Raw genomic sequence first — 144,179 nt, 5'->3', positions numbered from 1 at the left:
TTGATAAATATTTAATTTTTTTAATGTGAATTTGCGGGATTTACCGTTTACCCTGCTTCATCCTCTCTCTGTCTCTCTGTGCATAATGATTTTTGTCAGTCATTTCCATCTTGGTGCCTGAAACATTACCTCTGCTTTTAGAAGGTTTGCATAAATACTGCACTTGCTCAGTTTTAGGTGTTAAGGGCTACTCTAGTAAATATTTGCATTTCAAACCCAGACCCATAATTATGTCTGCGCTCACACACATCAATGGCTTCATGTCAGCTTTAGAAAGGCCTCCTGCTTTCAGACGTTTCTTCAGAATTGCACAAATATCCTGCTTTCAAAATGGAACCCATGATAAAGCCTGTTCTTGCACATGTGGTTGCAATTATGAGACATTAGCAGCACACTTTCAGTCTTTGAAGCAGTGCATTCATCTGTGTTTGGGTAAAAAAAAACTATGCAATGTCACTCTGGCTGCTGCTGCTGCTGATCTGGCTCAGTTAAAGACGACAGACTGAAATCCCTTCTGTCCCCGAGAAGCTGGGTTTCTCTCTGTTGTTGACGTTTACTCGGAGACACGCCGTTTGTAGTCCATGCAGAATTTACATTTGGTGACGGTGTTAAATCTCTGAAGCTGAAAGCAGATACAAGTGGTAAAACATTCCTCTAGAAGGAGATCATTACACTCCAAATGCTCCACCATGTGGATCAGTTTAGAGAAGATGAGGGGATTTGTTTCAAAGTCCTGCTCGCAGCATCCAGCGGAGAAGATTTACGAGACGACGTAAAAACAAAAAGACACCGTAATGAATCAAAGTTCTTCTGACACTGTATCTGCTACTTAACTCGACCCATTTAACCTGTGTGTGTGTGTGTGTGTGTGTGTGTGTGTGTGTGTGTGTGTGTGTGTGTGTGTGTGTGTGTGTGTGTGTGTGTGTGTGTGTGTGTGTGTGTGTGTGTTTGGGGGACATTTTAAACTGGACTTCTTACTTTTATGTTTAGGGATGTCCATAAGAAGTGTATTTAGAGGATAAGTCCCGCCTCTCCACGTCTACGGGCTTGTTAATCTGACGAGTCAGTTAGTTTTTGTTTTTAATTCATATTTTATTGAACAGGGCTGACGAAGCGTCTGGTTCTGCCAGCGCAGTTTCTTCTCATGACAGAAACATTCAGAGGCCGCTGCTTGTTCTGGATCTGAACAGTAGTCAGACTTTTTCATGATAAATGACCCGCACTTGTATAGCGCCTTTCAGAGTCAGGGGACTCAAAGCATTTTACTCTACAGTGTATCATTCATCCATTCACAAACACACACACACACACACACTGGTGGTGATGGGCTACGATGTAGCCACAGGTGCCCTGGGGCGCACTGACAGAAGCGAGGCTGGCGAGTGTTTGAATTCTGTCTGAAGCGTTCCTGATTCAACTTTTGACCTCGGATCACACCGAGGGGATCCTGTTTCATTCTAAACACGATCGACTTCAAGCAGGACCGGTGGCGCCTCGCCTCTGTCAGTGTGCCCCAGAGCAGCTGTGGCTACAATGTAGCTCATCACCACCAGGGTGTGAATGTGTGTGTGAAACTGAGTTTCACACAACCCCCCCGCGTACTCTCAGGTCTGAAGATAAGCTCCTCCTAGCTGTTCCCAATGCTCGTTTAAAAAGCCGTGGAGCGGCGTACATGCGTCATTTACTCAAACAAAGCCATTCAGTCAAACGTGGCAGACGAAGAGATAGAATTCCTCTCACTGGTTGGACTTATGTTGAGCATAATTCTGCGCACACGAAGACGCACAAGAGACCAGGGTGATGAAGCTCAGTGGTTAAAAGGAATCACGGAAGCGGTGTGAAGCGCTCCGTCGCGCGGAGACGGTACCGTAGGAGGCGAGCTGCCATGGTTCGCCGCATGCTACAGCAGCGGGCTATATAGGTGCGCACAGTGTCCCCCGGTCCCCTCGTCCTCCCCCTCCTCCCTGTCCGGAACTCGACCTCACCAGTCTGAAGCAGCCTCCCTGTCCGTAACAAGTCCAGACCTGTTACTAGGGGCTTCGTCCGGTTAAATAACGGAAAACGTTATCCGGATGTTTGTATTCAGACACAAAGGTCTTACGGACAGAGTCCTGAACATTTCCGTTTTTCATGGCCTGCCTGAAGGGGGCTTGATTGTGTTGTTAAGCGCCTTGGGGGGGTTCCAAGACTCTAGAACAGGGCTATTCACTTCCGGGCCCCGAGCGCCGTTTGGTTTTAACCCCGCTTCAACACACCTGATTTTATTAGTAGATGACTAGCAGGCCTCTGCAGAGCCTGATGAGCTGCTGCACAGGTGATTCAACTAATGAATCATGTGTGTTGGAGCAGAGAAACCACTAAAACGTGTTGGATACCGTCCCTCGAGGCCCGGAGTTGAATAGCCCTGCTCTAGAAGACGCAATATCAGATACGGGCCATTTACCATTTGACATCTAATAAATCTACACGAGGTCTTTTATCAGGAAGTACAAGCTCTGGTTGTTTGTGACTTTTCCTAAAGCTCCTGTTGTTGCATTTATGTCTATTGGACGAGCGTACAACTGGTTAATTAACGCCTAATGTGGTCTACTTGTCACTAATAACGTACAAAAACACATCTAGCAGAGCAAATCCAGGAAACTCTGAGTCATACAGCTTTGGAACCGTGAACTTTTCTACCAAACAGAACATGTTGAGTCAAGTCTTTTAAATGTTCAACATTAATGATGCATTGTTATTTATTCAGGTTCTTTCCAGACCGGAATCATACACCCAGCTATGATTTCTGTGTTGCTGACACACCTTTACGCCTGGCGGCACTTTGTGACAATCCTAGAAGAGCGTTAAAGACCCTCAGACAAAGACTGACCACTGGCAGAGCTGTGAGTCCAAGCAAAGAGGAATTAAGCAGGCAAAGAAAATATAAGAGCTGGCAGGAAGTGAACAGGGCTTAGAAAGGTGCAGGAAATTAGGGGAATGATGCATTAGTTACAGTGTAACTCTAGCTATCTTTGTGGCTGAGCGGAGAGATTTCTCATCGGCAGGTGACTTTACCACAGAAACAGAAACACGATACATGCCAGGGGACCATTTGTCCATCTCACTTCCTTTATGTCTACATTTTACAACAAGTCGTCTCCACCCACAAGACCACCGAAGGGCAGCAGGCATTGTTCTGTCCACAAAATGTTCAACTGATTCATGTTCTGAGGTTATCTGGTCCTGTTGAATACGAATAAAGAGAAACGATGAGAATTATTTTGATTAAACATTTAAATTATTCCGTTTTTCAGTAGCAAGCTGGTTTATTTTCCACCGGTTGTTGCATTGAGAGGTGGATTTTCTTTAAAAAACAAACTACGGGTTGCAAAAACTACTAAGTGCATCACTCTTTCACTCACACACTCCACTTCTTCCTGTGGTTTCGAACGCATTGTTGCAGTCTGTCACCATCTCAGGGTGCTAGATTGGTGTGATGTGCATCCCTCTGAGCAGAATGGTTTGTCACCGTTTGTTTGGGATGGTGAGCCCACATGCTACACTGAGACGTGCGTATCTTTGTTCTGTGTTTAGTGGTCTCGTGAGGATCCATTCTAAAGAATAACTGTCATCACTTGGCCATTAGGAGGGCACCTGTTCAACATACTCTCACATAAAAGACTCTCCCTCCTCATTTCAGTAAGCACACCTTTTCTTTCATGTCTTGACAGATTATTGTGCTCTATAAACTTGGGAACTTTAGTGATATTAAAACAAATCTTTTTCCTCTTGTGATGAGACCGTTTCTGCAAATATTAAGCATCAGTGCCTGTTTATAGAGCTGCTGATTTTACTGATGTTCCAGAAACTCCTGTCATGTTGGTCAAGCTGTTAATCGTTTTCTCCCGTCGCTCCTCCTTCTTTAATCGTTTTCCCCGTCGCTCCTCCTTCTTTAATCGTTTTCCCCCTCGCTCCTCCTTCTTTAATCGTTTTCCCCCTCGCTCCTCCTTCTTTAATCGTTTTCCCCCTCGCTCCTCGTTCTTTAATCGTTTTCCCCGTCGCTCCTCGTTCTTTAATCGTTTTCCCCCTCGCTCCTCGTTCTTTAATCGTTTTCCCCGTCGCTCCTCGTTCTTTAATCGTTTTCCCCCTCGCTCCTCGTTCTTTAATCGTTTTCCCCGTCGCTCCTCGTTCTTTAATCGTTTTCCCCGTCGCTCCTCGTTCTTTAATCGTTTTCCCCGTCGCTCCTCCTTCTTTAATCGTTTTCCCTGTCGCTCCTCGTTCTTTAATCGTTTTCCCCGTCGCTCCTCGTTCTTTAATCGTTTTCCCCGTCGCTCCTCGTTCTTTAATCGTTTTCCCCGTCGCTCCTCGTTCTTTAATCGTTTTCCCCCTCGCTCCTCCTTCTTTAATCGTTTTCCCCCTCGCTCCTCCTTCTTTAATCGTTTTCCCCCTCGCTCCTCGTTCTTTAATCGTTTTGCCCGTCGCTCCTCGTTCTTTAATCGTTTTCCCCCTCGCTCCTCGTTCTTTAATCGTTTTCCCCGTCGCTCCTCGTTCTTTAATCGTTTTCCCCGTCGCTCCTCGTTCTTTAATCGTTTTCCCCGTCGCTCCTCCTTCTTTAATCGTTTTCCCCGTCGCTCCTCCTTCTTTAATCGTTTTCCCCGTCGCTCCTCCTTCTTTAATCGTTTTCCCCCTCGCTCCTCCTTCTTTAATCGTTTTCCCCCTCGCTCGTCATTCTTTAATCGTTTTCCCTGTCGCTCCTCGTTCTTTAATCGTTTTCCCCGTCGCTCCTCGTTCTTTAATCGTTTTCCCCCTCGCTCCTCCTTCTTTAATCGTTTTCCCCGTCGCTCCTCGTTCTTTAATCGTTTTCCCCGTCGCTCCTCGTTCTTTAATCGTTTTCCCCGTCGCTCCTCCTTCTTTAATCGTTTTCCCCGTCGCTCCTCCTTCTTTAATCGTTTTCCCCGTCGCTCCTCCTTCTTTAATCGTTTTCCCCCTCGCTCCTCCTTCTTTAATCGTTTTCCCCCTCGCTCCTCCTTCTTTAATCGTTTTCCCCGTCGCTCCTCGTTCTTTAATCGTTTTCTCCCGTCGCTCCTCGTTCTTTAATCGTTTTCCCCGTCGCTCCTCGTTCTTTAATCGTTTTCCCCCTCGCTCCTCGTTCTTTAATCGTTTTCTCCCGTCGCTCCTCCTTTAATCGTTTTCCCCGTCGCTCCTCGTTCTTTAATCGTTTTCCCCCTCGCTCCTCGTTCTTTAATCGTTTTCTCCCGTCGCTCCTCCTTTAATCGTTTTCCCCGTCGCTCCTCGTTCTTTAATCGTTTTCCCCGTCGCTCCTCGTTCTTTAATCGTTTTCCCCCTCGCTCCTCGTTCTTTAATCGTTTTCCCCCTCGCTCCTCGTTCTTTAATCGTTTTCCCCGTCGCTCCTCCTTTAATCGTTTTCCCCGTCGCTCCTCGTTCTTTAATCGTTTTCCCCCTCGCTCCTCGTTCTTTAATCGTTTTCTCCCGTCGCTCCTCCTTTAATCGTTTTCCCCGTCGCTCCTCGTTCTTTAATCGTTTTCCCCGTCGCTCCTCGTTCTTTAATCGTTTTCCCCCTCGCTCCTCGTTCTTTAATCGTTTTCCCCCTCGCTCCTCGTTCTTTAATCGTTTTCCCCGTCGCTCCTCGTTCTTTAATCGTTTTCCCCGTCGCTCCTCCTTCTTTAATCGTTTTCCCCCTCGCTCCTCCTTCTTTAATCGTTTTCCCCCTCGCTCCTCCTTCTTTAATCGTTTTCCCCCTCGCTCCTCCTTCTTTAATCGTTTTCCCCGTCGCTCCTCCTTCTTTAATCGTTTTCCCCGTCGCTCCTCCTTCTTTAATCGTTTTCCCCGTCGCTCCTCCTTCTTTAATCGTTTTCCCCCTCGCTCCTCCTTCTTTAATCGTTTTCCCCCTCGCTCCTCCTTCTTTAATCGTTTTCCCCCTCGCTCCTCGTTCTTTAATCGTTTTCCCCGTCGCTCCTCCTTCTTTAATCGTTTTCCCCCTCGCTCCTCGTTCTTTAATCGTTTTCCCCGTCGCTCCTCGTTCTTTAATCGTTTTCCCCGTCGCTCCTCCTTCTTTAATCGTTTTCCCCCTCGCTCCTCCTTCTTTAATCGTTTTCCCCCTCGCTCCTCGTTCTTTAATCGTTTTCCCCGTCGCTCCTCGTTCTTTAATCGTTTTCCCCGTCGCTCCTCGTTCTTTAATCGTTTTCCCCGTCGCTCCTCGTTCTTTAATCGTTTTCCCCGTCGCTCCTCGTTCTTTAATCGTTTTCCCCGTCGCTCCTCGTTCTTTAATCGTTTTCCCCGTCGCTCCTCGTTCTTTAATCGTTTTCCCCGTCGCTCCTCCTTCTTTAATCGTTTTCCCCCTCGCTCCTCGTTCTTTAATCGTTTTCCCCGTCGCTCCTCGTTCTTTAATCGTTTTCCCCGTCGCTCCTCGTTCTTTAATCGTTTTCCCCGTCGCTCCTCGTTCTTTAATCGTTTTCCCCGTCGCTCCTCGTTCTTTAATCGTTTTCCCCGTCGCTCCTCCTTCTTTAATCGTTTTCCCCCTCGCTCCTCGTTCTTTAATCGTTTTCCCCGTCGCTCCTCCTTCTTTAATCGTTTTCCCCCTCGCTCCTCCTTCTTTAATAGTTTTCCCCGTCGCTCGTCATTCTTTAATCGTTTTCCCCGTTGCTCCTCGTTCTTTAATCGTTTTCCCCGTTGCTCCTCGTTCTTTAATCGTTTTCCCGGTCGTTCCTTGTTCTTTAATAGTTTCCCCCCGTTGCTCCTCCTTCTTTAATCACGTTCCTCGTCGCTCCTCCTTCTTTAATCGTTTTCACCCTTCGTTCCTCGTTCTTTTATAGTTTTCCCCCGTTGCTCCTCTTTTAATCGTTTTCCCCCATCGCTCCTCGTTCTTTGATCATTTTCCCGGTCGTTCCTCGTTCTTTAATCGTTTTCACCCGTTGCTCCTCCTTCTTTAATCGTTTTCCCCGTCGCTCCTCCTTCTTTAATCGTTTTCCCCCTCGCTCCTCCTTCTTTAATCGTTTTCCCCGTTGCTCCTCCTTCTTTAATCGTTTTCCCCGTCGCTCCTCGTTCTTTAATCGTTTTCCCCGTCGCTCCTCGTTCTTTAATCGTTTTCCCCGTCGCTCCTCCTTCTTTAATCGTTTTCCCCCTCGCTCCTCGTTCTTTAATCGTTTTCCCCGTCGCTCCTCGTTCTTTAATCGTTTTCCCCGTCGCTCCTCGTTCTTTAATCGTTTTCCCCGTCGCTCCTCGTTCTTTAATCGTTTTCCCCGTCGCTCCTCGTTCTTTAATCGTTTTCCCCGTCGCTCCTCCTTCTTTAATCGTTTTCCCCCTCGCTCCTCGTTCTTTAATCGTTTTCCCCGTCGCTCCTCCTTCTTTAATCGTTTTCCCCCTCGCTCCTCCTTCTTTAATAGTTTTCCCCGTCGCTCGTCATTCTTTAATCGTTTTCCCCGTTGCTCCTCGTTCTTTAATCGTTTTCCCCGTTGCTCCTCGTTCTTTAATCGTTTTCCCGGTCGTTCCTTGTTCTTTAATAGTTTCCCCCCGTTGCTCCTCCTTCTTTAATCACGTTCCTCGTCGCTCCTCCTTCTTTAATCGTTTTCACCCTTCGTTCCTCGTTCTTTTATAGTTTTCCCCCGTTGCTCCTCTTTTAATCGTTTTCCCCCATCGCTCCTCGTTCTTTGATCATTTTCCCGGTCGTTCCTCGTTCTTTAATCGTTTTCACCCGTTGCTCCTCCTTCTTTAATCGTTTTCCCCGTCGCTCCTCCTTCTTTAATCGTTTTCCCCCTCGCTCCTCCTTCTTTAATCGTTTTCCCCGTTGCTCCTCCTTCTTTAATCATGTTCCTCGTCGCTCCTCGTTCTTTAAAAGTTTTCCCCTGTTGCTCCTTGTTCTTTGATCGTTTTCCCGGTCGTTCCTCGTTCTTTACTAGTCTCCCCCCGTCGCTCCTCCTTCTTTAATCACGTTCCTCGTCGCTCCTCCTTCTTTAATCGTTTTCACCCTTCGTTCCTCGTTCTTTTATAGTTTTCCCCCGTTGCTCCTCGTTCTTTAATAGTTTTCCCGGTCGCTCCTTGTTCTTTAATCGTTCTCCCCCATCGCTCCTCTTTTAATCGTTTTCCCCCATCGCTCCTCGTTCTTTGATCATTTTCCCGGTCGTTCCTCGTTCTTTAATCGTTTTCACCCGTTGCTCCTCCTTTAGTCATGTTCCTCGTCGCTCCTCCTCCTTTAATCGTTTTCCCCCATCGCTCCTCGTTCTTTGATCATTTTCCCGGTCGTTCCTCGTTCTTTAATCGTTTTCACCCATCGTTCCTCGTTCTTTAATCGTTTTCACCCGTTGCTCCTCCTTTAGTCATGTTCCTCGTCGCTCCTCCTCCTTTAATCGTTTTCCCCCATCGCTCCTCGTTCTTTGATCATTTTCCCGGTCGTTTCTCGTTCTTTAATCGGTTTCACCCGTTGCTCCTCCTTCTTTAATCGTTTTCACCCTTTGTTCCTCGTTCTTTTATAGATTCCCCCCGTTGCTCCTCGTTCTTTAAACGTTTTCCTGGTATCTCCTCATTCTTTAATAGTTTTCCCCTGTTGCTCCTCGTTCTTTAATAGTTTTCCCGGTCGCTCCTTGTTCTTTAATCGTTCTCCCCCATCGCTCCTCCTTTAATCGTTTTCCCCCATCGCTCCTCGTTCTTTGATCATTTTCACCCGTTGCTCCTCCTTTAGTCATGTTCCTCGTCGCTCCTCCTTCTTCAATCGTTTTCCCCGTCGCTCCTCGTTCTTTAATAGATTTCCCCCTCGCTCCTCCTTCTTTAATCGTTTTCCCCCTCGCTCCTCCTTCTTTAATCGTTTTCCCCCTCGCTCCTCATTCTTTAATCGTTTTCCCGGTCGTTCCTTGTTCTTTAATAGTTTCCCCCCGTTGCTCCTCCTTCTTCAATCATGTTCCTCGTCGCTCCTCGTTCTTTAAAAGTTTTCCCCTGTTGCTCCTCGTTCTTTGATCATTTTCCCGGTCGCCCCTTGTTCTTTGATCGTTTTCCCGGTCATTCCTCGTTCTTTACTAGTCTCCCCCCGTCGCTCCTCCTTCTTTAATCACGTTCCTCGTCGCTCCTCCTTCTTTAATCGTTTTCACCCTTCGTTCCTCGTTCTTTTATAGTTTTCCCCCGTTGCTCCTCGTTCTTTAATCGTTTTCCCGGTCGCTCCTTGTTCTTTAATCGTTCTCCCCCATCGCTCCTCTTTTAATCGTTTTCCCCCATCGCTCCTCGTTCTTTGATCATTTTCCCGGTCGTTCCTCGTTCTTTAATCGTTTTCACCCGTTGCTCCTCCTTTAGTCATGTTCCTCGTCGCTCCTCCTCCTTTAATCGTTTTCCCCCATCGCTCCTCGTTCTTTGATCATTTTCCCGGTCGTTTCTCGTTCTTTAATCGGTTTCACCCGTTGCTCCTCCTTCTTTAATCGTTTTCACCCTTCGTTCCTCGTTCTTTTATAGATTCCCCCCGTTGCTCCTCGTTCTTTAAACGTTTTCCTGGTATCTCCTCATTCTTTAATAGTTTTCCCCTGTTGCTCCTCGTTCTTTAATAGTTTTCCCGGTCGCTCCTTGTTCTTTAATCGTTCTCCCCCATCGCTCCTCCTTTAATCGTTTTCCCCCATCGCTCCTCGTTCTTTGATCATTTTCACCCGTTGCTCCTCCTTTAGTCATGTTCCTCGTCGCTCCTCCTCCTTTAATTGTTTCCCCCATTGCTCCTCGTTCTTTGATCGTTTTCCCGGTCGCTCCTCCTCCTTTAATCGTTTTTCCCCGTTGCTCCTCTTTCTTTAAACGTTTTCCCGGTCGCTCCTCGTTCTTTAATAGTTTTCCCCCGTTGCTCCTCGTTCTTTAAACGTTTTCCTGGTTGATCCTCATTCTTTGATCATTTTCCCGGTAGCTGCTCCTTCTCTAATTGTTTTCCCCCGTTGCTCTTCCTTCTTTAATCGTTTTTCCCGTCGCTCCTCCTTCTTTAAAGGGGAATAGGCCATTTTGGCTTTCTTTTAGCGTCCCTAGTGTCCATTTGTAGACCAGAAAGTAAAACCTTGTGGTGTGCGTTTGCCTTTTTAACACCTTAATCTAACAGCTGAATTGTCTCCCAGCCTTCTGTAGTGTCTACAGGAGTGATGCATCACTAAATTAAACAAATCAGCTGTGGAAGCAGACTCTTGTGCCAGGTATGTCAGCTCAATTGTTTTTAAGTCCGACAGAGCCGCCCGCCAGCCTGAAGTTGCAAGTGGAATATTCGTCCCACAGGGGGATTTAGGGGCTGGTTGGCCTTTCATGTGGCTGGTATCCAGCAGGTTTTAGTGGTTTCTCTGCTCCAACACACTTGATTCTGCCTACTGCCTATATATACATACCTGCACCTTTGTCATTATTTATCTTCTAATTATTCTCTTAAGTGTTAATGCTGTTGTTACAAGTGAATTTTCCCACTGGGGGATCAGTAAAGTCTATCAGTGGGTGAACCACCTGTGCAGCAGCTCGTCAGTCTCTCGCTTGTGCTGAAATGGCTCATTTTGGATGGTGCCGAAACTGTCGAGAAGACAATCACTGAAATTGCTTTACCCAAGAGGGGTTTTATGGAAAGAACTTCATAAACGTAGGTTTATAAATACTTACCATAGCCTTGGTATAACTTAAGGAAAAGGTCAGATTTTGCAGCTGAAAGTGGATCCTGTGAACCTAATTAAGTGAAAGACCAAATATATCCTTTCCAAACTAACTGCAAAGAAAGAAAAGTCAACATAAATACAAAAATCATTTTTCTTTTTCCTGTTTTTGTATTTTTATTGAGTTGTACACATTGAACTCTTGTAAAACAGGCAAGTGGGAAACCTTTTTACAAGCAGTTTATTGACGCGTTAATGCACCGCCGTGCACTTTAGCCTCATTTTTTCCCCTCAGGTCATTTAATAAACAAAAAAGGCAGGATGAGTTCCCCTGCAGAAGGCTGTTTGCTGCTGAGGCTGCATGTTGAGTCCTGCAGGATGACTTCATGCCATCACTAGGTGTTTTCTTACGTGCTGCTTAGCTCGCTGCACGTTTATATTGGTTCTGCTCCTAAGCATGTCTTGTGTGCATATCCAGGTCTCAGAAAGGCGCACTTGCTCCAGGGCAGATTTACAGATAATGAATAAACCACTTGTAGGAGCTTCACTTGAGGTTTTTTTTTAGTTTTCCCAGCCTGGTGAGTTTGTGGGCCCACCTTCCTGTTCACAGCAACTTTTGCTCTTTGTCCTCCAACAAGTTGAAACACCCCAAAGCGGAGTGTTTTGGAAGCTAACAACAGTTGCTGTGAGAGGTTCTGTAGCAGTTTTTGTCAAGATGAGGCAACTGCACACTGACTTAATATCTTTATTGGCAGGATTTATGCATAACAAATCATCTGGTTGGAAACGTTTAAGACATTTTATCCACTATTCTAACTAACTTCAGCTATTAGTTAAATTCCCGATATTGTTTTTCATATCAATGGTGGTGCTATTTCTACTCATCTGAAATAGATTGGGGAAGTAAAAATCTCCCCCCAAAGTAAACACATGCAAGAAATGCGTCATGAGGAATATAAAAAAATTCCTGTCGTATTTTATTGAAAACTGTTGCATTAGTTCCGTTTTACTGCTGATAGTTTCCAGAAATGTTGTTTTTTATTGTGTAATATTAATCTGGGACGTTCTTGGGGATGTTTACGGCCGCGTAAACATTTCCCAACAGGAAGTTATTTTTGGTCAACATCTAGAGTGTGAAGTGAAGTGTGAGTGGTGAAGAGAGTTGAGCCGAAAGGCGAAGCTCTCAGTTTACCGGTCGATCTACGTTCCTACCCTCACATGTGGTCACGAGCTTTAAGTAGTGACCGTCAGAACGAGATTGTGGATACACGCGGCCGAAATGAGTTTTCTCTGCAGTGTCGGGGCTCCCCCTTAGAGATAGGGTGAGAAGCTCGGTCATCCGGGAGGGGCTCTGAGTAGACCGGCTGCTCCTCCACATCTAGAGGAGCCAGTTGAGGTGGCTCGGGCATCTGGTTAGGATGCCCAAGCCACCTCACTGGTGAGGTTTTCTGGGCACGTCCAACCGGGAGGAGACTTAAAGGGAGACCCAGGACTAGGGTTGGGCATCGGGCATCGATTGGAACCAATTCCAACTGTTAGTTTTTCCCGGAATTGTTGAAAGTTTTTTTTTTCGATTCCTAGTTTCGATTCCTAGAATGTTGACGGAAGAGGAATCCGCGGCCGATCTCCGTGAAAAATAAACGTGATCTGCTAATTGTGATCAACGCTTTTACATCAACACGGTGGATTTAATAGAAGCTTCAAAGAACAAACTCTGGACGGTGTGAGGTGAGTTTGTCTCACTGCAGAAATACAAACACACACGGAGCGCCAGCAAGTCAGGCAGCCAGCTACATCTAAGTTTCACTTCCTGTTGTGACTGGATGCTGCTGCAGCGTGGAGGTGTAGTTCTCAGTCATCCTGGACATGATCATCCAGAGGCTGCTTCCAGACTTTGGTTGTGGTCAGAAACAAACACACTGGTTGTGCTGCAAGTCTTTTTCTTTTGTTCTCCAGAACATGTTTTTGTCTAAATGAAGGTGATGTTGTTGTTCATAGAGTTAAAATTCATGTTGAAGTTGAGATTATTTCATCAAGTAGGATCTACGGTAAGCAGGCTCATTTAAAACATGGAATGTCTTGAAAGAATTGGAATCAGGAATTGATAGGAACCGGAATCGAAACGAGGAATTGGAATTGGAATTGGAATCGGAATCGGAATCGTTCAAAGTCAAACGATGCCCAGCCCTACCCAGGACACGCTAGAAGGACTATGTCTCTCAGCTTGGGGTTCCCCCTGAGGAGCTGGACTAATGGGGAGAAGGAAGTCTGAGCCTCTCTGCTTGCTGCTGTCCTCGCGACCCGACTCTGGATAAGTGGCTGAAAATGGATGGATGGATAGTGTTATCATGATTTTTTTAACACATTGATCTTTTGAACGCACCAAAATGAGTGTTTCGTCCATTTCTACCTTTGTTCAGGTGTGTTTTCTTTCTTCTTGTTTGTTTCTCACAATAACCTCCAGAATTGAAGTTCACCTGCTAATTTTGCACATTAAGTCAACAGGAAGTCTTTCCTGCCAGATCAGAAGTGTTTCAGTCCCTCCTTCCTTACTCCTTAAAGCAGCTGAAGCTCTCCCGAGTGGACCCCAGGGTGAGAGTGATTCACAGAGCCGGCTTGTAAAGCTGTTTTCTGTCCCTCTCACTCTCCTACTTGCCTCCCTGGTCTGTTATTATCATCAGTACCTTTGACTCACACACAGAGGGACACACTTTTCATCAAAAGCACTTGGCTGCAGGTGTGTTAAATATGATGCGTTTTATCAGGAAACTCGGTGTCAGAGGAGCGTCTGTGCAGGCAGCGCCGAGCTCAGCAATTTGTTCTGGATGAACGTTACACGCTGCTCACAAGCAAACGGCAATAAAAACTAAAACTGTTTGGATTTTTTGCTCCAAATGCATCCCAACTGAGATCAGAATGCCAGAGAAAGCTCAAGTTTTACTATAAAAAGTAATTTTCTCCATAAATCCACAAATGCAAAATTTTCATTGAGAGGCATTTCTGATCCGAGTGCTTCCCCGTCTTCTTTCTGTCAGAGGCTAATGCAGGAAATAGGGGTAGAAGAGGGGTTTCACGTTCAGCCTGCATGTGAAACTCAGAGTGATCGATTATGTTTTTAAAAAGATGAATTATTAGTTTTTGTCGATCACAACACTTAAGTGTTGAGGACTTTCTTGTTCTCTATTCACCTGTTCAGCTGTGTTTCTGCTCCGCCTCCCGAGGTCCATTCTGAGAGAGATGACATCGTTAAGTAGCAAAACTCTTCTCTTGCTGCATCTCTCACTTTCTCCATCCGGAGCCCTATCTCTAACTCGTCTCACATCCGTTAGCACTCCATCCATCAGCAGCAACTCCAAACAGTGTCTTCCCTCGTAACACAAGCCCAGCGGCACCACCGCCCCGACATCCAAACACAAACGGGCCCCATCTAGTTAAACAAATCCATCAGTCAAGTTATTTTCATCTTCATCACTGAGCCTTTATTGCATCTGCTGCTCTGTTTGCCCTCGACCGACTGGGGACTCACCTGACTGCCTGCTGTGAAAAGCTCAAATTGTCCTTTAATTTCCACAGTTCTTTGGTGGTTCTGGGACCTTATTGTTTGCCCTCAGTTCCTGAGATGAGATCCATCCAGCCACCCAGTCAGGTACTTATCTGATTCAATGGACCATTGATCACCTTTTACCCATGCAATGAATTAGCTGCCTGTTAGCGGAGTGGAGAACAGTCCACCTGGAAACTCAAAACTAACCAGACGTCGTTGAGTTTCTGTTGCAGCGAGCATCTGGGTGTCAATACAAACAGCAGATGCAAGATCTACGCTTAAAAAGCAGAATGAAACAATGACAATATCTTCTAAATAAACTAGATTTCATGAAGCATCCTGTTTAGAAAATTCCTGCCAGCAAGACCAAGTCCACCCCTCCCTCCATCCTGCTTCGTAAGCTCGATGAATTACTCCTCACGTGGGTGGTAAATATTTATCTTTTGCACAAATACAAACCCCATTAGAGAAATAAATATAAACGTATTTGATTTTAAAGCAGACGAAATCACACAATGCAATTCTGACAAAGTTCAGCCAAGTACCACCATCTGCCTGTGTGTGTGTGTGTGTGTGTGTGTGTGTGTGTGTGTGTGTGTGTGTGTGTGTGTGTGTGTGTGTGTGTGTGTGTGTGTGTGTGTGTGTGTGTGTGTGTGTGTGTGTGTGTGTGTGTGTGTGTGTGTGTGTGTGTGACATCAGCTTGACTCTTCTCAGCCCTTCATCTCCAAACGCGCTGCATGTGGTGGTCCCGCCGACGTGGCCCGTCTCCGTCTAAAACACTCGAGCGGTTTGTAATTCATCATGGCGGCGTCAGAGCGCACCCGATGTGTTTGGTTGTGGAACATATACAATGAAGGGCGGAGAGGATGAAGAAACTAAATTGTTTTTGTCAATGACAACACAAAAGAACACACCTACAAGACACCAACATCCTTTAAAGCTGTGGAACACGGAAAAGCTTTTTTTTTTTTTTACCGTGACACTGTCTGGCTGTGAAGCAAGCAGAATTGATGTCTGAATGCTGGTAACAAGCCTTACAGATTTACTCTCAGGTGGAGCATCAAAGCGTCTGCTTTTAATGTCACGCCTGATACTTCAAACTTTATTGTTATTGTTGTTGAATGCTTTGTAATTCCGACCAGACACGGAGTCAGAGGTGAAAGAGAAAGGAAAAGAAAAGGTGGGGGGGGGGGGGGGTGTTCCACAAAAATAAACAATGAACAAGAGTCTGCTTCTAGACCTGCAGAAAAAAAACAAAAAAAAAGCAAAAAGGACAAAAAAAAGGGACACAGCAACAATACAACAAGATCTAGCTATCACTGCGTCAACTTGATGAAGAAATATATAATCAACATTGCTTAGCTGAAAAATCACGATAATAAATCACAATGCATTAAGTGCCCACCATAGTTTTAAGACATGTGTTGAACGTGCCCAAGCCCATACTTTTGAGAGCACCATGTGAGCACCTGTGTGTGTACACGCGCTTGTTTATGTAAGGTTTCTCTATAGGAGCGTCCAACAGAGAGTGCGAGGGACCACAGATCCACCCCCCAAAGATGCGCAGGAGACGGGGGGAGCTCCAAGTCCCAGAGATCCAGGCGCTGCCCCAGAACACAGGAACCCCAAGGAGACTGCAACCAGAAAGGCCCCCGCCCCCCTCAAGAGGCACAGAGGATCGCCACGGGGGGCCACAACCAGCAGCCGGCAGAGTCCCGGGAGATATCAGCGGCAAGCCCACAGGCCCGCCCGCAGCCTCCCACCTCCTAGCCGGCCGAGCCCGGGACCCAGCGACCCGGGACCCAGGGGTGACCACCCCCGCCGGGGACCCAGCAAAAACATTTTTAATGATTGTTTCTGATTAGATTGGGTCACTCTGAGTTTTTCATGCAGGCTGAACAGGAAGATAGTCTCCTACACCTATCTCCTGCATTTGCTTCTGATAGAAAATAGACGATGAAACTCTAGGATTAGAAAATCCACGACGGGGAAGGCTGTTGTTGGTTCAGCGTCCAGGAAACAGCAGAGAACGCCTCGACAAGTAAAGGCCAACTGTTAGGATTAGCAACTCCACCACACAGCAGAACTCCTCAGGTTTGTGTCACTTGTGCAGATAAATCATCAACATTGCAGAACAGTCAGTGAGTCATGTTGCTGTTAGCCAATCAGAGGCAAGATGTCCAAATATCAGGAAATAAGACTTCAAATCTTGTCGTCAGAAACCACTTTCTCCTCCAGCTGGTTGTACTTCCTGGAACAAGCGCATATTTTTCCCCAGAGTACGACGTACAATGCATTCATTCGTCCTAGAGACTACTGCAAAAGTATTGATTAAGTGAGTGAACCACACCTTTAATTTACCTGACGTCTGATACCCACGTGCCAGAGTGGAGCAAAACTTAGATTTGGATGCTTTTTTGAATTTCATAAACAAATTGGTTTTCTCTTTGATGAATTTATAAGATTTTCATGAAGTGGACAATTTATGCATCAAAGCTGTGGCTCACACTGCCCTTCTCATTAAATACTAAGTAAAAAGACACATTCAATAAAAATGTCAAGGTAGAGGCAGCTCAATATGAATCAATACACTTATTGACTTAAGTCTGAAACTTCCACACAAAGATAAAAAGTCATTTTTTTCTTTATTATTTAACAGGGGATTAGGGATCACAATATAACATAGAAAAATATTTATTTTAATGTATTATTTTGTGCAAATGATGTTTAACTTTGTATTTAAACCTAATTGTTGCATCTCTTAAACCCTGAGTTGCTTGGTTCTTTCTTTCTGAGCTCAACAGCTGTTTATCGCAGCACTTCTGGGCCATCCAAGGGTCTTTAATCTTTCTACTGAATCAGCAGGGCCTGAAAATCTAGAAACTTCATTTGTCAATAGGTCCACTTAAAGGTGATACTAATACGTGAGACAAACTCATTCCAGGCAAAGCCAGACATTTCAAGCCTTTATTTGTTAAAATTGTGAAGATTATTGCTTACAGCTTATGAAAACCCCACATTCAAAATCTCAGACAATTAAAATATTGGGACACATAAGTGTCACACTCTGATAAGTTAATTAATTCAAAACACCTGCAGAGGGTCCTGAGCCTTTAGGTGGTCTCAGTCTGAGTTTGATTACTGAAATAAATGGACTTTTGCAACTTATTTAAATTTTATGAGTTTCACCTGGAGCTCCTGTCCGCCTACCAGAATTATGTGCACGTGCACACAAATAGCCTGTAGCGCTAATGGAAGGCCGCTGTTGCTGCATGTTTTTAATACGTTCCTGCTCAGACAAACCTGATTCTAACCACCGATGTATCTTCTCAGCCTTCATCAGGTTCTGCAGGAGCTGCTAAACTACAGGATTTCAATCAAATCTGCAGTGTTCAAGCAGAAACATCTTAAACCAGCAGGAATCCTGCAGTCGTAGTAGCACACCACTGCTAACGCTATGACAGGCTAAAACACAAGTCTGATGTAGCGTAATGTTGAACACTACAATAATCACTTAGCCCGAAAAGACTGAAGATAAATCCCTTGTTGTTCCCCTCCCTCCTCTTCCACAGTTAGCTAGAAGCTAACAGACTGACATTCATTCAGTGCACGTCGAGTTTAGCCTGGCATCCTATATATGTGATTATATAGTCTGGCCACGACCCATTGACAGCCGTCAGCCATAGGGCAGTATCTAAGGTTGTCTTTCAAACTATCTCCGTATGCTATTGGACAATGAATAATGTCCAATACTCACCTCTATGGATGGCAGACGGCCATATTCTGCCAAAAACATCCCTTTTCTAAATAAAGGACTGTAAAAGAAGTTAATTTACATTTAATTAAGGACCCGTGAGACATTAAGATTCCATAGTGAATATGAAATCAATCTTACGGACCGCTGAGTTATTTAACCAGAAGATTGGAACTTTTTATTGCAGGGATTTTTTAGCACTTTGTGTTAACTGAGAGACAAGAGAAGAATCAGACCTTTAAAATGTTTAAGATGATTTATTTCTAAATTATTTAAATTATTTTAAACAAGACTAACTCTAATGACGGATGGATCTGGTGAATGAGACGGGAGATGGATGGTGTGTGTGAGTGGTGTAATTATCAGAACTCTCGTATCCGGAGAAGCAAGTCTGAATGATGTAATGATGTTTTGCTTCTAGCTACGATCGGAGTTTGACCCAAGTTTCATAAACACATGAGACGCCATATTGCCGCTCCACACATACCCTTCAGAATGAGACTTCCGTACAGATCCAGAATGCCAGGTCCTCTGACCCTCCTTTGGTACTGGAGCCAGTGCACAGCGTCAACAGTACGACAAACTAGTCATTGGATCGTCTCCAGGAAACACGCGACAGTTGGTTCACAGCGTCAAAACGGACCCTCCTTAATAATGTTCAGTACTCACCTCTATGGATGGCAGTCTGCCATATTCTGTCAAAAACATCCCTTTTCTAAATAAAGGACTTAAGTTTCTCACCTTAACTACCCCTACCTTTTTTCACTCCGTCGCAGTAACAACCCGCCCACCAAACCAATAGAGCGCTGTGATTGGCAATCCACCCGACTGTCTGGGGCTGCAAAGGTTCTAAAAGAGCACGGCTAGACCAACATGCAAAGCAAAATATTGTGCTTCTGCTACTGTCCGTCTAGATTTCTAGGCTAGGTCGAGTTAGCATTCAAGCTAGGTTGGTGTGCTAGGCTAACTATTCATCAGTGCGTCACCCCGTAGGGAATACTGGGAACTGGGGTGCATTCTCATTGATTGACAGCTCCTTCTTGTGGACATGCAACTCTAAGGGTCTAGGATAACATAAATTATTCATTTTGCTGTAGTGGCCAAGGGTGGGGCTTTGGGGAAATATAAATTATGAAAGATTATCTACTTTATATCATAAAGCAAGGTCAGTTGGTCAAATTCAAGCATTTAACTCATTAACTGCCAATGATGACTAAAGTCATCATTTGCATGTTTTTACTGTGTGGGCGTTGGAACGAGCCCCCGCACTGTGAACAAACATCTCAGCTCTAAAGCCGATCTTCATCCGCATACGTCACACATCTGGTGATCAGGAAGCAGAAAATCCATGTGTTAGGAGATCGTTTTGGGCTGCTGCTGTAAAAAAAGTGAGGCGCGAACCGGAAAAGCTTCTGCCGATCACAATTCAACAACGGATTATGAAAGAACGGATAACGCTCAAAACGCGCGGGTTCTTCCCAATGTAAGAGGTGAGTCTCCGCTTTGTTTTGTTAGTTTTGGCATTGACATCATCAAAGTCACGTTCTGTGACTTTAAAAAAAACAGTAAAAATGCTGAAAAACGCTGGCAGCAAAGGGCTTTACTGGTCAGGAAACGACTGGCAGTGAATGACTTAAATTACATTTAAATTTTGGAACTAGGCACTGTAAAGAGTTGAGTTTACATCTATTTAATGAACCATAAGACATGAGATTCCATAGTAAATATAAAATCAATCTTATGGATCTTTGGGTACTTTTAACCAGAAGATTGGAACTTTTTATTGCAGGGATTATGTAACACTTCGTATTAACTGAGAGACAACAGAAGAGAGTCACCTTTAAAATGTTTAAGAAGATTTATTTCTAAACAATTTTAAACAAGACTAGCTCTAAATTCTAAGTGAATGGATGGATCTTGGTGTGAATGAGACGTGAGATGAATGGTGTATGTGTGAATGATGTTTGTCATCAGAACTCTCGTATCCGGAGAAGCACGTCTGGGTGATCTTGTGATGTTTTGCTCTTAAGCTATGATCAGAGTTTCATAAACACATGAGACGCCATTTTGTCACTCCACACATACCCTTCAGGATGAGACCTCCGTACAGATCTAGAATGCCAGGTCCTCGAACTCCCCGGTACCGGAGCCGATGAAACCGCGTCAGCACTACGACAGACTAGTCTTTGGATTGTCTCCAGGTAAAAAGCGACAGTTGGTTGACAGCGTCAGATGGACTCGGAGGGTCAGTGAGTTCAGCTTTTATTCTGAAAGGAACCGTTGCTTGGTTGGTAAAATGCAACAGATTTTATCCAGCTTGTTGGTTCTTTGCTTAAAAAGGAAGTCCGGGTGGCCGGTCCGATACTTCTCTTAGCATGCAGTGAACTGAACTTAAGATGGCGTGGGGACTGGTTTTATTAATCTGGATGTTTTGATTTACGGTCGAATCAAAGTTGGACAGATTTATAAACACCACAGAGACTATGCCACGCTTCAGAAAGGAATGTTCCGATTGGATGAGTAAAAGCAATGTGTCATGCGTTTACGTGTATCAGGATGTCTAGTGCAGCTAGATTAAAGTCATATTACGCATTAAAACTTACTAATCATAGCATTGTCATTTCACAGATTGGTCCACGTTATTATTGGACTAACACTTTGTTTGATTAGCTTTATTAAAAATAGAGTTCTATGATTTATTAAAATGAAAGAGTCCTTTGTCTTCATTCTTCTCTTGGGCTGGAAAGGAAAAGTTTTAGAATCAAATGCATGACCTTGGGACAGTCTCATGCAGATTAGTTCTGTGTCAGAGACATCTGAGGAGAGAGGGTAAATAACCTTCGGTGGAATAGCTCCATCATCACGTTACAGTACCTTCGCTTTAAACCATTTTCATGCTATTTGTACTTCATAAAAACATCACACCTCTATTTTGGCTTTGTTAAAGTTACAGTGTGTATTTTCTCTGGCGATAGGGGGCAGTAGATACCTAAATTGTTGCATGTAAGCTTTTTTTTGTGTTAGGATAAGACTTCCCCAACAGATGCCCATTAGGGACAAAAGCCCGGGGGAGTGCAAACTTCAGCAAAATGACAAGCACATCAGACTCCCTTTCATCACTGGCAACAAGTGAATAGATAAATGTGTAAAACAACAATGTTCATGAATGGTGACATTTTGTAACCGTTCTTTACAAATTAGTAAATGTGTTTTGTTCTCAAGGGCTCCCGTAGAAGGAAACATGGCATCTAACATGACGTCGCCCAGAGACTTAGACCCGCTTATATGTTACAAAGCCACCTTTTTTTTTTTTCAACAACCGGGCATCATTTAATATATTTTCAACAACATTTTGGTTGATATTCACAGAAACTAACAGTAAAAACTACACATTCTCACTTTAATAAATATCAGCCTAGCATTTGTAATGAAATAGAAATTTCTTTTGTTAGGTCATATTACTTTTGATTTAGCCTCTGCTTCCACTTCAAATCAATCTCTCTGGGCTCCTTTGATCGGTTCCATCACATAGCGATGACAGGGGACCATTGATATTGTCCTGCGGGATGATGTGGGTGATGGGGTGGAGGGTCTGAGTTTGGAGTATCCGGACGTTTCCTGGGGGTGGGTTCACTGGGGGTGTCTGGGACTGGGGGACAGCTGCCCCCCTCTGGAGGTGCTTGGGTTGCCTCAGGGGGTGGACTACTGGCGGTTGTGAGTGGGGCCCCTTGGGGTCTTGGCGGTGGCCATGGGTCACTGCCTGGCAGCTGCATTGCCCCTGGGCGGGTCTGGGTGGGGGCCTGGGGGCTCGGGGTGTGGGGGTGGCCGGCCCTGTGTGAGGATCTGGGCGGGGCCTGACATGTATGCCGCCGGGAAGAAGGCAGGAACATGCGGCAGTGCCTGGCCCGTGCTCAGGAGCCTCGGGTAGACCTTGGCTCCTCTGCTGTTCCATCACAGGGGAGGGGGGTGTCCAGGAGGGGGAGAACCCAACCTTATCTGGATGTCCTATGTCTTATATATTCTGGAAGTTGTGTAAATGCAGGGATGGGAGTAGATATTCTGCTGGGGTGGGGCTGGGTTGGTGCCCTCGGACTCCTTGAGGCTCTGTGATTCTGCTGCTTTGGGCCCTGGCAAGATGAGCTGGGGTCTCCATGCCCTGGGTGGCATTTTGGCAACAGAGGTGCCTATTGGGGCAAGTGGGGGAGTTAGCTCCCTGGAGGGCTTAAGTCCAACCAACCATTCCTCCCCATCCCCACACATTTTTCTCCTACTGCTCCCTCACATCATCACACAATCATCATATAGGATTGGGGGGTGGACAAGTCAGGGGGTGCGGGTATGGACCCCATTTCCGCATTCCTGTGGCAGCCTGCCCCCCAATTTTATTTGCACCTTAACACTTCTACCAACGACATTCCACACAAACACACACTTAGGGCCTTGGGAGTGAGCACATTCAACGGCATTTGGCAGGGGGATATTTCAGCCTCCTCCCGAGTGCCGGTGCCCACTTCCAATTTTAAACTGCACTTAGACACTGAGGGCTGTGGGTGCAAGTGGGGTAGGGTGGTGGCATCAGCTGGCGTAGGCCAGACGATGCCCGCACTGCCCGCTCACCACAGCCATGGAATACACCTCATCAACACTCACTAACACTATATTGGAGCAGGCAGAGGGAGACTAGGGGTCTTAGCACACCTCTGTTGTCACTTGGCTTCCTGGGGCTGGAGGCTAGAAGGGAGATCTGGCCGTCTGGTTGGGGTCTGGGGCTGTGGGTTGCTGTGCTCAGCGTTGGGCGGGGGAGCCTGCTCATCAGCACCCCAGCAGAAAGGGTCAAACTCTGGGAACCGGTAATGGTCGTACCCTATGTGCAGCAGTTATGGACCAGAGTGAATAGGGTGTGTATGGGGAGCATGAGCGGGTGTCCAGCGTGCATTTTTGTAAGTGTTTGGTTGTATGTGTATGTGTGAGCATGAGGGAGGGAGTGTGTGACTGTGTCTGTGTATGACTGTATATGTCAGGTGGGGCCTTTGACTCCTCCCTTCTCCTGGGACTTCTTTTGATGCTATACATCTTTGTCTCCCCTCCCCCTGCCACACCTGGTGTGGAGTGTGGTGCCTTGGTGTGCCTAAAGCTTGGTTTATGCTTGACGCATTCACTTTCCGTGCGGTGACGCGGCTCGCGGCTGGAACGCGCTTCACAACTCGCAGCGTTTATGGTTTGTGCGGCTCGTCTCTGCGGTGAGCCAATATTCTCCCAAACTGTAGGGGGCAGCATGGAGCTCTACGGCAAGCATCCAACACTACACCATAGTAGAAGTAGAAATTACTGTTTACAACATGACATTTCAGCATTTTTAACAGCGTTCTCGTCTTTTCCGACAGTGCGAGCTATTTCTCTCCAAGAACTATTAACAACATGTTGATCACGGTGATCTTTGAGAGCTGAATCATACAAATGTCTGTATTTACGAACCTCTGCCGTGCCGGTCCGCCATGTTTTTCCGCGTCCGACCGTCCGCGTGGTTAGAAATTTTCCGAGGTGCGCGTTGCGGAAATCTTGGGCCGTGCGGAGATGCGGTGGAGGGGCGTGGTTGTTAAAATGACGCAAAATGACGCAACTTCTCCGCGCGGAGCCGTGCGGACCTCGCGGACGCGTCAAGCATAAACCAACCTTAAGAGTTCGTGGCTCCCGGGTCAGGGAGTTTAAGATTATTGGCGTCTGCCTGATCAATCCCGGTGGCTGCCTGGTGGGATCTGGGTCCCTGGGCTCTGCTGGGAACACCGGCGGGGGTGGTAGCCCCTGGGTCCCAGGCTTGGCCAGCTGGGGGGTGGTAGGTTGCGGGCGGGCCTGTGGGCTTGCCGCTAATATCTCCCGGGACTCTGCCGGCTGCTGGTTGTGGCCCCCCGGGGCGATCCTCTGCACGTCCCGAAGGGGGCAGGGGCTTTTCTGGTCGCGGTCTCCTTGGGGTTCCTGTGCTCTGGGGCAGCTCCTGGATCTCTGAGACTTGGAGCTCCTTCCATCTCCTATGCATCTTTGGGGGGCAGATCTGTGGCTCCTCACACTCTCTATTGGTCGCTCCTATAGAGAAACCTTACATAAACAAGCGCGTGTACACACACAGGTGCTCACATAAGTATGGACTTGGGCACGTTCAACACATGTCTTATGGCTGTGGTGGGCACTTAATGCACTGTGATTTATTATCGTGTGATTGTTTAACTGAACAATGTTGATTTTACATTTCTTCATCAAGTTGACGCAGTGATAGCTTGATCTTGTTGTATTGTTGTGTGTCCCTTTTCTGCTGGTCTAGAAGCAGACTCTTGTTCATCATTGATTGTTTATTTTTGTGGAATCCAGGATTCACTGATTACCTCTTTCTTATTCGTTTTCTTTTTCCCTTACCTTACATTTTTTATTTTTCTAATTTTTATGATATTTTTTATCTTCTTTTTTTAAATATATTTTTGTTTTTGTGAAGCGGCTCGTGATTTTTTCTTGCGAAGGTGCTATTTACAAAATGGTTTTCTTTCTTTCTCTCTTGAATCCAATCGTCACCCCGAGAATTGGAATAGAATTGAACTGTGAGTTGTAAGATTCACACCACTAATGTAATTAACCAGAACATAAATAAAAGTGTGTTGATTATAGTTTTTTAAACAAACAACTTCGAAGGCTGAGCTCAAGCTTGCTTCAAACCAGTAGTTTGCTCATCAGACCATTTTAAAATTCCTTCTTTTACTCTGGAATCGGCTTTAAAATGTTCAAACTTGAGGTTCTTTTGGGCCTCTGTGTGGATACCTTAGTTAGCTCTGCAGCAGAGGCTGGGAGTCCAGCCAAAGACATCTTATGTGTTGGGGAGCTCATTGGCTGCTGTTTACTGCTCTTGGATCTTGTGGCACCAAATTGTCTAGCTTCTAAAATGGTTTGAGTTTGAAGGCAAACCCTCGGTCCCCGTTCTCCCCTGAGTCTGAGCTGATAGCATCGTGCCAAGAATGGCAGCAGTCAGACCCTGAAACCTAACCACCGACAATCCCCCTCCTCCTACTACTCTTCCTCCTTGGAGCCCCGACTTAATTGGGTCATAATTTTACTGTATGCCACAAAGTGGAGGCAGCAGCTAGAGGAAGAAAAAGGTGGAGGTAACAGCTTTTGTCACTGATTAGTCTGTGTTTAGGGTGACAACAGCTAGGAAATGGCTAAAGTTCCTAAACTGAAAATAGGATTTTGTCCTCAGCCTGGAGAAAGTCCTGAATGTCTTCCCCGGACAGCAGCTTTGGCTTGACGAAAAAATGTGTACAGGATAGAAATCTTCAGTTAATGCACCAACAACGGTGCTGAGAAAAAACAGCCTTTATTAAATCAGAAATTGTTATGATTAGCCGTATTATTTGGAAAGTTGGGTTCAGTTCCACCAACCACACCCAGACCCGATTATTATCAGACTAGAGATGTGGATCCCCGCCAATGAGGCTGATTCGATACCCATCTCGATGCGCTACCAGCAATACGACACATTAATGACACGGTGAAGCCCTCCGGCGGTACGATTCAATGTGATTCATCCCTGCTGACGATTTTTTAATGATTCAACAACATATTTCAATATATCCGACTGGCTTCTGCTAGAAAATACTGATGGTGCGTTCAAGAAAGCAGCATATCAAAAAACACAACAGAACCTCCTGTGTTGATACCTTAGTTAGCTCTGCTCCGTGCTTGAGATTCTGCTTCTGCTGGTTGAGTTTCCAGGGAGTGGTCCTAAACCAGCTACCCGGGTCCAGAGTGTTGATCTCGGGGTTAAGATCTCACTGCAAGGCCACGGGATCTCCACAGCCTCAGGTAACCAGGTAACCTGCAGTCTGGGTGAAAAGTGCTGAGTTCTGACTTAAGTTGTGGCTCCAAATGCCCTCCTGGACCTCTAGAACCCCTCGGAGACCTGTTAGCTTTGGAGCTTGGAGCAGGTCAGTCTGTCGGCTGCTGAACGATGCGCCAAAAGCCCCGTGTGGATCACCATAACAGATAATGATGTAAAAGTCAGTGAGATCAGGTTGAGACATTGCTTTCCGTCCCGCATAAACCTCAGACGGCAAAATCCAAAATGAGAACACTCCCAAGCTGGTCCAGGCAGGGTGGAGCTGACGCTAGTGTGTAAGGGCCAGCTGTGGGAACAGGAGTAATGACCACGATCATCAAAGTGATTATCCTCAGCTGTGGCGCCACCGGATGCATGTGTTGTAAAGCACCTTGGGGGGTTGTAGAACTCCCCAATTGGTGTTATACGAATACAAGCCATTTATCATTTGGGCCAGGTAAAGGTTGTTCTGGAAGGTGTGCTTCAGGACATGGACCACTCGTAACTGATGGAACCATGAATTGTGCTCTGTAACAGAACATCCTAAAGGAAAATGTCAACTTTGATTCTCATACATGCTGGAAAACCATCCCATGTGGCTGAATTTTTAAAATCCTGCACAGAAGAGTTAAAACACCTAAGTGCCTTTGGATTCTGCAACCTGGCGTTAAGCTAGGTGGCTAAAGGTAGCTTTAGTTTGCCCTAAATGAATTTTGTCATCGTTAGAAACTAGCATTTTGTCTATAATGTTGAAATTTGTTTTGCAGGTTTGAAACGTTTAAGCGTGAATAAAACCAAACTGGAAGAATGAATCTGTTATTTGCCATGTCTCCAGTCTCTCCGACATCTGGATAACCAAAACAACAAAATATCACACTTAGAAGAACTTCAACCCGGGATATGGAAAAATCTATTTAGCTCTGCAGTTCCTTTTATTTGTTGCTGAGCCCAAAGAAAAAACACCACAAACTCATTGAACATCTTAGGTGTGTTCTTGCTGTGTCTTTCTAATTCCATGCTTTCGTTCTTTTTTAAACACAGAAACGGTTTTGTTACCTGTTATTGACGCCACGTTTCGCCGACGGCTGCCGGCTTCTTCAGGCTGACGCTGATGGTGGCGTCACTTCCTTCTCTGTTTATCCGCGGGCAGCAGAGGACGTTGTCGCCCTCTGCTGCCCGCTCTCCCCTCTCCGACGATGCAGTCCCATGCGTGGTCCAGCGTGTAAACTCCGTCGTCCCTGTTCATGGTCCCACATCCACGTCTCCTTATCTCGATAGCTTCCTTGATCCATCTTTTGTATTTTTGTTGTTCGGTGGTTATGATCCGTGTGTTGTCCCAGTCCATTATATGGTTTTCTCTTAAGCAATGATCTGTTACGGCTGACTTTTTTATTGTACTTTCTGCTTCTTCTTTTGCTGCTCTTGTGTGTTTTCGATTAGCCTCTTTCTCGCACTCCTTTCTGTGTTCTATTGTTCGTGTATTGAGTTGGCGTCCGGTTTCTCCTATGTATGTTTTATTGCATATTTTGCATGGGATTTCGTAGATGACTCCACATTTTTGTCCAGCTGATATTTTGTCTTTTGGGTGCACTAGTCTGTTTCTAACTGTTGTGTACAAAACAGGTAAACAAAACTGTTTATGTGTTTAAAAAGAACGAAAGCATGGACCACAAACTCATGTTGGTCAGAAAAGTGAAAATAAATGCAGCCAGACAATTAACAAGCCATTCAATCACAGCAATGAAAACGGGCAAAACTGTTGTTGGACGACCTCCACACTTAATGACTTTATTACTCTGCATTCTTTCATGGAAGGAATGTAAAGGGATGAGAACGCGGAGCCAAGAAACACAGAAACTCTATCTCCCCGTTTCTCTTTTTCCTTCCCCTCACCACGGACAGCGCTCCATCATTCACCACACATTCCTGTCATATGCCTTTGTCCAGTGTGTTGTTGGCTTACAACCCATACAGAACTGTGTGTGTGTGTGTGTGTGTGTGTGCATGCGTGCGTGTGTGTGTGTGTGTGTTTATTTCCACACTTTTAAACGCATCACGCTGGTGTCTTTTATTACCTACACATTTTTAACAACTTTTCCTGCCTCACAGCTAAAGGAAGACCAAACATCCTCCACCATAAATTTTCTTCCAGAGCACAAACTAGAGAGTACGCCACACAGGAAACAACACACACACACACACACACACACACACACACACACACACACACCTGCTGAAATGAAAATGCCTCAAACACTAAATGAATTGAGAAAATCTCAGCTGATTACAGCTTTAGAAATAAATAAGAAACTTGAATCAACATTCCGTCAATCATGGAATGTCTGCGGCTGCTCCGCGTCCCTCGGCCAGGCTAACAGCAAACCAGGTTTAGAGAAAGCCTTTAACTCACTGCTCATCTCCTGCACAAATTAAATGGAATCAATCAATCAGACACGATTCATCCCCCACACGGATCCCTATTTACCTCGGCTGTGATTGATGACGATCATTATGATGATTAAATTTGGTCCGAGTGCACGCGTGTGACAGCTGTCTTTGGCTTTGCTGCCTTTTCCTTTCTAGTTTTGCCCTCTAAACATATCTGTCTGTGATCTTTAAAAACCAACACATGTACTTCTTGTCCTGCTCTGCGTCACAAAACTTAGATTTCTAATTATATTTGGAAATGCTACTGGAATCATGACTCAATGTTCATCGTTATCCTTTTTGCTTGTTTTTTCTTTCTTTTCCCCAAGAAAAATACAAACGGACACCTTAGTTCAGTTCTGGATACACGCATTTTAGCCCATTCACACCATGAAGTTGTAAAATGCCTCTCAAACCCTACAAAACATACAGAACTGCTCTAACAGAGCATGATTTGCTGATTTGCATGTTTCTTTTTAGGGCCATCTCCTCCAGGCTGTGTATAAACCAAAGTATCGGTGTAAAAAAAATCCCCTGGCTGAGCATTAATTGCATGAAATAAAGCGTAGCTGTTGAACACTGTAGAGGCCACGTTTGGGGTTTGTGTGGGCATGATAAACATGCACTCGGAAAACAAAAATGGGGAGTTAGAGGGAAAAGACCGAGCTAAAGGAAGGCAAACCTTAGTGCTAAACACAAAAGTCCTCACTTCTTCATGTTCTTAGGTGTTGTGTTGATTTTCCGTGTTTAGACAGTTGTGCGGCTTAAATACTGCATCTAGTCCAAGTCAGTGTTGGGAGTAACGCAGTACAAAAGTAATTAATTACTGTAATGCATTGCTTTTTGCTGTAATGTGGTAATAATGTAAGGCATTACAGGGAAAGAAAATGGTAATATTTACTCGGTACAATTGTCAGTAACACCCAGAATCAAGATGTGGGTTTCCTAAAAATTCAAATTGTGGGAAGCCTGAAAAAAGATCCAGTATCCACATATATGACGTCATTTATGGACTCAGCTTTGCGGGCATTCTATGAGCAGAGAGGACGCCGCGGTAATGGCTCAAATACTCCAGCTGCGTCCTGCGCGCGCGCGGCCGCTGTTATATTCACAAAACCGCTCCGCCAAAACAAAGTCATTCGTTTGTGATCGTTTATATCAGCCCCTATTCTCTGGTACTTCATGTACTTTTCAGCTGAGTTCATAATCTGTGCCCTGGTGATTTCAACTCATTGCTGCTGGAGCGCAGCGCATATGAAGCTTATTTTTTTTTTTGCGTTGGGTAGATCCCTTTGGCTGAGTAGTTAGAAAGTAGGAAATCTAGGAAACAGTTTTTCTGGAAGACGGAGAAAACATGCAGCATGCAGGGAGGTTAGAGAGAGAAAGGGCCGGAAATTATTCAAATAAAATCAAGATAACAAAACAAAGTGCTTAAAAAGAAAAAAGTAGGTAGATTTATCCCCAATACACGTTTTTACCAGTGAAAAGTAATAATATATAAGCATTTAATATTTATACATGTGATAGAATCAGATCACCCCAGAAGTCAGTCCCACATCCAGGGCCGTATCAAGGCATTTGGGGACCAAGGCAAATATAGGCTTGGAGCCCCCACCACCTCACTCCCTGCTCAGATGGCCCTATAAGATGGCAGCGTGCTGAGAGTACAGATTGTTGTTGCTTTTATTTAATAAGCAATCATTTTAAAGCACTGTTATTATATCTGACTGTTTTTAACAGCAATCCTAGCTCAGACACCACATCACCTTCCACATATATGTCATGAGCTCACTGAGCGTCACATTACCAGATTCATACTGAAGTTGTTTGTGTGAAAGTAACTTAAAGTAATGCAAAAGTAGTGTAATGCCTTACATTTTAAAATAAGTAATATTGTAATGTAATTAATTACTTTAAAATGAGGGTAACAAGTAATAAGTAATGCATTACAGTTCTGAAGTAACTTGCCCAACACTGGTCCAAGTAGATTCATATTGAAAGATCTATTATTCTATGATAAAGTGCACATCATGGTCTCTCTTTATGCCAGAATTTTAATCAAATAGTCCTACACTGGTGAAGGTTCACAGTCATCCAGGTCGTGGTGATCCAAAAGAGTTCAGATGAAGGCAACTGGACTTCTTTGATTCCTTGAAGACATTTTGCTTCTCATCTGAGGAGCGTTGTCAATTCTAACTGGAATACGGGAGAGTCAAGCTTATAAGCTGTCTGTTATTTAATGAGCAGAAACTACTCTGAGTACCCCTCCTCTCTACCCCCTGATGAGTCGTTAGCCTCTATTGTGAGAGAGTCGTGTTGATTAGATGCAGGAAGGTGTGACCTAGACTGAAACTGCTTAGGAATGAGATTCAAAGCTGCATTATGGGTACTAGAAAGATGAAATCTAAGCCCCACCCCTAATTAAAGTGGGGTTTTCACGTTTGCTATAGATAGCTTCTTTTACCCCTCTCTCAAACCATCTGTCTTCTCTGTCCAGAATGTGTGCCTTGTCCTTCAGGTGTAGGTGGACTGCAGAGTCGTGACCTGAAGAGGTGGCTCTCCTGTGTTGTGCCATGCGTTTGTGTAATTGTTGTTTAGTTGCCCCGATGCAAAGATCTGGACAGTCCTCACTGCGTTGGACTGCATAAAGGACGCCACTGAGCTTCTGTTTGGGTGTTTAGTCTTTGGATGGACCAGTTTCTGTCTGACGGTGTTGTTGGGTTTAAAGTTTACTGGGACGTTGTGTTTGGAGAAGAATCTTCCAAGTTTCTCTGAGACTCCTGCCACGTATGGGACGATGGAACCTTTGCACTAGGGATGGACAATATATCGGCATCAATATTGGTATCGGCCAATGTCAATGTCAATGTTAGTCATTTTTGAACATATGGGTATCGGTCCGATAAATAAAACCGGGCCAACATTAACAACCGATATTTTTTCCATCTTGTGTCCATTTGTTTGCCTGTTTCAGAAGGAGGGGGTGATGTGCATTTGTTTAGTCATGTGACAGTGAATGTAATCATCTCAGAGGTGTAAATGTGTGTGGTGTGTGTTCATAATGATGTAAATTCAGCTTTAATAGTTTTCATTTAGCTGATTTTAGAACTGGTGAACTTGATGTTCTTGGTCATTAATGTGCTTGGTGAAGTCTTCTACTTCCTTTGAGAATTTTGACCCTTCAGTCATCCACACACCTGAACCAGTGGCTTGGTGTTCCCTTGTAGGAGTTCAGCGCTCTGGTTTTCACCTCTTCTAAATTTGTTCTCGTCTCATATTTTGCTAACAGACCAACCGTGTTGGGTCGACTCCCAAAAGTTTGACTACGTTTGAAGCGACGACTGTAGCGCTCCAAGTACGTTTTGGAGAGGAACCACTACAATACCAACGTCTAGGTCAATGTTTGTAAAACTGAATGAGATAGAGCAATATCTGTGTTTTTTCATGTTGATTAGCTGTGGTGGCCATCTTTAATCATCTAGTGACAACTTCCTGAGTTTTATTTAAATCAAAACTGAGGTTCATGGGATGTTTGGTTAATGGTCACACATGGATAACTGGTAAATGGCCTGTATTCATATAGCGCCTGCTAGGGTTCTACAACCGCCCGAGGCACTTCACAACACAATCAGTCATTCACCTATTCACACACACATTCACACACACATTCACACACTAGTGATGATGAGCTATGATGTAGCCACAGCTGCCCTGAGGTGCACTGAGAAAGGTGAGGCATGCTGAACACTGGCGCCACCGGTCCCTCCAACCACCACCTGCAGGCAAGGCTGGTGGATTGAATGTCTTGCCCAAGGACACAACAGCAGCATTCTCTAGTGGGATTTGGGATTGATCCTACAACCCTCCAACAATAACCCTCTCTACCTCCTGAGCTACTAAATAAAGAACATCACCACCCACCTTTAGACATTCAGTGTTTGTTTTTTTTTTTATAATAGATAGGTGGAGACCAAACTTCTGTGTGTGTGTGTGTGTGTGCGTGCGTGTGTGTGTGTGTGTGTGTTATTTGTCTGGAGATGCTCTCCTGTCACTCGCTCTAAGTGGCGATCCTGCAGCAGTTTAAAGCTCCACCTAATGGCACTCAGAGCCATGAGGCCTGGAAAGGCCATAAAGTCTTTTTACAAGGTGACATAACATAAAAACACAGGGAAAGTAGAAAAAAGTGCTGGGTAGGTACTCGGCAAAAAGCCAAAAGCCTCTTTTTTTCCCCTCTTCCATTCTCCGCTCATGCTTTATTATTGCATTTGTCTCAAAGTGAACGTTTGTTCCTCGTTTGTTTGAAGCTGCGTGGCTTCATTGCGTGGTCCGGTGAGCCGTTCCATGTCTGCCATCACCCATGTCCACTTACACACAATCTGGGCCGCAGTGGGGATGAAGAGGGGATTATGAGTCCGTCTGATCCTGGAGGGGCACACACTTAACACTACTGTAAACAACAGAGTGGCCCACACTGAGCTGAACTTCAGAGGTCAGGGGCTACGACGTGACTCCAAGCAGATGTTTCTAAGGGTCCTCTGAAAGTTGTTGTGTGCAGTAAATATTCCTGTAGGATGTGTAACTTTAAAGATATCTGTTTTACTGATTTGTAACACGATTACAAAGTTTTCGCCATTCATGAATGTTGTTCTACACGTTTGCCTCTTTGCTTGTTGCCAGTTATGAAAGGGAGTCTGATGTGCTTGTCATTTTGCTGGCGGTCGTGCTCCCAGGGCTTTTTGACCCTAATGGCCATCCGTTGGTAAGGTTTTACTCGAACACAAAAAATACAACTTGCTTGCAATGATTTAGATATGTACTGCCCCCTGTTGGCAGGGCAAATAAACATCTTCACTTTAGATAAATAAAAAGAAATCATCGTCCTCAAAAACTAAATCCGTCATTTTCGTAGACATTTGTCAAATTCTAACAGACACCTTTACAATTTGTTGCTCTTTACAAAATAAAATATGAATATTAAAGTTGACCCATAATAAAGGTAATGAAAGTTGCTATAGAACTAGATGATGATAATAAATTTAAAGTTATAATAGGTCTATGGTCAATAGAAAACATGTTCCTGATGCATCAGCTTTATTCTTGACAGTTTCAGTACCTTCCAGAATGAGCCATTTCAGGGCTCTGTCTCTTTAAGGATACAAGATGTTGCTGGCCATGCCCACCCACTCCTTAATGGGCCATTCCCATCTGTACCGGGTCGGCCCGGGCCGGGTAGCGTAGGTTGTTTACATATCTGGGTGGCCTGGTATTTTTCCGGGCCAACCAAGGCTCATTCTCAGCCCTCTTCTCGAGGGGGTCTGCTTCAGGCCGACCAGGACCAACACACCCACTGCTGACAGCAAATTCACACCTTCCATTAGAGCAAGCCTCTGATTGGTGGGTAGAATCAGCCCACATGGGCTTAAGACAAGGATGTGTGGAATCAACCGGGCCAGGCTGGGGCCGACTGGGGCTACCCGGCCCGGGCCGACCCGGCACAGATGGGAACGGCCCATTATTGGTTGCTATGAGACGAAGAGCTCAGATATCTTTAAGGGACTCAGAGTATAGCTGCTGGTCTTCTAGTGAGGACAGTTGAGGTGGGTTCAGTGCTAATGTCCCTTATTGTGACATCACAGTATGGGACATTTTCAAGCGGCTTGTAGAAGCACGTGACTCCTGAAACCAAGCACCGTCAAAAATGGAAGGTTTATATTCATGTTGGGAGTATTAATAGAGACAGCAGAGAGTCATTTCTTTTGCAAGTTTTATTTGTTTGGTCAGCCTGAAAAAACAGATTTTTAAGTCTTACAAGTTAAGCTGTAACCAATCATCACTTTGTAGGGTTTCATTTGTGTAAATTTCTACGGTATTTTTTTTTCTATTTATCTGTCAGCTTTTTTAAATATCAGATGTAATGGCCTTTCTCAGCCCGTTACAGAGAAGCTGTATGATTTTGTGTGTGGCAGAGGTTCATGTAAGCCATAAGTTGTTTGTTTTGGGTCAGCTCCAAAAGGGGCTCTGGAGTTTTGTTCAGTTGCAGAGGTTGGGGGATGGGCGAGGCACCATTAAAACTCCCAAAACAATATGGTTCACATTTTTCCACCTCATAATAAACGCACCATGAACTCTTTAGTTGAAGGGTAAGACGTTTAATTTCATCTCATTTGAAGCAGTGTAGCTGAAGTAAAGCAGTTGTCCGCTGACTCAACCAGAGTCTGTGTGAGACTCGGTCTTCTTCTCCTGCTTCCGACACATATAGGTCTGGATCTAAAACATAAACAAAGCCAGCGTAAGGCTGAGTCAGGAGACCTCCCGTCTCTGACGCTTTGTGTGCCGATTATTCCCACTCACTCCTGCTGATGACAAACTTCCATAAACATTATAAACCACTTGGGATGATGGTGACTCATCCAACACACGTTCTTTTTTCATCACCGGAGCTTTTGATGAGCACTGCCTCAGCCAACTAAGTATTTTCCTTAGTGTCGATCAAACATAATAATTCCACTCAGTGCACTACAGCCATCTACAAGCTTGATTGTGTTGATACTGTAGAAGAACAGCTAGATCTGATCCGTCTTACTCCTCCTCCTTCTAAAGCCTGGTTTATGCTTCTCCATCAGCTCCGCAAGGGACAGACACGGATTGACGGAAGCGTTTTGCTCTCATACTTCTCCGTCTCCTGGAGAGTGTTGCAAAGCAATTGCCCGACAGGACCACAGAGGGCGTAGCGCTGTTCTGTGGTATCCTGTCATGTATCGGTCCAAGATAGTGTGTTTATATTGTGTTTTTTGTGTATACAAGAGACTTTTAACACGGACATATTTGTCTCTCATTCTCCCACCGCTTCATGCGCTCTAAACCCACGTTTCCTGTCATTTCCGTCCACAAATAAAATGCTTGCTGTGCATCTTTTCACTCCTCCAGTCACGGGAGAATTAAAGGTTCATATTTTTAGGGTTTTTTCGCGAGGTATTCTTCAAGCTTCTCCGTGTCTGCCGCTAGTTATCCTCGGCTCTCTTTGCAATGGCGGCGCTGTAAACAACAGCGGCGTCCTGACCAATCACAAGCTTGCATAATCCGTCTCGTTCGACGGATGTTTAAAAAAGTCGTCTTGACTCCGTATGTACTTGCGTGCCTGCCGGATCCCTACGCAAGGACGGATAATGGCGTTGCGTGTCTCCGCACTGACGCAGACGGAGAAGCATAAATCAGGCTTTAGAGTCCGAGACTTTTTGAAGACAACGCAGAATGTGTTTATTTTTAAGGCCTTGTTTTGGTGTGTCGGCTGTATTCGAGCGAGCTTGGTCCCAGCCTGGATCTGTGCAGCTCACAGCCACATTCAGGAAGGACCCCCTCGCTCCAGATGGTGGTTCGGTCTCTACCAGTGAGAGGGTCTGAAGTCCTGGCTGCTAGCCCATAACCACAACCTCTGACAGGCAAAAGCCTCAGGCCCCTTTGCACAAAGCAGCTTTTCAGGGGCCCTCTCTTCTCTTCTTTTCTTTTTTTCTTCTTCTCAGCGCTCACCCAGGGGTTCAGACACATCATGGATCCTGGACGGGAATGTATTCACAGCTAAGTGGGCTAGAGGCTGTTGATTGGGATAAAAATGTGGACGACTCGGGTCTGTAGAGGAAAAGAAGCAAAACACTTTTTCTTATTATTCTGGAGGAAAATTTTGTTTAAAGTATCGTAAAACAACACCTGCGAGGTGATAGGTACCAAGAACTCATAACAGGGTTGAGTTCATTCCTACACCCTGCACTGTCTTAAGGAGGCAATGATCCATAATGTTGCAACACCTCACAACTGGCATGTGGCAGTAAACTCCCAAACTAAAAGAGAAGAAGAACTCGAGCTTTGAGGAAAGCGATTAAGTTGAGATCTATAATTATCTACCTTGCCTGGGCAGAACAGAGAAGGCCCTTGTTCTTTTTAAGGAGTCAGGCAGGTAGAAACTTCACCCAGTGCACATTTTTATTTAATGACCTCCTAACTGTGAAGAATGGAGGGGAATAGAGAGAAATTGTCCCAACCTTTCAACGACAGACAATCATGCTGGGGTAAAAAGTAAAAAAACAAAACAAAGAAAACGAATCAGAAAGGCTTTGAGTCAAAGAATGGTTCAGAAGAAAGAGTCAGATGGATGCAGGCGAAACAGAATGAGTGTGTTTACATGCAGCCAGTAACCCTATTAAAACCTGAATATTCACAATAACCCGGTTCCGCAGGTCCATGTAAACACCGCCAAAAACCCAGATATGCTCATAACCGGGTTTTTAAAAACCCGGTTACTACACCTGGGGTAACACTTTTCTAACCCGAATGTTTGGTCGTGTAAACGCATATCGGGATATCCCCATCAAAGCGTGTGTTCTGCACATGCTCTGTTCGCAAGGAATCTTGGTCTTTTGGGTAGCGAGACGTCTTGTATGCGCCAGAACACCGGAAGTAAACAACAAGTTGGGAGCAACATGGCGAGTCGCGGCACAGCACCACACTTTTGGAGTGACGAGGAAACTAAAGCGCAAACAAACGCGGTCGCTATCTCTTCCAAACTGGGAAACATGTTGTTGTTTTCATGGATACCGGAACAAGAAGAACCGGAAATGACGCATATTGCGTCTGGACCTAGTCCACACGACCTGACGCTACCCCAACGTCCACATTTAAATCGGGTTATGCAAGTTAGGGGTAACTCTTTCGATTTATGCTTGTAAACGGGTTATTCTGATCAACTCAGAAACCCGAATACCGACCTTAACCCGATCATAACCCGGATATTGGCTGCATGTAAACATAGTCACTAAGAACCAACAAAAGGCCAGTTCACCACTATCGGGTGACTTTACCGGACCTTCGTTGTTTGTGCCATACACCGACCAAACGATTACCTGAACTGGGGTATGTGCTCACAAATGGTAACGGTAGAGTCGTTGGTTGGGACCTGTGGTTAACTCATGCTGATTGGTTGGCAGATGTTGCCAAATAACCGGCATGTGTAAAACTGGAAAAGTCGCTGGTGAAGCCTGGATGAAAAAGACAATAAGCAGCGTTGATGCAGCTCTAAAATAGCCGTTTCTAAGCTCCTGACACATAAACACTCCTCCTTACATCACATAACCACTCTTCCCGTCCCCTGAACAGATTAAAATACAGCGTACGTTGACAGAACAAAAATTCAGTGTCAGGAACATCCGTAGACGCCTTTTGGTGCTGATCACTGGCGTCACTTGCTGCCAAGTATCGCTGTTGTGATACTTAAAGTCCTGAAAGGGGCAATTTTGGTTAAGGGCCGACCAATCATACTGTCCCTGTCTCCACCCCTCCAGAGGAAAAACTGGAAATTCTTGAACATTTTAGGATAAACTAAGTGGAATGAGTCGGGTGGGCTCATAGGAAGTAACATTCATAGAAACAGTGGGAGGAGGGAGATTTATTCCATGACTGATGAAGGCAGATGCCGGCATTTGCACAAACCCGATTCCTGATGTCTGATTTTAATTTAGAGTCATTCTGATAATAAAATGTTTTCTATTCAAAATGACTTCAGGTTAAACGCTGAAAAGCCTCTCGAGAAAAGTGCTTCTTTGAGCCGTGCATGGGACCATTTTGTCCTCTCCTCTCGAACTTTCTGAGGATAAAACAACACTAACCTCCCTCTTCAATCAATCCTTCTTTTACTTCCTGCTCTTCCTCCCCTTCCTCCTTCCCGAGCAGCAATGTTCGCGCTCCTGGGAGTCGTAGCACTGAAAAACTGCCCTCCTGCACAGTTTCAATTAAACTTCATTTATGGGCACTTCTCTTTTTTTTTTTTACAAGTTTTTTTATTGCACTGGGCCTGTGTTTACTCATCACAGCAACAGTTCTGCATGTACTCTTAAATATATTTCCATCCAGCCTGTCTGCTTTCACAAAGGCCGGAGGAGGCAGCGAGTCTTTGCTTTCTGTGATCGACGGCAGCTTTTCTGTCCTGTCAGGAAAACCCTACAACCCCTTTAAAGCATTGAGTGTGTGCTTCTACATCACAACAGCTCTGAAGAACACAAAACACTCTTCAAAATGGTAAAGTTGTTCCTTTAAATGGGAAGTTCAGATCATGTGGATTACTGCCGTTCAAATAAAAACAACTTTCTATCCATGCATGTTCATTTTTATAGAATTCTTGTTTTTCACAGCAAACAAAATGATCGTTTCATAGTCCTGCCAGAAATAAACCGATAATGGAAAATTGTGTTGAGGATTATATGATGTAAGAATGCCTTCAGATGAGCTTCTATAACATTTCTCTTAGAATAAAGATGTTTTAGGCTGACGGAAATCTGCTTTAGACCTGGTACCTCTGTGGCTAACTGTTAGCTCATGGTTTTGAACCAGAAGTCAGAGGCTTTGTTTTTCCAGTAACTATTAACCCCTCAGGTCCAGAATCAAGTCCTAAACTTGGAAATTTAAGTCCTTAAGAAGTCATTTGGCCAAATTTCTAATCCGATTACAGAAACATCCCGTCCTATTACCAAAAGTTGCCACGCTCTCCAAGTTATGAAGTTCTTTTCTCATGTCGAGAACAACAAAAATATCCGTCCATGTCTTGGCTGAACGTTGTCAAAGTCCGTGTTCAGGGTTTTTGATGTCACTGCTGACATCATTACAGCGAGACAAGACAAGGGGGAATGCGTCTGACCGATGGGGTGGGTGTTATGATTGGCATCCCGAGCAGAAAACATCATGACTAATCTGCTTTTTAAAGCGCACACCCACACTCATAAAACGTACTTCGCTTCAGAGTCCAAGATGGGTTTAGAAGTGGCTACAAGAGAAAAATTCAACGGTCAAATGGAATGTTTAGGATAACGGGAAAAAGAGTAAAATACCACAAACGTTTATGTTAAGTTTCTTAATCTTACTTTTGAATATCTTTGATTTTTTTTATTGTTGTTATATTCATGTAGATCAGGTGTGACCAAAGTGAGGCCCAGGGGCCATTTGTGGCCCTTGGAGTTCATTTGAACGGCCCTGTCACTCCATAGGCTGTTGGTGTCGATCGACTCTTTCCAACAATCTTTTATTCAGATTTGTACTATCATTTTCAAATGAACCAAAAATTACCCTGTTCTACTGTTTTAATTTTAAAAAGCCCATTTCGTGAGCCAACAGAAACAGCAACTTGATGATTGGGGGGGGGGGGGGGGCGCTTCTGGATTGTGAGTGTGTGGTGGAGTTTTGCCCGGGGTTCGGGGGCCAGACCTGGCCCGCGTATCGCCTAATGAGTACCGCTGTTTACGATGTATTATTTAAAAAAACCAATGGGGGGAAAAATAGTTGCTGGCTGGAATCTGTCAACATTCAACCTGATTGCCTCTTTCAAAATATCAAAAGTCTGACTTTTATTAAGTTTCACGAATGCGTCATTGCCATGCAGCAAGCGCATTGAGCCTGGCATTTTTCTTGTTCCGTGAACGCACCACCGCTACATGCTAGCAACAACTGATTTTCTGTACTTTGGTTTTGACTTTAAGAATTTTCATTTCATAAGTTGATCAGAAATTCAGAAACTTTAAACTTCTGTTCTGTGAGATAAATTGGAATCAATACGAGTGAAGAAAAATGGGTATCGGCCATAAAATCCAGAATTGGTGCATCTTTAATATTTAGTTTTAATAATGTGGTTCAGCTCTGGGGTGTGGGTTAGGGTGCTGTTGATCCAATGTTCTTAAACAGAGCTCATCATTCCCTGGACTCCCGCTCTGTCAACAAACAGGAGACTAAACTCGGCTCAGATTTGTTCTATTATCTCACTCTAAACAATCCAGTTTCAGTTTGTTTTTCCACACCGAAAAGCTGTAAACTCTGACTAACCCTAAACTACTCCAGCTCAAATGATGGAAGAATCTAGGATTTGCAATTGCAGAGACGATTAGCAAATGTTTAGAAGATCCCGTGGGGCGATAAACCACACACAACCTTCTTTTGTCATGCGCACACACACTTAACTTGTTTATCCTTCCATGCAGAACAAGACACGGTGCCTTGCAAGCTCTTAATCAAACACAAGTAGACCCCTCCCACTGAGGAGTGCTGACCCAGCGATGAACCATTCATTTTCTGCCTCTGATACAGAAACACAGACACCATTGAGCAATGAGAAAGGATTTAGTTAAATGTTTGCTTTAGATGCAGGAAATAAAAAAAAAGTAAGATAATATGGGGGAGGTGCAGATAGGAGCTTCTGGTCCCCTGGTGGCTCCCTGAGTTATCAGAATCAGCTTTGGTGAAGGGTGAAAGTGTTCTGCTCAGGATTAAGTCAGACACAGCAGCTTTTTAAAACTTTAACTCACCCTCCAAACCCCTCCTCCTCTTCCGAAGACCCCTCGCCTGCAGCTGGCGGGGTCTTATCTCTTATGGATGTGGGCTCCTCTGACTTTACAAAAGCCTCGTGTTGACATTCCAGAGGACCGAGCCTAGTGCAAACACACCGGGCTCCACCAGATGGCTGAGCACGTAAGAGCAGGGTCAGGACGAAGGATGCAGAGGAAGGCTACAGACCAGATTCATCCAGGTTCAGAAAAACACATTTACAGCCAAACTGTCAGATAACACAATTTATCAACCTGCCACGCTACCCTGTGTTAAACTCAACATATAATGAGAGGTTTAGTTCAATGTTTCTTTAAAATTTAGTTAATTTCATTGAAAACTTTGGTTTCGCGCACTAACTTCGTGCATATAATTGACCTGTTTTGGCTTTTTCTCCAAAAAACATTCAGCTCAGGGTTAGTGGGTTAATCTAAAGGGCGTTATCGCCCACATGTCATTCTAAAGGGCTCTGACTGAGCAGGGTGCATCGTTTTATCAGTAAAGGGTCAGAAAAGGTCTAAAGATTCAAATTAGTAGCTTAAATGTGAATAATGTGGTCGTTGTGGAAAAATAAATCAATGGTTTCAAATTTATTTTAGCATCAGAGTCCAATGAGTAACTATTGATAATACAGACTGAAAAAGTAATATGTGGAGTGCCACAAGGCTCCCTCCTAGGAGCCACACTCTACCTAAACAACATCTTTTCTGTATCGACTCAGTTAAAATTCAATATGTTTGCAGATGACGCAATGGTTTTCATGATTTACAGCAAGTGGTGGAAAATAGTGTTAATTAAAAAGTGGTTTGACCACATATGTGACGTCATCTCATAATCACCTCTCCCCTAACGTAGCTGCTACTCACCACATGACCAGATTTATGGTGGTTCTTTCCTCCTGTGGGAAGTTTGCTGAACTTACAGCACTTTTCCCTCAGTTTTCTCCATGTCTGGTTTGATGACGTCACTTTCGTGAAGCGCATTTGTAGTCCTGGACTTATTTTCACACAAAACCTAAAATAGCATTTCCCCCGTTCGAAAACAAGCGCATTCTTGGTATCAAAATGCATCTTTAAAATTCATGGACATCATATGTGAAATATGGCACAAAACAAGTGGAATTAGAAAATAGAGTTTCAGCTCCATTGACTTGCATTCATTTTTAGTTCTTCCGGGGACCCGTGGTCCGGAAGTAGATGGGGCGCCCTATCATTAAATCAAAATAAAGCATTTGATATTTTCAGAAAACAGAAATATTGATCATGCTAAACGGTACTTAAATCAAATCAATCAAATCAAAGCTTTATTTATAAAGCGCCTTCCGCAACCCTGTCAGGAAGCCCAAGACGCTGAACATGGTACAGTACAAAGTTAAAGAAAGTGAATAAATCAGAAAATAAAAGCAATTCAAATTACAGATTACAAAAAAGGTGAAACATTCTAGTAGAAGACAAATGTGTAAAACAAGGGAACAAGTGAACCAGTGAAAACTGTGAGATAAAATCAACATAAAAGAGGGCCAAATTCAAACATGTTCAGGAAACGCCAAGCGGAGGAGGTGGGTTTTTAGGCGACTCTTGAAGACTGGCAGAGATGGGGACAGCCTAACTGAGGATGACAACTGGTTCCAGAGTGACGGTGCTAGGACTGAGAAAGCCCGGTCCCCGCGAGTACGACACCTAGAACGAGGGACAGCGAGCAGGCCTTGGTCAGAGGAGCGCAGAGCGCGTGATGGGGAATGTCTGTTCAGGAGAGTGGCTAGATAGGGGGGACCACCACCCTGGAAGAAATGATAAACAAAGACGAGGAGTTTAAAGTGTGAATGATGGCAAACCGGAAGCCAAAGCAGGGAGGCCAGAACCGGACTGATGTGGTCCCGTTTCCTGGTCCCAGTCAGGAACCTGGCTGCGCTGTTCTGCACAACCTGTAGGCGATGCAGTGATGACTGACACAACCCTGCATAGAGAGAGTTGCAGTAGTCAAGCCTAGAAATTACAACAGCATGCAGTACCCGCTCCAGGTGGGCTCTTGACAGCATGGGCTTGATTTTTGCAAGGCGTCTCAGGTGAAAGAAACTGGACCGGATCACAGAGTTGATGTGAGCATCAAATTTAAGTCCTGCATCAATTTTCACCCCCAAACTGGTCACAACTGGAGTTGAAATTGAAGCAGTACACAAAACTTTTAGGTGTGATTATTGACAGTGGGCTGCACAGTGGTGCAGTGGTTAGAGCTGTTGCCTTGCAGCAAGAAGGTCCCGGGTTCGATTCCCGGCTTGGGATCTTTCCGCATGGAGTTTGCATGTTCTCCCTGTGCATGTGTGGGTTCTCTCCAGTTGATTGGTCTGTCTAAATTGTCCTTAGGTGTGAGTGTGTGTGTGTGTGTGTGTGTGTGTGATCGTTTGTCCTGTGTGTCTGTGTTGCCCTGCGATGGACTGGCTCTCTGATTGCCTGCCCGTTGTCATTTACTCTAGAAAACGAGTAGAAAACAGATTGGAATAAATATATCAAAATGTAGAATAAAATAAAACAAAATAATTTTCTGTATATTATGGATAGAATGTCACTTGGGGTTGTCAAGCTAGAAAGAATTACTCAAGAAGCAATTTTGCAGATGCTTGAAATGGGCTGTGACACCAGTGTTGCCACGGGACCTTAAGGGTTAAATAGCAATTTTTTTGTTTTTGATCAAAAGTTCAGCCTCATTTGTCATATTGTGCTGAGATTTGGGAGAATGCAGGGGAAATATGTAGAGTCAAAAGAGTGGGATGCCTTGCACCAGGGGCGGATTTAGGACTGAAGAAGATCCGGGGCTTAACACACGCGCGCACACGTGACACGCACTAGTCAACATCATATATATATATATATATATATATATATATATATATATATATATATATATATATATATATATATATATCTTGTGCCACATAATTTTTAATCTGAAGCTACATATTCAGCATTTTCAGGGCAGAATATTGTTCCTGTTAGTGTTTAGTGTGAGATGATAGTAAATATTCCCTTTCTTTCTCCAACAACTTTACCTGATATTAAGCTAACTTTAGGCAAACCAGCAGCACAACAAATATTTTCTAATAAGACTCACAAACCTGAGTCAGCACCAGTCTCATCAAAGCTGGGGTTCTGTCGTTGTACTTTTGGTCTAAAAAACGTCCTTATGTCCATCTTCACTCATGCGTTTCAGGCAGAGAGTGCAGAAGAAGCCGGCTGCTGAAGGGCTTCTTCTTCAGTGGTGGAGGCTCAGGCAGGCTGTGTACAAACTACTGCCAGCTGCTCCCTCTCTGTTGGACTTTGGTACTGCATGTTTCTTCCGCGATTTAGATCCGGGGCTTTTCATGAAAGATCCGGGGCTTCAGCCCAAGTAGCCGGGCCTAACGCCGCCCCTGCCTTGCACCAACCAACAGTTTAACTGTTTTTTCCGTTAAATAATTTTATTTTTTGATTTAAGTGCAGTGGATAAAAGTTTAACTTCTGTAAAAGTCAAAATGCCAGAGATTCCCCACAGTGACTAATAACAAATTCCCAGATTTTATGAAAGACTTTTTCAAGCTAAGAGAAAACCATAAACATCTTAAAGGTGTGTTTGATTTCACGTCAGTTCTTACTTTAGCACATTCAAAAATGTGTTTCTGATTGAATAAAAGGAGGATTTGATCAAACGTACTTCTTTAACAAAACATATCTCAGGCATCAAATACTTAATAAATATGAAAGTGTGTATAAAACAATAACGAACTCTCTGGCTTGAAAAGGATGTTGACATTGCAAATAGCCAATAGGTTGGTTATAATAGGGCAGGCTGCTCCTTCCTAATCCTGTTTTGATTGTAATTCATGATGTCATTGTTTTGTTCGAACCATTTTTTTCTGTGAATGTGACTACCAAAATAAAAGAATGGGTGAATGAAAATAGTAGAAAATACTAGAGCTGCTAGATGCTCTTTATAAATCATAACAGTAATGAATTCTGTATATAGTAAACAATTATATTTAAATAATACAGCCATCACAACAACAGCATCATTAAACATGTTAATGAGGATAATAAACAAACAGTGTTTCTATGCAAATGCGTCTCAGACAGTATTTTTCTGACCGATGAGTCAGTCTAATCCTCTTTTTTTGTGTCTTTAGTGTCCAACCCTCCCTGTGTGTGTGCCATCAGCACAATAGAAAGCTGTTCTAATAAAAGTGCAAAAGCCGGTGTGGATATCCGGCTCCCTTTTCTCTGCTCTGCCCATTTAATGAGGGTGCCTTGCTCCTGGCTTATCCCGACACTCTTTCTTTCTGCTCCACCTCCAGCCCTCCGTAGCTGCTTTCTTCCTTGGGCTTTCTATGGAAAAAGAGGAATGTGTCTGTCTGACTTCTCCCTCCAAGCCCTTTTTTTCAGGTTCCGGAGACATGAGGAGACACGTCTATAGGAGGGCTTAAAGCTTTTGTGAGCGTGTTTATCTGAAACAAGCAGAACCTTGGAAACGAGACGGTGTCCCGCTTTATGTTGAAGGGAAAAACCACAGTTTAAAAATAAAACTACAGCCATGGCTGCAGGTCTCTTAAAGTTAACTTAGATCAGATAAGGTGAATCCACGACCCACTCTGTTGAATTAAATCAGTCAGATAAGAGAAAATAAGGAAATTGGTCATTTAATCAGGGCTCCTATGTCTCTTTGGCTGATCAGTGTCAGTCAGATGGAGGTACAGAGCCTCGCTTTCATGGCAGTTACAAGCTATCTTCTCATTAACTAAATTGCATTGGCTGCTAGCATGAAGGTAATTTTATTTTGTTTGTTTGAACTAGGCTCGCCATTTTTAAATCTGGACTCCGAAGGGGAGTTTTTACAACAACACAAAAAATACTTGTGGGATTTAGACATGAAAATATATCACAATATTTTATATTTACCACTAAAGCACCAGACATTAACTTTCTAACCCTCATTCTTTAAAAATAAATAATAAAAAACCTAACTGTTCTCTTTTTATATGATTTATATTTGATGTTAAATCATGATAACCAGTGCCGTGATGCCGCTGAAACGGGACCAGAATTGGGCCTTTTAATATTACATTTAGTTATTATTATTACTTTTTTTTACAGTTCATCCTTTGGCCGGTTTGTTATGGAACCCCATAGCTGCCACTTTAATTAAAATAAATCTTGTGTCTTAATTATGATTTAGCGATCTCATTATTATGAGATACAAGCTTTTTTTTTATCACAGGATAAATGGGCTTCCATATATCAACTATTATTAATTATGTTTAAAAGTAAAAGGTTAAGGCAAACAGCGGGTTTATCAGTCATGCAGGATTAGCATGATTGATGGTCATGTGATTCTCTCTGCCACGCTGAACCGTTCAATCTCAGAGCGGAAAAAACAACCAATCCTTGTAAAACCGAGACTAGATGTAGGTGTTATAGCCTCAAGGTTATATAATTGTTATCGTTCATGTATTTTGCATAAAAACATATTGCCAACACTGAGCTCAATAGAGGAGCTTCCAACTAGGTTGGAGATGTTTATTTCCAGATGGTAGAATTAAAACCTCCAGGCGTAAACGAAGCATATTCTTGATAGTTGCAATAAAAATATTTTGGGCATTTTGATGTGATTGTCTACGAGGCTGCATCTTACCCCCAGGATCTTCTGGCCTCTACGCTCTGTTTGCTTCACACTAATAGTACCTTTCCTGAGCTCAAAGCTAAAAGTTCTCCTTTTGTAATAGTGCTGTTTTTTCACGATTGTTGTTTTAGGTGACAGGACTATTTCATTTTCTGTGTAATGAGGCAGTAGTGAAACGACTATAATGTGATCGTTTTAGACCAATGCGGTGGCTGCATCGAGTGAAGATTCTAACATGGCGGACTACATGGATTTGAAGAGTAGCAGCGACAATAGTCCACAAAGTTTTACCAGCTCTTGAGTGGAAAACCTGAGAACTAGTGAATTCATACAGCAGCAGCTGCATCACATAAGCACAATAAGTATTTTCTGTTGTTTGGTTTTAACAAACAGCATAAACTAAATAAACAATACATTAAAAAAATCAGGCTCTAGTGCATCAATGTGAATATTTAAGCTAAGATGACGTCACGTCATCTTTACAGTAAGTATACAAAAATATTCAATGTCAGGAATGCAGAACTGTCAAGTACACAGGTGGCAGGAACTGCCATTCACATGTTAGCAAGTATCAGCTGAGCCAGTAGATGAGCTTATGGACAGTTCTAATGGGAAACACTTCAACACAAGCGGCTGTTTTCCCCTTGGTCCTAGTGCTCAACCAGTATCTATTTAATATAGCGTAAAATTGTTTTTGAACGGTAAAAAGTGCAGGGGACAAAAATTGACTTTGGAAAAAGTGAAAAAAAAAATTAAAATAAAAAACGACGTCCATACTCCAGTCAGAGGATTTCTTCATTTGCAGAGACTCACAGGACAGGTTCTTACTGTTGATAAATAACTGATAGATCATTAAATACCAAGTTCACTCGTTTTGTCAATACACTTTTGAATGCAGTATGAGTTGGTTTCTGGGGGAAAGCTCTGGTGCTCCTGTTTCAGGCATGGCATGGATGTTACAACCCTGGCACCGGTGGATCGTGTGTGGAGAGGAGGGGGTAACAACAGATGACAGAAATGAAAGGGAACACAACAGAAAAAACACAGGGCAGTTGTTACTGAAACAAAAACACCAATATTCTAATGAAAACAGTAATTTATTTAAAGGATTTAAATTAACTGAAATGCAGGGATTTCACCTGCTCAAAAACAGGCTACAATTAAATAAGGAATTATCCTTTTTATGCAAAATTTTATCTAAACGAAAATTGTCCTGATGTAGCATCACACTTTATAGCGTAACGACTGCATATTTAACTATGAACAATACCCCCAAATTCCACTACCTCCGCTCCGCTCCGACACGAACGCCGGAGCAAAATCGGTCCCGTTGTAGTCAATCAGAGCAATTCCACTACTGCGGCTGTGCTCCGGCTGTGCTCCGGCAGTGCGGCGCCGTGCGCCGCCCTCTGTTCCGGCGTCCGGCAAAAATAGAATCGATCCTATTTTCGCCGGACGCCGGAGTTCCTCCGCAGTAAATGGACAGAAATCACAACTGCCCAACAGGAAAAGGAGCAAGCACAACTTCCGTTTTTCACATTACATCGATAAACAAAAGGCGTTTTTTGTTTCATATGCACAGGTTTAACAACTTTTAACAACTATCAATGGCGGCTGAACTTTAAATGCAAAAAAGTAAGCCATAAATACAGTTTCTACTATCAAAGTAGTCACCCTTTGTTGATCCAAACACTGCTGATCTCTCAACACAAATGATAGGCAGATTAAACAGTTCATTTCGATGCTTCTCCCACACAACGGGTGTTTGGATCTAACTTCCGCGTTTATTGCTCGGACTGTATCGCAAGATCTCGAAAATCCCGCGCAGGCTTGTTTGCCCCCCTCAGGTCTCCGCACCGGAGCGGAGCCGTTGTAGAGCGGGTACCAAGAAAAATTGAGTTCGGAAGCGAGCGGCTGCGGAAGGTGGGGGCGGACCAGACCGGAGCGGAGGTAGTGGAATTTGGGGGTTAGATGTGATGATTCCATATAAATATGAAATATCAACCTGATTGATCTTTGAATGTTTAATCAGAAGAGTTTAGGATTCTTTGCTTATTCAGGGATCATAAACATGCTTCGTATTAATTCAGGCAGATTCAAGTATGTAGTTAACAGGAATTTTATTCTTTTCTAAACTAATGATAATACATGACAAGCTATGAATAATGAAATGTGATGGTGTGTTTAGGCGGTGATGTATTTTGTGTTGTAGGTGGTGTGATGTAAGCTAGATGTTTAGCAGAACCTATGTATCTGAAAGAAATTGTGAATTCTGGGTATAAAAGAATTTGTTGTCTGCTATAAACTAGGGAGTTGATACTTAATAAAACAGCATCAGACGCAATCTGTTGTGTCTACAAACCCTGATCGGAGACCCCCCAGTCGGATCCAGAATGTCAGGAAGTCGGGTGGACCTCAAGGCACCGAAGTTCATAGAATAACCGCAGTGCAACCAGTCTGGTCTCGAGATGTCTCCAGGTCACAACAGGCAGAAAGGTTTGTTGCGTCTAACATGGACGTGCTCTTGAGGAGCCACATGGCTGTGTCAATTGGCAGTGTGCCAACAGGTTTGACTGTGTGTCAAAGAGAAAGGTGTCTCAAGGAGGCTGGTTCTGTATTGGCCACTTTGGAGTTCAGCTCGAAACTGAGTAACTCGGGAAGCCACTCTAGTTTTAATAATCTAGAGTTTTTGATTTCTGCGAATCAGAATTGGACATGTTTGTAGACGTTACCAAACATCCCTCAGAAAGCCACACCTTCCAGATACAAGCTGTTCTAGTTCTGTGGATAAAAAATCTTTAAACTTTATGTGAGATGACCTTAATCTTAATTTGCATCTAATGAACATTGTGTATGAGTGTAGATAATGATTAACTTGTTAAATCAAACATTACTGATCATAAGATATTTCAACTTCACTGAATTAGGCACAGATTATTCAAACGTTTCATATAACATCTGGTTCATTCAACCATATGATTTTAAATGATTATTTAAATTATGAGTTGTAAAAGTTCACTTTTCATTCAGTGTGTGGAATCCAGCAGTCTGAGATAAGTTTGACCATCTTGTCTTCGTGGACTGTCAACAAGCACTGCACAGTCTTCTGGGTGTTAGAAGATAGAATAGCAAATCTGTAGATGACCGGTCACTATGTGGTCAATATGTAGGTCAAAATTGCCCTTTCTGGATGTTACACTGTTATCTAATGTAACTCTAAACTCCTCCGAGAACACAAAGATTGAATTCAAAAAGTGATCTTCACATCTAAATTTGCCCTCCCAAAACCAGGTGGGCATTTAACAGATTCAAAAAGGGCAACACCAAAGGTCATCTAAGGATCGTTCCCAGTTAACGCAGTTAGCATTATACTCACAAACTTTCTTGACTCTAATGTAATCTCTGTTTTCAAAGTACCAACAACCACTGAGGTCTCTAACGACCGCGGAGCACAAACCAAGTGTTGCCGTCCTGGTTTACCTCTTGATTGGTTGAGATCACCGTTGTTTGTCCCCTGTGTAACTAACGAACAGTAATGTTGCTCAGCTGCGCTCACCAGTTGCCGGCAGGAGCGCCGGTCTGGACCAACCAGGAGGCTGGAAGCATCAAGGCTGAAACTGCAGGGAGAGGTTTGGGCGGGGTCCATAACAACGAGGTCGCTAAAGAAACGACCAGAATCGGCCAAGTAATGACTTACGGTTGGTTCATGCTTGACGCGTCCGCGAGGTCCGCACGGCTCCGCGTGGAAAAGTTGCGTCATTTTAACAACCACGCCCCTCCACCGCGCCTCCGCACGGCCCAGAATTTCCGCAGCGCGCACCTCGGAAAATTTCTAACCACGCGGACGGACGGACGCTGAAAAACATGGCGGACCGGCAAGAACTAGTATGGCAGAGGTTCGTAAATACAGACATTTGTATGATTCAGCTCTCAGAGATCACCGTGATCAACATGTTGTTAATAATTCTTGGAGAGAAATAGCTCGCACTGTCGGAAATGACGAGAACGCTGTTAAAAATGCTGGAACGCCATGTTGTAAACAGTAATTTCTACTTCTACTATGGTGTAGTGTTGGATGCATGCCGTAGAGCTCCATGCTGCCCCCTACAGTATGGGAGAATATTGGCTCACCGCAGAGACAAGCCGCACGAACCATAAACGCTGCGAGTTGTGAAGCGCGTTCCATCCGCGAGCCGCATCACCAAGCGGAAAGTGAATGCGTCAAGCATAAACCAAGCTTTAGCAACCCCTACTCTCGACCCCCCCGACGGGGGTTGTGAATGCAACAGGATTCGCTCTCTGGTTTCCTGTGTAGGGTTTGGTAAATTGAGTGCTTTAAGAGCTCAATATATATTACCTCTACTTATGACCAATAAGCTGTGATACTCTATCTACAGTAAATATAGAATATGAACCCTGCTTGGTCTTTACGGTGTTTAATCAGAAGATTCTAGGATTCTTTATTTATTAGGGGATTGTACACACTTCGTTTTGATTCAGAAAAGAGTCGGGTTTATAAAGTCAAAATTTATTTTACAAACAATTAAAACATGACAAGTTAACTAAGCATTTACTGTGATGGATGGAACTAGATGTGATGTATGAAACCTATGTGTGAATGTGGTGTTAGTCAGAACTTCCGTATATAGGAGAGCTGAGTTCTGGACGCAAAATAATTTGGTTTGCGTTAAGCTATGAAGTTGGTTGTTATCAAAACACATCAGATGCAATCTGTCATGTCTACTTCACCCATTCTCGTAGACCCTCTTGTTAGATCCGGAATGTCGAAGTCCTCGGACTTCCAGGCACCAAGGTCCGTAGAAGAAAACTGCAGTACTACTAAACTGGTCTTAGAGTTGTCTCCAGGTCATAACAGACGAATGGAACAGCGCGTCTGTCGGACTCTTAAGGAGTCGGAGCAATATCAGCTTGTTCTGCAGGAAACGGTTTGCTTATCAGCTTCGCAGGTGCAAAAAGGTTTTGACGACGTTTCAAAATCTTTGATGGGTTAAAGAGGTGTTGCTTCAGCTGGCTGGTCTGAAACTTTCTCTAGAACTGAGACATCACCCGAGAGTGATTCAGTTTTGATGTTCTCATGCTATGATTTGTGTAGCCAACCAAAGGTTGACAAGTTGAGGAATGGTTACCAAGACAACCTAAGAAACACGCCTTCTTTGATACGGAGGCTCTGACTGGGGTAAAAGACTATTTATGTGTCACGAGTTTCACTTAACCTTACTTGTTCTTGTGTGAGTGCCATATAAACAACATAACATTCATTTCAAACTTTAATCATTGAGCACAGATTAATGAAACATTTCATTATATCATAATTATTATAAGTAGCAATAAACAAATGTTTATTTAATGATTATCTAGCTTATAAGTTGTAGAAGAAGTTCATATTGATTTAAAAAATCATTCTTGGTTTAGCAACTGATCCGAGCTGGAGTGTTCCTTATATGGAGGCATGATGAGTCCTGAAAGATTGGACCTTGAGGAGAGAATGTTATTGTTGACATTTCGTTATCATGTGTTCAGAGCTGCAGAGAGGCTCTGAGCTCCAGCTGATGGGATGAAGGCAGGCCAATTTAAAGGGGACGCATGCAGTCTTGTGTCTCCTTTTTGACCAGATGTTAAATGGTCAAACTGTACCTAAACACTGACCATTGCTGGACGTTACACCTGATATTCAGACATCTCGCCTCTACCACTGATTCTGTTTGCTTTGCATTCTTGTTTTGTTTCCACAACTATCACAAGCCTGGAGGTGTTCTGCTGTGTGGTGGAGTTGCTAATGCTAAAGGTTAGCTTCTAATAGCCAAGATGTTCTCTGCTCTTACCGGGACGCTAACCCAACATTAGCGTCAGGGGCAAAAATCCCTCATCATTGTTGGGGGGGACATTAGACAGTACAAATATCAGGAGTAATTCCGTAGGGGGACATTAAAAAAAGCTTTTTTTTCATGTGCTGATGTGTCTTAAATGTCTCATGTATTATTAAATAATAACTGTTGTTCTTTATTAGTCCAAATAAATAGTCCATATATAGTCCCGACCTGTCTACAAGTTTTTGGATGCTCTACCAATACTAAGAGTAGTAATACTAAGAAAGGATGGTGTCAGTTAGGTGTCCGAGTGCTGCTGCTGGTAGAAGGCTGCTCATCGTGACCGGCTGTGTCCCTGTCCCCTGTGCTGTCATATGATGCTCTTCTTGGTCCATCCACCAGTGACCCTGATTCTGAACAGTCTGCCTCCTAAAATAGACAAGTTGTTTTCCAAACTCAAACCCACAACTACACAAAACACATAATTAGTTGTAATGCTTCGTTAGTTACTTCTTACGCAATGAACCATAAAATGTGAGATTCCATAGGAATATGGAATATCAATCTGATGGATCTTGGGATATTACTTTAACCAGAAGATCGGAACTTTTTATTGCAGGGATTAGATAACACTTCGTATTAACCCAGAGACAAGAGAGAGAGAGGCAAGTTTTAAAGTTTAAGAAGATTTAATTCTAAACAATTTAAACAAGGCTAACTAACTAAACATTCTGTGTGATGAATGGATCTAGGTGTGAATGAGGCAAGATGGATGGTGTAATGTGGAATGTTGTTATCAGAACTCCCGTTTCCGGTGAAGCATTAGTTCTGTGTGGGAGCGAATGTTTTGCTCTAAACTACAGTCGGAGTTTCAAAACCACATTCAGATGCCATATTGCCGCTCTACATACCCTTTGCAGAGACCTCTGTTTTAGATCCAGAATGCCAGGTCCTCGGATCCCCCCTCTTGGTACAGGAGCCAATGAAACGGCGTACGGTACGACAGACTAGTCTTGGGATTGCCTCCAGGTAAGCGACAGGTGGTTGACAGCGTCAGCGGGACCCTGAAGGGTCGGTGAGTTCAGCTTTTACTCTGAAGGAGAGTTGCATTCAGTTGGAGCTTGCAACAGGTTTTATTATCCAGCTTGTCAAGGTTTGTGGTTAAAAATTTACGAGTGGCCGGCTCGAAACTCTAGAACATTTGAACTGAGTTTAGGGTGATGTGGGAGTTAGTTTTATAATTCAGATGTTTGATTTATGGTCGAATCAGATTTTGACAACCAAAAAGGGTTTGTATAAACACCGCATAGACCACGCCACGCCATTACAGTCTTATAATTCAAGTAATTAACATAGTCATTTCATAGATATATTTTTAATTTGGGCTCACATTATTATTGGGACTAACAGACGTTATTTAATTATTTATTAAAAAGAAGAGTAGAGTCCTCTGTCTTGGTCTTGAGCCGGAAAGGAAGTGAAACAGTTTAGAATGAGAGGCATGAGACCTTGAGAGATTAGGTTGTTGAGGGAGACTGTCTCCCCAGCTTGAGCAGAGTGCAGGCATGACCTTTAGGTCAGAAAACAGGTCACTCCATTACGCTACATAGTGGAAGTAGTCTAAAGACTGAATTCTCCTTAATTCGTGACACTAACCAAAATCTCAAACTCACTTGTGGCTCTGTGTCTCTGCTTGACGGGCTCCATCTCTTTGTGTCCAGCTATGTACTTTGTGCCTAATGATACCATTATTAAACATATCCAAAGCATATCATTTATTTATATGGACAATAACAACAAATTGCCTCAATATTATTCAAATCTTTCAACTTACTTGATGTTTTGGTGAAGTGAAAAATGACCTGATGTCTTTCATTTGTCGTTTCTCTGCCATTTCGACCTGACTAGAAGCTAATGGGCTAGCATCTTTCACTTCTTATAACTCAGTGTGTTTTTAAGTAGCACAACTTGCATTGTGCGTTCAACAAAAGTGAATAAATTGTTAAAACAAAAAACATTTAGCGTTTTATGGAGTTTTGGGGGGGGACACATTTATGTCAGAGGGGGACATGTCCCCTCTGTCCCCCCCAGGATTTTCGCCTATGATTAGCCTTCCCTGTTGTGAGCCAAGATGGGTGAGTCCATGAACGCAAATTTTTCCGTGTGATGTAGATCTGACTGGCTTTTCTAATCCGCGAAATTCTGTCTATTTTCGGTTGGCAGCTAACGCAGGAAATAGGGGTAGAAGAATATTTCACCTTCAGCCTACATGTTAGTCAGAGTGCCCAATCGTATTTCAAAATTTACAAGTAAAAAAACTGTTTTCCAGTGGACTCGGCCTTTTAAGCTTGGTTTATGCTTGACGCATTCACTTTCCGCTTGGTGATGCAGCTCGCGGATGGAACGCGCTTCACAACTCGCAGCTTTTATGGTTCATGCAGCTCGTCTCTGCGGTGAGCCAATATTCTCCCAAACTGTAGGGGGCAGCATGGAGCTCTATGGCATGCATCCAACACTACACCATAGTAGAAGTAGAAATTACTGTTGTTTACAACATGGTATTCCAGCATTTTTTAACAGCGTCCTCGTCTTTTCCGACAGTGTGAGCTATTTCTCTCCAAGAATTATTAACAACATGTTGATCACGGTGATCTCTGAGAGCTGAATCATACAAATGTCTGTGTTTACGAACCTCTGCCATACTAGATCTTGCCAGTCCGCCATGTTTTTCCGCGTCCGACCGTCAGCGTGGTTGGAAATTTTCCTAGGTGCGCGTTGCGGAAATTTTGGGCCGTGCGGAGGCGCGGTGGAGGGGCGTGGATGTTAAAATGACGCAATTTCGCCGCGCGGACCTTGCGCACGCGTCAAGCATAAACCAACCTTAACTCATTCACTGCCAGCCGTTTCCTGACCGGTAAAGCCCTTCGCTGCCAGCGTTTTCACAGTTTTTTTAAGTCACAGAACGTTGCGCGCTAGGATGATGTCAATGCCAAAATGAACAAAACAAAGCGGAGACTCACCTCTTACATCAGGAAGAATCTGCGCGTTTCGAGCGTTATCCGTTCTTTCAAAATCCGTTGTTGAATTGTGATCGGCAGAAGCTTTTCCAGTTCGCGCCTCACTTTTTTTTACAGCAGCGGCCCAAAACGATCTCCTAACACATGGATGTTCCGCTTCCTGATCACATGACGTGTGACGAACGCGGGTGAAGATCGGCTTTAGAGCTGAGATGTTTGTTCTCAGAGTGCGGGGGCTCGTCCGATGCCCACACAGTAAAAACATGCTAATGACGACTTTAGTCGTCAGTGGCAGTTAATGAGTTAATGTCCCACAACTCTCGATTTTTAAAATTTTACATTCATCCCTAATTTGAAAAACTCACGTCTGCACAGTTGCGTACAACCCGTTTGAGCCCAAAAGCAAAAAAATAAATAGGTGGTAAAATATCTGCACATTTCTGAAACCCTCCCACGTTGCATCTAAAACAAAGATTTACACAAGAACGTGTTTTTTCAATATTTATTTTGCAAATGAGTCATGAGCACCTGCAAAACATCTTAATGTTGGTCCAGTAGAAAACACCTAAAAAAACACTTTTGTCTTACAGATTTCAGTTCTGTCAGGTGAATTTGGGTCTATATTTATTCTAAATGAGGAAGTGGGTTACTAGTAGCTATTGCTCATGTCTTTGACACCAATGTATAAATATCCAGAAATAGGCCTCTTATGTTCTAAAGAATATTTAAAAAAAATGACTGGCATCAACATCTACATGAGAAAGGGATTAGATGACTATAAAATGTACAGTTTTTAAAAATTTAACTTAATATTCACATTCATATATAAAACTTACAAAACCATGATCTTTTCAATCATCTAAAAATATTTTTGTTACTGCTGAAAGATTATTTTAAATTATCGTACATTTATTGGATTATTTTCATATAATCTGCATCCTTAATGCAATCATTTCAGCCATATTTGTATTATTTTCAATTAATTTTAAAAGTATATAAGTCAATAAATTAACATGCTACTGCAGTACCTGAAAAACAATACTCAGCTGTGTTATAAAAGAGTGTTTTCACATAGAAAAGTGTGTCCACGTCTCTGTGGGGACAACAGAGAGAAACCCCGGACACACAACCGGTCAGCATACCTGCCTCCCACATCGAAGCAGGAAGAGGGGATAGTTTCGAGTCCATACAAAATATAATTCATAGTAAATATAAAATATATTTTTATACATATTTGAATATATTTACAAATATACCCAGCACTATACATATACTGTGTATTCTGTTTCTAGAATGACTGGGGATGTTTCGTTGAGAGAAATGCACCAATATTACAAAATAATCAGGATAAAAGTTTGTTTTTTAATATATTTTCTTCTTCCTATTCCTGTTTTGTTAGTAAAAACTCAGTCTTTCCATCCACTTCCTATTTTTCTCCTTCCTTGTTCTTCTTGTTTGAAGTTCATTTTGGTCCTTACATTCCTCCAGGAGCGAACGTCAGTCTTGGAATGCCAACTGGATCACCAAAGCGAATAACACTTTTCAACGTCTGTGTAAAAAAAGATGAGGAAAAATCTGTGTTTGTGTGTGAGAGAGGAAGAGGAGGAGCATCCTCTTCTGTAAGGCCTCACGTGTCGTGAGAGTGCATGGCAGTGTGAGTGCGCGACAGCAGTGCTGCCTCTAGCCCGGTCTCGTCTGGGTCCGTTAGTCCGATGGGATCCAGAGGGAGAGCGGAGGAAAGAGAAGGTGTCCGTGCTGCACACCTGTTGAGGAGCTCCGGGGTTGGGGAAGGTCAAAGCAACACAACGGAGGATGGGTGACAGCTCATCTTTTGACATTCCCGTTAATGTGCTGGTACTTGGGGAGGCAGGGCTCGTCTGGTAAGGGGTCGTGGGAAAACACAGAGTCATCACCGGAGGAGCAGGAACTCCGGGTGTCAGGGAAGCTGGGGGAATACTGTTCCGTCGGGGCGCACAGGTCCAGATACTCCTGTGGGTGTGAGATGGAAGAGAGAGAGAGTTAGACTAAAGTGGAAGGGTGCTTCAAATGAAGAGAGTGGCAGAAGACTAGAAATGGAGAGCTGAAGCCAGTCAGCAAGACCGGGACTTTCCAGAGGAGGGTGGGTGAGGACAGTATCACCTTTATTATGTTTATCTAAACCGTACACCATCCCCGTGGGAAGGTTTATAAAACAGAACAGAGAAATAATCTCCAACTGGAAACTTGTATAAAAACATCAGCAGGAATAAAAGTTCATCAATTGAACGCTGGACTCCGGGCTCATCCAGGGAGGGGGGTTTGACCCGGCCACTGTGCAGTTTGGTTTAAGAAGAAAAGAAAAGATGACACGATGATGGAGAGACACTGGCTTTTACAGCATCTTCTCCATAAGTTCAGTCAAAGCAGATCCAAACTCTGGCATCAAAACGCCACGATAAACAATAAGAGACGGTTTGGAGGGGAATCAAGAAGCTGGCCCAACACGGCTAACCGCCATGAGAGGGGAGATGAAAACCTCAAGAAATCCTGTTATTAAATTTTGACTCAGTCCGGTCTTGTGTCTGCTGAGGCCCCCTTTTTTCCTCTCCTCGGCTTTCATGGCTGTTAGTGGGACTAGTTGTGTAAGAGGAAGCGTTCTTGGGGTTTTGGGGAAAAAAATGGAGAGCTGGCTTCCATTTTCCCAGCTCGACACGAGAAGGCTCATATTACTACAGATCTCCACATCTGCCAGCGGTTTAGGGTAGAAGTAAGGGAGGGGGGAGAAAAATGCAAGAAAAAGGCTCTTTATTACATTTCAAAAGTTCAAACTCAAAGTTGGGCCTTTTTTTTAATTCTTTGACTAAATTCATGAAGGACCAGCTCCAGAGCCAACAAGTCCTGACAGCTTTCCATTTTAGAGATCAGTGCATGGATATCACACAAGACGGAGAGTGGGAATGGAAAAGGCATGGGCCGTTATATGGAGCATTGTAAAGATGTGATGATTGGGCCGCAGAAGCTGAGCTGAGCCAGGACCAGAGCCATTATTAGGCCGTTTAACATTTCTGACAATATTCAGCTGAACCCTGCATGCTCTTACAAGACTGCTATTGTTTGCTGTTTTACGGCTATGAAATAGCAGACATTCCCGAATGCAAGACAGATATAATGAGGCATGAATCCTGACCACCCCAAAGAAAGGAGCTGAAGATAACGACTACGTAGGAAAAGTGCGAGGAAAAAGGACTCATCTCACCTCGTTGGTGCTCAAGGTGAGTATTCGGTCCAAGTCTTCTACTAGCTGCTTGAAGGTTGGCCTCTGAGATGAGATGGCATGCCAGCAGTCTTTCATCATCATGTAGCTAAGAGAGGAAAAAATTCAAACTTTTATTTATAAAAGAAGACGGAGAGGGAAAGATTTCCGTCATTTTAGTTGTTTTATTTAAAACTGGTGTCTTATTGAAGACTAAATAATTTTCTAAGCTTTCATCTATAAATCTCAGTGGTAGTTTTAGGACCTCGTGGTGTGACCTGTAAGCCATGACAAATTTTCTATCTTTTTATGTGGAAAGAAGTGTAAAAACCCAAAAGAGTTGCTGGCTCATTAGGGTCACCATGACAACCATACATTTGTGACACAGGCACAAACGCACATTTATAGAAGACCACAAGTGCATTGCTCGAAATCATCGGAGCCTCAAACACCTAGTTGCTGGGTTAAAAAAAAAAAACTACAACCATGAGCAGCAGAAGGTCCTGATTAGGGGTGTAACGGTATCCTAATATCGTATTCGGTTCTGTTCAGTGTTTTGAAGAGCTCGGTTCGATTAATCTTCAGTATAATATTATTATTATGTTTATTTATTTAATAACATCTGAAGCGGCTCCTATAGTGAGCAGAAGCAGGTGTCATCAGAGGCTGCTGATCTGGCATGACGTCTAATTATTTCACAGGTTATTTGTGCAGCTATGAGTGTCACGCTCATACAGACACGTGTTGTGTTTGAATGTTGATGCTCTGTTTTTATTTCTGCAGCGAGCCTTAAAACCTCCCGTCACACCACCCTGCGTTTCATCTTGAAAACTTGGATTAAATAACGAGCTTCCTCCGCGCCATATTTTTCGTTGTAGGATAAAAACTTCACATCAGTTGTCCCGGGGGGAAAGTTCAGCAGACATGTTTGTTTACATTTTTGCTGCTGCGTGCCTGCACGGCGTGAGAGAAGGGAGGGAGGGGTGAGGCGACGCTCCGTTCAGCGTCTCTACGGACTCCGGTAGCAGCGACAGCCAGCTGGTTTGATCCGGTTTGAAAGGCGTTGATCAGAATTTGCAGATCACTTTTTTTTTAAAACGGAGATCGGGCGCGTGCAGCGTCCGTGCTGAAACTCGCCTAGGAACTTTTATTCACTGCCCTTAAATCACGCAAATAAAATTATTTAATGATCAAAAAAATAAACCGAAATGGTGCGCGAGTGGACCGCACCTTAATGGTTCAACACTCCCCCGTGAACCGTTACAGCCCCTAGTCCTGATGGTTACATATTAGGGCTGGGCAATAAATCGAATAGTTTTCGTTATCAAATATGTCTGACTCATCAAGATAATGTTTCCCGTGTCAGTAAATTTGATAATAAAAACTGTAAAGATGTGTGTAGGTTGGCAATTTCATGTCCCTTTTAGAAGCTGTACCACCTTGAGTCACATAAAAATGTGACTCAACGTGATAAATGTGACAGCCCCATCTAGTGGACAACTTTTGTTTCTGCGCACACCTGTAGTTATCGTCCATTTATCGTTATCGAGGTGAAATCCTGAATATATCGTGATACAGATTTTAGGCCATATCGCCCAGCCCTATTACATATTTAAAATGTTTGCGCATGTTCAGTGTTTTAAGTCTAAGAAATGTTATTTAAAGACGTGCCGTTCACTTCTAGATGTGAAGAGCTTTGATATAAAAGAGAGAAGCCACACGATACCTTCCTGGAGGAGGCTAGTGGCTGGCACACTGCAGCCAATCACTAAACATTCTCCTTCTCCTGATACTAGCTTTTTACTTTTTTAATAAAGAAAGTGCTACTACTAGTTCCTCAGTTTTGTGTGTGTGTGTGTGTGCGTGCGTGTGTCTGCTCTTTGTTCTCAAACCCGCAGTCGGCCGTGGCAGGTGCCTGCTCACACTGATCCAGGTTCTGTTGGAGGTTTCGTCCTGTTAAAGGCGAGTTTTCTTCTCCACTGTCTCTACATGCTTGCTTAGTGTGGGGTGGCTGTAAGTCTCTGACACAACAAGTCAGTGACTCGATGCAAGCTGCTGGGCTTTCTTAGCTGGGAAATCTTTAACTAATTGAAGATGAGTTGGTTGAACTGGAATGTTTACTTTGTAAAGTGCCTTGGGACTTTACAAGACTTTATTCTTGTTGTGAATGGTAAATGGTGACGGGACTGTATTTGATACAGTACCTTCTAGGGTTCTACAACCCCCCAGTCATTCACCCATTCACACACTGGTGAAGATGAGCTAGAATGTAGCCACAGCTGCCCTGGGGCGCATTGACACAAGCGAGGCTGCCGTACACTGGCGCCGCCAGTCCCGCCGACCACCACCAGCAGGCTAGGCGTTTTTTTTTTCCGGCTCTTGGAGAGTACAGACGCTTTTTTCTCCCCCTGTTTGGCCTGAGCGGTTACCTGGCTTACCGGAAAATCAACGAGTTTTCGAGGAATATTGGCTCAATCCCAGACCTCAGAGATGGAATGCATTGTGCTGTAAACTCACAAACTCATATAATTGTCGAGATGAGTCGTAAGCTTGGAACTTTGGCCGAGATTCAGGCTCTGGCACAGAAGGTGGATACCAACAAGGAGCGAGTGGACGCATCAACACAAATTGGGATGGTTTATTTACGCCATTATTGGATCTAGAGTGGTTGAAGACCAACAGAACTCTAAGGCAGAGAGGAAATTATCTGTCTATCCCCAAAACAATTCTTATCTGAATCTGGTGCCCTTGGAGCCTGTGAGGCTGATGTGTAAACTCCCCCCTCAGAAGGAATGTGGAATGTTGCCGTTGCTATGGAAATTCTTTCTCCCTATCCCAGCCTGGGCGGGACTGTGACCGGTGAAGGCCGTGGAACCGTATCTAGTAGTCACTGTGCTCTCTAACCCATTATCTCCCTCCCCTGTCCAAACGAAGGTGATGAGCGCTGCTCCATGCGGCTGCATGCACTGAAGTGAGGAGAGTCCCAACCCTACCTCCCCACCTAGTGGACACTTATGTTGTGTAATGTCTGAAGTCTGTGTGCATATCTGTCTGAGGTGTTTTTTTCATAGCAAAGCTGCCCTCCCTGTAGAGGGTAACTCTGAAGTGCCTTTTTTTTCCCCTCCCCCTGACTCTATCCTCATATAAACCCGGTAGCGCGACTCGTGTTGCGAATGACCACAGTCACCAATCCTTGTCATGTGTGTATGTATGTATGTATGTATGTATGTATGTTAGTGTATGTATGTATGTTAGTGTATGTATGTATGTATGTATGTTAGTGTATGTATGTATGTTAGTGTATGTATGTATGTATGTATGTATGTATGTATGTATGTATGTTAGTGTATGTATGTATGTATGTATGTATGTATGTATGTATGTATGTATGTTAGTGTATGTATGTATGTTAGTGTATGTATGTATGTATGTATGTATGTATGTATGTATGTATGTTAGTGTATGTATGTATGTTAGTGTATGTATGTATGTATGTATGTTAGTGTATGTATGTATGTTAGTGTATGTATGTTAGTGTATGTATGTATGTATGTATGTATGTATGTTAGTGTATGTATGTATGTATGTATGTATGTATGTATGTTAGTGTATGTATGTATGTTAGTGTATGTATGTATGTATGTATGTATGTTAGTGTATGTATGTATGTATGTATGTATGTATGTTAGTGTATGTATGTATGTTAGTGTATGTATGTATGTTAGTGTATGTATGTATGTTAGTGTAGTATGTATGTTAGTGTATGTATGTATGTTAGTGTATGTATGTATGTATGTTAGTGTATGTATGTATGTATGTTAGTGTATGTATGTATGTTAGTGTATGTATGTATGTATGTTAGTGTATGTATGTATGTATGTTAGTGTATGTATGTATGTATGTATGTATGTATGTATGTATGTTAGTGTATGTATGTATGTTAGTGTATGTATGTATGTATGTATGTTAGTGTATGTATGTATGTATGTATGTATGTATGTATGTATGTATGTTTGTATGTATGTATGTATGTATGTATGTATGTATGTATGTATGTATGTATGTATGTATGTATGTTTGTATGTATGTATGTATGTATGATCTCAGAATTGTGTGTACTGAAACTCTAATTTCCTTCTGGGATAACTGAAGTATTTTTGAATTGAATTGAATTGAATCAAGTGTCTTGCCCAAGGACACAACAGCTGCAAAAGATGGGGCTTGAACCTGCAACCCTCCAGTTATGGAGCAGGCACTTTACTCCTCTGCCCCCGGCGCCTCGTTATAGTGGTGAATTGGTGCTTTAAAAATTTACTGAACTGAGTTTAAATATCGCTATGCAAGCTGAAAGGTGCACACCATGTACACTGGAGGTATTTAAAAGAAAACAGTAATTGCTGCAACCGAAAATTGTTTCACACCATTACCATTGTTTTTTTTTTTCTAATCTTCAATAAAGCAAATTTGTGATGGGAATAGAAATTTACTGGCTGATAAGAGCATGATGGTGCATATGTTATTTTAAATCCTTTATAAAGGACAGTGCTGTGTCATTGACCTCTGGCTGCAAAACGCTCCCATTCTGAATGAGGACACAGGACAGTCGAAAAACGACACGGGGTGTCAGAGTCGTAGATAGAACAGAAAATAGGCCTTGGTCAATGCATCAGTTGGGAATGCTTTAGAAAAAATTAAACTTACAGCTCGTTCGTGCAGTTGCCGGGCTTGTCCATGCGATGGCCCTCCTTTAGCAACTTGAAGAGCTCTTCAACAGGAATGCCAGGGTAGGGTGAGCCCCCTAAGGTGAAGATCTCCCACATTAGCACCCCAAATGACCAGCTGGTGACGACAAAAATAAAATACAAACATGTTAAAAACACATGAAAGTCATCTCAGACCATTTATGTTGGAGCCATTTACGTATGAAAAGGAACTGGAGGAATTAAAGCAAACATCAGTGGTGTCAATGCCCACTTTCTCTCATCCAGTGACTTGTGGTGCTTAGCCGTTGCCAGTGTTACTCCGGCCCTGCTCTCAATGATGGCTTTTGTGGCCGGCTGGCTGGCCACAGAGACTGGTATTGTCTGATCAGACCAAAACAAAGCAAACACTGGACCACCCACAGCAAAAGAGATGGGGACAGTGACCATTGATTATAAACTGCTTCCTGGCCTTGATATCCGGCTGAGGCGGTAAGCTAAAAACCAGATTCCTGCGTCTCACATGTTATTTTTGCAGTGTCAGCTTCCTAGTACTCACACGCTGCCGTTTTTCCAACTGACACATTTACAAAGTGCAGTCGTAGCGGTCTAATGACGTGAATGTTGGCCTCTTTTTCATCTGTTTACACAGCCAGCTGGCCAGGTTTGTTCTCTCCTATCGCTGTGTTGGATCTCGAGCCTTGTTGACACACTTGTCTCTCCTTTCTGTGTCATCTTTCAGCTCGTCCGTCTGTTTGGCTGTGCACGTTGACTTCCAACCAGTCGTGACTTGGAAAACAAACTTTTGGAGGTCTCCTTAACTGATTTGACAGTCGAACTTAATGAAGTGAATTTTGATGCAGCTTCTGCCTGAAGCTCTAACAATTCCAGCTGCCTGTGTTTTGATTTATAGGTTGTGTGAAATGAACCAAGAACTTAATAAATGTTAAAACTGCTGCCAGTGGCTCATTAGCGTCACCACGAAAGCCTGTTTGTTTTTTTTACTAGTTGACAACAAACTTAATGAGAGGCAGTCAGAAACACAAAGATGAACGTTTATGTTTCTTGTGTTTTTTAAAAGATAAGTCAAGTTAAAAAGACACGTTACGCCCAAATGTAAAGACAATGGTTTTAACTAAAAGCTAACTGAGGCCTATGGAGGCTAGGGTGTGCACACGGCACTCTGAGGGTTTATGAGAGAAAACAACCACTAACAGAAAAGAGAAAAATGCCCATTTTTGTTTGTCATTTTCTTTAGTTCTTCGCTGTACACACTGTGACGAGGGTTTGATTTTAACTTTGCCAACATGTTTCTACGTCACTGCCGTCTTTGTCAGGTTAACCAGTGGATGTTGGTGGCGTCACTTCCTTTTATCCACGGGCAGCAGAGGATGTTGTCGCCCTCTGCTGCCCGCTCTCCCCTCCCCGATGATGCAGTCCCATGCACGATCCAATGTGTAGACCCCATCGTTTCTGTTCATGGTCCCACATCCACGTCTCCTTATCTCTGTGGCTTCCTTTATCCATCTTTTGTGTTTCTGTTGTTCGGACCACGTTGTGGACTGGGATAACACACGGATCATAAACACAGAACAACAAAAGGTTAAATGATGGATCAAAGAAGCAGTTGAAATAAGGAGGCGTGGCCCCAGGACCATGAACAGGGACGAAGGACCATTCATGGGACACTGATCAGCAGAGAGGGCTACAAGGGATAAAAGGAAATGACGCCACCAACATCCGCCTGTTACCCTGACGAAGACGGCAGTGACGTAGAAACATGTCGACAAAGGAAAAAACAAACCCTCATCACAGTGTGTACAACGAAGAACTAAAAACGAAATCAGAAAACAAACGCGGCACAAACTTAAAGATGCTTATTTGTTTATGTTCTAAAATAAAGTTTTTGGGGAAGAAACAAAGTTATGTGTGACATAATGAATGGTAAGTTTAATAAAAATAATAAAAAATCAACTATTAATGTGGAAAAAATTAAATCAAAGGTACCACTCGTCTAAACGTCTGTTCGCTCATGTAAAGTTTTACTTTCTGACCTTAAGACCAGGGTGAGGCTTCAGATCTCCCAAAAAGGGGCGGAGTTTTCTCCCTTATTTCACCAAAATCTTAATCTTATCAAATATCTCAGTGTTTTACTAATTTAGCTCATGTCACAGGTAATACCAAAACCCATAGCATGGTTGTTTTAATTATTTATTACATTTTGTGGGATAAAAACAAACCAAAAAATTTGACTAATTTCAAAAAGGGAAGTTGTAAAGCAGCCATCCCTTGCAGGATTTACTGACGAGTGACTAATAGCATCAAGAATGTCACAGAAAACCTTTTATCTGATGCAAACGTGAAGATAAAAGGATTTCAATCATGCTGTAAGAGCTAAAGAAACTCTTGGCCATGATGCTACTTTACTCCTTCCTACACCAACCCCACCCCCAAGCAAAATCCTCCAGGCTAATTCTGTTAAAACCCCACATTCCATTGGAATTCATGTATTCATTTAATCTGATGTCATGTATAGATCGCCTAGGACAAACTCCACTCCACCTCCCCGTGACACACAAAAAGCCAATTACTGAAAGTGAGTGACGATCGCAATTAGCTGTAAGCTGCTACAAGAGTGCAGCAGCCATTTCAAGCCCACACACACACACACACTCTCTTGTTACTGACTGACACTGTGGTATGAAATAGGTGTGTACACATATTATTTATGTGCACCAACGCAAAGACGTGGACAGAAATAGCTGCTTTATTCAGATGTTTAGCATATTTTTGGCGCGTCACACAAACAGGCATTTAAAAACTCCCCTTCCCCTCAACAATTAGCATGCTAGGCATTTGTCATGCATACATACACATACACTTTCTGCTGCCAAGGTCTGGAGCAGAAACTTCAAACAATGCTGTCAGAACCCATAAAACTCCAACCCAAAAAGAAAGGGATGCTCTTCCTTTGTTCTGTTTTTAGAATGAGTTCTCTTGATCTTAAAAAAATGTGTGTGAGGAGGGACAAAGATGGGTCAACGATTCACACGCCAGATGAAAGAAAATAAAAAAGCAGAAACGAAGAAAGGCGGGGGTTGATTTTGACTATGGATCTGGTCCAAAATGGTGTTTGAGCTGTTGCTGAGTGAAGGGACGGAGTTTAGCAGTGGGACACAGCATTGTTGCGTTCAGTGGTCCAAAAAGGTGGGGAGATTTCCGAGCTGGGGGGGTGAATCAGAGAAGGAGGAGGTGCTGGAGGAGCCCTTTGATGCTGATCAGATTAGTAACACAACATTGGCTCCAAGTGTAGCGTAAAATCTGGCCAGCACTACCCCACCCATCTCTCCAAAACAAGCCCCTAAATGTGACCTCAGGATGAAACAACTTATTTGTGCAACTCAAAAAGATTTTCTTGAGTACTTACACATCACTCTGGTGTGTGTAAACCCGGTCAAAAAGTGCCTCTGGAGCCATCCATTTGACTGGTAGACGACCCTGAAAACACACGCACACACACACACAGGAGTGAAATAAAGTCAAATGAAAAAAGACCCCTGAACTCTCCTGGTGTCCTTAGCATGTTTGAGATCTGCTGCAGCGTCTTCTGGAAAGGCCGATATGTGACAGGAGCTTTGGGGGAAGGGCACTGGAGGAGTCTGGATGGTGGACTCTCGAGTTTACTCCAGCGAGGTGGTAAACAGGGTCAGAGATGAAGAAGAGGGGTTATCTCAGCGAGGCATTAAAACGGGCCAAGAAGCAAAGCATGCTGGACAAGGTCAAAGTGTGGTGGCTTAACAGCACAAATGAGGCATTATTAGACGGTCTAATTCACTTGTTTTATCACAATCTGCTGTGGCATCTAGTCTGAATTAATGTCTTCCCTGCTCCTGAAACAGCAAGATTATGAGTCCAACTCATTAATATTCATGATATGCAAATTTTCTTCCTATTTCCTTCCCGTTGCTAATGAAGACGATGGGGTTTGAAGGAAATTTTCACGTTCAGCATGCATATTACTCAGAGTGAACAATCGTATTTAAAAGATAACAAGTTTTACATGAACAAGACCTTTAAATCAAGGTTTAGATTCTGCAGCAAGATCATAGAATCGTCTGCAGAGTGAATTCTGTCAGAAGGACTGAGAACAGCACCGTTATTACCAGGACTACTTTGGATGTGACACACTCAGAGCTTGTTTACTTCCTGTGTGCAGTCGGGATGGAAAGTAAGTTACGCAACCGACTTGTTGTTCTGCCAGGTATCGCTCTTCCTGTTGAAGGGGAGTTTTCCTCTCCACTGTCGCTACATGCTTGTTTAGGATGGGGATTGCTGTAAAGTCTCCGACACAACAAGTCAGTGACTCGATGCAATCTGCTGGGTTTCCTTACCTAGAAAACTGAATTTAAATAATGAGCCGGACCCAATGCACTGATAAGTAGATTCAGTTTTTACTTGAGACGACTCTTGCTGTGACTTGGGACTGTACAAATAAACCAAATTGAACTGGATAGTGTTGCTTCATAGTGATCTGGTGATTTACTTATACTGAGCCAGGATTCTCTGGAGGTTTCTTCCTGTTAAAAGGGAGTTTTCCTCTCCACTGTCGCTTTATGCTTGCTTGGTATGAGGATTGCTGTATTGCAATTTGCTGGGTTCCTTAAATAGGAAACATTATTTCTGATTGGCTTAATGAACTGACCTGAATTGGAATTTTTATTATGTGAAGTGCCTTGAGACGACTCTTGTCGTGATTTGGCGCTTTATAAATAAACTTGAATTGAATTGAATTGAATTTACTGGCTGTGGCGATCGTTAGCATCACTAGGACCTGTTAGCATAGGGCTAACTTTGCTGTTGTGTTGTATTATCTGTTGCATACTTTTCTTATTTTAAGGCTGTTTCTATGCAGATAATGTTGCTGCGTTTCTCAGTAACAATAATAAACGTGTGCTTTACTTATGCAACGAGATGATTAAGACGAGTTATTAAATGGAAAATAAATATAGTGACATTTGATGTAATGACAGTGGGCTAGCAGGTCCATGTGAATTATTAAGACTTCTCACTCATCGTGGGGTTTGTGTGAGAATATAAAACAGGCTACAAGAAATGAAGCATCGGATTGAATTGGAAGACCATGACACAAAATTGATTAAAAGCCCACCAGGACAACGATGGCTCAGCCTGTGAGTGATCGTCGTAGTAACTTATTTGAATCTCCCGTCATCATTTGGGAATACTGTTGGGAATGTCTGCTAGTTCTCAGCGGGCTTGTGCATGCAACGAAAAGGCAGTCATGCATATTAAATGAGGATGTGCCGACAGCGATGCTCTGCTGTGGGAAAGAAGGACACCACCGGACCACTGTGGACATGTCGCTTGTGCTTAGCCCGTTCCCCTCCATCTCTCTCTCTTTTTCCTGTTAATTGTACAAATGCCAATGAGACCAAAAAGAACAAGAAACCAAGGGGGTAAACAAGACAGAGTCTCCAGCAGGACTACATTCACATCTTGCCTGGGAACGTGTAGATTCTGCCAAGACACCAGCAGAGGGGAAAAGAGCGAAGCAGAAAGATGACAGAAGATAGAAACAAAGCAAAACTAAACTGGTTTTTTTTTAATAAAATACTCCCTTCCCCGAAACTACCCACCCTTCAGAATGTAACACGCATGTCGAGGACTTACATTGGTGGTCTTTTTATAGTAGTCGATGTTGTGGACGTCCCTAGCCAGGCCGAAGTCGGCGATCTTCATGACGTTGCTTTCTGTAACCAGGACGTTCCTGGCTGCCAGGTCTCTGTGTATGCACTGAGAGGGAGGAGGGAGAAGTAAGGTGGTGGGAGGTCAAAGAGTGGAAAAAGCGAAGACAGGAGGGGGACGGTCCCTGAATTAATTCTGAAACAGGTGGACACCTTATTTGGAAAGGTGATTAAATAGGAGCAGCACATGGAATCATCCAGATATCTGCTGCATGGAGAGATGGATCTGCAACCTTTATGACTGAAGATGTTATTGTCTTTGTAGATTTAGAGCAAATCACTGAGGGTTAGGGTTAGCTAAAATAACTTTACTCTGGTTTCAAGGCAACTTCGGAGTGGTTGAAGGGCCACACATGGCTCTAGAGCCGCAGCTTGCAGACCACTGGACTAGACACGCTGACTCTGTATAAACTATGGCTGGGTGTATTAGCATGTATAAACCAAGCATGTGTGTGTGCGTGCAAGGCCAGTCACATTCCAACAGTGAGGAAGACCGTGAGGGCTAACATGGCTGTACCCCCACTGTGAAAACTTCCCAATTTTTCTACACAGAGGGGCTTTGTGGTGGATTGAGAGACAATGCCGGGATCAGGCAGGGGGTGCGGGACTGTTTTGAGGAGAAATCTGTTCCCACAGTGACACACAAACAAGCTCCCTACAAAGGAAAACCTTCCTGGAAACAGATATTTTGGTCAGAGAGAAATACCTAAGCAGTCTGAATCCACTGCTCACCTTCTGTGATGCTAGGTACTCCATGCCCCGTGCCACCTGATACGTGCAGGAGACGAGATCTTTGAAGGTGAGCTGCTCGTCGGAGACGCGGGCGATGTCGTAGGAGTATTCCATGCCGGGTGGCCGGCGCGCTCTGAGGTATTCCCTTAAGTTTCCTTTGGAGGCATATTCAACTATCACATATAGAGGACCTGCAAAGGTGATAGCATAGGTGTCAATAAAGTTCTACGTAGCATCCTAGAATTCCCCAAAGCATTCGCCGTCTGCCTTTCACATCAAAGCTAAGATTGTCTGTTGATAAAATTATGGTTTGGATTATATCTTGTTTCAATAATTTCGGTGTAAGAAATAAGCCTACACAAGACTTGGCGGACGTTCAACTGGGCCAGAGCGAACAGAAGTTTCAAGGACTACCATAACATACATGACCTGAATGTTTAATGAGAGCCAGTTGTACGGTTCTAGACGAACTTCTACGTTTAAACCAGAGGTTTCCAAATTCGGAAATTCCACTGAGGGTCATGAAAACCCAAAGTTATGGTTCTGAGACAATTTCCAGAAATCAAATCTAAATGTTGTGCCTTATAGAATATTTAGGCTTATTTGTGTGAGTTAAATAATAAGATAAATGAACTTAAATAGTACAACTGATTTATACTCTTTCTAGCGATGTTTACGTAGTTCAACCAACAACACTAGAGGTCCTAAAGGTCAACTGTATTCATGTCTTTAATACATTTGTAGAGGTCTCCAGTAGGAATGAACGCCTTGTAAGTTTGTACTCTGGGGGGGAAAACAAGCTCTGGCGCGTCTTTTTCAGGAAGTAGAAGTGACCCAGATCCCAGTTGAGCTGAACACGACAGGATTTGGAGTCTTATTTCCTGATATTTGGACATCTTTTGTCTGATTGGCTACCATAAACACACGACTACCACTGACTGTTTGCTCTGCAATGCTGATGTTTTGCCTCCACAAATAACTCAATCCTGGAGGAGTTCTGCTGCATGGTGGAGTTGCTAGCAGTTAGCTTCTACTAGTCGAGAGTGGAGTTGCTAGCAGTTAGCTTCTACTAGTCGAGAGTAGAGTTGCTAGCAGTTAGCTTCTACTAGCCGAGAGTGGAGTTGCTTAGCAGTTAGCTTCTACTAGTCGAGAGTGGAGCTGCTAGCAGTTAGCTTCTACTAGTCGAGAGTGGAGTTGCTAGCAGTTAGCTTCTACTAGCCGAGACGTTCTCAGCTGTTTCCTGCATGCTAAACCAACAACAGCCTTCCCCGTCGTGAGTCAAGATGGGCGAGTCCATGAATGCTAAGTGACAGTGTGACGTAGATCTGTCAGGCTTTTCTAATCCTAGAGTTTCACCGTCTGTTTTCCATCAGAAGCTTGTGCAGGGGATAGGTGTAGGGGACTATTTTCATGTTCAGCCTGCATGAAAAACTCAGAGTGACCCGTTAAAATCGGAAATATTAATTTAAAAAAAACATTTTTCAGCGAAATCGGCTCATTTGTGATCTTGTTCAAAAGATCTTTGGGCTTACTCTAGCCCAAGTTTGAGCTGATCATAGTCTCACTGTTTTAAAGACACAAACAGATGAATGCATTTAGCTGTTGTCAAATGTGAATTTCTGCAGAACGATGCAGCTAATTTCACACTCATTCCTGCCCTTTTGATGACGTTCTGCAGATATGACCTTGACTAGAAAGTTTCAAAGCCAGGAAAATGTTGTTGGTGCAGGATTGAAACCAATATGATTGTTTATAAAGCAACTGGAGTGGAAAAAGGTTGTATTTTTTCTTTAGGATTCAGCAAAACTCACCGTCCTGAGTGCAGGCTCCCAAAAGGTTGATGATGTTCTTGTGTTTGCCAATCATCTTCATCATTTCCATCTCCGACACCAGGTCGGACAGGTCTTTCTCAGTAGCGTCATCTAACGACAGAAGAGTTAGTTTTGTTAGGAGGAGACCCCACCTCAGCCGTGTCGAATACTCATTGTCTTTGAGTCCAGACAACGAGGCAGCCAAGTTCAGCAGCACCTGATTTTGTAGGCGCTCCAGATTAAGCAAGGCTGACAGACAATGCGGGTTAAAGTTACCGAGCAAAAGGGAAGCTCCTCTCTTACCCTATCGGTGTCACGGTGACAGAGAAACTGAAATTAAAGATATTCAATCTAGATTAATTATCCATGACACAAGCTCCTTTTGTCGTGGGACCGCTCGAGACAGCCGAAGATGGCATTGCTTACATTCCGCTGCACTACAACCGTAGCTGAATAGCAGATTTCTGTTGTGGAGGAGCATCCTTCGGCTCAACCCGATCCTGCTGTGCCCCGCAATCCCAAACCAATCCAGTGTTCTCTCTTTCTGCTTTCATTCCTCACAGCGGTGTAGCCTCTTTGTTTGGGTGCTGGCTGCGCTCTAACCAGCTGCTGCTCTAGGGTCAGGTATGTGACCGTTTCTAACCCTCACCTACCCGACCCACCTTCCTCAAGCCATCACTCAGCAAGCGCAAATAACGAATAACAAAGACAGCCCCGGGCTCCACTTTGCACCTTTTCTGAACCCTCGCTGCAGAATAAATCACCACTAAAAGTTCTTAGTTGAGACGAGACAGAATGAGGCAGTGTGTCTGAAGGCGATGCGAGCCAGACGTCGATGGCACAGCAACAGGAGAGCCACTCACCTTTCAGCATTTTGACGGCAACAGTGACCGCCTCCTTAGGTTTGTCCTTATCGATGCCCAGGGCCTCTGCCATTACAACTTGGCCGAAGCAGCCTTCTCCCAGAGGTTTTCCCAGAGTCAACCTGCAGGAACAGGAAAGTGTTCAGCAACTGGAACTTGAGCTTCTGCATTGACTCACCGCTCTGTGCAGACATAAACAAGTTAGATGGCGTGTGAGAGCAACAGAGTTAATGAAACCAGGCTCTGAGCCAGGTTTTTAGTCTTTTTTTTAATTTTCTTACCACATCGCTCTCTCATTGCCGTCGTATTTTGTCTGTGTGCTTTATTGGCTCGGCGACTGCGGTCTGCGCCAGAGCAGTAGGTACAAACCCCAGACATGGCGAAGATAATCACTTGATAGAGCCGGGGAGAGCCACTTACTTCTAAACTGTTTACTCTGGCTTGGCATGTTCTAGTATACAGTCATTATACAGGACTTAGCTTAGCGCTGAAACATTAGCCTGAGAAAGAGAACCTTTGCTTTGTTTTACCAAAACGACTCACACAACTGTAGCAACGGTGGAAAACCTAACGTATATTAAGCCTGATTTATGCTTCTCCGTCTGCGTCAGTGCGGAGACACGCAACGCCATTATCTGTCCTTGCGTAGGGCACGCAAGTACGTACGGAGTCGAGCCCACTTTTTTAAACATCCGTCGAACGAGACGGATTACGCAAGCTTCTGATTGGTCAGGACGCCGCTGTTGTTTACAGCGCCGCCATTGCAAAGAGAGCCGAGGATAACTAGCGGCAGACACGGAGAAGCTTGAAGAATACCTCGCGAAAAAACTCTAAAAATATGAACGTTTAATTCCCCCGTGACTGGAGGAGTGAAAAGATGCGCAGCAAGCGTTTTATTTGTGGACGGAAATGACAGGAAACGTGGGTTTAGAGGTGGGGAGCGCATGAAGCGGTGGGAGAATGAGAGACAAATATGTCCGTGTTAAAAGTCTCTTATATACACAAAAAACACAATACAAACACACGATCTTGGACCGATACATGACAGGATACCACAGAACAGCGCTACGCCTTCTGTTGTCCTGCCGGGGAATTGCTTTGCTACACTCTCCAGGAGACGGAGAAGTATGAGAGCAAAACGCTTCCGTCAATCCGTGCGTGTCTGTCCGTTGCGGAGCTGACGGAGAAGCATGAACCAGGCTTAACAGCCGTTAGCTCATCAGAAACACCATTTCTCCAAACTGAGGTTGTTCTAGAAGCTATTTATAATGGGTAAAATAGTGAATATTCATTTTGCACTGAAAAATTTTCAAAAACAGACAAACAATTTCTTTCTGTTAATAATGTTTTCTAGTACAGTCGACATGTCGTGATCTATCTTTGCTTACACCCTCACATTTTTAGACAAATATTTCTAAGTCAACGCTTTACATTCACTCATCTGTCAGTGATATTATGGACGTATTAAAAAAGCATGTGGATTATGACCACAAGAGTTGTTACGAGATACCTACGAAGTAATGGACAACTTTATAGAAGAACAATAAACGTGTTTTTTGTGAATCCGAATACAGAAGAAAAAAAGAGAATCGGACAATAACAAAACTTTCAGAAAACCGTAAGACATCAAAGATTTATTCTTTCAGGTTTGTTAGTGCACGCGGCATTCCCAGAGCATCCAGGTATCGAGTCCAGCAAGAAATATTTCTGCCACAACAACTGTGTAATGTGACATGATGGGCATGTAAAAGTTTATAAATATCGTGAAACTAAAGCGTTTCCACCAATCCTGAAAGACGTAAACTCAGGAAGCTAAATATTTATGACGTTTACACAAACACACACTTCAGAAGTAGCAGGCCATGTCTGCGCCTCGTCCAACAACCTGCCGTGTGCCCTGATTTTCTTTTGATTGATATCTGTTGGTTCCAGCCCTAAGCCCACTGTCCCAGCTATGTAAACACTCGTTGCACAACACAAAGCCATGGGGCCTGAGGCCGGCGCCCTTCTGCAGTAACACAATCCCCTGTCTGTCCGCACACACTTGCCAAACTGAATGGCAACCATTCTGTTCACCCAGCCACGCATAATCAATGTTATTTCTCTCCTCTGCGCAAACGGCAAAAGTTAGCATACTTCTGCTGTTCTGCAACCCCAACGTGATCCCTCAGGCGCTGGGATGACAGGCAGAGAACAAAGACCCAAACGGAGCGGGACAGCTAAACCAAACATCCCCTTCGGTTAGTTCATCTATTAAAATCATAAGTTGGACTAAAATGCAGTCCACATTATTGCATCAAGTGTTTTTTGTTTTTTTTTTTATCACTGAAGCATGAAATAAAATGTGCCATCTTTTTGCTCCGGAGGCAAAAATCTAACTTTTTGGAAGCCTTCATTGGTTTTTACCACTTTGACCTTTAGCCATCTTCATCTGAGCTGCTGCAACTGCGTCAAACCAAAACCCCGGCTGAGCTCATTCGTCTGGTATGACCCAGAGCCAGCAGTCTGCGCCCAAACACGCAGATGAAAGCTGTGAGTGCTAACTGCTAATTAGCACAGCTTCAGAAGCACATGTGGGAGGGGCCTGTGGGCAAGGGAGAGTTTAGCCGCTGTGGTAATGATGAGGGAGATGGGCTGCGTGCCAACATGAGGTCATTTTCACAGATGGATCAGCAGCATTTATCACAGCTACCGGTCGGCCGTTACCGAAAGCATTCCCAAAATAGAACAGTCCGATCCTGCAGCACCTCAGATAAAGTCCAGTGGGACTGAGAGCTAAATGTGTGACACTGTAAACTTATGTTCAGGCTTTGTTTTTATGACAGCCCACCAGAATCAGACGTTTAAACCAGGCAGCAGCCGCTCTCACCTGTCTCTGGGGAACTCCCATCGCGGATCCTCCGGAAGGTCGTACTCGGGGATCGGCTCGTCGTGTGCCGAGCTCCTCCGGGTGGTGATGCGTACCAGGGGGGTGCTGGAGTTCATGGAGGAGCTCGAATCAGCCGACACCTACAGGAGAAAAGAGGTTGGCTAATCAACACCGTCTGAGCTCAGGGGCCAGCTAAAGCTCCAAGGCATCTCCAGAAGAGTTTACATGGGAATTATTCTACGTGACCTCTTGGAAATGTAATCACGCCGCTTCGCCTCGCACATACATCTAAATAGAACAAACTTAATTACCACAGTTATTAGTTTAACGTCAGCACAGAGCGTTTCCCCAGGCCACAGATTACATTTCATGCGTTGTTGAGACGTTGGCAACCAAAGAAATGTTGGTGAACTTGTGATCATCTCTGTGCCTTCAGTGTCCCAGGGGGCTCATCTCTACTCTCTCCATCCTAGCCTTACCTTGACACAGGAATCATTTTCTTCCCAGAATGTAATCCAAGATTTTCTGAACCTTTCTGGTTTCCTTGGGGTGAAAGAAAGTCTCCCGATGAGGAGAAAAACGACTCCTGCTGCACTTTAAGGCAGCAGGGCTGACTTCTGCACACATTTCAAATGAATCCGCTCCATGGGGCCAATTTTAAAGCAACAAACTGCTTCATTTTTCTACATTTTAGAAAATAATTCATATATTTTTATCATATCTGAAAATATAAAATTAAATCTAATTAATTTGAGTTAAATCTGAAACATCTCAAAGTTCAAAGGAACTTTGAGATGTTTGTGAGGGCACCTCTGCACCCTGCTGTTACCTTGGGAGGTTACTTATGGTTTAAATCAGTCCAAACGTGTAAATCACATTAATATTTAGTTTAAAAGTGACACATCTATATTTAGATCTCATGTTTGAATTAAACTTTATGTGTTTAAACTTGTTCCAGGCATTTTTTATTAACATATTTAGATATATGCCTAATTATTTAACACACATTTTGGGATTTGTGTTTAAATATTTATACATAAATTTGAAGTTTCTTAAATCAAAAGGATGAAAAGGTGACCAAGAGCTAAATATGACAAAACACAGCTTTAAAGCAGCGGTAAAAGCCACATGTGCATCTGCAGCAATGTGCTTATTCTACTTTTTGTTTATATTTAAAGTTTTATTTTATATAAAAAACACATTTTAAACTATTCCAGTAATGCAGATGAATTGCATCAATGAGAAAATGAAGTAAATGTTTAACTTAAAATGCATTAAATATATTTTTTATGATTTTTAAATGTATTTGGTGTGAACTACAGCTACATACTTTAAAGAGCAAGTCACCCACGACCAGATTCTTACTCAACTCCCACTTCCTGTTTGAAAAATGCAACAAATGCTGTGGCCTAGCAGACCGAGAGGGCGGAGTCACTAACAAATACACACACTCACGACATTGTGACATCATAATCTACCATCTAACATCATAGTTTACCTCTTAGCCAATAGCGATGGCAGATTTAAATTCAAGTACAGTGCAGAATTTTTCCCTGACGACGGTACATCGCAGACAGTTTTAGGCAGAATGTTTAAATTTGAACTAAAATGCCGAATTATTGAATACATTTGTCTACAGCACGATCAGACACTCATTTATATAGTTTATCAGCAAAAACATGTTGATTTGGAGTGACTTGCTCTTTAAATGAAGTAAAAACTAAAGTCACTGTGTGTGTGTGTGTGTGTGTGTGTGTGTGTGTGTGTTTTCCTCTGGAGGTGTTAGATGCCTTTAGAACTCTTTATCTACTTTCTGTTACCTGGCGGCGCAGAGGAATCTGTTTGGTGAGTTTGTGGACCGTCGGTTGCCCCCCAAAGTCGGGCTTCTTTGTGGTGTTTCTCATGCGACACACCACCACGATGGCCACCATGCAGGTGATGAGGAAGACGCCGGCGCAGTAAATGGCAATTTCCACATAATCTGGAGAAATGGGCTCTATGGATTTGTCAGGCGCTAGAAAAAACGACAGAAGGGTTAGTGATCAGAGAAAAAGAAAGGAGACGGTCGCACATGTGCTTCATTTGAACCGAGGCACAAGAATAAGGCAAACACAGAGACACGTGCTTTGGAGATGACTCGTGTGCAAACGTAATCACTGTCGGAAGAATAACAAACAGAAGCGTTTTCTTTATTTGCCAAAGTTATCAGCATGCATGACAGATCTGAAATCATGACTCCGCTACAACAACCAGGCTGGTACGCAGCTGAATAAATGAGGATCGCTGTAAACATGGACGTAATTTTGGGGGGGGACAGGGGGGACATGTCCCCCTCACTTTTTCCAAAGTCAAGTTTTGATCCCTGCACTTTTTACCATCCAAAAACAATATTACGCTATATTAAATTGACACTGGTTGAGCTCAAGGACCAAGTGGAAAACAACCGTTTGTGTTGAAGCCTGTTTCCCATTAGAGCATACTGTAAAGGTACCACCCCCCCCTCCATGTCCCCCCCACTTCTAAAGTGAAAATTACGTCCATGGCTGTAAAGACACTGACAGTGACTCGACGCTACCTGCTGGGTTCCTAATATGGGAAACTTTTTTCTGATTGGCCTAATGAACTGAAATGTTTACTGTGTGAGGTGCCTTGAGACGGCGCTTGTCGTGATTTGGCGCTTTATAAATAAACTTGAATTAATAAAGAGACGCGTGAGCTCACAAACACCCTCAAAGACATCTGAGCATTTTAAAGCTTTCCAGTGTCTACTGTGGTTTTATATGGACTGAACTTCCTGTCAGCGAAATGGGCCGAGCTTGGATGAGTGCATGCTGCAGAAAAACCGTTCCATAAATGCAGAGCCATCCAGACGACAAACAATTCAGAGCCAAGCCATGAGCCGTCGGGCAGCTGCACGTAGGAGACTGTGTTTTTATAATTGTGTTTTAAAACCACAACACATGGACAGATCTGCCTCAAAAGCACCACCAGTACAAAAAGAGCACTTTATGGGCAGAACATATTCAATAAAACTCCTACCAGAAATGGCCGAATACCAGTTTGGTCTGTTGAGTGAGGACTGTCAACTAATCTCTTAAATGCTCGCTGGACTCATGACTTTTGTCTATTTGACCCTTTGGTATTTCCTGTCCCGATATAAGGCGACAGACTGAACCAATGGATGAATGTCACATTCACAAGCATGAGTCGTCGTGTCGAAGCGGAGAGGTTTGGCTCTGATAATTGAGAAAGTTAAGCCAACATGAAGCGAGTGTTGAGCTACATCTTTCTAAATTTACATGAAAATGAAGAAGATCCTAAAAGGAGCCAATTATCAGAGCCAGGAAATGGGAAAGGAGACAACTGGAGGCACGAGTTTACAAACAATCTGAGCCAAAGTTTGGCACTGATAAAAGTATCCCAAAGCAGTCGGAAGGATGGGAATAAAGAGAAGGCAATTCCTCTGCTGCTGTTGGAATCCGGAGTTGCAATCCGACGAGTTGACAACAAAATACACAAACATCTTTTCGGAGTTTTCAACAGTTCGCCAAGTCACTGCATAATCAACCAATACTTGAGTCGTGCAAACTGGATTCCAAGGGGAGGATTTGCCTTGCATGAAGGTCATTCAACATGCAACTACTTGAGACAAAAACAAGAAAGAGAACAAAGGGGCACCATACGAGTTCTTATACCTGGAAGCACCGTCAAAGTAGCAGTGTGATAGGAGATCCCAATAGAATTACCCGCCAAGCATGTATACTCCCCAGCATCCTCAAATGTTACATTGGGCAAGTAGAGAACTTCTATCTCCTTATCTGTGGTGTTAACTCCTGCGGTCTGGAAGAGGAGGAGAAAAAGGAGGAAGAAGAGAGGTGCAAACGTAAAAGAAGAAGGTGAAGTCAGAAGATGAGAGCAGAGAATAGAAAGAAAATAAATTAGACCCACAACACCAGAAAAGGTTTCTAAGGAGCTGGATAGTGTCCATTCTTGTGGTCCCATCTAGAGGAATGATGCTGGGAGTGACGAGGGGGAGAAGACAAAGCCCAAAACACCGTAACATAAGGAAAACATAAACAATACAGCAAAAGCAAACAATACCCATCACCATTGGAACCTGCTTACAGAAACCAGTCTAGTCCAAACACTGAACTGAAAACATGCAAACACAGAGGACATGGAGAGAACTGTAACGCTTTCCTGACAAAGCTCGGAAAGCATCAGAAAGAGTTAAAAACAAAAAAACCTAAGATCAGGTAAGATGAAGGCCTAAACAGTGCTTCCATGGCGGCACCAGTCCTGAAGTGGAGGGGCAGCTGAAAGACAAGGGTGTGACATCTGGAAGGGGGAGCATCCTCGAACCCCAGGACCAACAAGAGACCACCAGCAGCACCACCACAGAACAGTGGGAAAACCACACCGGTAGGAAGGGTTGGGGGGGGGGGGGGGGGGGTAGGATCAGGTCTCAAGGGTTACCTGGGATGACAGTCAGCCAGCCCGACTGGCTGGCCTCGCCTATATAATTGGAGACTTTACAGATATACTCTCCAGCATCGTCCTCTGTCACATTGGTAAGGGTGAGCATCTCCACATCTGAGCTGTTAATGCCTGAACGCTGCAATCCACATTAGAAACATCAGACAAATGAACAGGCAAGTTCAGACACAGGTGTCTCAAGACTAAAACACCACTTTTATGTATCTCTACACAGAGCTACTGGGCAGAAAAGAGTTCTGCAAGAGCCAGTGGGGTCAATACCGGTCAACTGAAACGGACAAATACCAAGGGTTCGACCTAAATCAGAAGTATACAACAGAAAAAGTTATCTACCTTTAGCACTCTGACGTAGGGGTGACCATCAGGGCCCAACCGACTGCCGTTCCTACTGATGTGTTTCAGCCACTGGATGTGAGGCTGAGCATCGCTGTAGACCTTGCAGACAAAGCGGGCATCCTCTCCAACGCGGACAGTGGTGTTGGCGGGGAGACCAGCCTGGAGAATGGGCCGGTGGGGAGAACGTTCTGTTGAAAGGAAGAAAATTGTCATTGGAACCAAAGGGTTGGAGTTAAGAACGGTCACTGGTCTATAAACATTAGAACGTCACTCCTGAAAACTGGGTAGGCAACACTTTAGGATGTGGAAGCACGATTCTTGTTCATCATCGTGATTTCAAAAGGTAATGATGTCAGGTGGAACAAAAGTTTCATTAAACTGTTGAGCATTTCTACGTGTTACTGAGTAAAGTGATGGGTTTAACTATGTGCAGCTGCAGCCTCACATCACCAGCATTCGTTTAGAAGTCAAGCCTGCGTGTTTGAACTGAGCAAGACCTTTGGAACAATGCTCTCCTTTCAAACACGACCCATCCTTCAAAAATCCGCCGCAGACATCTATCATCACCAAATTCACTCACTCAAATTTGCTGCCAGGTCTTTTGAAAGTAAAGCCTTAATGCAGTGGGTTGGGTTGTGAAACAAATGCGTTGAAATTGGTTCAATCCATCCAAAAGCAAGTCCCCATTCCTTCAAAAGGTCATCAGGTTCCACTCCCACATTCTCCTCTATCTTAGTGCTGCCTTGTCTTTTACTCTAAAACACTCTTAGGAACCTAGTTGGTGTCCACGGCTAGCTCCCTGTACCTAATGCGATCGATGCGATGTCATATCAGACACTGTTCCCTCGCTTTCAGCTGTCTGCCACCAACAGGACATCAAAGTCTTCATTTAGTCAGACACATACAGGAAAATGACACCAAACCGTTCATCAGTGTGTCTCATGCGCTCTGGTCGATTCTGTGTGGGATACTACAGCCTAGAGTTCTACTAGTAAAGCTGAGCCTTTGGTTCCAGTTCTACAGGTACTACTTCGGAAGTTTACGGGTATTCTACTGAAACAAAGGGTGCACCATCCATTTCATTTCTAGACTTTTTAATGAAATGGTTGAAGTGTTGGGATAGGGTCATAAAAAAGCACTACTCCAGGACCAGTGAACGGCGAAGAACCTTGTGATTTGGCACGTTAGCACCCAAACATCAGTGATTAATAAAGACCCAGAAAACATACTTTGTGGTACAGGAAACCACGTGGGTACCCACAAAGTTCTCCGTAGCCACTGGGTGCTGTGGTTCTCTGAGGTCTGCTCCTTTTCTTGTCTGTTTGCCATGTGTGTCAGCTTGTAGCTGCCCCACTGAGACCTTTTCTCTGGATACCAGTTCAACCCAGTTAATCGGGTCTTTTATTGGTTTAAGCAGCCCATACTGCATATCATTTGGGCAAAACCGGTGAAAAGAAGGGCCTTTTTTATTCTCCATTTCCTCTCCTTTAGTCCATCTCTGCTGTCTCGCCTCTCTGACCCCACTCTAGTGGAGTAAAATGACGCAAGAGGTTGGAGGGAGCAGTTGTTACGGAGCCAGACAGTGACTGGGTTTACTGCTCTGCAATAAAACTGAACAAAAACAGAAAACTGTAGCTTGACCAAGAACTTGAGCCAACTCCAGAGGGAGTCAGAGTAGGGGGCCCTCGGCTGGGGTATACCTCCTTGGGGTTGACCTTTGTGTGTTTCCGAGCGTATGGTAATGCATTCATCAGATAATTAATATCAGTTTGGTGTGTAAATACCAAGCAGACATAAATAAAACCATTTCTTATTGTGTCAGGGCTTCTATAGATACATACATTACATAAGTTCAGTAGAAAATGGTTGTTGAGTAAAACTGCTTCTGGTTATCTGTGGTTCATTGACCATTGGCTTTATAAGAATGACTCTATCAGATTTACTTTAACGTGTACTAATAATTTTCAAACTGAGTCCTTGAGTTCAAAGAAGAGCAGGTCTGCATCAACATAAAGAGCAAAGGTGAACTCTCACAAACACATCTACTATCTTTATCCCACTCTCCACGGAGCTCTCGCTGTCCATCGATCCTGAAAACGGAGCAGAAAAACACCACTAATCTGCACTCCAAAGGTCAGACAGAAAGGTCGGCTGAGGTCTAAACGCTCTGTGATTGTGCTGAGGCCAGCGTTCTGTCGGCTAAAAGATTTACACCTGATGACCAGTTGAAAGGCCTCGTCATACCTGAGTTGATTCTGAAGTCAGACTGAAGACACAACGCTTTTACGTGCCTTCACACAGGTGCAGCTTCTGGTCGTTTGAAACATCAAATGAATCAAACGTTATGAGGTCAAATAATAAGAACTACTCTGAAACTGTTGACACGTTCATCTACTGCCCTGGCAGCGGTCCTTCACCTCCACCTGCTTCCAGAGTGCACCTGGGCAATTAAACGCCACCCTCTCCGTGAGAAATCTCCCCTCTAGGTTCTCACTTCTCCCAGTTTGACCAGCTGCATGAATTCCAATGCTGATCCATTTTTGTCAACGTTACCTACCGACTACATCCAGCGTGTAGGTGTGGTTGATGGATCCGAACTTGTTTTCCACCAAGCAGGTGTAGTTTCCCTTGTCCGACGGCACCACGCTCTCCATGATGAGGGTCCAGTGCTGTGGCCGCACCTGGATCCAAGACACCGAGCCGGTGAGCGGACACGAGCAAACAGGAAAAGAGCAAACCAAACGACAGAAGGGATATGGCGGAGGGCGTGAAAGAATGAAAGATGGTTTCACACAAAAATGAATCCAAGACAGCCTGATTTCACTGGCATGACAGTACAACATTTGAAAATATTCTTTTTTCATTAACTTATTTTAATTAAGTTACTCAAAAAAATCTGCCTCACAGTCAAGAATTGCCTGATTCGTCTGCCGATCACCACCAACGTGTGCCCAAAACCCCACCCTTGTACACGCATCGTTTCAAGCGTGTAGTTGCTCTGTTATTTGCAAAAGCAGTTTCACCTGCATGTGGAATTCACAGGTGTGTGCTCACGATAGAGTTTCCTTCTCCAGACTGAAGAGACACTGTAACCGCTGCTTGTAAAGGCCTACATTTCACACAATAGGACGGCAAGGCCACAGGGCTGGGCTCAGGTACACCCTTTTGTCCAACATTTGTGGACAAAAAGAGAGGAATGAAGCGTCTGCAGTGAAACTGACAGGCTGCTTGTGTCACTTCCGGGGCTTTATTGTCTTAGGTGTGATGAGCCGGCTGAAAGCCAAAGGGGGGGGGGGGGGCATCTGCAGCTACACCAGGGACTCATTTCCTCATAAAACCATCAGTTATTAACCAGGTGCCTTGAACTAGCTCAGCATCACTGGAAATTTTTGTTGTGTCATTTCATAACTTTCAGTTAAAACGGTCATTAAACGGTCGATAAAGACATCCTGCCACAGCGAAACAACAGTCGAAGGGAGAGAAACATAAAAATGTATGTTGGTTTTAATCGTAATGTACAAAACAAATTACATTCAGGCAAATTTAACCCTTTGATGCATGAATTATGAAATCTTCAACCATGATTTTTTAACAATTTTTTTCATTCATCTTTAGGTGTGAATGAAACAAATTTCAACAAATATTTTTTGTAAAATTTTATAATTTACAAATAATTTATTACATGTCCACCTCAGTGGATAGCGTGCAATCTGAGCATGAAATATGTTGGCTTGGCTTACCGAAGTCCAAATGGAGGGGCTAAAATGCAATAAAGTCTTCAACAGCTGTGCTTAATAGCAAAAATAAATAAATAAAAATTTTGAGTACCTGTCCACTGTAGTGACCATTATGCATCAAAGGGTTAAACTGTTTTCTTTTAACTTTGACGATCAAAACGACGACTAAAATATGTTAATAACTGTGATTTTCTAACTAGGGTCTTGAGGTGATCAACAAAAGTAATTAAAAAAAGACTATTTTTGTCAAAAATGGATAAAACTGGTAAAATATTGATATATTTGTAGTAAAATTATTAAATCAGAGCCCAAGTGTTGAGGCACCCACCGTTCATCATGATAGATAAAAGGTGAAAATAAAGAAAAATGCTGCAAGCTGCAGTCAGATTGGATTATTTTGTAGTCATCTCTTGTCTGCCTGCCTGTCCAGTCTGCTGCACAACTCAGATGAATGCCATGAATTCAATAAGGTCAACTACCCAATGGAAGAAGTACCTGTATCCGGATGCTTATTGTAAGACACTCAGATCCACCATTTAGTCAGAGGCAGGCTGGTTTAAAAATACATATTTTTGTTTTTAATTCAGACTTTTATTGACACAAATATCACTAATTACCCTGAAATATTGTGATTTGGTTTTGAGGTTGCCTCCTCCATCCCCAGCAGTAAAACACTGGTCTTGGCTCTAAAGCAAGCTGTTAGCTCATGAATTTTAACCCTATTTCTCCAAAGGAGGCTGCTCCAGTGATCATTTACTGTACGACTCTTTTACAGAAACTTGGTTTTAAAGCAAACATGAGTCACTAAACTGATTATTCCATCCCTAATCACATCAGCCCGGGACTCCTGTGGTTTTTATTTTAGGACAATCACAGCTTGTGCAGCAGTACGTTAAGTTTAACAATTAAACAGCAAAGCAAGAGTTTGCAACCGAAGTTTATGACAAATGAATTACCTCCAGGAATCTCGTAACCAAACCAGCTGGGCTTGTTTGGCCGAGTTACCTTAGCGTTCTGAACTCGTTTCAACCCTGAACTGCTTTCTCTCTGTGTTACTGTCTGCGGGCATGTAACCCTCAAGTCCCCGGCTTATGATTCTAATTGATAGAGGTGAAAAATAAAACTTTCACGTTACAGTGACAGAGTCTGCAAAGTATCCTGATGAGAGGGGGAGCACGGATGAGCAATTCCAATTTCACACCAGAAACCTTGCCCTCATTTCCCTCCTATCTCCTCTCCTCCCATCTCTCCAGTGAAGGGTGGAAAAGAGGTGAAAGGACAAGATGGAGGGAGGAGGCCAGCAGCCCCTTTTAAAAATACATTCCCAAAACCAACAGAGGAGGTAGAGTTGACATTTGTATGGCTGTTTATCTTACCTTGTATCCTCCCATGCGGTCTTCTTGGCGGAAGAGCCTGCCGTTTTTTAGCCAACGCAGCGACGGCTTGGGGTTGCCTCCTGCGGCGCAGCGGAACTTGACGGTGTTGGCAGCTGGCACTGCGTGCAGCTTCTTCTCCATCTTGGCTGATGAGGTCCAGTACGGAGCGCCTGGAAACCAAACAGAAAGTGCCATTTAGTCATTTCCAGATAAAGTACTTTTGCAGAGATTCCCCCAATCTCCTTTTGCCATGCCGTCTGAATATCTCGAGCCCCACACTCTCACGGCTAAACACAAACACACATTTTTCCTGTGGGCTCTGCAGGAAGCTCTACGGAGGGGGAAAGGACCCCAGCTTTAAAGGGCTAGGCGTTGCCAAGAGGGTAACTAGACCATCACATTCAGTTTATCTCATTGAACTTAGCAGTTTTTTTCCTTCCTCTACTTCCTCCAATTACAGCAGCTAGCTACCCTGCTAATCCTCCTGTCACTTGGCTCCATGTGAACACCAGGGTCCTGGAATACCATCATAGACCATCAGGAGAAGACAATCTTCCATTATCAAAACCAACAGGCCCTCACCATTCCTCAAAATATTTTTAGTGTTTTATGCATTCCTCAACTTTTGTCCCTCAGTCTGCCGAATCTCCTCCAGACACCCCATCCCCCCCTTTCTCCCTAGCACCTGGGACTGTGATTGCCGAAGCAGATGGGACTTGAAGTGGAAGAGAAAGCAAACAACAACCCAAACGGGCCTTGACACCACCACTTCCTCCTGATCTGGCCGGGCAGGCAACGGGGTAATTCCTACTGATAACAGGACGGAGGATTAAAGTAGCGGCACCCCCTAGAGAACGTTTTCTCCGGCACTCACAACCGGACATGTCGAGCATTCTTGGTTGGTAAAGTCAGTAAACATCACTCTTCCTTCCTGAATAGATGTAAAAAACAAGTGTTTGAACTCTAAATGGTCTTTCACCCATTTCTCCTCTAGCTCACTCATTAACTGCTGTCACCTTTAGGCTTGGTACATTTTTCCCCATCATCACTTTAACGGTACAGACGGAGACAGATGAGATGGAGAGTGGCCATTTGCAAGCCTCTGATCCAGAACTGGCAGACCAGAGCATCAGGTGCTGTTTCCCAGGCTCTCTGTCCAAAGAAGGAGGAACTGAAGCACCCCCAGAGCAGCTGAAGCCAAACTCTTGCTGGTCCAAGTGTTATGGCTTCTACAAAGCCCCCGCCGCCCCAGAAGCCTTGTGCATCCGGATCTCCTCTTCATGCGCGGCTGTTTATCCTTAGCTGGCCAGGGGTGAACTGAGGTTATCTAACTCCGGAGCTGAGTCAAGATTTTTTTTTTGTCTGGAAGTTGTTCCAGAAAGCCAATCCATCAGTGTCCTCGAGCTGAGTGTCACTCTGAACTCTTGACTGATGTGTTTGTGTTCCCTCTGAACGTTGGCAGCTCTCTAACGCATTACTGGATCCAGTCAGTTTTTTGAAAGTGGTTTTCAGAAGGATTTAATTACTAATTGTATGAGTTTTACAGGATGGTGCAAAACGTCATGCATCTGTTGAAACAGAAAATCGCTTAAGCTAATGGCTAGCTGTAACTAGTCCAAGCTAGTCATCTCCCGCCTCGATTACCGCAATGCCCTTCTAACTGGTCTTCCAGGCTGTACTGTGAGACCTCTTCAAATGGTCCAGAACGCAGCGGCGCGTCTGGTCTTCCATCAGCCAAAAAGAGCACACGCCACCCCTCTGTTCATTGAGCTCCACTGGCTACCGCTAGCAGCACGCATCAAATTCAAATTGCTAACACTAGCATACAAAGTCCGAGATGGTACGGCTCCCATCTACCTGAATCCTCTTGCAAAGGCTTACGTCTCGGCCCGGCCGCTCCGTACATATCAGGATCGTCAGCTAGCAGTGCCTACACCACGCTCAGGACAATCCAGACTCTTCTCATGCATCGTTCCACAAATGTGGAATGACCTTCCTAACACTACCAGAACAGCGGCTTCCTTTTCAATTTTCAAGAAACTCTTGAAGACCCTGCTCTTCAGAGAGCATCTTCTTAACTAGCACCCTCCCTGCACCCGTCCCCCCTCTCTACTGTCCACTCCTTGTTCCCTACTCTCCATGATTTATGTGAAGTTGTTGTTGTTATTGTTGTTGTTAGCCTCAAGGGCAACATGCCGATTATCACTTGTAAGTCGCTTTGGACAAAAGTGTCTGCTAAATACATAAACGTAAACATGGTTAGCCCAAAACTTTATTTCTCCAAACTAAGTCTATTCAAATATCTATTTACAAGATTTATTTATAACTTTTACACACAAATATTCTCACAAGACAAAAGCTTTGGCTTTAATAGCTCTAATTTTACTTGAAAATGTTTCCCAACATTTGTTAGATTCTTTTTAAACACAAAAACAGGAAATTTTCCTTCTTTTAGCAAAAGCGATTCAGCTCGTTTTCCACTATCGGAACTTCTAGGTCATTTCACTGGACCTTCCCAGCATGCATGCGTCTCCATTTCACAAGTCCAACATGGAAGGACGATTTTCCGGGACATTTTGGAGACTGACCGAGTACCTGAACTGGGGTTGCATTCAGGAGTGGCCCGGTAGAGTCACTGGGTGGGACTTGTGGTTAACTCGAGCTGATTGATAACCCTAACCCTAACCAGAAATGAAATCGGCATTTGTTAAAGTGGAAAAGTTGCCGGTGAAGCGGAATGGAAGGAAAAGAAAAAAAAGGAGCATTAACACTGCTTTAAAATTGCTGTTTCTAATCTACCAACGTCAACAAAGGTGCCAGAAATCGCTCCACAACGCTTTGCGGTCTACAGATCAACGTAAAATAACTGCATTTTTTCCTGATTCCTTACTGCAGCTTCTTGTCACAGCCACTCTCCCTGTACCCCGAATTGATAAGATTAGGCAAACTTTGATGAAATAAAACTTCTTTATGTCAGTGGATGCCTTTTGGCTCTGATCAATGATGTCACTCAGTGCCCAAACGCTCGTGTTGAGATGACATCTTAGCAAATTCCTGAAAGGGACGATTTTGAGTGGCGACACAATCACAGACATCACATATGTAGACATCTCGTGCCTATTGGAGCTGCTGTTGTGGGTGGCCGCCATCTTAGATGGGTCTCCATTCACCCCCAGTGCATTTATTTCTACCCCACTAAAAACACATTTTATTATGATTTTTCCCTAAATCAGACATATGGTATGACATGATAATTAAAATATAATTATAATAAAAATAATTCCGGGTCAGGGATGAGGTCCTGCCCCAAGTGGAGGAGTTTAAGTATCTCAGGGTCTTGTTCACAAGTGAGGGAAAACTGGAGCGTGACATCGATAGGTGGATTGGTGCTGTATCTGCAGTGATGCAGGCGTTGTACCGGTCTGTCGTGGTGAAGAGAAAGCTGAGTCAGAGGGCAAAGCTCTCAATTTACCGGTCGATCTACCCTTACCTATGGTCACGAGCTTTGGGTAGTGGCCGAAAGAACGAGATCGCGGACACAAGCGGCCGAAATGAGTTTTCTCCGAAGAGTGGCTGGGCTCTCCCTTAGAGATAGGGTGAGAAGCTCAGTCATCCGGGAGGGGCTTGGAGTAGACCCGCTGCTCCTCCACATCGAGAGGAGCCAGTTGAGGTGGCTCGGGCATCTGGTCAGGATGAATCCCGGACGCCTCCCTGGTGAGGTTTTCCGGGCACGTCCAACTGGGAGACCTAAAGGTAGACCCAGGACACGCTGGAGGGACTATGTCTCTCACCTGGCCAGGGAACGCCTTGGAATTCCCCCGGAGGAGCTGGCCCAAGTGGCTGGGGAGAGGGAAGTCTGGGCCTCTCGACTTAGGCTACTGCCCCCGCGACCTGACTCCGGATAAGCGGATGAAAATGGATGGAATAAAAAAATAATATATAAAATCCCAACAACAGGCTAGAAAAGTCCATAGTAATCCCGCGTGATCTGTTTTCATTAGTGTTGCAACCGTAGGCTGCAAAAAAAAAACACCTTGCATTGGCTCAAGTTGAGCTTGGAGAGTGAGGAACCCATCCAACATGGCGACAACCTAGTTGCACTCTCCAGCGCCCAATGGGACATCTACATACTCATGTCTATAGACACAACTCTCTCCATGTGTACTTCCTTCGCTCTTCCTTGCAATCGTCCGTGGCTCCGAGCCAAACACCGGGCACACAAAACTGTTGGTTCTGATCCAACGCTTGCCTACTCCTCCTCTTCCTCCTCCTCTTCTGTCACTTCTCTTTTGATAATAATCTCAGTTTTGAATTTTCAGAAACACACACGGCGAAAAATTACAACTGTGCTGCCAGAACAGCTTAGTCCTTGTTTTCAAACAGCTTATTACTACCAGAAAGGCTGGATCCTTCCCCCCTCCTCTTGACTTTTCCTTTTTTCTCCTTCTTCTTTGTGCTGCGTTGGTTACCCCCCCCCCCCCACTCTCTCTCTCTTTCCCCCTTATTTAATGGATTTCAGGCAATTACAGTCAGCTGAAAGTGGAGGAGGAGAACTCACGGTGAGACGCAATTTGTGCCGAGAATTTTAACAAGATGTGGAAGCCCTCGTCATTACTTCAGCCTTCTTTTCAGAGTGTGTGTGTGTGTGTGTGTGTGTGAGAAGGCAGGCTGCTGCATAAACACATTACTGCTTCACCGCCACGCTGACAAACTTGGATAGAAAACTTTCTCTTTTTCACACACACACACACACACACACACACACACACACACACACACACACACACACACACACACACACACACACACACACACACACACACACACACACACACACACACAGGGTCCAGATGGGTAACTGGGTCCAGATGGACATCTTTCATAATAGATGAGCACAGCTGACTGACTGGCGAGCTTGCTTGTTGGCTCCATGAGCCCCGACTACCTGGGAGACACCAACTAAAGGAATCTCAGGAATTCCTGTATTCCCTGGAGCGTCCAGCCTAGAAGAAACACACACACACACACATCTAACGTTTTTCTGCATGGGCCCAGACAAGAAGAGCAGCGACATGGGGGAATTTGATGTGTTGCTGTTCTTGCTAACAGCTGTCTCCGCCCAATCCCAAAAGACCAGAGACTTAAAAAAAAAACTTTTTATACTGCTTTAATAATAATTGCACAGCCTGAGCCGCAGTGAGAAACAAGCTAAATAGATTATTTAGCTCTGGGATCATGAGTTTGTAGATGATCACAATTACAAGTCCAGGTTTAAGGTGTTCATGGGGAGATCAGCAGCTTTAAAAGGTCAATGTTGTCATTTCTACGATGTCAGAGTAATTTGGTTTATCCAAAGTGGCTCACAGTTCTGACCACAGCAATGCAGTTATTTAACCTAACATTAATGAACTTGACCCTTGCTTGGTTTCTCTGCTATAGGAGCACCGATGCAACTCCACCTTAACTCCAGCTGCTTTAGGCACATCCATTACGAGATCGGCGTGGAAGAAGAATTTCTAACTGCGGTTTGTTACTCACTTAACTGCTCTCCATCTGCGCCGGTGTCCTCCGATCGCTCTGTGTCGTCCTCATCATCCCCCGATGAGATGGCATCTGCACAGAGTAACCATGGTTACCGCTACACATCCACAAGTCCCACAACTCACATGCTGGGAAGCAGTCTTAAATCCCAGCTCTGGATTAATCACATTATCACTGCTTCACACCATCGACATATATATTAACTAGACCAAGTGTGTGTGTGTGTGAAGGAGAGGGGTGGGTGACAATATTAGATCTTAACTCATTCACTGCCAATGACGACTAAAGTCGTCATTTGCATGTTTTTACTGTGTGGGCGTCGGACGAGCCCCCGCACCGTGAGAGCAAACATCTCAGCTCTAAAGCCGATCTTCATCCGCGTACGTCACACGTCACGTGATCAGGAAGCAGAACATCCATGTGTTGGGAGATCGTTTTGGGCCGCTGCTGTAAAAGAAGTGAGGCGCGAACTGGAAAAGCTTCTGCCGATCACAATTCAACAACGGGTTATGAAAGAACGGATAACGCTCGAAAGGCGTGGATTCTTCCTGATGTAAGAGGTGAGTCTCCTCTTTGTTTGGTTGTTTTGTTGTCGACATCATCCTAGCGCGCAACGTTCTGTGACTCTTAAAAAAACAGTAACACGGTGAGAAACGCTGGCAGTGAATGAGTTAAACAACTTGCTGATGCTTCACCAAAACAGAGAAATCATAAATGTGTTCATTCTGCCAGAACTATAGAGAACAGAGCAGGTTTGAGAACCGTTTCCACCCGGACCGATTTAGATGTGACACTCACAGCCTGACCAGTACTAATCGTGTGTGTGTGTTCCTGAAAAAAATCTAATAGTGCTAAAGATGTGTTTTCTCAATGATCTGGTTTTGCTCCATTATGACGACCTCACTGTAAGCTGTGAAAACATGTTAGCATTGCTAGCAGTGTTAGCATAAGGCAGCTAACATCGTGTCCGCGCTTTGCCTGCTGTTTCCATTGAGTGAACTCTGATAATGCGTGTGTTAACTTCACATAACTCTGAAAGTGGAGACGCTTTAGCAGAACGACGTTGTTAATGTGGAAAGGATGAGCTACGTTGTTTTTAGTTCAATTTCAGATTATTTAGCCTGAATTTTAAAGTATTTTTCTTCTGCGGCTGCACAAGCCAACAGCGTGGTTGCGTAGTTCGGTATCATGCAAACGTTTAAAAACTCGATAGATAGACTTTTAAGAAAATTATGACAAAATTGTGGTTACAAGTTTGCTGTAAAATTATTTAAAATATAAACGTTTCCCAAGATTCAAAGGAGGCATCTGAACTTTATACAGTGTTGAATACTAAGGGAACGGTTTGGTGTATTTGGAGTCTGAGTTTGAACTCACCTTAGCGCACTAATGGTGATGGAATAAAGTTAAATAATTAATTATAACGACACCTATTTGGAAAGCAAACATTCTAACAAACCGCATCAACATAAAATCAAGAATCGACAAAATTAAACACCTGGAAAGAATTGTCTGAGGTGTTTTCTTCCTGTTTGTTTACATCGAAGGGGGCGGGGCTTAAAACTTGCACTGGAACCAACCACTAGGGGTCTCTTAGATAGCTTTTTTTACTTTCTTGATTATGTCGCTGGATCTAGATGGTATATATGTCGATGCACACACACACACAAACACACACAATCAAATCCTTCCCGTAGCCACTTCCTGAACCAGCCACTCTCCACACGTCCTTCCTGTCCTCCCCTGACCTTTCCTGCTCTGCCTTTTGCCCTGACTCACCTGTGACATTGACTATGAAGCAGACCGTGTCTTTGCCCACGCTGGTGCAGGCGTACAGGCCCGAATCCTTGGGCGTGGCATCACGGATCTGCAGCACCTCATGTTCTATCAGCGTGCGGTTGTTGGTGCCCAAAGAGCTGCCATCTTTGGTCCAAGTGATGGTCCCCGTCGCTGGCAGGGGGCAGCTCAGCTTCAGCACCTCCCCCGGGTGCACTGAGCACACCGTGGGCTTAGAAATTTGGTATTTGTTCGATGCCTCTGCGGAGCACATGGGGGGGAGGAAGAGAGGGAGGTTGAGGTGGAGAGGAAAAGAAAAAAATGGAAGCAGAGAAAGAGAGAGAGGTTGCACAAAGAGGAGAAGGAGGATGTGAGAGAGGAAGAAGTAAGCCATAGTGTAAGAAATAAAACACCACATTATCCCCAATGGATGCACTTAAATCAAATAATGCAAGAGGAGTTTTTCAGGAAAGAAGAGGCCCGTTTAAAAATCACATGAACCACAAACTCCCAGTCAGTCGTCTGAAACGGATCCCACTGCAGTCCTGTCCTGTTATCTACTGGCTTTTAGAGTCAGAGCATGCAGTTATGGCAGCAGCAACACGTGTGGAGAGATAAACAAACGATGATCTGTAAGAACGTGACACCGCCGCGTTGAGACGTCCCCCTAAAGCAACGCTGAAACGAAACGGCGACGCCGGGCAGCCAGTGAGCGTGAGCAGCAGCTCCAAAGGATCTCTGCAGCCTAAAAATAAAAAAGGGGAACACAAGTCCAGCACATCTGCCCGTCACAGAGGAAAGCAGCCAGAAAGGTTGAGGACGAAAGCAGCTGTAAGGCAGGGATGGAAGAAGGGGTGAGGGTGGGGGGGTGGCTCTCTTTACGTGGCACTTTTCTGCACCTCTTCTTCCTGGCTTCTGTTTTCCAGCTCCCCTCTAAAATATTCTTCTCTGCGTTTCATAACAGCACGGGCGATCTGGAGCCCCTGCACAGGATGTAAGAGCTAAGCCAGGGAGCAAGAAGCTCCGTGCCGGATCCAAACGCATAAAAACATAGATTTCTGGGAGAAAACCCAACAGTGAGTTCATGTGCGTACATCACGTCCTCTCACGACTCCACAGACAGAACAAGGTGAACATGCAGCGGGAAAGTCCACAAAACTAACACTCTACTTCCAAAACCGACTCATGACCACACTTTAACGCAAAAACTCCGGACACTTCTTCTCTTTAAGGAAAAAAAAAGCTGGAAGGACCTTTGACCTTTTACTCCTTGCGACCCTTAGGTGACCCCTGACAGGATTAAGCAGATAAAGAAAACAAAAATGAGTCTTTCTGTGTGTGTGTGTGTGTGTGTGTGTGTGTGTGTGTGTGTGTGTGTGTGTGTGTGTGTGTGTGTGTGTGTGTGTGTGTGTGTGTGTGTGTGTAGGTGCATTGACCTCACACACACAGCATCGAGGCATGAGGAGGAGAAAAATCATCGAGCCACAAACAGCTTTAGAGGAATGTGAGAAAATATTTCTCCCTTTTTCACAAACGTATTAATAATCAACCCCCCCCACCCCCCACCCCCCCCGCCTCTAGGGGGACGACCCGCGCCTCGTGCACACACATGCACACTACACACACTTGAGTGCAAAAGAAGGAGATGATAGTGCATCTGAGTGACTGCAGGTTGAGCCTTCGGCCCTTTTCTTATCTCTGCTCCTCCATCAGTCTCTCCCACAACACCTCCGCCCCCGCTGGTACTTGTGACCCCGCTGACCTAAACTCTGACTCTCCGCTGACCCGTCGACGCCTCTCTAACATACCAGATTGTTCATGGGAACTGGGGGGAAGTTTCACACACCTTGACTCAGATACATTTGGCAGACTGATGAGATTTTTTTTGATCGGCCAGTTCTCTCCTCCTCCCTCTTGCCTCTAAAATCCCATTCCCTCCTTTTCCTAACAGCTATTGCACGTGTCGATCAGGCGGAAAATGCTCCAGGCTCCGTTCTAATTCACACCTCGTCTCAGCTGGTAACATTTAGTCCTGCAGTACTGGTTGCAGCTCTCCTGTCGACCAGCCTGTCAGTCTCACTCTCCGCCCCGCCCATGAGCTCCTGGGACGTTTCCTTTAAGTTGGTTTTACCTCGCTGTCGCGTTGGGTTTGAAATATTCACTCGCTCTGGTTTTCTTGTCTTTCCACATCCTGATCCAACTCAGCTGCGCTCTAAGCTCGTCCCTTCATCACAGAGATCTCAGACAAGCCTTATCCTTGAACTGTTGAAGCTCCAGTGAACAAACATCTGCCTTAAAACAGCTTTAAAACTATTCATTTAAAACAAAACTGCTGAATCGTTTTTATTTTCAGCATTTAAACACTGATTAAAGCAGTGAGAAGGCCATATCGTCCCGTCAGACTGCCATACACAGGATATCTGCAGGTTTAAGGGAGCCGAATTTAAGACTTTTTAAGGCCACTTTGTCCAAATTTAAGCTATTTTTAAAACTAAATTTAAGCTATAATTTCCAGCTATTGCCTGGAACCGGTGCTAACCACGTCGTGAACGTGGGATTAGCCATCCAGTTACCATTAAACTTGCACTTCCCCATGGCGCAAGCTCCCACTAGCTTAACCAGCTAACGTGCTCATCTAAAAGTAGCCCCCTTTCACAACCAACTGAATGTGTACGGTTCCGCTTACGCCAACATCGTACACAAAAAATGCTGAACACCAACTAGAAATTCACGAAAATTTTATAGAAATAAAAGAATCTTGTTTATTGGGTCTTTGGTAATTTAAGACCTTTGGAAACTGGATTTAAGGATTATTTGTCATTTTTAAGGGTTTTTAAGGCCTTAAATTTGGAAAAGCTAATTTAAGACTTTTTAAGACCTTTTTAAGGCCACTTTGACCAAATTTAAGCTATTTTTAAAACTAAATTTAAGATTAAATTTCCAGCTATTGCCTGGAACCGGCGCTAACCACGTTGCGAACGTGGGATTAGCCATCCAGTTACCATTAAACTTGCACTTCCCCATGGCGCAAGCTCCCACTAGCTTAACCAGCTAATGTGCTCATCTAAAAGTAGCCCCCTTTCACAACCAACTGAATGTGTACGGTTCCGCTTACGCCAACATCGTACACAAAAAATGCTGAACACTAACTAGAAATTCACGAAAATTTTATAGAAATAAAAGAATCTTGTTTATTGGGTCTTTGGTAATTTAAGACATTTGGAAACTGGATTTAAGGGTTATTTGTCATTTTTAAGGATTTTTAAGGCCTTAAATTTGGAAAAGCTAATTTAAGACTTTTTAAGGACCCGTGGATACCCTCATGGACGTAATTTTCACTTTAGAAGTGGGGGGGGGACACGGGGGGCGGGGGGGGCGTATCTTTACAGTATGTTCTAATGGGAAACCGGCTTCAACACAAACGGTTGTTTTCTGCTTGGTCCTAGAGCTCAACCAGTGTCAATTTAATATAGCGTAATATTGTTTTTGGATGGTAAAAAGTGCAGGGGTCAAAACTTGACTTTGGAAAAAGTGGGGGGACATGTCCCCCCTGTCCCCCCCCAAAATTACATCCATGGATACCCTGCATACATAGAGTTCAGTTCCATTATCAAACTACAGATGCACACTTTGTGTCATTAACTGGCCTCCTGACACGTTTGCAGCCGGAGTCCTGCAGCGCAGAAAGCCACGACCACAGACACACAACCACTCAGGGTCCGGTTTCTGCCAGCAGAGCATCAGAAGCTGGATTGTTGACATCTGTCCCTTTCCTGTGTCTCTCTAAGATTCGTCGTCCATCCATAATGGAGTCTGTATTTATTTAACCGCTGAAGCATTTTGAAGAACTGCCTCCATGCTGATCAGAGCATTTTTTTGTAGAAGAACAGAGTTTGGCAGAAAACTCGAGGCGCAAAGCCAAGCCATGAGCTGACTTTTGTCAGCTGCTCTCGCTCCAGTGTGCACATTTCCTCCACACTACGAGCAAAAACAAAACTCGGAGTCCCTGAACGTGCCACGGGACGGAAAATGCCCAAAACGCTCACACCTTTGGAGAGCTGGTGCCATTGTTATTCAGCTGTGTCTGTGTGTTTTAATCGCTGTGCAAACAGAGAGCGCCTGAACAAGGTAAACACTCCCGTAGATGCCGGAGCGGCAACAATGGGACTGTTGTGGAGGCTTGAACCAGCGCTCGCTCCACGTCTTCTGTTACAGCAGCAGCAGGTAAACAAACCAGCCAGGGCCACCAGGGGGGCAGGCGTGGGCCCTAAAGAGGCCACACTGATATGCAGCCTGGTGTTTCTGCAGGGTTTCAGCTCCCACAGGCCCAGGTGGGGGGGGGGGGGTCTGAACATCTCCATCAGCGCCGCACAAGTCAGAACATCTGACCTCTCTCTGATTTATGGAGGTTCTTCATCATGTGATGACCCCCTCCTTACCCACCCTGTAGTCACATGACTTCACCGTTGAGCAGTTCTCTGTAATCTCTCCACCTACAGAAGTCAAACGTGCCAAGATCCTCTTAGAGCGTTCCTGGAGGGATTGTGTAACTCTGAAAAAGTCCTCGTCTTCTTTATCCGTGTGTGGAACGCCAGGCTCAGCGGCTGGGAGCCAAACCGTCTGAGTCGGAAAAACAGGACAAGAGAGGAGCGCCGAGGCCCAGGCAGCCTCTCATCACGGCGGGCCGGGGTAGTTCGTGACCCCAGGGGCAAAGGACGACTGCAGGGTACAGTGTGTGTGTGGTGTGTGTGTGTGTGTGTGTGTGTGTGTGTGTGTGTGTGTGTGTGTGTGTGTGTGTGTGTGTGTGTGTGTGTGTGTGTGTGTGTGTGTGTGTGTGTGTGTGTGTGTGTGTGTGTGTGATGCTCTCAGGCTAACTTTAAATTACCCTCCTGATTAAAGAACAAAGAGCAGAGGAATGTGGTTCAGCATCGTCACAACAGCTATGAACTCGTCCGAAAAGCAGAAGCATGAAGAAAATTTGAGGTTTTCTGGGAAAAAAGCTAAAAAATACTTAAAGATTTTTTTCTTCCTAACAAAAGAAAAGCAATAAAAGATTTTTAATCGGATTTTGGTTTTCTCTTCATTTTCTGCTCTGCAGGCGAGGAGGGGCAACGTGACGCCAGGACACACACACACACACACACACACACACACACACACACACACCAGTGAAGGAAAACGAAACGGTGTGAATCGCTTCTCTGTGAGGAAAATCACACCTCGCTACATTCAGGTCAATTATTTTCCACTCACTTGTTTGTTTTACCCCCACCCTCGCTTCACTCCCCCCAATTTTGAGTGAGCTTGTTTTTTTTTTTGTTTTTTTTTTTTTGCTTAAATATTTTCCACCAATTTACTGGATTTTCTTGAAGTTTGAACATAAATAAATCAGTTTTCTGAAGCTAAATGAAGCTTTTATCACTAAAATGACATACAACCCCACCATGTGTCATTTCCACCCCATCTCCATCACGGCTCATCTGCTCCTCCTCATCCTCCTGCTGCTTACCTTCAGGCTCTAGGGTTGCCTCCTCCACTTTGGTGGCGGTGAGAGGCGGCCGGGCCACGCTGACAGTCAGAAGGGACAGCAGGACGGAGGCCAGCAACCAGACCCACAAGGCCATCCCGTTAGAGGGGGTGAGAGCTCCCCATGCCCCCCTTCTCCACCTCCCCCTGGACACTGATCCCATCTGAGGGGCTCGGCCCAACCATCAACTGCTGCTGGATTAGGCTGTCACTCACTGGAATTCACCCAGTCACCTGGACTGTGAAGGATTGGAGAGAAAAGTTAGACAAACAAATCGTGGTTTTCGTTTAATTTTTACAAAGTTTAACAATCCTGCCAAACAAGCCAGACCACAGACGTACCGACGCTCTGAAGCACCAGAGAAACACTCGTTATCACCTTCCCCACCTCAACAAGTCCTCTTAGGTGCATAAAAACAGGAAGATGTTCCAAACTGATGAGGGCGGAGGGCTTTAAATCAGCCTCAATGGCATCAAATTGCGCAGCGCAACAGATGCGTAAATCCTGCTCCAGACGCGCGCAACCTTATAATCATCATTTAATTAATTGCACTCCAGTGATTTGTTAATGAGACCAGTTTCACTCACTCACTCACTCACTCACTCACTCACTCACTCACACACACACACACACACACACACACACACACACACACACACACACACACACACACACACACACACACACACACGTCTGCCTGTTTAGCCAGACATCTGCGGTTCCGCGTCTCTTGAGGGTTTTTGCTGAAGTCACGCTTCCACGCTCCGTTCCAGCTGGACGTATCGATTAGGTTTACTCACAAACGAGACACGTAAGGAGAAATTTAGAGAACGTAGTTTAAAGAAGTGAACTTTAATCTGATTCCCTCTCCTTTTGAAGAGAAACCAGATCATCTGACTAACCTGTAACCTGAATAAATCCTTGACTTTTGCGCAAATAGGTGAAGAGCCCGTAATCAAACGAGTTAATAAAACTTGTGCAAAACAATTGAAACTGCTCGGATTTTGTGTTTTTAAGCCAAATCTAAATTATTCTGCAGCAAAAACTCGGCAAATAAATCACAAAACCACAGAAATGCGCTCTCCACTGCGGAACCTGTGCAACTTTTGCTCCAAACAAGCACCACTGTCTTCATTTAAACCCGACCCTTGAATGAAATTTCTTGGCTCTGCCTGAATTCCTATTGAAATTCAAATCAGCTGGCTGTTACCCGACAGTGGGGGCTCGTTTTGGAGTTTCTCTGTGATTTAGGGCTCCGGCACCGAGCGTTGGAAAAACAACGGCGGCCACAGGGTAATTGGCACCTTAAATGCAAAGTTAGAAAATGAAGCAAAGTAATAAATAACCAGGACTATGCGAATGGAATCCTAAAGTGATGATGCAAGGTGTTGTGGACCTCCTCCTCAGACTTATTAATTATATAAAAAATGATCGTTGTTTTTCTTTAGTTCTGCAGAAAAGGTGCAGAAAAGGACACAAAAGCGCGCATTTCAGAGAATCCAGCGAGTTTCATCACGTTACAGATTTTAAAGAAATGTAAATCAAATGAATGAACTTTTTTCCAGCTTTACGCACAATACTCCGGGTTGAGCAGACAGCGCTTACCAGTGCGGACTAAAATCGTGGAGGTCTGTGTTTAGGCATGCACGGATACGCGAGGAGAGTGCATGAGGTGAATCCAGGGAGAAGAATGTCTCCAACGCAATGCAGGAAAAATGTTTGGAGAGGCGCTGTCCTGTTTTTCCAGCTTCCAAAATAAGCAGACATCGACTCTGATCAGAAGTGTTTATATTCCAAAACCGAGCGGCACCGTGGTCCAAAGTCACGCGCAGAAATCCGAGTCCAGAGTTATCCTTCGAAAACAGCGCAGAAACCCAAGCCGCTGCTTCTCCCTTCAGAACCGCTCCTCTCCGTCACCAAGTTTCTCCCAGAGCGCAGAACATGTCCAGAGCTCCCGATTAGCGCACTTGTCAACTGGACATAAAGTTTTCTGGCGCTAAAGGACGTGGCAGGAGGCTGAAGGCTGTCCCAGGCGGAATGTCCTAAAATCCATCAGTGTGCGTCTCTGCGCTGCGCTGCGCCTCGCGCGTCCCAGTCTCCTCTACCTCCGACAGTCCGGACTGTTTTCTCCAACTCTTTGTCAGGTTTACTAGATTTTTTCCTCTCTCTCTCTCTCTCTCTCTCTCTCTCTCTCTCTCACACACACACACACACACACACACACACTCGCACACACACCGCCCTCCGCCTTCCATCTGAGGGTGTCACTCCCCCTTCCTCCCTACTCTCGAGCACCTCCTGAATGTAATTTGAGCCGCTCTCTGGCCGCAGTGCCTTTGGGCCCAGCCTTCCTCCGCCCATTACGCTGCGGACACACACACACACACCAGTAGCGGTTTTAGGCACGGGCAGACAGGGCAGTTGCCCGGGGCGGCATTTTTTCATGACACAAAAGGGGCGCACAAGCGCTGAGTAAAAAAAAAAAAAGGAAATCTGCGCCTCACCGAGGTTTTCTATTATCTGTCATATGACAGTGTCTGGATTGGAAACAGCAAGTTGGCGCCCCCTGCAGCTGCAGGCGCTCCGTGCACCGTGTGTGTGTATGAAGAAGAGGAAGGGGAGGGGTGCGGCGGGGGAATTCACCTCTGGTGGGTCCAAATGAATTGAGAGGGTAGGGGCTGAATCAACTGTATCAACATGGCTAAAGTCGATCACATCTTGATGTTCTTCCACATTTCATTCATAATATCATAAACACAGGCCTATCATTCTTTCAGGTGTTTCTGAATTGTGTGAAATGGCCGAATAAAAAAAGGAAAAACAAAACGATTTTGTGGTCACCCCCCCATCAAGGTCAAATTGTTTAGTCCTGACTAAAGGAAACTTATTGAGTCAAGAGCCAAACAGAAGAGATGAATATAAAAAGGCTAAAACCAACAGGTGCCCGATTCAGGAATAAAAAAGAAAAAAAGAGGATAAAGATAAAGGTATGTTCGCTCTCATGATGAATGTTTTCAATTTTTTGAACCAGTTAACTGGGATTTTAACGGTTAAATTCTGTCAACTAGTTGCTAACAGAGCTAATAGGGCTGAAATATTGAAACGAATATTCAAATGGTTCGAATAAATTCCTTGAATCGTTTTTTACTGATTCAAACTAGGATTTGTTAAATGCTCGCTGTAGCCTGTGGCCTGCATGAACAACAACAAACACATGTTGATCAAGTTCACATAATAATAAATAAATCAACTCTACAAGCAGAAGAAAACACCCCAGTCACCACTAACTATCCTGTTTATTTATTGCAGATGGCTGCACTGATTATTTTTTACCTGGTTTGTTCTGTAAAAGTTGGCATTTTTGGTAGTCTACAGTTTTTTTTTATGTCAGTTTAAATTACAATTTCAGAGGCAATTGTAAAATATTATGGATCATGATAAAGATCTATTGGAGATCTACCCCAACTTTTGGACTGCTCTGCCAGTCACTGTGGCTCAAGCTGAGAGGAGCTTTTCAAAACTTGATCGTCATACCTGAGGTCACCTATATTTCAGGGGCGGCTCACTAACCTGGCTCTGATTAGTATCAATCACTCAGTAGGGGAGCAGATTTCATATGATGACATTATTGATGACTTTGCATCAAGGTTAGGTTTTAATTTTAGTTTGTGTTTTCTGTTGTAAGTGCAATGCTGTAGTGATTATCTTTAGTTTGTTATGTGTGAAATATTTTTGCTATTTAGAATATTTATTATATATTATGTGCATATATTCTTAATATTTAGTTAGTTTAGTTGTTTTTGTATATTTGATTCTATATATTTTGATACAGTACATAATGTATATTGCTTTACATTCTGACAACTTCATAGTAATTAATGTAAATATGTGCAACTTAGAAAAATGAATGTTCAGTAGTCGTTCTAATAAAACATGCCTGTTTGTAGAAAACGTGTGTGTTCGTGCAGGTGGGGTGGTGTGGTGGTGGTGGTGGTGGGGGCGGTTGGGGGGGCGCTCAAAGGGGGCCTCGCCCAGGGAGTAATTCCATGTCGAACCGCCACTGACACACACACACACACACACACACACACACACACACACACACACACACACACACACACACACACACACACACACACACACACACACACACACACACACACACAGCGCGACTCCGGATCTGTCAGACGTCAAACAGCGCCTCCCCGTGGCCAAAGCAGCACTTTCGTGTGTAAAACTGAGTGAAACGCAAAACCGACCCATAGAAAACATTAAATGTCTTTAAGGCGCTCATGTTTATGAAATCCATGTGCACTAAGAATTATGATGCTTTCAGAAATTCTTCATTTAAGGTGGTATTCCTGATCCTGAATCCCCATCTGCAGGTTCTTGTTGGTTCCTTGCAGTTTATTCAGAGATCGGTCCCAGGGTCTGGAACAAGGAGGGAACCCTAACTCGTTCATATTCTCATCAAATACATTCTGGCCCTAAAATCATACTTTTAAAACGTTTGCAGTGGTCTCTAGTAGGAACAAACGCCTTAGGACGTACTCGGGAGGGGAAAAAAAGCTCCGGTGCACCTGTTGGAGGAGCTAGAAGTGAGCCACATAAGAGTTCAGCTCCAGACAGTAAGATTCGGGGGTAAAGCGGGTTGCCCTGAAAGGAACGATCCCGTCTCCCGGCAGAGAATGCTGCTGTTGTGTCCTTGGGCAAAACAACCAACCCGCCTTGCCTGCTGGTGGTGGTTGGAGGGACCAGTGGCCTCTGCCAGTGCGCCCACCAGGGAATTAATGAATGTGTGTGTGAATGGATGAATGATACACTGTAGTGCAGGCCCGGATGTAGGCATGGGCAAGGAGGGGCAATGCCCCCCTAAAAATAGTGACTGCCCCCCCCCCCCCATACCCACCCCCACCCCCCCAATGCGATGACATGTAGAAATCCCAAATTTGAAAAGACATGATGAAGAAGGGTCGGAGAGCTCTCTCTCTCTCTCTCTCTCTCTCAGTCATTCATTCAAAGTAGCTGCTGATTGGTAGAGGCATAGGAAGGGTGTGGCAAGCCACTGCACTTGGTTCTCTGTGTCAGTCGCTTCACGCTCCCGGCAGACAGTCAGCAGCAGAACACAGAGACGCACCGTTATTATCCGAGCTCAACCACTGGTTGAAGTTTTCTTCTGCTGTCGGTTACTTGAATTATTTGGTTACTCTTTCTCAAGATTTTAGTTTGCCTCGTTCTCTTCTTTCATTTGTTTTTGAAGTGAACCGAGTCGACATGCCCAGGTTTCTGGTTTCTAAACCGAGCTACAGCGCTAAGGCACTAGCGGCAGAAGTCGGCTCGTCAGTGCTTCTCAACTCGCCACAACCAGTTGCACAAGCACCGCAGCCCCTCCTGCTGTCCCCGTCGCTACCAACCCAGCCGTCGCTGTGGGTGACACGGGCCTGAACAGTAGCGCACCGTCCCAACCCACCGCTCTTGATTTCACCAAGCGCCATTTTGGAAGAACATGCGCTCATTTTGCCCTGCCTGGGATCGTGGGAGACCATGGCTGGAACATTCAGTAAAGGTGGATGCGTGCTTTTGTCTCCCATGTTGCACATTTGGGGGGGACGATGATAGGGATTTGGTTTTCACAAAACAAGGATTTAATAATTGGAAAACAGCACTGGGAAAGGACACAGGATTCACAAAGCACACATCAGGTCAATGCCACCTAAAAAATGAAAAGCTGGTCTTAAATGTCCCAAAGAGAGGTCACAGGGGAAACAATAGGTAGTTTAATAAGCCCCACACAAATAAAAAAAAACCAGATAATATGTAAAAACTGTTGGAGAAGTAGTTCAGTTCCTAGCAGTAAATGAACTCGTGTGGAAAGCTCCAGTGGTGATGACTTCTCTGCAGGACTGATCTTAAAAATGGCCGACTACACTCTGGCCAAAGACTCCAGATTTAATGAAATAAACAAACACATTCCAGAAAATGCAAAATACACATCTCACAACATAAAAAATGAAATGATTGCAACACTGGCAAAAATGGTATTAAAAAGATCAAAGATAATTGTGACAAAGCAGATTGTGCAGGTTTTGCATTAAAAGTGATGGAACTAGGGACAGATGTGGAGAATCAGTCAGTCATGGTTAGATTTGTCTGTAATGGCATGCCAGAGGAACACCTGATCAGTCTGCTTGACCTCAGTCAGTTAAATGCTGGTTTTATTACCACCCAAACCCTTGAGCATCTCTCTGACTCAGGCTATAGTGCAGCTGAAATGATCAGTCAGTGCTGTGATGGATCTTCTGTCATGAGTGGGTCAGGGGTGGGGTTCAGGCCTTTCTGCAGAAGAAGGTAGGGAAGGATGTTCCCTACGTCCACTGCTACAGCCACCAGCTGCACTCGGCAGTGGTCCATGCAATGCAGGCAGAGCCATGTGCAAAAACCTTTTCTGATCTTTCAGGATCTCTACACTCATTTTTCCACCGTCATTATGAATCACAGAACTATGAGGCTCCCTCCCTGAAATGACGGTTGGAGATCAGGTGGACAAGCCACCATGATGGGACCAAGTGCCTTGTGGAGAATCAGGATGCTATCATGAGTATCCTGTCAGAGGTTACAGAGGACAGAGCTGCTGCTGTTGATATCTGTACAGAGGCATCAGGACTGCTGATGATGTTAAGGAGGCACAATTTCTTTGAAATAGGAAAATTCCTCCTAAAAGTTCTGGGTTCCTTGAAGTCTGCAAATTCAATGCTGCAGTCTCACTCTGTTGACCTGTGCTGTGCTTCAGAAGTAGTCTCTGCATCTCTGCAGGCTTTGAAGCAGATGAGAGATGAGGAAAGTGAGGCATTAACCAGCACACCTGCACCAGCTGCTAAAAGACAGAAAAACAAGCTGACTGCTAACAGGAAGCGTTGTAATGTCCACTGTGGGCCACGCAGAAGACTCCACGACTCCTAGCCAGGCTCTGAAGAGAGCTCTTCACTACATTTTGGACATAGTCGTTGTAGCGATGGAGACAAGATCCTCCAAAAGCAATCTCCATCTCATGAAAGCCGTTAACTGCCTTCAACCTCAGTCTCCCTCTTTTCTGGATCCTGACGTGTTACGTCCTCTGCAGAAAATGACAGGAAGTGACAAACTTTCCAATGAGATTCTTGTTGCAACAATAATGTTGGAGAAAGAGTTAAAAAAGACTGATGATGATAACAGTGAAGAGTTTGTAGACCAAATATCTACACGGGTATAAGAATGCCTTTCCTCAGCTCCATCCCACGGATGTGACCTCCCTGGTTATTGGAATATCAGCAGCATCATGCGAGAGCTCTTTCTCCACTTTGTCTCATGTTCTTACCCCGTCCCGCCGTACTACGCTACACGAGAGAAAAAGAAATGTAGTCATTCTGGCTCACGAGAAGGTCATAACATCAGGCCTAGATATGGATGGATTTTATAGGACTTTTGCACAGAAAAGCAGACGGCTGATGCTGTAATGACTGATAAAAGCCATAAAGAAATAAAAACAACAACAATTTAAAAAAAATATATATATATATGTATATGTATATATAAACATACATATATATGTATATATATATATATATATGTATATTTATATATATATATATTCATATATATATATATATATATATACATATATATATACATATATATGTATATATATATGTATATATACATATATATATGTATATATATACATATACAGTGGGGCAAAAAAGTATTTAGTCAGCCACCGATTGTGCAAGTTCTCCCACTTAACATGATGACAGAGGTCAGTAATTTTCATCATAGGTACACTTCAACTGTGAGAGACAGAATGTGAAAAAAATCCATGAATTCACACGGCAGGATTTTTAAAGAATTTATTTGTAAATCAGGGTGGAAAATAAGTATTTGGTCAATAACAAAAATTCAACTCAATACTTTGTAACATAACCTTTGTTGGCAATAACAGAGGTCAAACGATTACTATAGGTCTTTACCAGGTTTGCACACACAGTAGCTGGTATTTTGGCCCATTCCTCCATGTAGATCTTCTCGAGAGCAGTGATGTTTTGGGGCTGTCGCCGAGCAGCACAGACTTTCACCTCCCTCCACAGATTTTCTATGGGGTTGAGGTCTGGAGACTGGCTAGGCCACTCCAGGACTTTCAAATGCTTCTTACGAAGTCACTCCTTTGTTGCCCGGGTGGTGTGTTTGGGATCATTGTCGTGTTGGAAGACCCAGCCACGTTTCATCTTCTAAGCTCTCACAGATGGAAGGAGGTTTTGGCTCAGAATCTCATGACACATGGCCCCATTCATTCTGTCCTTAACACAGATCAGTCGTCCTGTCCCCTTAGCAGAAAAACAGCCCCAAATCATGATGTTCCCACCCCCATGCTTCACAGAAGGTATGGTGTTCTTGGGATGCAACTCCGTATTCTTCCTCCAAACACGACGAGTTGAGTTTATACCAAAAAGTTCTATTTTGGTTTCATCTGACCACATGACATTCTCCCAATCCTCTGCTGTATCATCCATGTGCTCTCTGGCAAACTTCAGACGGGCCTGGACATGCACTGGCTTCAGCAGCGGAACACGTCTGGCACTGCAGGATTTGATTCCCTGCCGTTGTAGTGTGTTACTGATGGTGACCTTTGTTACTGTGGTCCCAGTTCTCTGCAGGTCATTCACCAGGTCCCCCCGTGTGGTTCTGGGATTCTTGCTCACCGTTCTCATGATCATTTTGACCCCACGGGATGAGATCTTGCGTGGAGCCCCAGATCGAGGGAGATTATCAGTGGTCTTGTATGTCTTCCATTTTCTGACAATTGCTCCCACAGTTGATTTTTTCACACCAAGCTGCTTGCCTATTGTAGATTCACTCTTCCCAGTCTGGTGCAGGTCTACAATTCTTTTCCTGGTGTCCTTCGAAAGCTCTTTGGTCTTGGCCATAGTGGAGTTTGGAGTCTGACTGTTTGAGGCTGTGGACAGGTGTCTTTTATACAGATAATGTGTTCAAACAGGTGCCATTAATACAGGTAACGAGTGGAGGACAGAAAAGCTTCTTAAAGAAGACGTTACAGGTCTGTGAGAGCCAGAGATTGTCCTTGTTTGAAGTGACCAAATACTTATTTTCCACCCTGATTTACAAATAAATACTTTAAAAATCCTGCCATGTGAATTCATGGATTTTTTTCACATTCTGTCTCTCACAGTTGAAGTGTACCTATGATGTAAATTACTGACCTCTGTCATCACTTTAAGTGGGAGAACTTGCACAATCGGTGGCTGACTAAATACTTTTTTGCCCCACTGTATATATATCATCTATCTATCTATCTATCTATCTATCTATCTATCTATCTATCTATCTATCTATCTATCTATCTATCTATCTATCTATATATATACATCTATACATCTATATATATATATATATATATATATATATATATATATATATATATATATATATATAAATGTAGTGGAAAATAGTGTATATATTTATACACTGTAATTAGATCTAGATATTATAATCAGAAGTGGTTGTTTTTATCATCAGGGAGTTTACTTAAACACCTTGTATTGACTGAGAGACAAGAAAAGAGAGAGTTGGGATCGTTTAAGAATCTTTAATTTTTATAATTATGAATTCAAACAATCTACCAGGACTAACTCAATGATGGATGCATATGGATTTGAATGGTATAGTGTTGGTGCGTGTGTGTGTGTGTGTGTGTTCAGAATCTCTAGGCTGCCATAGGTGGATCTGGTTGTCTGATGTTATGACTACGGACCACGAGTTTTCAGAAGCTTATGACATGAGCCGCCATCTTGTGCCGCTGCTATGGAGTCTCCCGCGGTCAGATCAGGAGTGTCAGGTCCTAGAACCCCCCTTCGTGCTGGGCTGATGAAACAGTGGTGCAGCACGACAAACCAGTCTACGGATAGCTCCGGCAGTAGCAGCAGATCTCGGCGGGTTCAGCTTTTATTGTGAAGGAACCATCGTCTTGTTGTTCAAACGACAGAAATTTCCAGCTTGACAGTTCTCAGCTTAAAGTAGAAAGTGCACTGGCCAGGCTGCACTTCTCTTAGCAGTGATGGATCGAGAGCTGGTTGAAAACTACGTTGAGTCTATGATGTAACTCCTTTGGAACTCAGATCGAACAGAACTGAGGCTGGGATGTAACTAACTTTAAAATGGCGTTGCCTTGTTTTATATCACTTAGTTGTTTATAAATCTTAGTAAACCGGATTTGACAACTTAAGTAAACAGCCCAGATTCTGCCCTACGACAGACGGAAGTTCTGATTGGATGAGAGCAAATGTGTCATGCGTTTCCATGTTAATGTAGATCAGTCTGTCTGGTGCAGAGTCCTGTTTATTCATTAAACACATAAATCATGACATCTTTATTTCACAGATCATTCACCTGATTATTATTGATCAACATATGTTTTGATTAGCTCTATCACAAATAAAGTACTTTGATTAATTAAAAGCGTTCTTCTTCTCTTCTTCTGGAATGTAAACATACTGAAACAAGCACCCAACCTTGGCGATTCCTACACGTTGTTACTGTGTAAAGGGGCAACTGTTAAGTGCAGACAATTAGGATATTCATAACGCTACTCAATATATATATATATATATATATATATATATATATATATATATATATATATATACAAGTAAAATAAAACATGGAAGGATAGACAGATAAAATAGATTAAAGACATAGAAAAGATAAAAACCTTAAAAAATTAATAGATAGATAGATAGATAGATAGATAGATGATAGATAGATAGATAGATAGATAGATAGATGATAGATAGATAGATAGATGATAGATAGATAGATAGATAGATAGATAGATGATAGATAGATAGATAGATAGATAGATAGATAGATAGATAGATAGAAAGAAAAAGATGAATGCAGCCCCAATACGGAACAAGTCAGTGTCCCATTTGTGCCGGGCCCAAGCCCGGGTAAATGCAGAGGGTAGTGTAAGCAATGGATCAAAGGAAAAGATAGATATATGGATAGAAGAACTGTAGTGATGATAGCATAGTTGTCTATGTATTTTAGGGATTTGGAGGTATGTGACACCTGAAAAATCATTTCCCAGACCTGCACCCCTTTGTAGGGCTGGCAAAATCCGGCCCTGCTGTAGTGTAAAGCACTTTGGAGTCTTTGGTTCTGAACCCTGAGCTGTTGTGGTACGGAGGATGGCTCCATCAAGCCAACGAACCAGCATAAACAAACAAACAAACAAAACGAGACAATATTTACGCGTCAGTTTAAACCACCTTCTGCTTAACATGTCCTCCTCTGTCTCTAGCTGTCTCCTGCCTTGGTTCAGGGTGTTCAGGAGAAACACGGGAGGAAAAAATGTTTCCTTTTCACTCCTGAAGCGCTTCTTTTTAATAAAATAACAACAAGGGAGGGAAAAAGTGTTCTGGGTGAGTTTTTCTGCTCCGCCTCATGTCTGCCTCCACCAGTGAAGCCATCAGATGTCAGCTTGGCTCATAACAAAGAGAGAGCCACATGCAAGGAAGCAACGTTTCAGTCATTTTTCAAAAGTGGCACAACCCCCTCCCTCTCTCCGTGGGTCTCTTCCCGTCCACTGCAGACGTCTGTTTACAATCGCTCGATTTATTTTCCACTGCTCAGGCTTCCCACGTTTAGAGAAATGGGAGCTCATCCAGCAGAGTCTGGAGGGCCTGTTGACGGTGACCTGGGTGTACTCGGTGCCCTTGTGCCGGAGCATCCTTCAGCCTGTCACTGCACCCCCCCCCCCCCCCCCCCCCCGGAGAGGAGCAGCAAAGACCGATCAGCATCTGAAATGAGCATTGATTTTACGTCGCTGCTGATGGAGCTCACGAGGACGGTCACTAATTGGAAAGCTTGTCCAGCAGCGTGTTAATGAGGGGAGATTTGTACAGCTGTGACGGAAGCTCAGCCACTCAGCAGCTATTAGTCCTACTGCTGATGTGCTCATTTAAACCATCAAAGATCCACTGGGTACACAAAACAGATGGATTATAAAAAGAAACCGTGGGAGAATGAATGATTTTTAAGTAAATGACAATAAATGACTGCTTCTGGAAAGTCATGCTGATGTCTTTCCTCCTAGTTAACACGCACTTGTACGCTCCAGACAAATTATAATCATCCTTTCCCATCTAAAGTTGCCATTTTTGGCTTCTTTTCCATTTAATTCAAATTTTTACCTAATCATGTCCTAAAACAGTGAAATTAAACCAGGTTTCTTTACTCTAGAAGAAGAAAGAAGAAGAAAAGATCATTTCTATAGCACCTCTCAAGATAAAAACCACGAGGCGCTTCACAAAATCAAAAAAATGTAAAAATATAAAAAAGAATTTAGAAAATGGTTAAAAATATATTTAAAATGTGCAAAACATTGTGATTAAAAATGTTAAGAAAGAGAGCATGAATAGGAAAAAGGGAAATCGCTGGATCCTGAGGAAGGTGGAATAGATGGGGAGAGCAGAACAAGGAGAGGGTGAAGAAGGTCATACAAAAGCTTGAACAAGTGAGTCTTCAGCTGCTTTTTAAAGGAGATCACTGAGTCCACTGATCTCAGGCTCGGGGGGGGGGGAAGTTCCAGAGTCTGGGGGCCACAGCAGCAGATGATCTGTCACCTTTGGTCTTTAGCCTGGTGCGCTGCACAACCAGTAGGCTTTGGTCACTGGACCTCAGGGACCTGCTGGGGATGTAGGAACTGAGAAGATCACCAATGTAAGATGGTGCTTGTCCATGTAAGGCCCTATAGACCAGAACCAGGATCTTGAAATGAACCCTGAAGTTGACTGGCAGCCAGTGAAGCTGGAGGAGAAGCGGGGTGATGTGGGTGTGTTTGGAGGACTTGGTCAGAAGCCGAGCACAGGCATTCTGAACCACCTGTAGACGGTTCAGGGAGGTTCTGCTCAGACACGTGAAAAGAGAGTTACAGTAGTCTAAGCATGAGGAGATGAAGGTGTGGAGAACTGTCTCAAGTTCAGAGCAGGACAGAATGGGACTCAGCTTAGCAACGTTCCTGAGATGGAAGAAAGAAGAGCGAACAAGAGAACTGACATGAGAATCCAGGGTGAGAGCTGGGTCAAAGGTCACGCCAAGATTCCTGACGGAAGATTTGGTGTGGGAAGCAAGCTGACCAAGAGAGTCTCTGACTTTGGGAACCAGCTTGTCTGGGGCACAGATGAGGATCTCAGTCTTATCTTCATTCAGCTGTAGAAAGCTCCCAGCCATCCAGGTTTTGATAGAGTCTAAGCAGGTGTGTAACAGCTGCAGCTTAGACATCTCATGGGGCTTAGAGGAGATGTACAGTTGGATGTCATCTGCATAAAGATGGTAGGAGATTCCTTTGAAGGAGCTCAGGATGTGCTGAAGAGGAAGCAGATAGAGAAGGAAGAGCAGAGGCCCCAGCACAGAACCTTGTGGGACACCATGGGTAAGGGAGGTGGTGGAGGACCTAAACTTGGAGACGGCCACAGAAAAGGAGCGCTCAGAGAGATAAGAGGAGAACCACTCCAGAGCAGATCCTGATAGGCCTACCCAGTCTCTCAGCCTCTCCAGTAGCAGGTGATGGTCAACAGTGTCAAAGGCTGCAGTCAGGTCCAGCAGGACCAGAACAGAACAGTCCCCTGCATCACTGTGAGTCAGAAGGTCATTAGAGACCCTAAGAAGAGCTGTTTCAGTAGAATGAGCTCTACGAAAACCTGACTGGAAGCTATCATAGATGTTATGTTCATCAAGAGCAGCTGTGAGTTGTTTAGCCACAACCTTTTCCAAGATCTTAGAGATGAACGGAAGTTTAGAGATGGGTCTGAAGCTGCTATGGAGAGAGGGGTCGAGACTCGGTTTTTTAAGAAGCGGGTGGATTACAGCATTCTTAAAGTAAGCAGGGACCTGACCAGAAACCAGAGAAGCATTAATTATAGAGAGCACGCTGGGACCGATGGAATGAAAAGCACTTTTAAACAAAGATGAGGGTAAGATGTCGATGGGGCATGCAGAGGTCTTCATAGAGTTAACTAGTTTGGTTAACTCAGGCAAAGAAACAGGAGCAAAGCTATCTAGGATGATGGGCCTGGTTGGAGTCGGGAGAGGCGGCGATAAGGCTGAAGGAGAGATGCTGCGAGGATGCAGAAACTGACAAGTTAAAGAAAATGCAATGGTGATCTGAAATATAAACGTCCTCAGGACAAACACTGTCAGCATTTAGACTCAGGGTAAAAACAAGGTCTAGAGTGTGCCCCCTGGTGTGTGTGGGGCCAGAAACATGCTGGGTAAAGCTGAAGGAGTCCATAAGGCTGGAGAAAATCATGGCAAAGTGATCAGAGGGATCATCAACGTGGATGTTAAAGTCACCAACAATCACCAGTCTGGACAGCTTCACAGTGGAGGATAGAAAGTCACTAAACTCCTGAAGGAAAGAACTGTTTGGACCAGGTGGACGATAGACCACAGCACAGTAGAACGGGTCCTTACGCCCGACTTTTATCAGCTGCAGTTCAAAGGAAGCAAAGCGACCAGAGGTTGTAGAGCTACATGGAAGATGGTCTCTGAAAACAACAGCTAGGCCTCCACCACGACCAGAACCCCGGGGCTGGCTAAGAAAAGAATAACCACTCGGGCAGAGTTCAATCAGACCAGAATAATCAGATGTTTGCTGCCAAACTTCAGTCACAAACAGAAAATCCAAGTTTTTAGAGAGAATTACCGTATTTTCCGGAGTATAAGCTGCTACTTTTCCCCCACACTTTGAACCATGTGCCTTATAATGAGGTGCAGCTTTACTGAAGATTGGACCCGGTTTTGGCACCCATCTGACGCCATACTTTTCCTTCACCTGCCAGGTGGCGCTTTAGCAGAAAGTGAAACAGGTGGAAGTCAAAAGTGGAAATCGAAGAAAGTGCTCATTTTAATTTAGCACATGCAAGCAGCTGACACGACGAAGAATTTTTTTCAAGTCCATACCTCCTCATCATGGTAACTACACGTATGAGTTCATATGTTGCCGCATTTAAGTTGAAGGCCATTGATCTGGCAGTAAAAGAGGGAAACAGTAAGCTTGGCATGAATGAATCCATGGTTCGGCGCTGTAGACGGCAGCGGGAAGAACTCATTCAAGCCAGCTTCACCCGGGGATGATGACAGCAACACGGACAGCCCCACAGAAAAGGTATGTGACGAAGCTCTTCTGAGGCTGTTCAACTCCGACACTGAAGAAGAGGACTTTAATGGCTTTAATGCGCAAGAGGAAGATGAGAGCGAATGACTTTTTCTGGAAGGCAAGTGTGTTTTATTTACTAACCAGGCATGTTTTGTGTGCAGGTTTTATTTTCTAACCATCCAGGGCTTATTAATGCTGTGTCAGCTGTTCTTTTCTTCTAAACATGCAAATTACCGGTAATAACGTGTCAGTTCTCTTTTTATTTCATAACCATCCAGAAATATGAATGCTATCAGTGCTGTTTTCTTTTCTACACTTGCAGGCACGTTCACCCGTGTTCACCTGTGTTTAAAATTTGTTTTGTTGAATTAAAACAACGAAAAACCTCTGTGTAGCGTCTTTCTGTCTAATTATCTTATGTGATGGCCGTACATGCGCTGTGCGCCGGAGACCTGCATGTGGCTGCTGCGCCGCAGCTTGTATTTGAGTGTGGCGTGTGTGTATGTAGAAAACCTTTTTTTTTTTTTGTTGGTGCGGCTTAGATTGAGGTGCGCTCTATAGTCCGGAAATTACGGTAAATCATTGAGCAGGAAGGACTTATTGTTAACAGAGCGGGTATTTAATAGAGCCATGCTGAGTGAGGTGGAGGAATCAGGAACTACAGAAACAGCTGTAAATTAGCAGGGTTAGATCCACGGTGTTTATAAAAACCACTTATGGAGGGAACAGGAGGAGAAACCACTGAGGAATGAGGATAAACCGACCTTAAAAAACTTGGACGGATGAATCGCGCTGCAACGCGGCCTGGCGGGAATGCAGAAGTGGCGCTCAGGTTGCCAAACAAAGGACAAGAAGCTAGAAGATCGCACCGATGTTTACTAGATAAACCACGCAAGTCTAATTCTCACCTGGATTCCTGCTCGTTTACCTCTTTTCCTCCGACGTTTTCCCGGGACCGGATAAACATCGCTGGAGGTGCGCTGGTTGGGATCGCCTTTTGGCTCCGGGCCAGTGCGCCACTCAGAGTAACAAACAGGGAGGTACATCCTCGGTGCATCTTGGGCGATCGTGAATGAACGGAAGGACAAAAGAGTCAGGTGATCATGGGAGATGGTAGCAGGGACACTACTGAAGAGGATCGCAGACAGGAGCAAGGTGGAAAAGAGGAGGTTAGTGGAGAAAAGTTTGAAAAAGTGGCCAGGTCATCGGAGCTTCTCGACTAACAGTAGCCTGAGCAAGGGCTAGGTGGGCATGGCCAGATCCAGCTTGTTTTCTTAAAGTGGCAGAGCTCTGAAACGACTCATTCTGGAAGGTACTGAAACTGTCGAAAATAGATCTGCTGACATCACTTCACGTGAGATTAATTTAGTCCAACAAACTTCACAAACGTGTTTAGTATCAATCCAAAACAAGTGATAACTCACCTGTGGTGTCCCCCAGATCATCACCAACAGCATGGACCTTCCTCGGAGGGCCCAAAATGAAATCCCGACAGGATTTTTACTCTTCAGACTCACTGAGCACAGAACGTACTTGTTCTCCTTTAGGGAACTTTTTTCCTCCCCTTCTTCCTCCGAGGTGCTGCAGTTAATCATGAGTGGCAGCGATATGTTTTTATAACCTCACCACACCAAATCCAGGAGAGATCCCTTGTTTTTTTTCCTCCCCATGTATCACTGACACTGCATAATTAAAACATCAACCTGGGTGAGTCATATCCTGCACAAAATATGAAGCAAATGTGTATCTGACGGGGGATGGGGGCTGCTCGAGGCTCTAATTTGAACCATGTATTGGATGTAACAGGATGCCTGCAGAAAGTGTGAAAGGAAAGTTTTGGTGTTTAGCTCGAGGAGGGGAGGTAAGTCGGTAGCAGGAGCGTAAGAAGTCTGCTCCTTTTCTCTCTCTGGACCTTTTCTCCCTGTTGGAGGCTGCTGCCGTTCTGACGAAGGCGGGTTGTTTGGTGGCTGGGTGGCTGTTTTTAACCTCGCCTCTCCTCCTCCACCTTCCTACGGTCACTGATACGCCGTAATAACGTCGTCTGGACAGCCAGGCCTCAGCTGAGCCTCTCCTCCCCCCTCAGCAGGTAACCGAGAGCTGATGGAAGGGGAGTGGAGGGTCAGTCATCCAGATTCCTTTCATGTTTCCATCTCAGCGCTCCAGAGTGTTTGAAATAGCTGGGATGCCTGCCGACTGCAGTGGAGCTGAGAGGGGAACACGAGCAGATGGAGTCGAGTCGTTTTGACTCTTTGTTGGAACCAGCTCCACACGAGGATGAAACTTTTGATCGGCGTGCTTTCCCTCCCACCTGACTGGCACCATTACTCCCAATGAAAATAACAAAACTCCTTTTTTTTACCTCGAGAACAAAAGCAAAGAGATCCTGAGTGGAACTGACAACTTTATGCTTCTCTATGAAGTGAAGAATGATTAAATATTCGTTTCCAGGCTTTTCAGCCCCGATGAGGATTTATCTCTCATTTTTCACTCCTGCTCTTTGTCTCTAAATCTCTCTTTTATTTTGCCCTTCCTCTTGCGCTTTTGTGCACGGCTCAGTAGTCACGGCGCACATGAACATTAGCATTATGCTCACACACACATAAATACAAACACATTACACAGCTCATTTGGCTCAGAGAACAGGTCACTTCAGTCACTCTGACTGTGACTCACACTTGGTAAGGGAGGACTTCAGTCTGCAGAGTTTTGTTTGGTTTTTAGTTTTAACTAAAGCTGCCGTTTCTGTCTGTAAACAGGATCTTTAGAGTCTGCAGCGTTCCTACAGCAGTCCAAATGCTGCATCTGAAGATTTTAGTGTTCTTTTCCACGTGGGTTGAAGGAAATTGGTGAAACGAAGGACTTTCTATTGGATGATAATGAAAGAAGACAAAGTAATTGATACAATGCAGATTTAAAGATTGATTTAATCTCTTTTCTTTTGGATTATATGCTGTGGTGCAATCAAAGCTCCAGATTTTAAAACTAGAAGTGGGATGTGATTTCGGTAGCTCTGTGGCTGGGAGCAGAGCTGCTGCTCCTCCTCTTAGATATGAGAGATGGCTTTATTCTATCTTTCCTGTTTGTGACATCACAAACAGAGATTTTTTTAAACAACTCGTTTTACGCACAAAATTCCTGAAACCAAACCGGCAGAACACGGACGGATGGGTTTTAGTGGCAGTAGAGATCCACACGGAAGCACTAAAAGATGCAAACAGCAGAGGCGTGACCAGGTTACTGCTTTGCAAGTTACAAGTAAGTCACAAGTCTTTCCAGTCAAGTCTCGAGTCAAGTCCAAGTCAAAGACAACCAAATCGAGTCCAAAGTCAATGATGTGGATGTCCAAGTCCTTAACTTTGAATTTTCAAGTCATATTCAAGTCATCTGTCCAACTTCAATTTAATGACAATGATAATTAGTTCCATGTTGTCGTTCTTTTTTAAAACACAGAAACGGTTTTGTTACCTGTTATTGACGCTACAGTTTCGCCGACGGCTGCCGGCTTCTTCAGGCTGACGCTGATGGTGGCGTCACTTCCTTCTCCGTTTATCTGCGGGCAGCAGAGGACGTTGTCGCCCTCTGCTGCCCGCTCTCCCCTCTCCGACGATGCAGTCCCATGCGTGGTCCAGCGTGTAAACTCCGTCGTCCCTGTTCATGGTCCCACATCCACGTCTCCTTATCTCGATTGCTTCCTTGATCCATCTTTTGTATTTTTGTTGTTCGGTTGTTATGATCCGTGTGTTGTCCCAGTCCATTATGTGGTTTTCTCTTATGCAGTGATCTGTTACGGCTGACTTCTTTATTGTACTTTCTGCTTCTTGTTTTGCTGCTCTTGTGTGTTTTCGATTAGCCTCTTTCTCGCACTCCTTTCTATGTTCTATTGTTCGTGTGTTGAGTTGGCGTCCAGTTTCTCCTATGTATGTTTTATTGCATATTTTGCATGGGATTTCGTAAACGACTCCACATTTTTGTCCAGCTGATATCTTGTCTTTTGGGTGCACTAGTCTGTTTCTAACTGTTGTGTATGGTTTTGTTGGTGTGTTTATGTTGTGTTTTTTCATTGTTGCTCTTATTTTTTCTGTTATGCCTTTGATGTATGGTAGGGTTATCACTGCTTTTGGTTCTTGTCTTGAATAATAATTAATTGATAATTAATAAATTCCAGAATTAAAGCTTCTTAAAGCTTCATTTATTTGCTCAAACAAGCAGAAACTGATTATTAACAAAGTGCTGCTGCATTTAGCAGAACAAGATCAAACTCAGAATGAAGAATGATTCATGATTTTTGTCCATGCCGTACCCATGGACGTAATTTCGGGGAGGGGACGGGGGGACATGTCACCCCACTTTTGCCAAAGTCAAGTTTTGACCCCTGCACTTTTTACCATCCAAAAACAATATTACGCTATATCACCCCCCCCCCCCCCCCCCCCCCCCCACACACACACACACACACACTTCTAAAGTGAAAATTACGTCCTTGGTCGTACCACTTTTGTGCTAAAATGTCAGATTTGCTCAAGTCATCATCAAGTCAACAGATGCAAGTCAATGCAAGTTGTAAGTCATTGGCGTTCAAGTCCGAGTCAAGTCGTAAGTCTTTATAGATTTTATCAAGTCAAGTCAGAAGTCATTAAAATAATGACTTGAGTCTGACTCGAGTCCAAGTCATGTGTCTCGAGTCCACACCTCTGGCAAACAGTGACCTCTGCACATCATTCCCCCTTTAAAGGTCCAGCTGTACTCCCTTAGCTTTAGCTTAGCATAAAACACAGTAAGTGAATGGATCCAACTAGCATTGTGAGTAAAAAGTCCTTAACATCACTCAGTAGTGGTCCCAATTCTGAGTTTTGCTCAAACTTTGGCAAAACCAAATCCTTGGCTCATTTGCATAAGCAGCTATACCATAGTCAGTTTCGTAAAATGTCATCTTTGTTTCTAGGCCTGGACCTGAAATTCAGAAAAGGAAATTGCTTAGACAATCACCTGACCTGAATGACATTAAATTAATGTCCGAGAACAAAGCAAGGAACCTTGGTGTTATCTTTGACCAGGACATGTCATTCAAATCCCAGGTTAAACATGTTTGTAGGATTTCCTTTTTCCTCCTTTGGAATATTGCTAAGATTAGAAGCATACTTTCCAGGAGTGATGCTGAAAAACTAGTTCATGCATTTATTACATCAAGACTGGATTACTGTAATTCATTACTCTCAGGAAGTCCACAGAATGTAGTTAAAAGTCTTCAGCTTGTCCAAAAATGCTGCAGCTAGAGTTCTGATGAGAATTAAAAAGAGAGATCATATCTCTCCTGTCTTAGCTTCCCTACATTGGCTACCTGTTAAATTCAGAATAGATTTTAAGATCCTCCTTCTCACATATAAAGCTCTTAATAATCAAGCTCCATCATACATCAGTGACCTGATTGTTCCATACGTTCCTAACCGAGCACTTCACTCTCAGACTGAAGGTCTACTGGTGGTTCCCAGAATATCTAAAATTAGGATGGGAGGCAGATCTTTTAGTTATCAGGCTCCTCTCCTGTGGAACCAGCTCCCAGTTTTAGTCCGTGAGGCAGACACCTTGTCTACTTTTAAGACAAGACTTAAAACATTTTTATTTGATAGGACCTATCGTTAAAATCTGATGTTAGCCTAAATCTGGACAAGTGGGGGAGTACAGGGAGGTGGAGTGTACAGTCGGTAAAGACGGCTCTCCCTTGCCCTGCCTCCAGCATGCCTCCATCTAAAAAGGATAGATTATCCAGAGTTATCTCTGTAGTTATGCTGCTATAGGCTTAGACTGCTGGAGGACACACTGACCACTTTCCACACTCTACTGCTTTCTTCTACAGTCTGCTCTTTAACTGTATTATTTCCTGCTATTTCAGCTGTTAACTTTGTTTTCTCTGTAAGTGTTTTTCTCCCCAGAAGAAGCTACAATGATGTTCTGCTGAGCTGTAGTGGCCTCATGGAGGGGGCCATCGTCTAGCACACTGTTGCTAACCACTTAAACACTCTCCCTCTCCTGATAATAACACTTTACTTTCCTTGACATTGGATGTGCTACTACTAGTTTACCCGTTTAATTATAGATTCACTAGGATAAATACAATAAAGTTAATCTTTCACCAAATAGAATATTTACTAACAAATCACAATGTAACCATAGAAACACTACTTGGTATATATGTTGTGTGTGTGTGTGTGTGTGTGTGTGTGTGTGTGTGTAAGTGCGTGCGTGCGTGCGTACGTGCGTGTGTGTGTGTGTGTGTGTGTGTGTGTGTGTGTGTGTGGTGGATGGCTGCTTATACTGAGCCAGGATCCTCTGGAGGTTTCTTCCTGTTAAAAGGGAGTTTTCCTCTCCACGGTCGCTGTAAAGTCACAGACACTAGTCTTGATGTAATTTGCTGAGTTCCTTATATAGAAAACATTTTTCTGATTGGCTTAATGAACTGACCTGTATTGGAATGTTTATTATGTGAAGGTCCTTGAGACGACGCTTGTCGTGATTTGGCGCTTTATAAATAAACTTGAATTGATTTGAATTGAATAGGCGGAAGATGGATTAGAAGTTTCTTAGCTTCTCTGGGAGAAAAGGCTGGAAGTGGAGCTAAGCGTTCCTGTGAAGAAATCTGAATCCATCCAGCAGCATCTCTGAAGCTCGTTAGCGTGTTCGATGTGCAGAGATATTAACTTCAACCAGGGTGGGTGCCAGACTATTTCCTGGCATCTAGAAATTTGTAATTTGGCACCAATCCCTCGTATCAATTGGTAATTAAATTTTTCCGCAAATCTTTTGTTTTTACATGATTAGTGAATGTCTGTTAAACTTTAGGTTGGTTTTCTCACAACAGCAATTTTCCCTAATAAAGAAGAAACCTGTTGAATTAGCAGTGACTGCACTGATCCCTGCAGTTCCCCTGCCCCTCACAGCAGGAAGTCCGGTTAAATATTACACCGTGCACCGAGCCAAACTGCCCCCTCACCCTGAACTAGCAGCAGCTCCCAGGACGTGTGCTTTGTAGGGCCCATAATCTACGGCTCTCACCAGCAACTCTATCCGCTGCCACAAAGAGAGCCGATACTATCTTTGAAGATGTCCTAAAGAAGTCGTCTTTGAGGCGCAGCAGCTTCTGAAAGACTCTCACTGAACTTCGATAGGTGTCTCCTATTGTGATTCTGCTCTGTTTGCAGATGAAAGCAGCCTGTATTCCCGACTTTCAGTGAGAGTTTGTTGTCACAGATTGCGATAAGGTTAGCGCAAGGTTTGGATGAGAAGGTGGGGGTGGTGGGGGGTATCTGGGTCTCTTTAGAAGCCTGGAGAGAGCCATGCATTCCCAGCTTAGACATAGCTTTCATTGTGTTTATAGATTGAGGGAGGCCCAGGGAATAAATCACAGGGTCATTGAATGGACTGTCTGACCTTTGGCCCTCAGGCTGAGAAAAGACCCTGCACTATGTCCTGATGTCATCAGCAAGTCATTACCGCCAAGGCTCTCAACACCTCTACCATCCGCCCCAAAATGCACTCTGCTGAGTTGCTGCTTGACGATCCCCCTGGCAGTGGCACTTAAATCACTATTTAGGGTGGCAGTTATAGACTTGACCTTGACTTGGTGCTGGTTTCCATCTCCTGCCCCTCCAACATCCAGCATTGTTTATTATTTTCTCTCCTTCAGCGGGGGCAACAAGACGCTCTCCATCTTTAGGGAAACTGTGAAAGTTTAACTAGACCAACCGTTGCAATAGCAAAAGATTTTGCTCTACAGGCTGGTCCAGCCACACTCCACTGTAGTCCCAGCAGGTTTACTATTATTGCCAACCATTCTGGATCATGCCAATCACAGCGCTGTTAGTTTGTTACCCCCAAATTCCACTACCTCCGCTCCGGTCCGCCCCCGCCTTCCGCAGCCGCTCGCTTCAGAACTCAATTTTTCTTGTACCCGCTCTACAACGGCTCCGCTCCGGTGCGGAGACCTGAGGTGGGCAAACAAGCATGTGTGGGATTTTCGAGATCTTGCGATACAGTCCGAGCAATAAACGCGGAAGTTAGATCCAAACACCCGTTGTGTGGGAGAAGCATCGAAATGAACTGTTTAATCTGCCCATCATTGTGTTGAGAGATCAGCAGTGTTTGGATGAACAAAGTGTGACTACTTTGATAGTAGAAACTGTATTTATGGCTTACTTTTGTGCATTTAAACTTCAGCCGCCACTGATAGTTGTTAAAAGTTGTTAAACCTGAGCATATGAAACAAAAAACGCCTTTTGTTTATCGATTTATTGTGAAAAACGGAAATGGTGCTTGCTCCTTTTCCTGCTGGGCGGCTGTGATTTCTGTCCATTTACTGCGGAGGTGCTCCGGCGTCCGGCGAAAATAGGATCGATTCTATTTTTGCCGGACGCCGGAACAGAGGGCGGCGCACGGCGCCGCACGGCCGGAGCACGGCCGCAGTAGTGGAATTGCTCTGATTGACTACAACGGGACCGATTTTGCTCCAGCGTTCGTGTCGGAGCGGAGCGGAGCGGAGGTAGTGGAATTTGGGGGTTAGGCAGGCTTATTGCTAAAGGTGCGATGGAGAAAAACAAAAAAACGGGACGTGTCGGCTGAGGAACAGCACTGGTTTAAACGGCACCACTTTTCTGCAAAGCTGAGGCGGCATCAAGGAGCCTTCAGTCGTTCATAAGCGGTCAGCCTGTGGTGGTAACGTGACATCATCACGTGCTTTTCACAAAAGATAACACGATGGCGACATAAGTGGGGTGTGGTGGTGGTCCCCCGCACCGTCGACGTGCCATCATGGACAACCTTTTAGCTTGAACGTAACTTGTTTTTTATTCTGATGGAAGCCGCGCTCCTTAAAGCAGCTTTCCGGAGTTTTCCTTTTCAGAAATGATGTCTAATTTTTCAGAAATCCGTAAAAGTGGTTGTCTCATCATGTACTGTGATATAATGTAAGCAACACGTTTTTTTTTGCTAAGCACGCCCCCTGCCCCGCAGATCTCCGTGCAATAGGAAACTGAGCGCCGACCAGAACTAACCAATAGCATTAGACTACCACTTACATGCTTCAAATTTAAGGAATACCTTGGCTGATGAAGAGTTGATGAACTTTTCACCGACAAGTAAGTCTCTAAAATATAAATAAAACAAAAACAACGTGTTTTAGCTGATTGTCGGCTACAAAAGCACATTTATAAACAGAAACGTGAAGACGCCATCTTAAACAAACAGAGCAACAGCGTTTTTGTGTGATATGCTTGTCGGCCACTAGGTGGTGCCATTGGATAAGAGAAATACTCCGGAAGGAAGTTGTAAGATTTTTCCACAAGCCACTCCAAAGGAGGCCGTCCTTCACAGTCCCCGTGAACTGTCTGGAGATCTGAGCTTCAACTCCAACAGCCAGAAGCTCCCAGATCTCTGCATCGCTCCAGTTTGTCATCTCAGCCAATAATGTTTACAAAAGTGAAACTGACTGCCCGTGTTTACTTCGTGTTCAATATTGTTGCTGGCCGGGGCTTGGTGGACATTCCACACGTGATCACGACACCACCAGCGATGGTGTCATCTTCACTTTGAAGTCTGTTGTTTGTACTATCAAGCTTGTGCTGCCACGGTGCTTTCACAAGAAACACTGTGGCCGCAGTTCAACCTCATTTGCAGCCATGGTGTGTCTTATGAAAGAAGCTTTTGAGGCATAAGCAGATAGAGGCACTTTTGAAAAATCATGTTTTTGCTTCTTTGACGGAGTATGGCAGACTGCCCCTTTGACTGACATTCTTAGCAGTGGGTATATCACGTTGCTTGTTGTCCAGTAGCATGTGGAGACAGTTTGAAAGACAACTGTATATTCCGCCTATGACTGAGCTCTGTCTATGGGTCATGGCCAGACTATGGCTGCTCTTGAGCGCCGTTATGGCTGCTCTCGTGGTCTGCCCGTATCTGTTCTGTCTGTATGTGTGTGTGTAACCTTGGTCAGGCTGTTCTGTGGAGTCAAGTTCCTATGCTCTGGTTCGCTGGAGCGCTGGCAATAAAATTCTCTCTGATTCTCTGATTCTGATATATTCACATGGTAAATGGCCTGTATTTGATATAGCGCCTTCTAGAGTCCTGGAACCCCCCAATTTCCCCAATTTATTTTTACAACGCAACCAGTCATTCACCCATTCACACACCCATTCACACTCTGGTGGGGATGAGCTACGATGTAGCCTCAGCTTCCCTGGTACGCACTGACAGAGGCGAGGCTGCCAAGCACTGGCGCCACCGGTCCCTCTGACCACCACCAGCAGGCAAGGGGGGTTGAGTGTCTTTCTCAAGGACACAACGACATCGACAGACTGAAGCTTGGTTTATGCTTGACGCATTCACTTTCCGCGCGGTGATGCGGCTCGCGGCTGGAACGCGCTTCACAACTCGCAGCATTTATGGTTCGTGCGGCTTGTCTCTGCGGTGAGCCAATATTCTCCCAAACTGAACGGGGCAGCATGGAGCTCTACGGCAAGCATCCAACTCTACACCATAGTAGAAGTAGAAATGACTGTTTACAACATGGCATTTCAGCATTTTTAACAGCGCCCTCGTCTTTTCCGACAGTGCGTGCTATTTCTCTCCAAGAATTATTAACAACATGTTGATCAAGGTGATCTTTGAGAGCTGAATCATACAAATGTCTGTATTTACGAACCTCTGCCGTACTAGTTCTTGACGGTCCGCCATGTTTTTCCGCGTCCGTCCGCGTGGTTAGAAATTTTCCGAGGTGCGCGTTGCGGAAATTCTGGGCCATGCGGAGGCGCGCCGGAGGGGCGTGGTTGTTAAAATGACGCAAAATGACGCAACTTTTCCGCGCGGAGCCGTGCGGACCTCGCGGACGCGTCAAGCATAAACCAACCTTGAGCGGGACTCTAACCTGCAACCTTTCGATTACGGGGCGAGCACTTAACTCCTGTGCCACTGTCACCCGTCTATAGGGTGGCTTGCCAGGCTACAATATTAACAGAACTCCAGCACAGAATTCCCAGAATAACATCAGTTGTCTCTATTAGCCGTGATCCATCCAGGAGGCGTTTGGGTGTTTGTTGGCGCTTGTGCGAGTGACAGAGCTGAAGATAGAAACATTGAGGCCAAGCCGGTGTTTTCTTAAGGGGCGATGAGGTGAGCCGAGGTTAACTACTTTGACCGTGAATGCCAATCTGAGACCTAATTTGAGCTGAGAAGTCTCCTGAGGAGCAACCTCCTCACTAGGACCCTGACCTTTAACCCCTTTGAGCCACTTCTGCTCTCTATCCAGATTTACAGAAGAGAAAGTCACATTTCTTCAGCGTCCCTCTGAAGAAACCTCTTCCATTCATTTCACTGTTTTCCCATTTTGCTGACATCATTTCCTGTGTTTGGTAGCAGAGACTGTGCTGGAATGACTCATGGCTTCAGGTTGCAGCGTGCCCACCTCTGAGGCACAGACTGACAGATTTATATTATCGTCTACCACATCGTTCTGCTCTTCCGAGTCCCAATCATGCCATTGAGCAATAGGCATCTCCAGCAAAAACCCGTCCCTCACCATCTTCCGGATTTCATTTCCACCCGCCCTCTCGCCCAGAGCAAAGGCGGAAAATCCAACCACTGCAAAGCAGAGCAGATTAAAAACTCCTACCGGGCCCATAAAATAACCAGATATTCACAAGCGCACCTGGAGAGACTCTTCCACAGGAGTGAGCACCCCCAAAACAAAAGAGCTTTTGACTTAATCCATCTATTAAAGATTATTTCCACACCCTCTTCGGAGCTTTGCCGGGAAAGCGCTTGTATTTTTATTTTACAATTATAGCTTTTTGTAAACAGTTGAGTGTGCCTGAACATGTGCACATTGTACCAGCTCATTCCTTTTAGAGCTTGGGTGTCATGTTGGTGCTCATCTCATTACCATGGTGAGATTGTGGTGGAAAATGGAATGAGGCCAAAATGGAGGTGATTTCCTCTCTATTTTATTTTATTTTATGTTATTTTCGTTGTTGTCTTCATCTGCTTATCCAGGTCCGGGTCGCAGGGGCTGCATCCCAACTAGGGAGCTCCAGACCGTCCTCTCCCCAGCCACCTCCACCAGCTCCTCCGGCAGGACCCCAAGGCGTTCCCGGACCAGATTGGAGATGTAACCTCTCCAACGTGTCCTGGGTCGACCCGGGGGCCTCCTGCCGGCAGGACATGCCCGAAACACCTCCCCAGGGAGGCGTCCAGGAGGCATCCTGACCAGATGCCCAAACCACCTCAACTGGCTCCTTTTGATCCGGAGCAGCAGCGGTTCTACTCCGAGTCCCTCCCGAATGTCCGAGCTCCTCACCCTATCTCTAAGGCTGAGCCCGGCCACCCTACGGAGGAAACTCATTTCGGCCGCTTGTATCCGCGATCTCATTCTTTCAGTCATTACCCAAAGCTCATGACCATAGGTGAGGATTGGGACGTAGATCGACCGGTAAATCGAGAGCCTGGCTTTCTGACTCAGCTCCCTCTTCACCACGACAGATCGGCTCAGCGTCCGCATCACTGCAGACGCCGAACCAATCCGCCTGTCGATCTCCCGATCGCTCCTACCCTCACTCGTGAACAAGACCCCGAGATACTTAAACTCCTCCACTTGAGGTAGGACCTCTCCCGACCCGGGGTTGGCAAGCCACCCTTTTCCGGTCGAGAACCATGGTCTCAGATTTGGAGGTGCTGATCCTCATCCCAGCCGCTTCACACTCGGCCGCGAACCTACCCAGCAAGAGCTGAAGGTCAGAGCTGGATGAAGCTGGGAGGACCACATCATCCGCAAAAAGCAGAGACGAGATTCTCCTGCCACCAAACTCGACACACTCCACACCACGGCTGCGTCTAGAAATTCTGTCCATAAAAGTGATGAACAGAACCGGTGACAAAGGGCAGCCCTGGCGGAGTCCAACCCTCACTGGGAACAGGTCCGACTTACTACCGGCTATGCGGACCAAACTCACGCTCCTCTGGTAAAGGGACTGAATGGCCCTTAACAGAAAGCCACCCACCCCATACTCCTGGAGCGTCCCCCACAGGGTGCCCCTGGGGACACGGTCATAAGCCTTCTCCAAATCCACAAAACACATGTGGATTGGTTGGGCAAACTCCCATGCCCCCTCCATCACCCTTACAAGGGTATAGAGCTGGTCCACAGTTCCACGGCCAGGACGAAAACCACATTGCTCCTCCTCTATCTGAGATTCAACTATCGATCGGACCCTCCTCTCCAGTACCTTGGAGTAGACCTTTCCAGGGAGGCTGAGGAGTGTGATCCCCCTATAGTTGGGACACACCCTCAGGTCACTCTTCTTAAAGATAAGGACCACCACCCCGGTCTGCCACTCCACAGGAACTGCCCCAATTATTTTATTTTATTTTATTTTAATCTAATCCTTTTTGTGTCATTTATTGGAGTTTGAATAGAGCCACGGTTTAATCAACGTTTTAACACCTCTTTTAGTTTGATTTGAGCTTTTTTTATATAAAGAACTGGATAAATGTCCCAAAACGGTTTAACTTCACCATTACCATAGTTATAACTGAGTTAAATATAAAGAAATAATGAAGATATTTTAAAGCAGGAATGAATTAAGTTCTCCCGAAAGAAGCTGTCATGTTCTGGATTTCTTTATTTCTACATCAAGTTGAGCTGTGGTCCATCACAGCGTTTCACTGAAACGTCAAGAAAATGGTTTGTGGACAATATTCCAACGTGGACAGTCTTCGGAGAAATTATCCATCAGACGCTTCGGAAACATTTGACTAAATTATGATTTTTGACTCCTTAAATCCTTTCTGACCTTAAAGCATCAGGATTAGTACCTTCATCAGAAACCTGCCCTATACATGTCTACTGCCCCCTGGTGGAGGACCTACAGGTGGCAAAAGCCAATTTTCTGTCTTTATTACTGTTTATTTGATTTCTCAAACATACTTCTATTGTTATCTTGCTTCTCTCTGATTTTCCAAATTATTATAACCTCGACTACCAACCTGGAAAGAAGCGACACTAAATTTCTTCATTGAAAGCCTTAATGTCGGTACATTTTCTTTTATCTGATGGCACCATCTAGTGGCTAACAACCGTATCACATCATGGCCTACTTTCATTTCCATATTTTGGCTGAAAGCCACTCCTTTCGAACGCGCTCCTCTAGCCCAAAAAACAGAGCTAAAACATTGTTTTACAATTATTATGCACAAGTTACGTTGTGTATTCATATATTTATATTTTAACTGTCATTGACGACTAAAGTCATCATTTTAAATCCAACCCTCGCTGCCACTGATGACAAAGTCGTCAATTATGTTTTTTAACGGAACGGGCAAAAAAAAACGAGCTCCCACACCTTGAGAGTAAGCATCACGGCTCTAAGGCTGATCACCACAGGTGTGTCACACGTCATGTGATCAAGAAGCAGAAAATCTATGAATTTGGAGATCGTTTTGGGACGCTGCTGTGAAAAAAGCGAGGCGTTAACCGGAAAAGTTCCTGTAGCTCACACTTCAACAATGGGCTGTGAAAGAACGGAAAAAGCTAGAAACCCGCTGATTCTTCCTGATGGAAGGAGTCTGTGTTTTGGTAGTTTTGGTGTTTACATGGTCATAGACCACAATTTTCTGTGACTCTTCAAAAAACAGTAAAGATGCTCCAAAACGCTGGTAGTCAAGAGCTTTCTGTTAAGGTTAAAGACTTACTCGTCGTCCTTGGGTAAGGTGGCAGACTGCATATCAACCGAGGTACGTCCTACAGCGCTTGAGCACGTCTGTGACTGACCTCTACGTAAGCGGTAGTCTAACGCTATTGGTTGGTGCTGACCGCTGCTCAGTTCATATCGCATTGAGCTCTATGGGACCGAAAAAAATATGTATTGCCTACATTATGTCAGATGATTTGATTTTTACTACACAAAATATTTGTTTTAACGACTTAATAACGTGTGTGCTTACCACACACACACACACACACATTGTGGTTAAAGCGATACAACTTGAATGGGAAGCAGTAACAACACAGATAAGCTCTGGAAGTGATGTAAACCTGCTTTGACTTGTCAACCCAGCGAGCCACAAATAGTCCATCGGAGTGTTTGCTTTAATTAAAACGTAGAGCGGCTGCAAAGCTGCAGTGTGGGAAAAGCTCGCCTTGTAATTACTGCTGCAGTGAAAGTCAAGAATACACACCTTTGTAAAACGAGTCCTGAGAACATTAATGTTCACACTGGAAGCTCCGCCCCCGTCTCCTCCCTCAGCTGCACACCCACGCACACACACACACACACACACACACACACACACACACACACACACACACACACACAGGTGTTGCTCCTAAATTACGTTATCACAGGTGACAGGGAAATCAGAGCCCTGCTCTTTTCCCAGAGTCGAGTCCATCATCATCATCAGTCGGTTCGGTTTGATTCCATTGAATTTAGTTCAAGCCAAATTGGTACCAACATGGTGGCCCCACAAGGGTTCACCCACATAGATTTTTACCCGCATTTACCCACACGGGCTTTCAGGGAGACCCAGACGGTTTGACTCACGCATGGGCAGAGTATAATCTACGTGGGCAAACCGCTGTGGCACCACCATGGAAATCATGGACAAACCCTGTTGGCACCCACAGTTTGCCCATATAGATCATATAGGGCCCACCAAAGCATGCTGGCAGGGTAACTGGCAGTTAGCTCATCAGTTTGGTTCCACTAAAGGAGTTTTGGGACATTTCTGGGACTTGGGAATGTGACAGACTTGGATCTCTCAGCCGTTGTGTCTCGAAGTTACGAAGTTATGCTAAGATGTCAGCATATGACGGCCATTTTGGTAGTGAGTGACGTCACTAATCAGCTCTAAAAGGCGTCCCCAGATATTAATAATATTAATGACTGTACATCGTAATTGAACTGTTCAAGGAAAGGCGAGAGCATGTGATGTAAAAAGTGAATCGTCAGAAGAATCGTTGTTTATTTACGGAGCTCTGCGGGAGACAAAGTACCGTTGGTTATGGCGTTGTCGGGGATTTCCACCATAGATTTTAGAGTTGGGAGTTTAGAAACAGTGATTTTAATTTGCGTCCATTCTGATTCACCTGAACTTATTCCAACTTTACAAACGCTGGTTGTTTAGCTACATCTGCTGATGTCATTTCCTACTGAGTTAAAACACAAGCCCCGCCCAGCAACTCCTGGCCTTTTCTGAGTACATATCCTGCTTCAGGTACTTGGTTGGTTCTTGAAAAGGCCCAGAAAGTGGTCCTTACGGGTCGGCGCGGTAATATGTGGGTGCTCCAGAGGTCTGGTTAAATTGTCCAGAAGGTCCAATAGAGGAAACGGGTTTAAAACTCTTTTTCTCCAAACAGAGGCCATTCCGGAAGCCATCTTCAGCAGGTAAGAACCTTTCCACAGAGACCTTTTTCAGAATGGCCAAAATATCCTTATGCAAGTGAGCAGACACAACACAACCAGCCTTCCCAAAAAAGTAGCAGAACAAAGGAAAAAGAAAAAACGATGAAGAAGAAACCAAACGCCAGGCTCAGCTGGAGTGAAGGCATAAATCAGAAGATGGTGTGAAAACAAAGCACCGATTTACATTTTGCTCTTTGGCCGACAGACCAAATGTTTCTCTTGCAGTCACCTCTGAGGATTGATGGGCTAATAGAAGGAATCACTAATATTTATCCAGCAGCACTTAAAACAGCAGATTCAGTCACGGTGTAAACATTAACCAGAGTACAGAGAGCCGCAGGGCGGGAAAACGTTCTCAGGGAAAATAAAGGAATTTGTTCTCACATGCACCGACAAACAGGGAGCCGTCTGCAGCAAACTACCCAGAAGTGCAAACTGTGACTGGAAAAAGGCATTATTAACCTCTAGATTCATTTCAAAGGAAGCGCCCAAACAATACGAGGAACTGACTAAACATTAACATGTTTTTGACCCAGATCTGTTGAGTTTTTCTTTCCATTCGCTCCCTTTGCGACCGCACTGCTCTGCAGAACCTTACTCCTGCCTCCTTTGACTCTCATTTGTATTTTTTACTGTTGCAAACAGAATTCTGGGGTGCAGAGGGCAGAGTCGACCCTGGAAGACTAGATTTAATTTCTCCTGCCTCGTGCTAGAAGCTGGACAGTGACTGAGCAGCCACCATATGGGCGTCAGGTTGCCAGGCTGGTGGGACAACTGGGGATGGTGTGGGGGCCATGTGTCCCCTCTGAAGGGGTGAGAGGGCTCCTGTTGGGACTTGTAGCCTGTGGCCATGACGCCTGTTCCCCTGACCCTGAGCACCATCCCTCACCCCAAACACTATGCGTGCATCTAAACACACAAACGCACAAAGCCAGGTCAGCAGCCACTCACCCCGCCTGTAACACCCCGCTACACAAAGCATATGTCGGCTCTGCACAGGAGGAAGTATAAATATGTGAGTGACGGGTTGAAGGGTATTCTTGTTTGACAGAATTCTAAAAAAATTCCCTTTCAACCCACATTTAATTCATCAACTGGTTTAACTTGAATTAATTTCTTCCCGTTTGCAGGTTAGATAAAACATTTAAACTGTATGATTGATTTGCTAAAGAGATGTGGTAGAAACAGAGACCCAAATACCCCACACCTTGTTGTAATTACAAAGAGCTAATTGGCTGGAACTATAGTGAATGTCTGGAGAAACAACATTTGAAATTGAAAATCGTGAAGTTCCCAGATAAAGGTTTACCACAATCTGGAAGACTAAGACACGCATATGAAGCAAATCAAACACACACCAAGAGGAACACACTTGAAGCATTCATTATTTTAGAGAGTGGGCCCTTCTGTCTTGGGCGTCCAGGCTCTGTGTTTGGGACGCCATGGGCGAACCGCTGCTGGTGAATCGTCTGAATGGATAACGGCTGAGCTAAAGGGCTGCGTGCACACGGACTCCATGCCTAATCTGCTAATGTATTCCAGAGGTCAGGAGGGTTTCGCACCAAATCAATGGAGGGATTTACGCAGCTTTCCCCTGGAATGTGCCCCATCCGCGCTCTGCTGTGGAGAAAACATCTAGCTCCGCTTTACCAGGCTGTCCAAATTTCCACTGTATTAAACCACAAAGCCGGGGAGATCTGTGGGGGTAAATGCAATACAGCCCTCTGCTTACGTCTCCTCTTCTTTCCATGTTCACCACAGAAAGTTAGCAGTGACAGTTGTGTAGCTGAGATTTGTGTTTCCCATGAGTCTGTTCCATCATGCATAACAAACGTACACATTCACAAAGTTGTTCTTTTAACTAATACGTTTGTTCTAAATATTCGTGTGAGCTTGTAATTATACTTTTATTTTTACATAAACTGTGGTCGACGTGCCATAGTTATGCGCCATTTTGGAATACCGTAGCTGTTTAGGGACATACAAGATATAATGCTGCACATTTGGCGTTTGTGTGTTGACATGAAAGTTCTCCTCCTCCCTATAATTCAATTCAAGTTTAATTATAAAGTGCCAAATCACGACAAGCGTCGTCTCAAGGCACTTCACGTAATAAACATTCCAGTACAGGTCAGTTCATTAAGCCAATCAGAAAAAAGTTTCCTATATAAGGAACCCAGCAGGTTGCATCGAGTCACTGACTAGTGCCAGTGACTTTACAGCAATCCTCATACTAAGCAAGCATGCAGCGACAGTGGAGAGGAAAACTCCCTTTTAACAGGAGGAAACCTCCCGACAATCCTGGCTCAGTATAAGCAGCCATCCACCACACACACACACGCACGCACGTACACACACACACACAAGTAAAAATTATATTTGGCTAAGTCCAGATGAGCCAAGTAAGGTAAGGCAAGGAAACGCCATCAGAGGAGCCCTCTGCCCCGGCAGCATCAGGTCTTCCACACTAAGTCAGGGCGCTCAGTGGAGGGGGAGCATAGACCCCCACCTCCACTTAAACACTACCTATAGAGCGCCCAGGAAGCTACAGTCGACCACCGCTCCCGGGGCAGAGGGCCCCCACAGAGGAAACACTGGATCAAAATGAGTAAAAATGTAATAAAAGAGCTAATATAAATGACAAAAATTAGAAAATAAGTACTAAATAAAATGATATAACCAGTAAAATAATAATTTAAATAATAAAACTGTGCTAAAATATAATCATATACAACATGCAAAGCAAGTAATAAAATATAATCATGTAAACTGAGAAATAAAACTGTAGTAAATATTTAGATAAAAGCTAACCTAAAAAGACGGGTCTAGAGTCTTGACTTAAAAACACAAACCTTCTCTGCGGCCCTGAGGTCTTCTGGCAGCTTGTTCCAGAGGCGAGGGCCATAACACTGGAAGGACGCCTCGCCGTGAGTTTGTGTCCTGACTTTAGGGATGACCAGGAGACGCCTGCCAGAGGAGCGCAGAGTCCGCGAGGGTTCATATTGTAAAAGCAGTTCTTAGAGATAAGAAGGCCCAAGACCGTTAAGACACTTAAAAACCATTAGAAGAACCTTAACATGGATCCTGAAACATACGGGGAGCCAATGCAATGATTCTAAAACTGGTGTCATGTGCTCCCGCCTCCTGGTCTTCATCAGGACACGTGCTGCCGAATTTTGTAGAAGTTGTAAGCCTGAGATGCTCTTTTTGGGAACACCAGAAAGCAGGGCATTGCAGTAGTCTATCCTACTGGTGATAAAAGCGTGCATCAGCGTCTCCGTATTGGCCCGAGAGAGAATGGGGCGGACTCTGGCGATGTTCAGACACACAGAACTGCAAAACGGCAAACAACCACACTTTTGTAATGATGGAGTAAAATACCCAAGAGTCCTAACAGTAGATATAGCAATTTATTCTTTTATTTACTTATCTTACTTCATCATGTTACTGTGTATGACGTGTCTTTGCTTGTCATAGAATCTTCAGGCGCTGATCCGTAACTGGCAACACGGTACGGCAGCAGGAGAGTCATATTTTTGCCTAAAACTTGGACAGCACCTTTAAGTCAAACTTTGGTTTGGATTTCCCCTTGAGGCAGTTTGTTTGTGCTGTCATTTCCAGACCAGAACCATAATCAGAATCAATCCGAGACCCATTGAAGGAATCGGTTTAGCCAAGTGGACCCCAGAGCTGTTGTTTCATGATGCTAGCACGACCACATTTATGCTGTAGGTTTGAGCCAAATACCGTGCCATGGCCTGATGCGCTTTGCATTCTGGGTCACGGTAGCTGGTCGGGAATGATGAACTCCAGAGCATGTTACTTTTAATAATTGAGCAAGAGTAACTTATCCATGCTTCTGGTTAGCTCCGGCTCTGAATACAGATCTTTTGGGCCATTCCCATCTGTACCGGGTCGGCCCGGGCCGGGTAGCCCCAGTCGGCCCCAGCCTGGCCCGGTTGATTCCACACATCCTTGTCTTAAGCCCATGTGGGCTGATTCTACCCACCAATCAGAGGCTTGCTCTAATGGAAGGTGTGAATTTGCTGTCAGCAGTGGGTGTGTTGGCCCTGGTCGGCCTGAAGCAGACCCCCTCGAGAAGAGGGCTGAGAATGAGCCTTGGTTGGCCCGGAAAAATACCAGGCCACCCAGATATGTAAACAACCTATGCTACCCGGCCCGGGCCGACCCGGTACAGATGGGAATGGCCCATTTGAGACGCATCAGATTCTCACCTGGGTTCCCATTTTGGTTCACTTGCAGTTCTGTGTGTCTGAAAAAAAGTGAACCGCAGAAAAAAACGTCACAAGTCAAACTAAATCAAACCAAATGGCTGGAGGAAGAATATTCCAACTGAAGAGTAAAAAGTGAGAAAGGAAATTAGTCGCTCTGCAGTTCTTTCTATATGAGAAAACACAGATTGTGTTTTAATCTATATACTGTCACTGATGTGTTTAGATCGATTCACACCACTGTGTGTCAACAACGTCTGGTGTGCGTAGGAATGAAAGGTAGGGTCATGCAACGGTCCATCCCTCCTCTCCTGACTGTCTCTGGCTGTTGGACCAGCCAGGTCTGGCTCATAAATAAGCTGGGCTGCATGGAGGAGGACATCTGATCCCAGACAAGCAGACTGAGGCCCTGGCCTTAAATCCAGACAGCTGGGCTCAGACCAAATCAGCTACACACACACACACACACACACACACAGCTCTCTCTCACCATTATGGAGGTCACGATTCGACCTCATGTGAGAGAGTGTAGCTTTGAAACGGGGGCGTGGTGCTCGCATCCCTGAGAAGATCTAAAGTTTTTCTTTCATGCGCACATCAGAGGGTGTGATCTGCTTGCTGTAGCTCCCACTTTGAGTTGATGTTCATTTACAGGTAATATATCTTTGAAAAGATGAAACATAAAAGCAGGGGTGGGGGTGCAATACAAAAGCACTGAAGAACCCTTAATCCTTTCCGGTTTGTAGTTCTGTCACAAATCTTTCTCTTCGGCCGTTTCCCTTCAGGGGTCGCCACAGCGAATCATCTGTCTCCGTTTAGTCCTGTCTTCTCACACCAACAAACTGTCTGCGGTCCACGGATTCCAGATCACATGTTCTGCTGGTATTACTGGATCTTACAGCTGCGTTCGACACAGTGGACCATGACATACTTACACTCAACAAAAATATAAACGCAACACCTTTGTTTCTGCTCCGATTTTTCATGAGATGGACTTAAAGATCTAAAATTCATTCCAGATACACAATATTACCATTTCTCTCAAACATTGTTCACAAATCAGTCTAAATGTGTGATAGTGAGCACTTCTGCTTTGCTGAGACAATCCATCCCACCTCACAGGTGTGCCACATAAAGATGCTGATCTGACATCATGAGTAGTGCACAGGTGTGCCTTATACTGCCCACAATAAAAGGCCACCCTGGAATGTGCAGGTTTTTATTTTTTGCTTTATTGGGGGTCTGGGGACTCAGAACCGGTCAGTATCTGGTGTGACCACCATTTGCCTCATGCAGTGCAACACATCTTCTTCGCATAGAGTTTATCAGATTGTCAATTGTGGCCTGTGGAATGTTGGTCCACTCCTCTTCAATGGCTGTGCGAAGTTCTTGGATGTTAATGGGAACTGGTACACGCTGTCGTATACGCCGGTCAAGCACATCCCAAACATGCTCAACGGGTGACATGTCCGGTGAGTATGCTGGCCATGCAAGAACTGGGACATTTTCAGCTTCCAAGAACTGTGTACAGATCCTTGCAACATGGGCCGTGCATTATCTTGCTGAAACATGAGGTGATGTTCATGGATGTACGGCACAACAATGGGCCTCAGGATCTCATCACGGTATCTCTGTGCATTCAAAATGCCATCAATAAAATGCACCTGTGTTCTTCGTCCATAACAGATGCCTGCCCATACCACAACCCCACCACCACCATGGGCCACTCGATCCACAACATTGACATCAGCAAAGCGCTCACCCACACGACGCCACACACACTGTCTGCCATCTGCCCTGAACAATGTAAACCGAGATTCATCCGTGAAGAGAACACCTCTCCAACGTGCCAGATGCCATCGAATGTGAGCATTTGCCAACTCAAGTCTGTTACGGTGACAAGCTGGAGTCAGGCCAAGACCCTGATGAGGACGACGAGCATGCAGTTGAGCTTCCACGAGACGGTTTCTGACAGGTTGTGCAGAAATTGTTTGGTTATGCAAACCAATTGTTTCAGCAGCTGTCTGAGTGGCTGGTCTCAGACGATCTTGGAGGTGAACCTGCTGGATGTGGAGGTCCTGGGCTGGTGTGGTTACACGTCGTTTGCGGTTGTGAGGCCGGTTGGATGTACTGCCATATTCTCTGAAACGCCTTTGGAGATGGCTTATGGTGGAGAAATGAACATTCAATGCACGAGCAACGGATCTGGTTGACATTCCTGCTGTCAGCATGCCAATTGCACGCTCCCTCAATGCTTGTGGCATCTGAGGCATTTTGCTGTGAGACAAAACTGCACATTCTAGGATGGCCTTTTATTGTGGGCAGTATAAGGTACACCAGTGCACTACTTATGATGTCAGATCAGCATCTTGATGTGGCACACCTGTGAGGTGGGATGGATTATCTCAGCAAAGCAGAAGTGCTCACTATCACACATTTAGACTGATTTGTGAACAATGTTTGAGAGGAATGGTAATATTGTGTATCTGGAATGAATTTTAGATCTTTAAGTCCATCTCATGAAAAATCGGAGCAGAAACAAAGGTGTTGCATTTATATTTTTGTTGAGTGTATGTCCCGACTGAACCAGATGGTGGGCATTCAGAGAATTGCCCTGAACTGGTTAAGATCCTATCTTAGTGACAGAAGTTTCTGTGTGAAGCTGGGGGATTTTGCCTCTGGAGTGTCCTCTCTGCTCTGTGGTGTTCCTCAGGGCTCTATTTTGGGAACACTGCTTTTTAATCTCTATATCCCTCCTCTGGCAGCTATTTTAGGTGACATGGCGTGTCTTACCATCTGTATGCCAACGACTGCCAATTTTATGTTTCATTAAAACCACAAGATCCAGTGCAACCGGCTGAGGACTGTTTAAATGAAGTGAAGGCATGGCTTTCAAATAACTTTTTACATCTGAACGCGTCTAAGTTGGAGGCTGTTTTTTTGTCCCTCCCTCTCCTACTGCAGGTAGCCCTGTCCTGCCTCCCTGTTTTGCCAACTTAGTGAAGCCAACCATCACTAGCCTTGTGGTAGTTTTGAACCCAGAGCTGTGGATGGACTCTCATATTAGCCAGGTGGTTAGATCCTGCTTCTTCCAGCTTCGCTGGCTATCAAGGATGAAGTCCATCATGAATAGAAGTGACCTGCACATAGTAATCCACGCATTTGTGATCTCTCGCCTGGATTATGCTAATTCCCTTTTTTATGGATCTACCTCCTCCTCACTTGCACGCCTCCAACTGGCGCAGAATGCGGCGGCCCGCCTCTTGACAGCTACCAGACAGAGGGAGCGGATTACTCCCATTCTGGTCCGGATGCACTGGCCGCATCCAATTTAAAATTTTACTTTTTCTTTTTAAATCCTTTTATCTTTATGCACCTCTGTATTTGACCCAGCTGGCTCACCCCGACGTACCAGGTTGGGCTCTTCGGTCATCAGACCACCGTCTGTTACAGGTCCCAAGGGTTCAGGTGAGGACACGAGGAGAATGCACGTTCTAAATCTGTGCGCCTCGTCTCTGGAACCAGCTCCCCCTGGCAGTGAGAATGGCCCCCTCTCTCTCTGTTTTTAAATCACCCCTAAAGGCTCATTTCTATTCTTTGGCTTTTAATTCTGCCAAGTCGGTTTCGTACTATGTACTTGTTACATAACAATGTTTAACACTAAACATGTGGGGTGATGGTGGCAGAGGAGTTAAGAGCCTGCCCCATGACTGGAAGGTTGAGGGTTCAATACCCACTCAGTCTGTTGCCTTCATTGTGTCCTTGGCACTGGCGTAGATTTGCCTAGTTGATGTTTTATCTCCACAAATAACACAAGCCTGGAGGAGTTCTGCTGCGTGGTGGAGTTACTAATGATAATGGTTAGCTTCTACTAGCTGAGACGTTCTCTGCTGTTTCCTGGACACTAAACAAACAGCCTTCCCCATCACGAGACAAGATGAAGTGAGTCCATGAATGTTAACTCATTCACTGCCAATGACGACTAAAGTCATCATTTGCATTTTTTTACTGTTTGAGCATCGGAACGAGCCCCCGCCCTGAGAGAAAAAACATCTCAGCCCGGAAGCCGATCTTCATCCGCATACGTCACACGTCACGTGATCAGGAAGCAGAACATCCATGTGTTAGGAGATCGTTTTGGGCCGTTCCTGTAAAAAAAAGGTGAGGCGCGAACCGGAAAAGCGTCTGCCGATCACAATTCGACAACAGATTATGAAAGAACGGATAACGCTCGAAACACACAGATCCTTCCAGATGTAAGAGGTGAGTCTCCTCTTTGTTTTGGTTGTTTCGGCGTCGACATCATCCTAGCGCGCAACGTTCTGTCACGCTTAAAAAGACAGTAAAAACGGTGAGAAACGCTGGCAGCGAAGGCAGTTAGCGATCAGGAAATGGCTGGCAGTGAATGAGTTAAGTGACGGGTCTCTTGCAGGATTTTCTAATCCCAGAGATTCACCATCTGTTTTCTAATGCAGGAGACAGGTGTAGGAGACTATTCTCATGTTCAGCCTGCATGAAATAGTCAGAGTGACCCGTTAGAATCAGAAATATGTAAAAATTGTTTCTCAGTGAGGCTGGTCTTTAGGGTTCCCGTTAGTGAGTGAGAGACGCAGGTCAGTGGTTACCATGGTGATCCTAACAAGTCAGAGTTGGTTACTGTAATGACCCTGATGATTTGGACATTTCTAAAGATTTTAGACCTCTCATACCGTTACACATGAGAACATGGACATTATTCACAGCTTAGATTGTCACAAAGTTAAAGGTGCAGTTTCCTCATTTATTCTATACATTTGCAGTGTTCTCTAGAGTAAATAAATGCCTTATGAGTCATTAAAAAAAGCTATGATGCTCCTGTTCTGAGACGCAGAAGTTTGCTGGTGCAGAGGTAGGCTGAAAACAGCAGGATGACTCTTTATCATTAATGATATTCACACACCTCTCTTCTGATTGGCTAACAGAACACGTTCAGCCACATTGCAAAGTCACAATCGCCAAGACACCCTCCACTTTCTCTCCTTGCTGCAAAACATTTTTGATAAGCCCTGTGCGGGTGGACGTGAGCCAAGCTGGGCGTGGCCATGAATGCAAATTCACAGTGTGACATCATAGTGTGAGGATTTTAAATCCTAGCGTTTCACCTATCAGAAGCTAATGCAGGATGTAGGTGTGGAAGACTGTTGTCATATTCAGCCTGCATGAATACCAAAGAGCGACCAATTATAATCAGAAATGATCATTCAAAAATGTTTTTTCAGTCAACCACACCTTTAACCCTCCCACTGTCTTTATGGGTGACCCCACGAGGAAAGTTGATGGTTTATCCCTTGAGGTCCACATGGCAGGGTGCTCACTCCCCCTCACTCCTCACCCCTGCCACATGGACCCAAGGGATAAACCATCAACCCTGCTCAATGGTCGACTTTCCTCGCAGGGCCACACCCATTAGGACAGTGGGGGGGTTAATGTTGGAGTTTAACTACAGAATTAAAAGATAAATGGCCCGCACTTTTATAGCACCTTTCAGAGTCAGAGGACTCCCAAGTCGCTTTACACTACAGTGCATCATTCACCCATCCACACACACATTCACACACTGATAGTGATGAATTAATAGTTTTCCTTCTTTTTTATACCTGAAAAAGAAGTTTCTCTCATTTCTAAAGCTCTCCTCTGCAACAACTCGCCTTTAAGCGGACATTTTACTTCCATCATCGCTACAGCAGACTGTGCTCCTCACTGCTGCAGCGCTACATGACTTGTTTACCAATAGAGCGTTTGGTTGCAGGCTACAAAAAGAGAAAAAGCTGTTTTGAAGACAGTCGGCTCACACAGGCACGGCCACCCTCCCCACAGAGATGATCAGTCTCACCAGAAGGATTAGTGGAATATTGAAGCACATTTATTGATCCCAATTTTTGAATGCGCCAAGAACTGATCATCAATCCCCCTTTTGAAGCTGTAAGAGGCCAGGAAAACACAGAGATCTGTATATTTGTGTGAGGAGTTGCTGTTAGATGGAAAATCAAAATGTACGAGTGCAGCTTCCAAAACACTGCTCTAATCAGTTTAATTCTCATTTTCAGATTAAAGAAATTATAATGGAGCTTCATCCTTCTGTCTGGATGTACAACCAAGTTCACCCCCCTCCCTAGCCTCCCTCCCTTCCTCGCTCTCCATTGCGTGATCTCTCCATTCTTTTAGCAGCTTGTTTCCTATGTCAGAGGTAATGGGGGTCAGCTGTTTGATAAACCCACAATAGGGACCCCGCATTAGTCCATGAAGGCTCCGGATGGCCACTGTCACCCATTCTAAGCCCGCCTGTCTGTCACCCCGTCTGACTGACAAGCCCCATCACCCCACCTCCCACAGCTGCACTCACCCCAACCGCCCGCCCAATATAGATCACACATATATGAATTAAACATCATCGGGTCTGTCTCGTCACTCTCTAATATCTCTGACAAAACCTTCTTCCTCCACGAATCCTAATCTCTTGTCAGCTCTCAGATGATGGAGGAGGGAGCGTGGGGCCCCATGACTCCAGTACTGACCGTCTTACCCAACGTGGGTAGCTTCAGTTTGGAGAAATAGTATTTATGAGCTAACGGCTAGCCAAAATGAGCTCACAGCTGTTGCTACAGTCAAAATGGAAAACATATTAAAGATGTCGTTCACTCGTTTAACCCTCCCACTGTCTTTATGGGTGACCCCGCGAGGAAAGCTGACCATTGAGCAGGGTGGATGGTTTATCCCTGGCAGGGGTGAGGTGGTGCTCACTCCTCACCCCTGCCAGGTGGACCCAAAGATCCAGAATGTCGAGGTCCTCTTGGACCCTCCTTGATACCGAAGCCGGTAGAAAAGCAGCGGTGCCGACCAAACTAGTCTTGGAATGCTTCCAGGTCACGACAGGTTATCACTGGCGTCTCCGAGACCCTGAAGGGGTCGTGAGGTTCAGCTTTTATTCTGAAGGAACCGTTGTGGTCAGGTGTAACGTGCAACAGATTTTATCCAGCTTGTCCAGGTTCTATTGGCTGAAGAGGAAGTCCGGATGGCCGGTCCGAGACTTCTCTAGAACGCTTTGAACTAACGAAAAGGTGGCGGGGAATAGTTTTTATAATTTTCATATTTTGGTTTACTGGCAAATCAGAATTTGAAATGCAAAAGAGGGTTTATACAAACACCACAGATAACCACGCCTAGCCAGAAACAAAGGTTCTGATTGGATCAGACAAAAGGAAATGTGTCGTGTGACTTTAGCATTACTCTGTGTCATTAGTGTCGAATGCAGGGTTAACTTGTAAAATACTACTGATCACAGGATTATAATATCAAGTAATAACATTGTTATTTCACAGATTGACTGAACAAAGGGCTCACATTATAACTGGTAATAACAAAGTTGAAGGTTATGTGTTTATCAAAAGAGAATTCTTCGTCTTCGTCCTGAGCTGTAAAGAGGTGAAGCAGTTCAGATGAGCAGAGTGCATGAAAGGCCTTGGCCACTATCTCATGTAGATTAGTCTGTCAGAGACCAGGGTATCTGCAGGTTTAAGGGAGCCAAATTTAAGACTTTTTAAGACCTTTTTTAAGGCCACTTTGACCAAATTTAAGCTTGTCGTCGTCTTCCTCCGCTTATCCGGGTCCGGGTCATGGGGGCAGCATCCCAACTAGGGAGCACCAGACCGTCCTCTCCCCGGCCACCTCCACCAGCTCCTCCGGCAGGACCCCAAGACGTTCCCGGACCAGATTGGAGATGTAACCTCTCCAACGTGTCCTGGGTCGACCCGGGGGCCTCCTGCCGGCAGGACATGCCCGAAACACCTCCCCAGGGAGGCGTCCAGGAGGCATCCTGACCAGATGCCCAAACCACCTCAACTGACTCCTTTCGATCCAGATCCAAATTTAAGCTATTTTTTAAATTAAATTTAAGCTATAATTTCCAGCTATTGCCTGGAACCGGTGCCAACCACGTCGCAAACGTGGGATTAGCCATCCAGTTACCATTAAACTTGCACTTCTCCATGGCGCAAGCTCCCACTAGCTTAACCAGCTAACGTGCTCATTTAAAAATGGTCCCTTTCACAACCAAGTGAATGTGTATGGTTCCGCTTACGCCAACATCGTACACAAAAAATGCTGAAATTCACGAAAATGTCATAGAAATAAAATAATCTAGTTTTTTGGGTCTTTAGTAATTTAAGACCTTTGGAAACTGTATTTAAGGATTATTTGTCATTTTTAAGGATTTTCAAGGCCTTAAATTTGGAAAAGTAAATTTAAGACTTTTTAAGGACCCGCGGATACCCTGGAGACTTTATGACGCAGCAAATCACGACCTTTAGGTCAAAAACAGGACATTCATGGCCCTACATATCCCCCTTTTTCAAGGGCATGGCGGTCCAGGCAGAGACCACCTGACGTTGAACAAACCAGAGGCCAGAAGGACGCCGTTGAGAAAGCAAGGTGTAATTTCCCAGGCAGAGGCCAAAAGTGGTGAGGAACGAACCCCACACCGAAGGACAGTCGCGGATAATTTCCTTAGGAAGCAGTTAAATCAGCAGTCAGCAGATCATTAATATATCCACGGGAAGGGAATAATTGATCAATCCTGCTCAATGGTCAACTTTCCTCGTTGGGTCACACCCATTAGGAAAGTGGGAGGGTTAATCATTACATCTGCAGTGGTCTCTAGAAGGGAGGAATACCTTGCAAGGGGAAAAAAAGCACCAGGAACTAGAAGTGAGCTATTCAGAGCTGAGCTTCAGATGGCAGGACTTGTTAAAATTTAAAAGCACAAACAGGAAGTCAACTTTTACTTTGAAATCTGCACCTCAACTAGTAAGCTGAGTTCCACACTTCTGTGTGGACAAGATGTCCAAGTGAGAGGTGTTTTCAACCTGGAGGATGGCCTGAGTGAAGTGTGGAGGAAGATGCTCCTGTGACTAATAATCACAAAGATCTCTGCAACGCCTCCTCCTTGACGGTAATACGAATCTGCACAAATGAGTGTCTGCACTTAGCTGAATAATCAAAAGCTCACAGCTTATTCCTCCATTACACATTTGTTTGACCAGAAATCCCAATTCCAGTCAGACCCTCGGATGCACCAGGACTTCTGCTGCTGGTGATGTGTATGCACGTTAACCCTGTGATGTAAAACCGATCATCAGATCCCGTCTCCTCTCTTCCTGCAGACGCTCTGAGATGCACCACATCACGTTGAAGAGGGTGAGAAACGTCTTCTCCTGTTAGTAGCAAAGCTGCCTTGTTTCTCTGAGACTTTTTATGCCCAGACTCTGAGTTTCGTCTGGTTTTCAGCGTGTGTGTGGCATCGACCATCACTTCCCTGGCTCTGTTTACTGAACAGTAAAATCCAGAGGCCGCAGACCGATGTGGGCTCATTTTAAGGCTCCTCGTTTCCACCACAAACGACCGGCTTTCATCAGGAATAACACTAATATTGTGACCAAAATCCCAGAACACGTCCCGTCCTGCAGGAGGCTGGTTCGGGTTTGGGTCATTGTGCACCTCTGATGACAGAACTGGCTCCCCTGTAGCTAAAATAATCTAGTAATTTATCCATGCTCAGGCTAGTGACAAACGGACAATTTAAGTAGCTTGTAAACTGGATTGAATGAATGAGGAAAAGACACCAACAGGACATGAAGGGTAGAGAAAAGTGGGAGAAGTGGAGTAGATGAAGTCAGAGGGGATGTGGAGGTCTGGTTCTGTTTTTCCTAACTTTGGATTCCTGGATAATGACCGCTCTGATGGTGCTGGGCCCCGTTTTGCCAAACGAAACAACCGCCGCAGCCAGCCCCAGGCTTTCTTCCCCCTCCCTATTCTTCATCTGTTTTATAAAAAAATGACATAAAATCATATTTACAGAATCAGCATTTAATTCAAACAGTCCCGTTTCCCCTCCTCTTCTCTGATCTTCTGCTGGTCTTCTGCACATTCAGCAGAGTCCTTCTGCCAAAGCGGCTTTTGTGGCTTTTTGAACCAGAGGAGGGGATGTTTTCTGAGAAATCCTCGCTGCCAATAACTCTCCTCTCTGCAGCCTCACACGCTGACCTCTGCAGCACATTTCTGACTCCCTGCCCAATGAAACTTGATTCCAAATGTTTGTGTTTATAGCGTTTTTAGATTTGACCCAAAACATTTCAGTTTGTGGTTATGAAGTATTTTGGTTGAACGCTGAGGCTGAAATAAAAAAACAGTTTGTGATTTCCTAATCGTGACGTGGTGAAGTCAGCTTTTCGCACAAATTCACTAACGTGCAACTGGTGGGATCTGCTGGATGAGACCGGGTCAGGCTGAGAGCCTCCAGGGATTTCTGGTATCATCTCTCCTTCTATCTCAGTCCGTCTCCCATTTTGGCCCAATATCATTCTCAAAGAGGTCCTTATTTGGTTTTATTTATCCTACAGATCAGTGGCGGCTTCAGACATGTTTTTCTGCAGGTGCTATGAAGGAGCTAGTCTTTTTATTGAGGGTGCGATGAAGGAAGTGGTCATGCGTACCTAT

General features: G+C 44.4%; 1 protein-coding gene across 5 annotated transcripts; it reads right to left on the bottom strand.

Moving 5' to 3' along the window:
• Positions 1-56,533: 56,533 nt before the first annotated feature.
• On the bottom strand, positions 56,534-99,608 carry fgfr2 (fibroblast growth factor receptor 2). Of its 5 annotated transcripts, none has more exons than XM_015943887.3 (18): positions 99,373-99,608; positions 97,750-98,005; positions 92,244-92,501; positions 90,462-90,536; positions 84,924-85,093; positions 82,368-82,491; positions 79,808-79,998; positions 79,454-79,592; positions 76,792-76,991; positions 74,978-75,117; positions 72,109-72,230; positions 71,246-71,356; positions 69,435-69,625; positions 68,629-68,751; positions 66,368-66,438; positions 62,942-63,079; positions 58,244-58,349; positions 56,534-56,997 (listed from the first exon to the last, which is right to left on the bottom strand). In XM_015943887.3, the coding sequence occupies exons 2-18, from the start codon at positions 97,928-97,930 to the stop codon at positions 56,833-56,835; spliced, it is 2,505 nt and encodes an 834-aa protein (XP_015799373.1). In that variant the 5' UTR covers positions 97,931-98,005; positions 99,373-99,608; the 3' UTR covers positions 56,534-56,832. The 5 variants fall into 5 exon arrangements, with proteins under 5 accessions (XP_015799373.1, XP_015799372.1, XP_015799374.1 ...); XM_015943886.3 differs by lacking the exon at positions 79,454-79,592 and adding an exon at positions 78,673-78,817; XM_015943888.3 differs by lacking the exon at positions 79,454-79,592 and adding an exon at positions 78,673-78,817 and having other exon boundaries at positions 76,798-76,991.
• Positions 99,609-144,179: the final 44,571 nt, after the last annotated feature.

This window comes from Nothobranchius furzeri, chromosome 12 (genome assembly GCF_043380555.1).
Source record: "Nothobranchius furzeri strain GRZ-AD chromosome 12, NfurGRZ-RIMD1, whole genome shotgun sequence".
NCBI lineage: Eukaryota > Metazoa > Chordata > Actinopteri > Cyprinodontiformes > Nothobranchiidae > Nothobranchius > Nothobranchius furzeri.
The sequence above is the reverse complement of the archived record's forward strand: the minus strand, read 5'-3'. Positions and strand labels throughout refer to the sequence as shown.

Bases quoted from the DNA above. Each gene is read 5' to 3' on its own strand.
- fgfr2 (XM_015943886.3), bottom strand. From the start codon at position 97,930: ATGGGATCAGTGTCCAGGGGGAGGTGGAGAAGGGGGGCATGGGGAGCT. The intron at 90,537-92,243 runs GTGAGTCAGGGC...TACTCTGTGCAG, and splicing joins CTTCATAGTCAATGTCACAG to ATGCCATCTCATCGGGGGAT. The intron at 68,752-69,434 runs GTGAGCAGTGGA...CCTCCCTCTCAG, and splicing joins AGTACCTAGCATCACAGAAG to TGCATACACAGAGACCTGGC.